Source organism: Phalacrocorax aristotelis, chromosome Z (assembly GCF_949628215.1).
Source record: "Phalacrocorax aristotelis chromosome Z, bGulAri2.1, whole genome shotgun sequence".
Taxonomy (NCBI): domain Eukaryota; kingdom Metazoa; phylum Chordata; class Aves; order Suliformes; family Phalacrocoracidae; genus Phalacrocorax; species Phalacrocorax aristotelis.
In genome coordinates, this window is record NC_134311.1 from 26,784,364 (window position 1) to 26,928,542 (window position 144,179).

General features: G+C 44.5%; 2 protein-coding genes across 5 annotated transcripts; both read left to right on the forward strand.

The window, feature by feature from the left end:
- The first annotated feature begins 4,192 nt into the window (after positions 1 to 4,192).
- On the forward strand, positions 4,193 to 26,897 carry SLC49A3 (solute carrier family 49 member 3). The gene is made up of 10 exons (XM_075078825.1): positions 4,193 to 4,353; positions 10,807 to 10,965; positions 11,873 to 12,092; positions 18,037 to 18,113; positions 18,231 to 18,368; positions 18,906 to 19,022; positions 20,635 to 20,787; positions 21,338 to 21,495; positions 22,517 to 22,629; positions 24,904 to 26,897. The coding sequence occupies exons 1-10, from the start codon at positions 4,225 to 4,227 to the stop codon at positions 25,056 to 25,058; spliced, it is 1,419 nt and encodes a 472-aa protein (XP_074934926.1). The 5' UTR covers positions 4,193 to 4,224; the 3' UTR covers positions 25,059 to 26,897.
- Positions 26,898 to 34,846: 7,949 nt separating this feature from the next.
- LOC142050201 (neuronal acetylcholine receptor subunit alpha-7-like) lies at positions 34,847 to 107,734 on the forward strand. Of its 4 annotated transcripts, XM_075078621.1 has the most exons (12): positions 38,440 to 40,320; positions 40,577 to 41,595; positions 41,718 to 44,378; positions 61,851 to 61,990; positions 75,409 to 75,453; positions 77,201 to 77,310; positions 79,696 to 79,775; positions 82,318 to 82,485; positions 84,543 to 84,737; positions 86,024 to 86,110; positions 101,184 to 101,293; positions 106,511 to 107,734. In XM_075078621.1, exons 3-12 carry the CDS (start codon positions 44,300 to 44,302, stop codon positions 107,030 to 107,032), a joined length of 1,536 nt encoding a protein of 511 aa, XP_074934722.1. In that variant the 5' UTR covers positions 38,440 to 40,320; positions 40,577 to 41,595; positions 41,718 to 44,299; the 3' UTR covers positions 107,033 to 107,734. The 4 variants fall into 4 exon arrangements, 1 of the variants encoding a protein (XP_074934722.1); XR_012657946.1 differs by lacking the exons at positions 38,440 to 40,320; positions 40,577 to 41,595; positions 61,851 to 61,990; ... (6 more) ...; positions 101,184 to 101,293; positions 106,511 to 107,734 and adding exons at positions 34,847 to 34,978; positions 38,057 to 38,167 and having other exon boundaries at positions 41,718 to 44,991; XR_012657947.1 differs by lacking the exons at positions 38,440 to 40,320; positions 61,851 to 61,990; positions 75,409 to 75,453; ... (5 more) ...; positions 101,184 to 101,293; positions 106,511 to 107,734 and adding an exon at positions 34,847 to 34,978 and having other exon boundaries at positions 41,316 to 41,595; positions 41,718 to 44,991.
- The last annotated feature ends 36,445 nt before the right edge of the window (positions 107,735 to 144,179 follow it).

Genomic DNA, 144,179 nt, shown 5'->3' on the forward strand with positions numbered 1-144,179 from the left:
TTTTTGATAAAACAATGGGATTTGTGGATGGGGGGAAGAGCAGTGGATGTCATGTACCATGAGTTTAGCAACCTTTTCATTATCTAGACAAATTGTAGAGCTGGGCAATCACCAACCATATGAAGTTTAACAAGGGCAGGTGCCAGATTTTACACCTGGGTCATGGCAACCCTGGATGTACATACAGACTAGGGAGAGAGAGGCTGGAGAGCAGCCCTGTAGAGAGGGACCTGGGGGTTCTGGTTGACGGCAAGTTGAACATGAGCCAACAGTGTGCCCTGGCAGCCAAGAGGGCCAACCGTGTCCTGGGGTGCATCAACACAGTATATTAAGGATATTGCAGCTGGTTGAGGGAGGTGATTGTCCTGCTTTACTCTGCACTGGTGTGACCTCACCTCAAGTACTGTGTGCAGGTTTGGGTGCCACAGTACATTAAGGATATAAGGCTACCAGAGAGTGTCCAGAGGAGGGCCAGGAAGTTAGTGAAGGGTTTAGAGGGGAAACCATATGAGAAGCAGCTAAAGTCACTTTCTTTGTTCAGCCTAGAGAAGAGGAGGCTGATGGGAGACCTCATTGCAGTCTACGGCTTCCTCCCAAGGGGAAGAGGCAGGGCAGACACTGATCTCTTCTCTCTAGCGACCAATGATAGGACCCGAGGGAATGGCAGGAAGATGTGCCAGGGGAGGTTTAGGTTGGATATTAGGAAAAGGTTCTTCACCCAGAGGGTGCTGGAGCACTGGAACAGGCTCCCCAGGGAGGCAGTCATGGTGCCAAGCCTGATGCTATTCAAGAAGCACTTGGACAATGCCCTCAGACACATAGTGTGAATTTTGGCGTTGTCCTGTGCAGGGACAGGAGTTGGACTGATGATCCTTGTGGGTCCCTTCCAACTCAGGACATTCTATGATCCTATGATTTTCAACACTGTTTGCCACAGTGGTCTTGTATCTAAGTTTGGACATTGTGGTCTAGAATGGTAGACAACTGGATGGGTAAAGTACTGGTTGGATTGGGTCAAAGGGTTGTAGTTAATGAGTTGTACTCTGTGTGAAGGCTGTACTGTGGCATCTATTCTAGGATCAGTCCAGAAGTAGAATGGGTTGCCCAGAGAGGTTGTTCAGGCTCCATTGTTGGAGGTTTTCAAGATCAGACTGAGCCCTAAGCAAACTGGTCTGACTTCATTGCTGAACCTGCTTGGAGCAGGAGGTTGGACTGGACACCTCCTGAGGACTCTTCCAACCTAAATGATCCTGTAATTCCTTCCATGAGTGCTTAGTACTGGAAAGCTGCTTTGGATGTAGAATCCTCTCCCAACACTAAGTTGTTCCACATGCATTTTACAACCAAGGTACAGAGACTTCAAATACCCCATTGCTGAAAACCTTCTTTCACATACCTACTGTCTCAGCATTTCCCTCCCTGACAGAATACAAACACGGGGGTGCAGGGTAGTGGTGTTGGTTTTTTAAATTTGTTTGTTTGTCTGCTTGTTTGGGGTTTTTTTTATGGCAGGGACTGTTCAGTATACAAGTTGTGTAGCTGGCATACATGGTCACACATGAAAGCCCACAGGTACCTCACTAGAAGTACCTTCAAAACAACCCAACTGCATAACTGAGAAGCACCTGTGTCACCTAGCTTAAGTTGCCAGTTCCTGAAAACAAAAGCCAAGATGAAAAGAGGGTATAGGATATGCTGGGATGTGGGGAAGAGAGGATGGCACTGGGGAGAAAGGGACTGGTGGAGATGTATCAGGCAGAAGCAGGGCACCAGAAAAGAATGAGGAGATGCAGGACAGATGGGGCTGTTCTTCAACAGTAATCCTACCGCTGTCCTTGGTGTGCTGCCAGTAACAAGTGGGGCCCCTTTTCATGGGTGATGTAGTTTAGAGTAGAGGAATGAAGTTGCACAGAGCTGCTCTGAGTGCTTTTTGCTCCCTGCAGCCCTGGACTAGTCCTCACAGGGTATGTACAGCAGGGCAATACACCTAGGAGAAGCATGAGAGGGAAAAAATTTAATTTCCTCCCAGATGTGACTTACACAGATTCCTCTGATTATTCTGGTCCAAACAGCAGAGCAGTTCTCTCCTGCTGCAGTTGTACTTCCCCCTTTCTGTGACCTTGCTGACACATACTTTATAATGTTTGCAGTCAAGGTGACAGAGGTCTCACAGACAGCATGCCCTTCACTGTCCAGCTACAACTCACTCCTGGGCCCTACTTCAAGTAGAAAACAGCACACTATGTTATCTTAACATAAAAAATAACGCAGAAAGAGGCTAAACAGGGCAGCCTTGATTCTGGCCTGTCCTACAGATATGTGCAAATTGAGATTTTAATGTATTTTATTAACAAAATGGACAGCAGAGAGCAGAAGCAGTAAAGGTATTTCACATGGGATCCTGGTTTCTGCCAGCATTATTCAGACTCCTTTGATGATAACACAGCTTTTTGAGCTGAAAAAGGAATGGACGCAGTGGACAGAGCCTCAGAAAAGTTCATTTTCATACAGGGCTTGCCTGCCAACAGGAGAGACCAGGGAGAGATGGGAATGATGGTTGTCCTGGTGAGCACCGTCTTCTGGGTCTTTCTGCTGTCCCAAACACCTGGGCCTCTTTCTAGTATGTTGATGTACAAGTTTCTCCCCATGTGCCAGCACTGATGGGTGAGGAGGGCAGTTAACTCGTGCACACAACCCAGGTTACAGCATGTCTCTTCAGAGCAGGACAGAAGTTGCTATGCATCAGCCTACAGCATATGGACAACAGTGCTGTTTTGTCAGCAGCTTACCAGCCAGGCAAACCTTATCAAGCACTTGTAGATATAGGAACAGGTCAATCATGAATATTGCCTTAATAGTGCCACTTGCTATTACTAAATGTCAACCCCTAATTCCAGCTGAGGGAGACTGGATGGCACAATCTATCAGTCAGTAAAGCTTGCTCACTAGCACAAACAACACATGCTTCTCTCTATCCTGCATCGACAAGCTCAACTTGGGGTTGAAAGGGTTTCTTCTACCTCCTCCCTCTCTCTCCCTCCCGCTCCCCACCCTGTCTGTGGCATGGAAAATATCAGCTAAAATTGTTCATGAGAGAATACTTGCATGCAGGATAACCCTCCCTATCCACTCTTCCAGATGTCCAAAGCATTTGAAATAAAGCCCTTCTCCTAGTAAGTGACCCCAGCCCCTGACTGAGAGGATGTTGTGCTCTTAGTAGGCTGTGGTGAGGACCGGCACAAAGGTTTCAAAGGGCTGAGCAAGACATGTCATGGTGGACGCCAGTGCCTTACAGCCATTTCAGGAATCCATTGGCCAGTCTGCTCGGCACTTCTGAGACTGAACTGTGAGGATGTGGGCTGTGTACGAGTGATCAAATCTCAGGGTTGGGAGAAAGACATCCAGGCGCTATTGATGTCCAGACAACCGGTAGGCACAGGTCTTGTTTAGGAGTGAAGGAGGCTTTTGCTTTGCACCCTTGGCTTTTTCCCTTGGTGGGTTTTTGAGAAAGAGGTAACAGCTAGTGTGGGTGTCTTACACCGGGGGAAGAAGATACTGCCACCTGCAGCAAAATCAGTCATATGAAGCCGTAACTGAACTCCCACATCCCACAGCTGATAGACCGCTGCGGGTCTTAACACCCTCCCTTTATTCTCCTCTAGTCTCTTTTCCACTCCAGTAAGCGGTCACCCTCAGACAGGGCTGCTCCCACAAAGCTTCTCCCTCCTAGTACCACCAGCACCCCCAACCATGAAGCTGCCGCTCTGGCGCTGCCTCGAGGAAAGGGTTAACGGTGACTTTTACAGTCCCGCGGAGCTCTCAGCAGGCATTAGCGATGTTGCTGCTGCTGCTGCTGTTTCAAAGACACACAGGGGAAGAGAGGAGTTTCCTCCCCCGAGCGCCTTAGCAGTCCCGTTTTGGACCACAGGACTTCTCCCCTCTGCCAAGCGCAACAGAGCAAGCCCAGCTCTGCGGGCACCGGCAGCCAGCTCCGGGCCGGGCCCAGCACCCGCGGGGAGCGCCTGCAGCTCAGCTTGGCGCGGCTCCGCTGGCCGCTCCCGCACCGCTGCCCCACGCTGCGGGCCGGGCCGTACCGAGCCGGGCCGTCGCGCGCCGGGCGGCAGGCGTTGGCCCGGCCGGGGCCGCCCCGGGGAGGCCGGCGAGCGCGGCGCGGCGGGGCGGGGCCGGGCGGGGCAGTGCCGTGCCGTGCCGTGCCGTGCCGTGATGGAGGGTGCCGAGGCGGCGAGCTTGCTGGGGGAGCATGGCGTGGGGCGGCCGGCCCAGTTCAAGACCTACCGGCGGCGGTGGTTCCTGCTGGCCGCTGTGTGCCTGCTGAACTGCTCCAACGCTATGGTGAGTGCGGCGCGGGGGCGGCACCGGCCCAGCCGAGACCCGCCGGCCGCCCGGCTTCCCCTGCCGCCCCCGCGCACCCCGCGCCCCGCCGCGGGGAGCCGCTCCCGCCCCGCGGCTGGCGGAGCCCCGCAGCCTGGGGGGACGTTGCGGGCCGCGCCGGGCAGCGGGGACGCTTCTCCGGAGGGGCGACGGCGGCCCCGCACGGGGGGTAGAAAGGGGCGGCTGCCGGCAGCCCCGGGGTGCCCGAGCAGTCGTGAGCGCATGGAGGAGGTGCAGAGCAGGCAGAGCGAACAGCCCTCTCTCCTGCCTCCTTGTGCCGAGCAGCTCTGGCTGCTGCTGCCGCCGAGGGAGCGTGGGGTCACAGGGCTCACCTGAGCCAAAACCATCTCCCATCTCTTCCTAGAAGCAGCCAGGCAATCTCCAGGTCTCTGCCCCAGTGCCCTCTCAGATCCACCCCCTCATCCTTGGAGCACCGGAACTCGGTTGTACTTGCAGAGAAGCCTCAGACTGGCCGTGCTGTAGGGACCGAAGAAGCGGCTTTTCCTTTTGAACTTTGTTTCTCTGGCTGCGGCTTCGGCCTACACACCTGCCTTTCTGACCGGTGGGAGCCGGGGCATGGAGGGGTGGTAATGGGGGAAAGGGTAAGATGGGGCAGGAGGGTGCGTGCAGTCCAGAAGGGCACCCCAGGAAGTGCTGCGGCGTCAAGCCGGACTGGGATGGAGCAGAATGTGTTCAGGAGCACAGCTGAAACTGCTGCCGAGTCCACTTCGTAGGCCATGGGAGGCATAGAAACTATTCAGCATCTGAGAGAGTCACATGTTTCAAGCCTAAGAAGAGTATTGAAACTCCTTGGATAGAGGAGCAGGAGTTAGCTCTGTCTTACTGCTGGATTGCAACAGCAGATTTGTCTAGTCAGAAAAAGGAGCAACTAGGTTTCCCTTTGGGATCTGTTGCACATACAGAACAGTATAGGAGTGATTCTGCACTAAATATACTGGAATGTGAACTTATTGCCTACAGGTACTTTATCCTGAAAGACCTAAAAAAAGGGATGCCAGATCATATCCCATCTGTTGAACAGATTAAAACTAAATTCAGTAATTATCAAGACAAACACATAAAGTTTCCCTTTAACGACTTTGTAGCATGCAAGCCCAAATCTTTGCTTACTAAGACATGGAGGATAAATGCATCCGCCATCCTGTCCCTCCATCCCTCCTGATGGGAAATGTCTGGCTGAGGCCATTTCACGCTGTCCTCCCATGGCCATCGGGGTGCAGCACTGAACAGATGTACTCCTGAATGTGCCCAGAACGGTAGAAGCCATTTACATCAGTGCTGGCCATAATACCAAACAGTTGCCTGTCATCCTTAGTACAGGGGAGACGTGGACCTGTTGGAGCAGATCCACAGGAGGGCCACAAAAATGATCAGAGGGATGGAAAACCTCTCCTATGAGGAAAGGCTGAGAGAGTTTGGGTTGTTCATCCTGGAGAAGACTCTGGGGAGACATTATTGCAGCCTTTCAGTACTTCAGGGGGGCTTTTAAGAAAGATGGGGCCAGATGCTTTAGTAAGGCCTGTTGTGACAGGACAAGGGATAATGGTTTTAGACTAAAAGAAAGTAGATTCAGACTACATATAAAGAAGAAATTTTTTACTATGAAGGTGGTAAAAACATTGGAATGCGTTGCCCAGAGAAGTGGTAGATTCCCCATCCCTAGAAACATTCAAGGTCAGGCTGGAGGGGCTCTGAGCAACCTCATCTGCTTGAAGATGCCCCTGCTCACTGCAGGGGGGTTGGACTAGATGGCCTCTAAAGGTCCCTTCCAACCTAAACTGTCCTATGATTCTATGATTACCACGCTGTGAATGCAGGCTGTCTGGCAGCCAAGATCAGGCACTGCAACCTGCAAACATTTAAATGCTGGGAAGGAACAGTAGGTATTCCATGACGCAAGAGTACTGGAGTAGAGAAATGGAAAAATATAGTGACAGTTTGGCTGTATATGAAAACCAAAAAAATAAATGTGCCTTCTCAAGAGAAAATCAGTGTATCCTTTAAGAATGTAAAAGTGTCCTGCAGAAAAGCAATGTGAAGTCCCACTGCTTGCTTGCAGTTAAATTGGCACAGCACAAGAACATTATGCAACAGGAAAAAAACCACTCTGCTAGAAGTGGATGGTGATGGCATGGGTGAAGGAAGCTGTACAAAAACCTTTCCAGGATGTCATGTCAGTCTTTGACTTTGCTGAAACCTTACCAGTTAAACTGAAGAGTTTAAAAAGGTCCTTCCTTTCAATGCATCTACAAGTATAACTGTGTCCTGAGTAATGTTGCTGAAAACTCTGTAACTCTAAAAGATGTCTGTCTGCCCAGTCTCTTCCCAACTTCCTGACCGTCTGCAGTATTATTCTCCCACAGTATTAACTTAAGCCAGACCTTCACTACTTCAAAACTGGGTGCTTAATCACAGAATCATAAAATGGTAGGGGTTGGAAGGGACTTCTGGAGATCATCTTGTCCAACCCCCCTGCTTGAGCAGCAACACCTAGAGCAGGGGGCACAGGATGGTGTCCAGGCTGGTTTTGAATATTTCCAGAGAAGGAGACCCCACAACCTCTCTGGGCAGCCTGTTCCAGTGCTCTGTCACCCTCAGAGTAAATTAAAAATATCCTAACTGGAAGTACTGTTTCTAAGCCACTGCAAAGGTCTGGAATGGCAAGTACACTGACATACAAAGTTGTAACCAAACAACTCCTGATACTGAAGTTTCTCCTAAATGTTCCTGATAAAAATCACATTAAAATGGAGGGAGTGGTTGAAAGGCCATGAAATTAAAGTGGTTGGTTGCTGTTTAAAAGTTCCAGATGGAAAGATTAACTTACCGGTTCTGTGGTGTAAAAATTGCCTTGCAAGTTAAGATGTGTCCTTAATTCCTGTGCAGATGTGGCATGCAGCACTGTGTTCTATGTATTCCTGTGTCAGGCTATCTGCAAAATGCATATGATGAGGACACATGACTTTTGGACTGTCTGACTTTGAAAGAACATATCACCTCATGTGCTGGACCAAGGTTCCAGGACAATGCCTTGTATTCCCCAGTCTTACCCATGCACACGAGCTGCTTTCTAACAGTGGCCTTCAATGACACTGACAGTGGCAGACAGGAGATGATTCTGAGAGGGGGAGACTGTTAATATCAGGAAGGCAAAGTAGGAGGAACTTAACTGCAGGAAAGCACACTCAGTAATGCAGCAAGGGCAGGCTGAGAAAGAAATATTCCTTAATTCAGTCTGGTTTAGGATTGTCATTGAGCAAAGCCAGGCCAGACCATGTGGTGATGAAAGGGGTGCTCTTCCCTACTTCCTCCTGCTCCATCATATGAAATCGCTTCTTTAACAAAAGCACAGTGGGATAAGTATAAGGGAGGCTTTTACACCAGTGATAAACAGCCCCTTACTTGAATCTATTAGAGTTCAAAAGCCCCTGCCTCTCCCTGCTGTACAAAGTGGGTACTATCTTACCAGGGATTGGTTCTCATTTCCTAAATACAGCTAGTCCGGAAATCTCTGGCTGACAATGTAGTGTAAGAAATCCTTGCATGATTTTAAGAGGCCAAAAGTAGGCACCAGTATGATTCACTTGCTGCTTGAAGTCCTGGACAGAGGGGCTCTTCTGACCACAGCTAAGCTTAGATGATTGCTCCCTAGCTGTCTCTTGCAACATTCCTGGTGAGGGGTGACGTAACTATGCCTGCGCTTGCTGCCCAGATTTGTTTTGTCAAACTGGTGCTGTGGTTTTGAGCGTGTGGGTTTTTTAATCTGAAGACTTGATGTTTAAGAGTATTCATGGTATGCTGACAGCTGCCGTATCAGTAAACTGCTGAGACAAATACCTCCTTCCAGTAAAGCTGAACAGGTGGGAACTTTGTGTTTCACAGGAGGAACTTTTCCTTGCCTTAGCACTGGGGACAGAGAAATGCACAAAATGAAACCAAGAGTGTTTCCTGCCCTGTTCTGTGCTTGTCAGCATGAGCAAGCTGGGGAGGAGGAGTGGAGCAGAGGGTTGGAGCTGGCTCATACTTGGCTGGGTAGTTCCTGACTCACCAGACTGGAGGACTTCCACCTCCACTTAGTGTACTTGGAAGAGGAAGGAGAGCTGCACAAGTGGAGACTGGCATGCTCCAGGGTAGGGTGTGCACGTTCCTCACCCACGCCTGTCTGCTCCAGCAGTGCCCCTGTAGGTACGCATGCACACATTGTTGCTGCTGCATCGCTGTTGTGTCCTGCTAGACCTCCTGAGAGCTATAGAGGCTAAAGGTGACATGTAGGCAGGGATCTGACCTTTCCAAAGATCATGCCTCTGTCCTTACTTCATAGGCTGCTGTGTCAGTGTGGGTGCCTTCAGTTGAGGACAGGGGCTGTTTGCTTCCAGACTGTGTGGCCCTTTTGACCCTGAAGATAAGGAATCAGGTGTAAGGCCCTGGTGCCAGGGGAGGAGGAGGCAGCCTGCGTGTCTCAGAAGGACATCCTACATCACCTTCAAAGCAGTGTCCGGGTGCATGGGAGAGAGCATGCTGGGGCTGGGAGGGCTGCTGCAGGCAATGCCTGACTGGGGGATTGGTGAGCTGTGCCTCTGCCTGTTATAAAGCAGAAGGTCCCATTTCATGCAAGTCATACCCCTTGGCTCCTCCTTTTTAAGCTGACAGAAAAGGTATCACAGGGGCATTGCGCACATCTATACAGTATGCCAGACAGTGAAGAGTGTTCCATATGGCAGCCTTTGCTAGATGATACCCCCATTGACATGGCAAAATTTCCACCCTGCCTGATCGTATTCACTTAGCATTTTGCAAATTATTTTGCTTTTCACTTTTAGAATCTTGATTTGTTGGTGAGGAGGGTAGATGCTGGTCAACAGCTTGCCTTTCATGGAAAACATTTTTGGTACTTCTTCTGGCAGGACTGCACCTGGGTATATGTGTGATGCATCAATATATCATTACTGCTTTTTGAGGTATGAAAATTCTGGGGCTGTGTTTATTTATGCTGTCTCCTGCAGCTCACACCTATGGCTTGCGAAAGTGTAGAGTCTGTATGGGGTTCTGCCTTCATCCACCACCTTGCTACCGTTGCAGACAGAGAATTGGTGGCTCACAGCCCACCTCCTGCAGAAGGGGGAGGGAGGATGAAGGTTGGGCTCCCTTGGAATGGGTGGAGGGAAACTGGGTCCTGCAGGTGAATTAGGTCCTGGAGAGTCTGTGTGGGAGTGAAAACAGTAAAGGCAATAGGGTAGAGGAACTGAACCTGGAGAAGATGGAGGTAGAAGGGAAATGAGAGCAGGAAGAAAACTAGAGGATTTGCGCTGATTCGGGGACAAAGAGGGCTGGATCCATGTCTGAGAATCCGTTAAGGGCTTACAAGGGTATCAGAAAGAACAACAAAGAAGCTTAGAAATGGGGGCTGGATGAGAACAGCTGTAATCTGTTCTAGGTTACAGGAGTGCCCAAGCAGGCTTGCAATTAATGGGGAAGGGCACAGGCAGTCTCTGGGAGGTGCAGGAGAAGAGAAAACAAAATCTCAGCCAGAAGAATGTTAAAGCAAAGGGAGGGAGAGCTGAAAGTGGAGCCAGTACCCCTCCAACATCAGTACCAGTCAGGTGGTTTGCATTTCAGTGCACTTGCTTTCCCTGGTGGTCCCACATGCTCCATTGTTAAAGGAGGTGTAAAGGGGGCTCTCCTGTAATTGAGGATATAAATAGGCTCTGGGTGGAAACATTTCTGTCCTTTTCATCTAGTGATGGGATATGGCTACCCAGTCAGCCAGCTGAATGCTGAAAGCAGTGGGAGCTGCAGCTGTACTCCACTGCAAGCGAGAACAGGCTCTTGGGTGTTCAGTGGACCTTCTGTCGCCTTCATCAGTTACTGTGCCCACTGTGTAGTGAAGAGTGTGTGCTGATGTATGACTTCCTGCCCGGATTAGCATGCACTGGAGCTTTTGCTGTCTCTAAACTCAGAAATCACAGCAAGATAAACACAATTCTAAGGCTTGAGCTCAGGAGAGAAGAGTGTGGGAACCACAGTTCCTGCATTTGGAGAAGAAGTGGTGTATGTTATTGCAGTGGCTATTTCAACCTGGGGATAGAAAAAGGTACTGACCTCTGCTTCTGCCAGCTCCCAGCAGAAGGACTAGGGGATTGGGCATGACGTAGTGAAATGGATGGGGTGCTCTTGGCCAAGATAATGGTGATATCAGTGGTAAAATAGGCCTAGAATGAGGAACTGCAGACACTGGGGGTTTGAATTTTTGTTACCAGCCTTAACATCCTAATTTCAAGGACAGACTAAGGTAGCGAGGCATTTCACAACTCAGTTAGACAGTGTGAGGAGATGCTGAATTTCTGTTCTGGTGGAGGTGTTCATGCTTACCCATCTTTGCTCTCTACTCTGCAGCTGTGGCTGACGTTTGCTCCTGTGGCTGATAAGACAGCTGCCTACTTCCACATTTCTCTGGAGATGGTCAACTGGCTCTCAACAGTGTACCTCCTCATCTCGATCCCATTTGGTCTGGTGGCAACATGGGTTCTCGACAGCATGGGGCTCAGATGTGCCGTGAGTTAAACTGTTTTGGTTTCCTTAGGGGGTGTTTCACCTAGACATAGCAGTAGCTGCACAAAGCACTATCATGCATACTGTGGATAGGAGTCTTGCCAAATGCTGCTGAGGATGAGGATGTTGAAAGCTCTGTCCTAGTTCAGTAAGAGCTGTCACATCATGCCTGAGCTGGGGAGCAGTGGGAAAAGTCAGAAAAATGTTGCATGCCTACTTGCCTTTTCCTGCTTCAGTTTTTACTGCCTTAGCCAACTGATGGGGACAGATGCTGTGGGCTGACTCTGTGAAGAGCTTGCTGTAATTGGGTAGGGTTTGCTATGGAAGAGTGTTAGCGCAGCTATTTTGTTTGCAGAGTGAGTTTAAGGAGTAGAAGGGCACGGTGCAAGCAAGAGACCCCTGACAGTTCAGAGCTTGGTCTATGCTAAGCTAGCTTGGGGTCTCTGCACAGTCTTCCCAGAAGCAAGAGTGTTGTGGAACGTGGCAATGAAACACTAGCATGCTAGTGGTATAGAAGAGCATTTGCAGGATCCATATGCTGGATGACTCATTGCCATGATCTTTAGATTGTGACAGCAAAGTGCAGGTGATGGTGCAAACTTGCAAACAGAGTGAACTTTTGATTTCTCACTAATACCATGACAGTGTCTGCTGTCTTGCATAAGCTGCATTGTGGTGTGGTTCTCATGTGGGGCCTGGACAGCCACCTTGCTCCCTAAGGAGACAGGTAACTCATCTTCCAGTGGCCCAAAAGGGTGGGGGTCATCTGCAGGCAAGTTTCCATGCTATGATTACTAACACCCAGCATCTCCTGTAGTACATCTGAGACCCTGCTCGTGCTACTCTGTTGCATTAAGTTCTGTTCTTCAGGCTTCAGGTCATAACTGCTGGCTGTTTCTGCTTGCTGCAGGTGATCCTGAGCGCGTGGCTGAACATGACAGGTAGCATCATCCGGGGGTTCAGCGTCCTGAAGTTCCTGAGCTTGGGTTCCCAGAGTTACTGGTACCTGTTTATTGGGCAATGCCTCTGTGCACTGGCACAGCCCCTTATCATCTTTTCACCGACTAAACTGGCAGCACTATGGTTCCCAGACCACCAGAGAGCAACAGCAAATATGATTGCATCAATGTGTAAGTGATAGCTGCCAAGTAATATTGCCGCCTCGCAGAACTTGCTAGCGTTTGTTTGCCTTTTACAAGCAGCAGCCAGAGGAAACCCTCTGTACTACAGCCATTTGGCCCTGCAAATACAGCTCCACCCAAGAGTTTCATAGCCATGTGCAATAAACCAGTGCCTTCAAGGCCCTGCAAGACAGGCAGGCATTTCCATGCTGTGGAGCAAGAAGCGTGCCTTAGCCACAGGCAGGTACAAAGTTCAAAGTAAGACATCCAGGCTCCCAACCTTCTTCCTCTCTGTTGTGACAAGGTGATCATCTTTGCCTAAACATCATAGAGGTTGGGGACAGCCCTAAGTGTTACTAAACATAAAGTCTGTAGTGGCCTTAATTCTGCAGTTTGTTGTAAAGGTGTCCAAAATACATGTGATGCCAGTGGTCACAGTTGCCGTATTCTGTAACTGGATAGAAGTGAGGCTGCTGCAGCAATTTTGTCCACCAGTTCATCCAGTAGCAAGGCTGAGTGTGTGTTCCCAATTGGTATGTATGCACACACAGATAAAATATACTCAGCTGGCCATGCAAACACGTTTGGGATCCTAAATGCAGCAGGACTACCCATGCAGAAACCACATCTGCCTTGCAAAGTGCCTGAAAGCTGGAAAACTGGAGGGGAGGCACCAGATACACTTGCTCTAATCTCATTCCTCTCTTGGCTCCTTTGGGACCTGCTAGAGACAGGATACTGCACTTGACAGACCTGTTTCCTCCCTCCATGTGACATCTTCCCAAGCAGTCAGAATAAATGTCCTCCTCCTTTCTCCAAGGACTTGAGAGGTGCCCCAGAAACTGGGCTGGCTCACTGGCTCCAGCTGGGAAATCTCACAGTACCTACATATGTGGGGGACCCCCATCTGCCAACAGCTGTCTTCTCTCCCCATTGCCTTGGAGTTGTGGGGAAGGGGAAGGCATGGGGAAAAGGGCAGTATAGGAGCACCCCTAAGCTGCTTTCCCAATGCTGCTGAAAATCCAGAAAACATGCGCTGTTGTTTAGCAAGAATGGATTTATGGTGTCAGAAAAATAAATTATTTTTGCACTGCCTTCGCTAGAATAGGGTAGACCTGATGGCTTACCTTTTTTCCCAGGGTTGAGATAGACCTTCACCTTCCCTGCTAGAGAAGGAGCTCCATTATCAGTGTGGTGGAATACAGTTACTAGCAGGGACCACTGGGCACTCAGTCCTTCACTGCCCTGAAGGACCCCAGCCTGTGGACAACTTGCTCTCTTTAAGTGAGAGAGCAACCAGAGCAGCCAAAGAGCATTTCTTTCATATAGCATTCTCAGTCCTTATAGGACCAAATGGATCTAACTATGGGAAGGAAGAAAACTGAATAGCAAGGAGCAGTGGAAACCCAAGATGGTGTTTAATCTGTAGCATGTTGAGATGTCGGTATGAGGACTGAATGGGCTGTTATTATCTGCTGCAACACCTGCTTATTGCTGTGTAGAGGGCTTCCATAAATTATATCTGGTTACACCCACTACTGTCTGCTGTACAAAATCAGGATTTCATTTTGAGAGAGTTTAAATATTGCCTAGAAGGAGTATCTGCCACAGCTGCTGTTGTTTACACCAGTGGCAAACTGGCAAATGCCTACATGTTACTTCTCATCTCTATGTTCCTTATCCTCCAGCTATTCAGTCTTGTTGCACCTGTTTGTCAGGTAGTCAGGACAGAGTCACCTCCTCTGTCCTTTGTCTAGAAAAACTGAATGGCCCCAACCCAGTCACTTTACAGGCACATTTCCCTTTGCCTATTCCCACATCTCCATGTCTGCCTGTTGATCACATGAGCTTTTTCTCTTAGCTTGCTCTGATTTATCAAAACCCATTTCATGTGTTAATGGCAGAGCAGCACGCAGCATTGCTGTACTGTCAGTATCAGTGCTGACACAGAAACTGGCCCTACAGCCTCCTGTCATTATCCGCACAGCTCCTGTTAGTGCCTCTGGGTAGGCTTCCCTGTGTTTGGTGTGCAGACAAAAAAAAATGGTGCATTCTGGATCCTGCTGAGCAGCTGAAATCACTGTGACTCAGCTGTGCTCTTCAGTATTTATCGTATCTTGGTCTTCCCTATCACTTGTAGAGACTTACAGAGAAGCAGTGCAGGGCCAAGAACTGGTCCCCTGTGAAGACCATGAGATTTTCTCCTGCATCAGGAGAAAAAAAGACTTGTCTGAATCCACTGAAGTGGCCTCTGCTTCACCCATGGGATTTTTCATTTACCCTGATCTGTCAGCATGTCATTTTCTGCACCCTGCAGAGTTTTAGTGCCTCAGCATTGCTGTCCACAAAACACATAGCCCCATTGCAGAGTACTGCAAGCTAATCCACCAGGGCCCCTGAACCATAATGTACAGTGATTAACTCCACGATCTCCTTTCTATTCTTAGTCTAGGTTCATATCATTTCTCTTCCCAGGAAAAGAAGATGGCTGAAACCCTGTAATTACTCAGATAGTCTCACTTAGTCTTTTCAAATTTAGCCCAGTGCTTACAGTTCCACCCCTCACCCATGCCACTGGAACAGCTTCAGCATGCTGATAGTTCATGGAAACACCTGACAGTAGTTTTCAGTCAGTCCCCTGCAACGCCTGGGTGCACGTTACCCGACAGAGAAGCTTTAATCAATCTCATTGGAAACTGTTTTAACTGTGTCCATGTACTTAGAACCAGGTAGCTTTTCACCAGGATTGTAAGCTAGTACTTTCCCAAGTACAGAGTAGAAATGCTACGGTTGTTGTGTGCTATAGCACTGTTAATGATGCCTCAGCATAATCACATAAAAGACAAAGTTGGAAGGCACTTCTTGGGGTCATCTCATCAAACCCCTTCCTCAAGCAGGGTTGGCTACAGCAGGTTGGCTAGGGCCATGTCTAGTCAGGTTTTGATGACAGGATGGAGATGTTGCAACTTATCTGAGTGACTTGTTTCAGTGTTCAACCACTGTCCCACTAAAAACGTTTATATTCAGACAGAGTTTCCTGTGTTACGGTTTGTGCCCATTGCCTCTTATCTTGCCACTGGGCACCACTGAGAAAAGTCTGGTTCCCTTATCTTTACAACTTCTGATCAAAGTTATTTTCTCCAGCCTGAGCAGTCCTAGCAAACCCAGCCTCTTAATGTATGAGAGATGCTCTGGTCCCTTAATCATGGGTCTTTGGCCCATGACTGGACTTGCTGCATTATACCCCTTATCTTTCTTGTATTGAGGAGCCCAGCACTGGACTCAGCACTCCAGGTGTTTCTCACCAGGGCTGAGTAGAGGGGTAGGACCACTGCCTTCCACCTGCTGGCAGCGCTCTTCCTAATGCAGCCCAGGATGCTGTTGGACACCTTTCTGCAAGGGTGCATTGCTGGCTTATGGCCAACTTGCAGTCTACCAGGACCCTATGTACTTCTCTGCAAACCTGATGTCCAGCAGCTTCTGCAGGCTGATCAGTCCCAGCTCTCTCAGTCCCTCCTCACATGACAGAAGCTCCAGTCCCTTAATAATCTTTTTGGTGTTTTGCTGGACCAGTAAGTCCATGCCTTCCTCACACTGGGGAGCCCAGAACTAGACACAATACTCTAGATGTGGCCTCACTAATGCCAAGTAGAGGGGAAGGATCACCTCCTGCTGACAACACTCTCTAATGCAGTCCAGGATGCTGGTGGCCTTCTTTATTATGAGTTTGTGTTGATGGCTAATGGTCAAGTTGATGTCCACCAGGACTTCTACCCCCCCACCCCAGTTCCGTCTTGAGCTGTTCAGCGCCTGTGTGCTGGTGGATGTGGTTGTTCCTTCCCAAGTGCAGGACTTTACATTTCCTCTTGTTAAACTTCACAAGGTTCCCCTCTGCCCATTTCTCCAGCCTGTTGAGGTTCCTCTGAATGGCAGTGTAGCCATCTCTTCTATCAGCCACTCCTTCTAGTGTCACATCATCTGCATACTGGCTGTGGGTGCACTGTGCTTTATCATCCAGGTCTTTCATTAAGGTTGAACTGTAGTGGCCCCGGTATCAACCCCTGGAGTGTACCACTAGTGGCCTGCAGCTGGACTTCATGCCAGTGATGATAATCCTCTGGGCCCAGCTCTTTGGTTGACTTTCAGCTCATCTCACTGTCCACTTATCTAGCCAGTTCTTTGTCAGCTTGTCTGTGAGGATGTTATGGGAGACAGTGTCAACAGCCTTAGTAAAGCTGAGATAAAAAAACCACTGCTCTCCCCTCATCCACCCAGCCAGTCACCTCACTGCCTATTAGGTTGGTTAAGCACTTCTCCTTTGCTGAGTGCTCCTGTTCACCTTGTTGTCCTTCATGTGCCTGGGAATGGTGTCCAGGATTAGTTGTTCCATGACCTTCTGAAGGATTGAAGTGAGACTGAAAGGCCTGGAGTTCCCTGGATTCTCCTTCTTGCCCTTCTTGAAGATGGGAGTGACATTCAATCTCTTCCAGTGCTCAGGAGCCTCTTGGAGTTGCCACAGCGTTTTAAACATAACCAAGAATTGCCTTGCGATGAAAACAGCCTGTTCCCTCAGCACTCATTGGTGCATCTCATCTGTCCCATGGACTTGTGTATATCTGGTCTACTTAACGTTCCCTAACCTAATCCTCCTCCACTAAGGGTAAATCTTCCTTGCTCCAGACTTTACCTCTGGTCTCAGGATGTAAGGCTAGTCTTACCAGTAAGACTGAGGTGAAGAAGGCATTGAATACCTTGGCCTTTCCCATGTCCTTTGTCACCAAGTTTCCTGCCCCATCCAGCAGCAGGGCCACATTTTTCCTGACCTTCCTTTTGCTACTAATGTACTTGTAGAAGCCATTTTTCTTGCCCTTCACATCTCTCACCAGACTCAATTCTAGGGTGGCTTTGGCTTTCCTAATCCCATCCCTGCACACTAGCAGAAAATCAGCTTTACTCATTTGACTGCAGAACATCGCCTTAACATTAAAAAATTGTCTCCTGCAATTTTGGACATTTCCAAGCTGAGTCACAGGAGTGCTGCTTTACATGCTGCTCAGCTCCAGCTCCATAACAATGCAACCCCCTCCTCCAGTACAGACAAGTGTTCTCTTCTGCCATGTGATTTTTGTAGTTGGTAGCAGACATCAACTTATGTGCCAGCCTGAGCTTTACTCAGGAAATGTATTGGCTTGAAAGGTGTCAGAAATGACCTAATGTGACTTTAGAGAGCTGTTATAGGGCTTTCCTGCTTCTCATGCCCTTTTGGCAAAGAAGAGCAATGGCATCTTGGTGACCATTTGCCAGCTGCTAGAGGGAGGTCTCCTGTCCACATCTGAAGAGCTGTGTCCAGTTCTAGGCTTCTCAGTACAAGAAAGACATGGACATATTAGTGTAAGTCCAGTTAAGAGCCACTAAAACAAGCAAGGGAATGGAGTGTCTGTCACACCAGCTGAGGCTGAGAGAGCTGGGACTCTTCACCCTCAAGAAGGGGACCTTATCCATATGTATACATGTCTAATGGCATAGGAGGAGAGAAGAAGGGAAAGGACCTCTATTTGTTACTGCTCCTATATAACATCAGGACAGATTACATGGATTTGTCCATCTTTGTTCTGTCCCTTCAGCTTCGCATTTACTTGGGCAGCCTTGTGAGGGTGCAGACACCGTAATTCGTAGAGGAAAACCAGTTTACACGAGTTAGCGGGTTGTAGGGAGGCAGGTTTATAGAATGGACTTCATAGGGTTGAGGGAACAGATGTGGCAACAGTAAGACCACACAGTCTTACACAGTCTCCAAATGTTCCTTTCCTGGTTTCTCCCTATATGTGCCTGTTCTGTCCTTACTCACTGCTTGCTGCACACTGCAGCTCTGGTGCTGACTGGCAGTAGGGGTGGACACATGGTTCTGACTGCTTGCATGAAAAAAGTGTCTCTCTGTTTTATTTCCTTTCAGCCAATCCCTTGGGTATTCTTATAGCAAATGTGCTGTCACCTGCACTAGTTCCTGAAGGAAAGCACATCCCATTGATGGTAAATGAAAACTGCTTTAATCAGCCACCTTGGCTGATTAGGGTCCAGCTGATTTATTTGTTTGGAGGCAGTGGTGCTGGAAAGACTGGTAACATGTCTTTTCTTTGTGTTGTGTAGCTGGGTGTTTATGCCATCCCAGCAGTAACAGCCTGTGCTCTAGCAACTGTGGGGATTCACGAGAAGGTTCCTCCAACACCTCCTTCAGCCAGTGCCACTAACTCCACCTCCCAGCCATTCCTCACGGGGCTCAAAATGGTAAGTGCTGTAGCACAGAGAGAAACCAGTGCTGGAGTGAGGGATGCAGCCCTGCCAGACAGGGATGTGCTGGGGAATCTACTGTCAAAGCAGTCTCTGAACTCCACTCCACCAAACCTGCCATGGAAAGTCCCCTGAAGGAGACCAGTCACAGCAAGCTGCAAGAGACACTATCTGACCATTCAGCTGAGGGCTGGCTGCCCTTTGTCTAGCTCAAACAGGCACACCTGGGCTCATTCAAGAGGACCACACAACCTGAGCCTTCTGAGCAGATGTGGTAACAGGTAGGACAGCACATGGCAAAGTGAAGGAAGAATTTGAGCACTGAAAAGATCCTTCCTCCATACATGGTACCCATTTTAACTTGTCCTCTGGCTGAACTGACAGCAGAGAGCCAAACTTCTGTAATGATCACAGGGTTGCCCTGTCAACATTTCCAACTGAGGGGTCAGAGCCACTGACTCTCAAGTCTGTTGTCACAGCCAGGCCTTTTTTGCCCTCCACTTGTTTAAATGATACATTAACTTCTTTCTCTAGCTCCTGAGGAACAAGCCATACATCATTCTGGCAGTGTGCTTTGGAGGAGGAATTGGGATGTTCACCTGTTTTTCAGCTCTGCTAGAACAGATTCTTTGTGAAAAGGGGTATTCAAATGTGAGTATTCTTCCTTCCCTTCCCATTGTCCACATCATTTCTATTCCATTCAAAAATTTTCCCTGAGAAGGGACTCGGAGCAAAATTAAGACAGTTGAATATGCTGCTCTGTCTCACATCTTATTTGCTCACATTGTCTAATATAGATTAAGCAGCACATTAATCCAGAGCACAGTCAATATCTCAGTCTAATGGATGATCTGCATTTTCATTACTGCCATGGCCAGGCTCCCATTTGCAAATAAAAAACTTTTATTCCTCAAACACTTTTTAGGGAAAAAGAGTAATGGGTTTTTTCTAAGCCTCTCCAGAGCACTGATGTCTGTGCAGGCTTCTGACACCTTCCCCAGAGTAGGATGGGGCCCAGGCAGGCCCTAGAGTGAAGGTGAATGCAGGCTGATGCAAGCACCTTTTCCTCTTTGCACAGTATTACATGAAGCCAGGCAGTAGAGAAAATAGCAGGTACTGAGGCAGCTGTTTCCCCATCCTTCCCATGACACCGAGCAGGTGCTGCTTTGCAGTTGAGTACAGTGTGCGCACAGCTGGTGCCTCCTGCTCTCTCCCTGCAATAGCAAGGGGTTGCCCCAGTTCCCATGTTTCTCCTCAGGCAGGCAGTACTTCAGTCCTGCTGCTTGTATCTCCATGGAGGTCCTCCTAAAACACCTCTCTATCTGTTCTGTCTGCACATTTACTGGTCTGGTCTCTGCCCATTCCCTCTCAATTCCCAGGTCTGATACCTGGATCAATGCTCAGGTCACATTTGCACACTCCATTGACTTTTAACTGGAAACCTTTTAGACTTTGCAGCCTTGCTTTCTGTCTTTCATGATGCTTTTGTCTGTGTGTGACTGTCTTGCCCTGGCCTTTTAGCCCCTAGAAACTATTCCAGATACCCTTTCCTTCCACTCTGCCCCTGAGGCTCCCAAAAATGTTTACCCAAATTTGTTAAAGCTTCCCTGCTTTCAGGATTGGTGTCTGCATTTGAATTCTTAAGGATCTGAAGGAGCAGAACAAGCAAAGATAGTCACTGCAGGCAACAGCGCACGTATCCTATCCTAACTACTGCTCACTGCCTCTCAGATGAGACCTTGCTCCAGCCAGGCAATGCTGTGCTCATCTAACATGCTTTGGGGCTGCCAGCCTTGCGGAAGGCATTCTGCCAGTGCAGGTCCCTGGTAAGAAAAGGGCCAGGAGCATGATTATATACTAGAGTAGATCCCAAGGCAGTTGGACCCATTACCACCAGTGTGGACAAGGCACCTGATTGCTCCTGGAGGAGCCAAGAACAGTCTCACTCCTGGGCTGGAGCATTTAATGGCAGGGAACTGCTGCTGCTCTGCACCCAGGTTCCCTTGCCAGGTGTGCAGAGACTTGTCATCCATTGAGACCTTGGAAGTGCTGTGACCCTGCTGTCTCCACACATTTGTAGCAGCACCTGTGCCCCATTATTTGCTACTTGGAGCCCTGCAGAGCCCTTAGATATTGCAGTGGGCAGGGAAGCTTTTTCTCCCTCAGTAAGTGACCCACTAGCAGCAGGCAGATGGATCAGTAACATTAAAAGCTCTTTCTTAACTGTTATAGTTGCTCAGTTACTTGTTCTTTTGACTTCCAGGAATTTGCTGGCCTGAATGGTGCACTGTTCACAGTGTGTGGTTTGTTGGGTGCTTTCCTGCTAGGGCTGTATGTCGACTGGACAAGGAAGTTCATAGAGTCCACCAAGATTTCTTTCTGTCTGAGTGCACTTGCCAGCATCGTCTTTGCAGTGGTGAGTTCTCCCTTGCATTGCACCATACCTGTGGGTTTAGTTCTGTTGCCATCCGATAAATCATCAACTCAAACCAAGGTCATTTGATGTCATAGTATTTATTAAGCTATGTGTTACGCTTTGGAATTATCTCTCTGTGCTAGGAATGTTTTAAAGAAAAACACTTCACTGAGGATTTCACAGTCACCTTGGAGCCTGAGACAGACTGCTTCAGGATATAAATTGGCATAATTTTAGTTCCTTATGTTGGATCACCATGTTTGTCTGCTTGCTGGCCCTGAGACCATTATTTCAAGAAGGAAATGGAATTGCTAAATATCCATCTTACAAAAATGAAAAAATTCAATGTTTTTAAAGTCAAGAGATAAATCTCCGTCATGTAGCCATTTGTTGATTCTAGAGGGTTGGAGGCAAAAGGGAAATTTCAGGAACTGTTAGGGAAGGTAGTGGTGAGAACAGTGAGCCCTTGGGACTTCCTGCAGGTTATGGGTTCAGAGACCTGTGCAGCAGTGATGACACTGAGACTTTGGTGTTGCTTTTCTGCCTGCAGACTTCTCGGTTCAGGCATCAGGCTGTCACGCTGGCAATCACCAGCGCACTCTTTGGTTTCTTTGGTTTTGCCATCTACCCCATTGCCATGGAGCTGGCTGTGGAGTGCTCCTACCCCGTGGGAGAAGGCACATCTACAGGCCTGATTTTTGTTGCAAGGTAAGCAGGCAGGTTAAATCCAGTTGTCAGCTGACCTTGGGTTCAAACACATACACAGACGTACACACAGAGGGGTGTGGACATCAGTACTAGCCATCCTGCCAAACTTCTCTCTGGTGTCCATGCATATGACCATGGCAAGCAGGGAGCTGGCTGGCTGAGCCACAGAGCTGAAAAGCTGAAGGTTTTAAAGCAAGGATGAGTATGTGGAATTGGGGCAAGAAAAGCAAGAAGCATGATGAAGGTCTCCCTTGCTTGGCACAAAGCGGGACTTAACCATGCCCAGCTTTTGAAGCAGATGCGGGTTGTAGGCCTGAGAGGGGTACCCATTCCCACAGCAGTACAGGGACTTTTCAGGTGTCAGTGTTCTGCTGAAGGAGATGGGGCTCATCACTCACAGGGCAGCTGGTCACAATAGATGGGGCAGTGGCAGATCTTCCCATGATCGATTTACATGCCTAACACTGGCACTGGACTGCAGCAGGAATTACTTGCTGGAGCCATAAGCTGTGATATACGTGGCCTGGTGCCATATGTGTGTGTTAGGTGGAGCTGCAGCAGCATGAAACATCAGTCAAAGGGGGGATTAGACACTGCCATTGAAGGCTGTTGTCTGCCACTGGTTGTGGACTTTGTTGCTCCTGCCAGCCAGCTATGAATGAGGAGGAGGCTGAAGTCATAGCATGACTTTTTCCCACGCTCAACTGTGCAGTGAGGTATTTCCAAGCCTCTGCCCAGTGACTAATCCTCAGTTCCTTGACAGCTGTAGTTCAACACCTGCCTGCCTCCAGAGTGAGTACATATTGGTCCTGCCACACTGGCCCCGTGTCTGGGGGTATGCTGAAAGGCTGACCTGAACACCCTGTGAACCACAGCCAGTTAAACAAATGCATTGGGCTAGAGGAAGCTGGCAGTAGCTTTCTCTGCTAGAAGAACCCTGCTTTATAAAAGGGCCTCACTTTCTCTGCAACACTGATGAATTGGGCAGGTGCCATGACTGTATGTTGGCTTCTCCCCACAGCCAGATTGAAGGTGTGATTTTAATGATTCTGCTACAAGCCCTCACCGTGCGTGTTTCTGAGGATCCATCCTCCACCTGCGCCCTTGACCAGGACGGAGCTCTGGACTGGACAAGTAAGTATGTCCTTGAGAAATTATGCTGGACCCTTGATTGCACCCCACATACCCCCGACTTTCCTCCAGGTCTCAATGTGAGTGAGCCTGCAAGACTGATTCCTGTTGTAGCATATCTCTTAGCCACCTTTCTGAACCTGATGGTGCACTCCTTGCTGCTCCTGCTAAACCAGGCCTGCAAGGTTGAAACGGGAAGACCTCTAAGGTGCCATGAATGCTGCTGCTGGCTCTGCATTAAAATATCTCCTAGAGCAACCCTGCAGAGACCTGAGCTTCACCCAGCTGGAAAGCAGCTGTTCTGGGGGAAAGACACTGTCCACATAGCACAGCCTGCACTGATTTGCAGTGTGGGAGGCCAAGACTACAAATGCATCGAGTGAAATCTACTTCCCTTGCTTCCATACACACAGCTGCCTGGGTTTGTAACATCCCGCTACAGCTTTGTTCTGACTTATTCCGCATTTCCCTTCCTCTCCTAGCAGGTCAGGAGAAGAGGCAGCAACTGAGATGAACAGGGGCACAAATGTGTTTTCACTGCAGGCTAAACACTGGTCTTGATCTCTCAGCTGGTTCATATTTATGTAGTACTGACACCAAGTCCCGGGGACACACTGTAACACAAAGGCTGGCAAACACCTTTTAAATATATCCTGCCTGACTGAGCAGAAACTCGCCAGAACAAGGTCCACCAGCTGGTAGGCAACAAGGCTTAAAATCACAGAATCACAAAATGGTAGGGGTTGGAAGTGACCTCTGGAGATCATCTTGTCCAACCCCCCTGCTTGAGCAGGCACACCTAGAGCAGGGGGCACAGGAATGCGCCCTTGAATGTCTCCAAGAAAGGAGACTCCACAACCTCCCTGGGCAGCCTGTTCCACTGCTCTGTCACCCTCACAGGAAAGTTTCTTCTCATGTTTAGGTGGCTCTTCCTGTGTTCCAGCTTGTGCCCATTGACCCTTGCCCTGTCACTGGGCACCACTGAAAAGAGTCTAGTCCCATTGTCCTGACACCCACCCTTTAGATATTTATAGGTATTGAGGAAATCCCAACTCAGTCTTCCCTTCTCCACGCAGAACAAACCCAAGTCTCTCAGCCTTTCCTCATAAGGGAGATGCTCCAGCCCCCTGATCATCTTGGTAGCTCTCTGCTGGACTTGCTCGAGCAGTTCCCTGTCCTTCTTAAACTGGGGGGCCCAAAACTGGGTACAGTACTCCAAATGCGGTCTCACTAGGGCAGAGTAGAGGGGGAGCATAACCTCTCTCCACCTGCTGGCCACACTCCTTTTTATGCAGCCCAAAATATTGTTGGCCTTCTTGGCCACAAGGGCACGTTGCTGGCTCATGGTCAACTTGTTGTCTACCAGCACTCCCCAGTCCTCCTCAACAGAGCCCCTTTCCAGTAGTTCAGCCCCCAGCCTGTACTGGTGCATGGGGTTATTCTTCCCCACATGCAGGACCTTGCACTTGCTTATGTTGAATTTTGTCAGGTTCTCCTCAGCCCAGCTCTCCAGCCTGTCCAGGTCACACTAGCATACCCCAAAAGGAATTTCACTGCTTCATGTCTGAAAACCTGCAACTCTCCATCTCATCAGATCAGAGTTGGATCTTGTGATTAGGTACCCATTCCTACTCATTTTGTGGTCTGATACATATACGGACATCCGTGGAGAAAGGCATGGCGGTGTTTATTTGAGACACTGCTGGAATGAGAATGCAACTACTTCCAGGCCTTGTTCCATAGCTTTTTAAATTTACTTTTTTTTTCCTTCAGAAAAGGTTCTTTCAATATAAATTTTTCTTTTATTAAAGTTTATTCTTATTGAACCTTTCCTACACTTTGCTCTTGGATAATATAACAAGAAGCACTACTTGTGTGGACGTGTTTTCTTATGAAGCTCAAGTGTTTTGACTCAGTCTTTCTTGTAACTTTCTTCACCACCCCACAACACACAAACATGTACACAGACACAGAAACACACACTCCCGCAAACACACTGTGCACCAGTGTCAGACCTCCAACCTGTGGAGCAGGACAAGAATCCTGGAAACCTTCCACATTTCACCCAAATCCTGTGCCAGTGTTACCTAAGACAAGGTTTGGCTGTTACCAAATTGGTATTGCCCCACTCTGAGCTGCACACTGTCCTCAGGAGTAGCCCTTGGGAGGAGATCACCCAGGCTGTGTAGTTGCTGGGGAGCTGACCTCTGGACTTCTGCACCTGTGGCCCTGTGGCAAGTTTTGAATTCACCATCTAAAAGTGTATCTTGATTGCAGCTCCAGTACTGGTGCTGGCTGGCCTCTGCAGTGCTATGGCTTGCTTCTACGTCATCTTCTTCCACACTGACTACAAGCGGCTCCATGCTGAGACAAGGAGTGGTGATTTGAACAAGGCAGAAGATACAGCAACACCAGATGTTCCTGAAGCCTAACCGGGACAAAAAGGGGATGCCAAGGGCCCAGTAAGGGAAGGACTCAGGCCTGTGGGCAGGGACCATGACTGCAAATGCTCAGCTGGCACACTGGGATATTTGGGTCCTGTTGCACAGCAAGGAAGAGCTAGAGCAGAGTCACTGGGGCACCTTTGCTGTGCCTCCCTCAATCTTGTATTTATTTGTGAGTCCAGGCTCTAAGAAAGGCTATGCTGCTAGAAAGGTCAAAGTGGGACTGGACAACTATGCAGGTAGCAGGGATTTTTAGCTGACTTAATTCATGGTAAATAAATGTTGCAGAGGAGAAGGGCATCATACTTCAGCCATTTTTTAATTTTTGTGTATTTGGATCAGGGTGAAGCTTTCAGAGGGGTGGAAGCCATGTCTATCACAAACCTAGTGGAAAACTTATGTTTAACAACTGTTGTTCTTGTACAGCATAACAACTCTTCCACTCTAAGGTTGGAGTACATCCTAGCTAAAGGGTGGTAGGAGCTTGGGCGTCCTTCCACTGCAGCAGGGAAGTGTAGGTTTGTGATCTGTTAACACAAGTCTGTTACAATGAACCCCTTTGATCTCTCCTACAAACAGGAAAAGAAAAGCCCTTCTTACAGTGCCACCTGTAAAAGAAAATAACAGAAAGCCACAGAATGTGGCAGTATTCCTTTGCTTTCTGGTCCCCTGCCAGATGCTGAGACATTAAGGATAAGCTTATTTTACTCAGGCTTCTGTTGTTTCTCTGCCTCTCCTGCAATTCCAGTGGTTCAAGTTTTCCACAAAACGACGAACCTGCTGGGGCAAGGTTAGGGTAGTGTACCGTCTGCAGGCCAAGTCATGCTCTCCTATAGGGGAACACTGAGAGGGCGGGTCTCTTTTTGGGGGATGACACGGCAGTGCCTGGGGTGGTGGAAGCTGGCAGGAGAACAGGCAAACGTGACCACTTAGAGAATGCAGGGATAAGTCATAAGTTAGCCCTGTCATAAGTTTCTGCAAAGGGTTTTTTTGGGGAAGACCAAGTAAGAAACAATATCAACAAACACCTGGTTCTCTCTGCAACTGACAGCTGTTCTTCAGTGTTAGAAGAGATGGGTAGTGACACAAAAGATCCCATTTGCAGTTCATTTACCCTAACAATTGCAATGGCTACAACTGGATTTTTCATTTTACAGTACTTCCACAGCAGTCCAGTGTCCTGCTTTGGTGTTCAGGTCTAGATGTACCACCTGAGAACTTTTACCCCGTAATATTTCAGCAGTAAAAGACAAGATAGATGGGACTTGGTGATGCTTCCTAACATGCATTTTGAAAGCGGGTCTGAGTACTTGATGATTAAGGGAACTTGATGCAAAGTGGACTTGTGACTGGCTTTGTCCAGTCCAGCTAAAGGATGGTCACAAAGCAAAGGATGGGTTTTCCCTGAGGAACACTGTACAGAGGAGCCCTCTCAGTGCCTGAATTCTCTTCCCCATTAGCAACTGGAAATCCGTCCCTTTGTAAAACACCTGGCTGCATCCTTTTAGAGAGCCTGCTAGTTCCTACAGCTCCCAGCCTTGATCTCACCAGTGAGCACTGATGTTTGTCGAAAGGAGCAGGAAGGAGGACTGAAACTGAGGTTAAACAAGACCAGTTTGGACCTGTCAGAGAATGAGATTAGCTGACTTCTGTAAAACTAGCTGGTCAGTTCTGCAGCCCTGGACCTAGTACACAAAGCAGATTAACATGAAATTTACCTGCCACTCCTGAGTCCTACTGTACTGGGAAGCAAGAAGCACTTGGTACTTTATAATTTTATATATTTACAAATGCTTATGTTTTTTAATAAAGGGTGCTTTAAGAAAAGATTAATCTTTTCTCACTATATTAAACTTAAGTACTTTATAGGTGCATCAGATCTGCTATGTAGCACAAACCAAAGGTCTCTGTATTTGCCAGATGTGCATTAAATTGTGCACAAAATGATGATGTGAAGTGGTATCTCAGATCCTTAAAATGACAGCATGAAATTAACTGTAGGTTAAACTACATTAGCTCTATTTTGAAGGATAGGTTAAAGGAGTGAGGAAATACTGCTAGCAAATGTCTCCAAAATCTGCCGTTGCCCTGGTCAGAGAGTCTGCCTTGCACCAGCTGAGACACTGTTATCTTTATCCAAGCATGTAAGAGATTTGAAAGGGGAGATTTTTCTCTCCACTAATGCAGGTTGCTCCTCCACTATATGGTTTGTCATACCACGGCAGCATGCCATAGAGGTGTTATGGGACTTCTAAGAGTGAGGCCAGGTAGCTTGCTCAAATACCTACCTTGCAGCATCAGCTGTTTCTGCTGGCTCAGCTAACTTCACATTTTGTCTTTAGAACACAAGAGGCTCAAATTTCTGTACTAGTCTGTAATTGCCACCATAACTGAAGTCAGCTTAGTGCTGTACACTTTTCTTCTCAAGGGTGCATAACTCATCTGTCTTTCACATTTAGATGTGCCTTTCCTTGGAAAGCCTGTGGAAAGTGTTAAGCTGAACGCAGGACAGAGGGATTTTCCTGTTAAGGCATTGGCCTAGTATGCTGGGGGGTGGACCCATGTCCTCTCCCTGCCAGAGGAGCAGTCTGGGTGCCTTAACAAACCTTCTGTGACCCCAGTAACCCTAGCAGAGACCTCTACAATAAGTCTATAGGGGTCACTAGGAAACCGGTACTGCAGAAAGCCTCCTGCAAAGGTGTATGGTGCTAGCTGTGGTCTGGTCTCACTAGAGGCCTTCTGCTTTTGTAAAGTCAAAAGAGAGGGACATAAAGGTCAATCAACTGCTACCATCACAGCTGTGGATCCTAGAGAAGCCCTCTGACACAGGCAGGGATATGGATTCTTGCCATCCTGTGCACAGCTGGGGCCAAGACAACATTTCTGTTGCAAGAAAGGTTGCTCCTCCTGCACAGCATCAAGTCTTGAGGACCTTGGAGCAGCTCAGTCAAAAGACTTTCTGCAGGACAGTATCACCACCTATCTCTAGAGCAACTCTGCTCAGTGAGATACCCCTACAGGTTTCCTGCATTCCCTCAGAGCAGCCAACTCTCTCTACCCTCTTTTTGCAGCCTCCCATGGGGACTGCATGGGGCTGGCAGAGGAAGGTCAAGCTCACGCTAGCCTGGGGGTGAGGTATGCTGCAGTCTGAAGACCAAACAGTCCCTGCCTGCCCTGTCCTGTACTGGTCAGACTTGGCTGTAAGCGCCAGGAAGGTGAAAAGGGCAGGGGCTGTACTGAAGAAAAGCAGCCCTAAGGATGCTCCTGTTAGTACAGCTGCCTCATTAGAGATCTGTAGAAAGGCTCAGGTGAGATCATTTGCATTGTCATGGAATGAGTTGTCAGTGTCCAGTATTCCCATGCTGCACCCTTCACAGGGGCCAGTGAACATACCAGCAAAGTCCACATTGCCTCTACAGGTACTTGCACACCAGCACAGGAAGGCCTGCCTCTACAGGATTGGGTCACCCTTGCTGGAGTTAGGGTGGAGGTTGTTTACATGCTAAACCACCCCCCCAACCAAACAAAACTAACATTGGTAACAAGACACTGACTGTCTTTTTAAGTAAGTAAAAACATACTTGTAATCAAAATGTTAAAAAAAAAAAACATCTAGGGAAACTTTAAGGCAGAAGATACCTTTTGTTTCTTCAAAAAAAAGAAAATCCTGTAACAAAAAAACCCAAACCTGTGTATAAACTGTATAGATACAAAAACATTGCAGTGATTGGAGCTGGAAGTAGAAGCAACACGTAATGAAAAAAATAAATTATGACAATGGCTGGAGTAGTCCTTCTGTGAGCTGTTATTGACCCTTTTTGGGACCACTGCGTTCAAACACCTTTAGCCATGAGCGAAGGACTCAGTAAACTGGACAGATACAAGTTGAAAGTTGAAAGCAATTATACTTTGGGGCTACACAAAACCTTCTTGTGCCTCATACATTTCTGAGATAAAGATTAATTTCCTTCCAACCCCCAGAGCCTCAAGACCTGTCGTGCAGGTGTCGGGGTGTTTGATTTCTCTTGGGAATGGTTTGCCAGTGTTTGGGCATCCTGGGGCAGGGTTTGGCAGTAGAGGCCACTTGGAGTAGATTAGGGGATGTTTGAGGAGTTCTGGAGCAGGGTTTGGAGCTCATTGGTGGCAGCTGGGCAGAGTCTAGAGACTGATGACTTTGAGGGTCCTGAAGCAAGTTATCAGGGTGTTTCAGGACCCTGATGCCAGACTGGGAGGAGTTGCATGTACTTGGGCAGGGCATGGAGGGGGTCATTGGGACCCCAGGGACAGGTTGTGGGTTGGGTTGCAGGAGGGCTTTCGGGGACCTTGAAGCAGAGTCTGGAGGTGTTTGGGGCACTCTGGCCAGTTTTGGGGGGGTTTCGTGGCTCTAGGAAAGAGTCTGGGAACCTTTGGGAAGCTTAGAAGCAGGACTTGTGCTGTGGCTGGGAGTAGGTTTGGGGGTTTGTGGGGGCACACAATCAGGGTTTGGGGGTGTCCATGTTCCTATGACAGCTCTGAGTTAGGGTTTTGGGTCTTTGAGGGTCCTGAAGCAGTTTTTGGTGGTAATTTGGAGCCCTTGGGCAGAACTGTGGGACACTGGGACTGTTTGGGTACTGTATGGAGCAAATCAGGTCATTGAAACACAGTTTGGCAGGATTTTCAGGGAAGTCTTACAGTGACCTGAAGCAAGGTGCAGGGGTCTTTGGGAGAACTTGCACAGAGTTTGGGGACGCTGGGAATGCTGGGACAGGGTTCAGGGGTGTTTGGGAGAGATCTTATGAGCCTGTGAAACTGCTGGAGGTTTTTCTTTTTTCTTTTTCTTTTTTTTTTCTTTCTCCTTTTCCTTTTCTCTTTTTTCCAGCACTAGGACATGTTTTAGGATCCTTGGGGGATTTTGGCAGGCTTTGGGGGAACCTGGAACACCTCAAGAGTTTGCATGGCTATAGTGGGTTCTTGTACACTCCTCTGGGGAAACCTGTGTGCTCAAGCACCTTTCTGAAATGCCTGCACACCAATGCACACAGCAAGGGGAATAAACAGGAGGAACTAGAGGTCTGTGTGCGGTCGCAGGGCCGTGATCTCATTGCAATCACAGAGACATGGTGGGATAGCTCACATGACTGGAATGTGGTCATGGATGGCTGCAGGCTTGTCAGGAAAGACAGGCCACCAAGGCGAGGTGGGGGAGTTGCTCTTTATGTGAGGGAGCAACTGGAATGTATTGAGCTCTGCCTTGGAGTGGAAGGAGAACAAGTTGAGAGCTTGTAGGTAAAAATTAAGGGACAGCCAAATATGGGCGACACTGTTGTGGGTGTTTGCTACAGGCCACCTGATCAAGAAGAGGAAGTTGACAAAGCCTTCTACAGACAGCTGGAAGTAGCCTCACAGTCATAGGCCCTGGCCCTCATGGGGGACTTCAACCAACCTGATATTTGCTGGAAAAGCAACACAGCGAGCCATGCACAGTCCAGAAGGTTCCTGCAGAGCATAGAAAACAACTTTTTGATGCAGGTGGTGAAGGAGCCAACAAGGCGAGATGTGCTGCTGGATCTTATCCTAACAAACAAGGAAGGGCTGGTTGAGGATGTGAGGGTCGAGGGTAGCCTTGGCTGCAGTGACCATGAGATGGTGGAGTTCAGGATATTGCAAGGTAGAAGCAGGGCAACAAGTAGGATTACAACCTTGGACTTCAAGAGGGCCAACTTTGGCCTCTTCAAAGACCTGCTAGGAGGAATCCCATGGGCTAGGGCTCTGGAAGGCAGGGGTGTCCAAGACAGCTGGTCAGTATTCAAGGACCACTTCCTCCAAGCTCAAGATCAGTGCATCCCCAGGAGGAAGAAGTCAAGCAAAGGAGCCAGGAGACCTGTATGGATGAGCAAAGAGCTTCTAGAGAACCTCAAATGGAAGAGGGAGGTTCACAGTACGTGGGAAAAGGGACTGGCCACTTGGGAGGAATATAGGAATGTTGTCAGGGTACGCAGAGATGCAATGAGGAAGGCCAAGGCCCACTGGGAATGAAATCTGGCAAGGCATGTCAAAGATAACAAGAAAGGCTTCTTTAAATAAATCAGCAGTAAAAGGAAGACTGGGGATACAGTGGGCCCACTGCTGAACAACAAAGGGGCCCTGGCAACGCAGGATGCAGAGAAGGCGGAGTTACTGGATGCCTTCTTTGCTTCAGTCTTTACTGCTCAGGCTGGCCCTCAGGCATCTCAGTCCCCAGAAGAGAGAGAAAAAGTCTGGAGAAAGGAAGGCTTAAGATCGGTTGAGAAGGATTGGGTCAGAGATCACCTAGGCAAACTGGATCCATGCAAATCCATGGGCCGCGATGGGATGCATCCATGAGTGCTGAGGAAGCTGGCAGATGTTCTTGCTGAACCACTCTCCATGATCTTTGAAAGGTTGTGGAGGACAGGAGAGGTGCCCAAGGACTGGAGGAAAGGAAATGTCCCTCCAATCTTCAAAACGGGCATGAAGGAGGACCTGGGAAACTCTAGGGCAGTCAGCCTCACCCCCATGCCTGGAAAGGTGATGGAGCAGTTCATCCTGGAGGTCATCTCCAGGCATGTAGAGGACAAGAAGGTTATCCGAAACAGTCAACATGGATTCACAAAGGGGAGATCGTGATTGACCAATCTGATAGCCTTGTATGATGGCGTGACTGGCTGGGTCAATGAAGGGAGAGCAGTGGGTGTTGTCTATCTTGAATTCAGTAAGGCATTTGACACTGTCGCCCATAGCATCCTCACAGGCAAGCTAAGGAAGTGTGGATTGGGTGAGTGGACAGTGAGGTGGACAGTGAGGTGGACTGAGAACTGGCTCAACAGGAGAACTCAGAGGGTTGTGATCAACGTGGCAGAGTCTGGATGGAGGCCTGTCACTAGTGGTGTTCCCCAGGGGTCTGTGCTGGGTCCAGTCCTGTTCAACATATTTGTCAGTGATCTGGATGATGGGATAGAGTGTAACCTCAGCAAGTTTGCTGACGATACCAAGCTGGGAGGAGTGGCTGGTACACCAGAAGGCTCTGCTGCCGTCCAACGAGATATGGGACAGGCTGGAGAGCTGGGCTGAGGAGAACCTGACAAAATTCAACGTAAGCAAGTGCAAGGTCCTGCATGTGGGGAAGAATAACCCCATGCACCAGTACAGGCTGGGGGCTGAACTACTGGAAAGGGGCTCTGTTGAGGAGGACCGGGGAGTGCTGGTAGACAACAAGTTGACCATGAGCCAGCAACGTGCCCTTGTGGCCAAGAAGGCCAACAATATTTTGGGCTGCATAAAAAGGAGTGTGGCCAGCAGGTGGAGAGAGGTTATGCTCCCCCTCTACTCTGCCCTAGTGAGACCGCATTTGGAGTACTGTACCCAGTTTTGGGCCCCCCAGTTTAAGAAGGACAGGGAACTGCTCGAGCAAGTCCAGCAGAGAGCTACCAAGATGATCAGGGGGCTGGAGCATCTCCCTTATGAGGAAAGGCTGAGAGACTTGGGTTTGTTCTGCGTGGAGAAGGGAAGACTGAGTTGGGATTTCCTCAATACCTATAAATATCTAAAGGGTGGGTGTCAGGACAATGGGACTAGACTCTTTTCAGTGGTGCCCAGTGACAGGGCAAGGGTCAATGGGCACAAGCTGAAACACAGGAAGAGCCACCTAAACATGAGAAGAAACTTTCCTGTGAGGGTGACAGAGCAAGCTTTAGGGTGTTTTAGGGCCCTAGTGCAGGTTCAGAGATCTTTGGGGACTATTGGTCATGGTTTGAGATTCTTCAGTAGCCCTGGTCATTGGTTTGGGGTCCGACTGAGGGTATTTCTGGATTCCTGGGGCACACTTTGAGGACTTTGGAGCATAAGGCAAGTTTGGAGTCTTTAGGGTCACTGGGGAAGGTATAGGGCTTTCAGCAGTGCTAGGAGATTTTGAGGCATTATTTGGGGTCCTGTGGTAGGGTTTTGGGGAAGTTTCTGAGTGTCTTGAAGTAGGGCAAGGTTTTCTTGGGGGCCTGACGCAACTTTTGGGTTCTTTGAGGAAAACTGGACGGGGTACAGGGTCTGATGGAGCCAGCAAGAACTATGACACATTTGGGGGTATTTGGGGTTTCATGGGAGCTTTGGGACAGTGTTTGTGGGGGCTTTGTGGGAAATTAGGGTCTGTGGCTTTGGAGGAGGACTTTCAGGGGCTCAGAAACAGGGCTTGGGATTTTGGTGGGCTGAGGGGCAGATTTGGGGGACTTTGGAGGGACTTGGATAGAGTTTGCAGGTATTCATGACACCTGCAAGACATTCTTTGTGGAGTGTTTGGAGGTATTTGTAAGCATTCAAACAGGGAGTATACAGTGACAAGATTGGAGAACACTGGGGATACTCAGGGAGGATGTGGGGGTAAATGGGGATACCCTGGAGTAGGGTTTAGCAAGCTCTGGGCTGCTAGCATAGGGATGGGGTGCTGGGGGCATTTAGACAGCAGGTGAGGCAGTGGGAGGGGGGCCAAGAGCTGCTAAGGAAGGTTGGGGTGGGGGGGGCTGAAGCAGGGTTGGGTGTGTTTTGGGGCCCTGGGGCAACGTTGGGATCTTTGGGGTTAGTAAGGCAGGTGTTCAGGACCGTGAAGCTGAGTCTTTGGGGGTCTGAAGCAGAGTTTTGGATGTTTGGGGCCCTGGTACTGCTTTGGGTTTTTCTTGGGGCAATTGCGCCTGTTTGGGTGCACTCAGGAACCACTGAGTAGCCTGAGGCAAGCGTGGGAACCTTTTTAAATTGAGAGTACGTGTAGTGAAGGGCTGGCTCAGTACCGCTGGGACATGTTCTGCGGGTGGCTTTGCCGCATTCCTCGGCTCCGGGTGGCGACGGTCCCTGCATGCAGAAGACACGCCGGCGCCCGCGGCCACCCAAAGGGCGCGCCCGCCTCAGCAGCGCCCCGGCAGCCCGTCGCCCTCCGCGCACAGCCACCCCGCCCCAGCCCACTCTCGCCCGCGGGCCCCGCGGCCCCGCCGCTGCCCTCACTGCGCCTGCGCCCGCTGTGGGGGCGGGCGGGAGCGGCAGGTCTCGGCTCCCGAGGCTGCGCAGGCACCGCCTTCACGCATGTGCACTTCCTCCGGCGGCGAGGGCGTTTGCGCCGCGCAGCTTATGCGGCGGGGCTGTGGTCCGCGGTTGCCCCGTTCGTTCCTGGAAGGCTGTGGCCGCAGAGGGGCAGTCGTGGTGCGCGGCCACCGCGGAGCAGCTCAGCGCTGCACGCACTCCCCGGTGACACCGATGCTCAGAAATGCTGCGTTGCCTGCCGGTGGGCGGCGGCAGCAGCAGCAGCGGCGAGGACGGCGTCTGGTCGCTTTTTTACTGCTTCGCGGGGAAGCAGTAAACACGGCCAGTCGGAGCGGGCCCGCGTGACGGGATGGGGGCTGTGCTGCGGGATAGCCCCGGGGGAGGGCGGCGAGTGGCCGGGACGCAGGCGCAGGGATAACGCTGGGGCGGCAAGAGTCGTTGCAGACCGCCCAGCGCCGCGCCGCGGCAGCCGTCCCGCGGGCTGAGAGCAGGCGGCGACGTGCCCTTGCGCTCTCCGGGCGGTGACTCCAGTGCTGCGGGCAAGGGAGGGCAGCGCGCATGCGTTGGCTGTGCCCGCAGTTTACCTGAGGACCGCAAGGGGGACTTCGTGCATGCGCGTGGATGTGTCCGCGGCGCTGCAGGCAAGGCGTGGGCATTGCGCGTGGACTGGGCATGCGGACTGAGTGCAAGAGGGGTGGTGCACATGCGCCTAACGGCACGCGCATGCAGCGGGGGCTGTGGCTGTGCGCATGCGCTGGGCGGCAGCGGCACACCCCGCATAAACATGAGGGGAAGCTGCCGGTCCAGCTGCCGTTGGCAAGTGACGCTGGGAGGGAGGGCTGGAGCTTGGAGCCAGTACAGCTGCAGCAGAAAGTGGCGCTGCATCTCACGTAGTGTGTCCGTCTCCTGCAGGTCAGCGGAGAGCAGAGATGCTTTTGGCCCCTGCCACGTGGCCAGGACAGCCAGAGCTGACTCCAGGGCAGGGCCCCTGCCTCTGCACTGCATAGCATAGCAGCACAGCCCGCATCTTGGCCTGGCACTGTCCTGGGACACTCCTGGGAGGGGCCCCTGTCCCCATTGAGCCCCTGTCAGCTGGGCCATGGGCTGGCAGTGCCTGCTGCAGTCCACAGGGCTTGGTTGGTGTCCTGGTTTTGGCTGGGGTAGAGTTAATTTTCTTCACTGTAGCTGGTATGGTGTGTTTTGGATTTGGTAGGAGGATAGTGTTGATGGCATACCAATGTTTTAGTTGTTGATAAGTAGGTGCTAAGTGTTGCTAAGTAGTGCTGTTCTAGTCAAGGACTTTTCCAGCTTCCCATGCTCTGCCAGGGGCAGGAAGCAAGGAGGGGAGGGAGCACAGCCAAGGCAGCTGATCCAAGCTGACCAATGGGACATCCCATATCATATGACCTCATGCTCAGTATATAAAGCTGGGGTAAGAAGGAGGAAGGGGGCGACATTGGGAGTGATGGCGTTTGTCTTTCCAAGTAACTATTCAGACCATTGCCCACAACAACAGGAGGAACACCTTACAACAGTAGAGTGCAGGGGGTAGGAAGGATGGTTGCTGCATAACCACAGTGTAGCAAATACCAGTTTCAGCGTGGGGGGTGGCAAACAGGAGGGGAAGGTAATTTAATTTCAAATAAAAACCCCTCATGCTTGCAAACACCAAATGCCTCATGATGGTACACAGAAAGTCTGTCCTGCTGCCAGGCATGCATCTGGGCTCTGGCTTCAGCTACAAAATGCCCCCTGTGCCCCAGCCTGGGCTTGGCAGCAGGGTCCCAGGCCCAAGGCTGGCCAGCGCTCTCAGAGCTGCTGCGGGGATTGCTTCCTCCTGGTAAGGCCTCAGGTCTGAAATGAAATCTCCTGCTGAGTCCCAGGCTCTCAGGGGCCAGGAGGCCTCTGTGTGTCTCACCAAAGCCAGAGGAGCCCTGGCCTTCCAAAACCAAAGGCAAGGCATGGTGCTGTTGGGGTTGTGCCAAACTGTCTCCCCCGTTGGCTGAGGGAGCACCTGCAGCTCAGCATCCCGGTGCTGGGGATTTGGTCCAGGGCCACCACGCAGCTCCCAGCCTGCCTACTTCCAGAGACCACACCAGGACTCTGCGGCACCCACGTGCCCCAGCCCTGCTGGCAGAGAAAAGCCCAATTGCTGTGGGGCAGGGGATGGGAAGGAATGCCCCCTACATGGGCAGAGGCTCAGGGCTTGACTCTGTCCCCAGCAGCCCTTTGCACCCTCCCTGCCCTCGCCGAGCTGCCTGTCTCTGCCGCTCACCTCTCCCAGCAGACCCCAAGGCTCATCACCTGCATGCCTGGCGTGAGCCCAGGAGCCTGTATTTGCAGCTCCTCTTAACACGTGGAAGACCTTTGCCATCCCCCATGAGTAGGCAATATCTCAAGACTCTCGTCTTCAGGAGCAGAGGCAGACGTGCCTGGAGCACAGAGTGAAGTTGTGGCCCTAAACCTGGAAGGGGAATAATACTCCAGGGCTGTGTTTTTCTCTCTCACTGTGGCTTGGGGGTACCTAATGCTGGGTCAGGATGGTGACAAGGCTGTTCTTTTCCTGCTGCACGGAGCAATTGCAGCTGCGTTTTCCTTTTCTGCTCTGTCTTGAGCACTGTTCCCCTCTGGGACAGCTCTGGGACCCAAATTAAGGTAGGACCTGCCCAACTGTCCTCCCTGGTTGCAGCCCAAGACCTCTTAGGAGACTAGAAGTACAAGCTGAGTGACAGCTAATTGCATGTGATTGAGAAACCAGTAAACAGCTTTGGTTCTGGCTGGTTTTAAGGCGTGTGATTTGAGCACTGTTCTCCTGCAACAGTGCAGGAATCAGAATTGGCAGGCAGCTCAGGGGTGGGGGGGGACGACAGCAGTTCAGGTAGCGTCATTTGATGGTGCAGTGTTAGAGGCTGTGGTTATCCCAGGAGAACATGTGCCCTGGCCTGTAACCACGTTTGTGCTCACTTTGGCTTGTCTTAGGGGACACTTACCCTGTCACTACATAGTTCTACTCTTGGTAAAGGAAGGCCTTGAAGATTTGGGTTTGTGGCCAGGTATGGGCCTGTTTCTAACATCCCCAAGCTGTAAATACTCAAGGACCAGGCCTGCCATCTTCATGCACAAGTAAGCCTTCACATTTCACAGTGGTTGTCCCTAAAATGTGCGTCACCCTAGGCTGCTGGTTAAACACTTGGCCTTCTGTCCGGGGATGTGGAATGACAGGAAAAGGAACAGGTGAGGAAGCCCAGATCAAAAAGGGTGAAATCAGTTGTCTGGGAGTAGCTGAAAGCATAGCTTTTTGACAACTCCGTGTTCTGGCAGAATAATTTAAGTGTTCAAATAAGCCATGGATGCATGCCACCAAGAGGAAACATCCCCCAGCCTCCGTGGGAGGGTAGGTGCTGCAGATTTACACCATGGACAGCATTCAGCAACTTAAAAGTCTATGATGATGTTGGGAGGAAAGAGATTTAGCCTCTTCCAAAGCTGTAGTAGAAGTCAAGCACGCTTTGGGAGTCTTGGCTGGAGAAATGGAGCAGGGTGTCTCTCTTGGAGTAGGAAAAATCCTTTTTCTTCCACCTCATTAGCAGTGTTGGGATTGCTCAGCATGTCCCATTGCAAAGGAATTCCTTCCCTTGAGATACTGATGTGGGTACAAATGCACTGTGATCCATTTGGACATTGGTCTGAATATGTAATTTGGGGGTTGTTGCTTTTTGCATCTAAAGGTTCAAACAACCGTCTTGCTAGTCTGCAGTCCTATGGTAATGAATTTGGTGTTTCTCTTGCTCTGGATCTGACCCCCCAGACCTGGCATTTTCTTCCCATTCTGAGGCGTTGCTGCAAGTAGCAGCATAAGGGCTTTGTCCAGAGTGCATAGTTACTCTTGCTGTGGTACTACTGCGTAACAGCCAACATGGCTTCACCATGGGCGAATTGTTCCTGACTAATCTAGTGGCCTTCTACAGTGGACTGACTGCATCAGTGGACAAGGGAGGAGCTACAGATGTCATCTACCTGGACTTCTGAAAGACCTTTGGTAGTGTCCCCCACAACACTCTTGCCTCTAAATTGGAGAGGTATGGGTTTGATGGACAGATTAGCATATGCATAAGGAATTGGCTGGGTGACCACATCCAGAGAGTTGCAGTCAGCAGCTCAATGTCCAAATGATGATCAGTAACAAGTGGGGTCCCTCCTCGGGTCTGCCCTGTTCAATATATTTATTAACATCATAGGCAGAGAGTAGGCTGAAGTGCACTCTTAGCGATTTTGTGGATGACACCAAGCTGAGTGGTGCAGTTGAGAGGCTTGAGGGAAGGGATGCCATCAAGAGGGACCATGACAGGCTTGAGAATTGGGCCCACAGAACCTCGTGAAGTTCAACAAGTCCAAGCGCAAGGTCCTGCACGTGGGGGCAATCCCCACTGTCAATACAGGCTGGGGGATGAACGGATTGAGAGCAGCCCTGTGGGGAGAGACTTGGGGATTTTGGTAGATGAGAAATTAGATATGAGCCAGCAATGTGTGCTTGCAGCCCAGAAAGCCAATTGTAACCTGGGCTGCATGAAAAGAAGCATGGCCAGCAGATCAAGGGAGGTGATTCTCCCCCTCTGCTCTGCTCTTGTAAGACCCCACCTGGAGTTCTGTGTCCATCTCTGTGTCCCCCAGTACAAGAAAGACATGGGCCTTTTCGAGCCGATCCAGAGGAGGGCCCTAAAACCGATTAGAGGGATGGACTACCTCTCCCATGAAGAAGGGCTGAGAGAGTTGGGTTTGCTCAGCCTGGAGAAGAAAAGGCTCAGGGGAGACCTTATTGTGGCCTTTCAATGTATAAAAGCGAGCTTATAAGAAAGAGGGAGAGAGACATTACTAGGACCTGTAGTGACAGGACAAGGAGCAATGGTTCTAAACTCTAAACCTTGTCGAGTCACGCAAATGAAGTTTCCGCATGTGGTATTGTCAGTTGGGGAAAACGAAATGGAAAGTTTACTTTCAGGTCACCATTTATCCCTACTGAGCTGAACTTCACAGCTTTAGGAAGTGCAATCTGTGTGCCCCAGTTTTAGGAAAGCATCTCAGGGTCTCCTCTGAGCACAGAAGCAAGTCAGACACACGTATGGTCAGAGCAAAACAGACCTATTTTCCTGTTTTGCTGTGCCCAACTGGCTCAGGACTGCTCAGCCGCTTCCATGATTAGCCTCCCCTACATGATTTGCTCCTCCTCATTTCCCCTTTTCCCTCTCCTTGCTGTATTCTTCTTTTTAACATCTTCATCCCATTCCAAATAAGCAGTCTCCCATGCTGACTCATTCCACAGTGGTCCTGGGCTTGCTGACTTCATACCTTTACTTGATGCTTGTGGTGTGGTTGTCTTCATAACCCTCATCACTGTTCAGCAGCTTCTTTAAACTAGCACTCTCCTTTTTGGTGTTTCTCGTTTCTACCATTTTTCGTGTTTCTGTTTTGTTGGTGTAGGTCAGGGCTGTCTGTCTGCATGCACACATTCATTGGTGTGTCACAGACACAGACATTCCAGCACCTTCCACTCTTCTCCCCAACCCTTGCTCTTCAGCAGAACAAGGTACCTCATGTTGCACTACGGCTGGGTCATTCTGCACAGAGGTCCCTGGATGCAGCTCTGCCTTCTGCAGGCGGTACAGAGCCTATTCACAGGGTGTTACACTGGGGGAAGGAGAAGAAGGAGCAGTTAAAGCACACAAAACTCTGTAGTGTTCAGGCTATAGCAGTTCAGTGCCAAACCCACCTAAGAAGAAAGGTGGAAATATTTGAGAGAACTGTTGGTCCAGACATGTAAGGGGCAATGGTTTTAAACCGAAACAGGTTTAGATTAGGCAAAAGGAAGAAATGTTTTACCATGAGGGTGGAGAGGCACTGGTTGCCCAGAGACGTTGTGAATGCGCCAGCCCTGGCAGTGTTCAAGGCCAGGTTGGATGGAGCTTTGAGCAGCCTGCTCTAGTGAAAGGTGCCTCTGCCCATGGCAGAAGGGTTGGAGTTAGGTGATCTTTAAAGGTCTCTGCCAACCCAAACTGTTCTATGATTCTGTGATTCTGTGAACTGGAGAGCCTGCTACGTGTTGTAACTTGGTTTTAAATAATCTTATGAAGAAGCAAGACTGCCCATCTGGTGCACCGCAGGCAAGTGGATGTCCTCCTTTGTCCTGACTTTTGTACTTCATCAGCATTGTGAGTTTGGCTGGCTGTACGCAGAAGTAGCGACTAAAACTAAACGGGCTGTCAAAGCAAGCGACTCAGCTTCAAAGGAGGCAATTAAATTGTAGGAATCAGTCAAGGTAAAATTTCCTCGTTACGACTTTTGGAAATGTTTGTATGGAGAAGCAACAGCCTTTCAGCTGCTCCATCAGCCCTTCGTTTGGGCTATTTATTTGTCTTTCACCTTGCAACTTACAGATTATGCAGGCTGTGCTTAGAACTGAGAAGTGGGCCGCATTACGGTGTCTTGCAGAGTGAAATCCCAAATGCAAGGGAAATGACAGGATGTCTCTGAGCTAGACTCAGTGGAGAAAGGGAAGCAAGTTTCTGATCATAAGGTTGTTCACAACTGACAATAATCCTCACCATGTTTACATCAAAAATATGCAAAGAAGTAGAACACAAACCTACAGTGGGTAAAAAACCTGGAGCTGAGCCAGCAGGAGGCGATTAATGCCTTCTGGTTTTACTGATGTGACTTTTTGGATTTGCTTTACAATGGCACTTGAGAGGATCTACAGTGATCTTAAGGTCAATGGGTATTGCCTTCACCCTTTTGTTTGTGTCTTTATGGCAGCTTTCCACACGGCTTACCAAACCGGTGATATTGTAATTGACCTACTGGACAAAACTAGATAAAGCTGTGGATTAATACATTGCTTTTATTTTTAGAAATACACATTACTGATGTCCTTGTGCCAGCGTCTTCCTTTTCTAGGGAATTTTAGTAGTAAAGAAGCATGTGGTTCCCTGGAAACACATCTTTCTTGTCACTCCTTTACCAAGAATTGGGAAGGCTCTGCACTGGGTTGGCACCAACAGCTTCTCCTAAGGCGTAGCTGTGGAGGTCCTCAACACAGTCAGGTTCTAAGCTTGTGCCCATGCCACTGAGTGTTTATTGCTGTACAAAGCTGTGCCCAGAGCAAACACAACCTAAAGAACGCCAGTATGTACAGTTCTTCAGTGCCAAATACCAAGGGTAATCCCTTTACAGAACTGGTCCTAAATCACTATCCCTGAACCCTGCTCAGCATTGAATGGCAAGCGAGTGTTGGAGAGCACAGCCCTGGACAGCAGAGAGCTCTGCCTGCCAGAAGAGACTACTTTTACTGTCTCCTTGCTTCTGGTTCAGCCTGCTGTAGAGCGAGTATGTGAGGTTTGGAGTGTCATGCAGGGAATTGTTGAGTGCAGCTCTTGGTGCCTGACCCCAGAGCCACTGGAGGATTTTCCTCGGCCCTGACAGCTTCCAGGAGGCGTGCTTACACCAGCAGAGGGTGAGCGGTGCAGGGAAACCTCACCCTGGGGATCTGGGAGGGTTTCCTTCTTGAGGGTCATGGGCATTTCTTCCATCTCTTGTTGGGCCAGCTAACAATTGCATCCTCTCTTCCTTTTCTAGTATGATGCCTGCTGCTGCAGCAGCAGTGAGAGGGAGCAGCTTGTCATCCCCAGCTCTCTGCAGCTCATGGAGAGCATGGCCACGGAGCTGGAGAACCGCTGTCCAATCTGCCTAGACAGCTGGGAGGAGGCCAGCTACGTGGTGCCATGCCTCCACCAATTCTGTTACACCTGTATATTGTGGTGGGCTGAGAGCAAGCCTAAGTGCCCCCTCTGCAAGAGGAGGGTCAGCTCCATCGTGCATTTGGTGCGGGCAGACAGCGACTTTGAGGAGCATGTCATCCCACTGCCAGCGGCACCAACAGTCATTGTCCACCTGACAGCAGAAGCTCCTGGACAGCCAGCTGCCCACAGCCTCCGTCACCTTACAGCACCCCAGGCCATGGGCCGCTGCCCTGGGCTCCAGTGGGCAGCTTCCATGCCTATGTCTGGGCATCCGTCTCCCGCATCTATCCTGCTGTTTTCCATCCTCTGCTGCCCTGGCTGCATTAGGAGCTGGGGCAGCTCTTTGAGGATGCCCAGGAAGCAGCAGCAGCGCAGAGCATCATCAAATCCAGCCTGCAATACTTTGGCCTGGATGAGGAGGCTGTGGTACAGCTGCTGCGGGCCTCCCTGGGCAGGCGCACAAGGAGCTTTGTCCACTATCTGATTGACACCATTGTGCGCTGCTGCAGCTGGGAGGCCCAGCATCGGATGGACCTGGGGGAGGCCTGTGCTGCTGAGGAGCGGAGGGGGACAGTCCTGTGGCTGTCCCTGGCCCTACTGCTTCCTAAGGGGGTCTCCTGCCCCCAGCCCAGCCTTTCATGCAGTCCAAGCAGTGACCCCTCCATCTCCATTCCCACCCATGGGGAGCAAGATGCTGTGCCTGGGCCCTCCACACGTAGCTGAGGCAGCAAACGTTCACACTGGGGGCCTGGCAAGCCCTGAAGAGGAGGGCTGGCAGGTCCAAGGGCCCCTCCCAGCTCCCCAGGAAGCCACCCTGTCATTGGTGACACTGGGAGGGTGCCTCAGAGGCCAGTTAGACCAGGGCCAAGCCACAGCTGGGGCACACACCAGCCCCTTGTGGTCCTGGCTTCTTTGATCTAATTACCGTATAAAAGGAAATGAAGCATGAAAAGGGCAGAAGAAGCCTCAGTAGTGCTATCAATCCTGTTGGCCCTGCTGTCCCCACCTGTGCTGCTCACTACTGCTTCTCCTGGTGCTATGGCCACTGTTTCCTTATGTGTCTGCTGGGCCCTATGGCCGCTGGGGTCAGCCTGGTGAGAGAGCGGGCATGGTGATGCAGCCTCTGGCCAGGAAGGGTGGCATGTTGATGCTGACCGGTCCTTCTATACAAGCCAGGTACTATATTGTTGTTCCTCTGAAAAGCGAGTGCTGCCCAGCTTCCGGCCCGGATATCTGCAGCTGGTCCCAGGGCAGATGCTTCTAGCCCGCGGTCTCCAGGGCCAGCCCATGCCCCATCATTCATCGTCCCAGGCATGGCCGCCTCCTCACCGCACCCTCTGCCCCCATGTCCTGGGGCTCTGCTCTCCTACCAGTCTGTACTGCCCAGTGCAGACTTGCTGCGGTGGCAAATCCCTTCTACACAGAGTCACAACTTGGTGCTGCTCTCTGTGTCAGCCTAGGGTTGTACCCTGCCAAAGCAGGAGCCCCTAGAAATTCAGCAAGGGGAAGTGCAAAGTCCTGCACCTGTTTTCAGTGAAAGAGAAGTGAGTGAGAGTGCAGAACAGGCAAAAGAATTAAAAAAAGGCCCAAATGATGAATATCACGAAATATATTCAAGCCTTTGCCTTGCCTTGCCTTTGCCTGGCTGGTGAATAAATGGAGTGGGGAGGTAGAGAAGCTGTCCCAGGAGAGCCAGGGTGTGTGCAAAATTCCACAGTTGTGACCCAGCAGCAGTGGGCAGCTGGGGAAGAGGATGCTCAGGGCTGTTCTCTGCCTCTGGTGGAAGTGATCACAGGAATATGTACATTAAAAAGGGCAGGAAACTGGCTAATTTCACCTTCCCCGACTTCTGCACTACTGAATCTCTCCCCAGCCACCTCTGCTGGGAGAAAGGGCAGGTGTATGGTAGGGGGACCATGCCACAGGTGCTTGCTGCAAGTTGCACTCGCAGCTGAGAGAAAGCATAGAGGGACGCAAACTCATTTTGCTGGGAAACAGCTCTAGAGGCACTCGAGTGCAAGCACTGGAAGCACTGCAGATGTGCTGTTCTTGAGTTAGGAACAATCTGTGGGGATGTGGAAAGCATCTCCCAGGCAGCACGCTCCCCCTCCTTGTTGTACACAGCTGTGTGCAGGGATTGCTAGCATTTGCTTCTGACCAAGAAAAGGCTCAGAGTGCCCGGGAATGTAAGTCCCAAGAAAAGTAACCAACCCCCTTGTGTTTGGATTTACTGACCCAGCAGTTAGGTGATTTGGGACTGGAGAAGCACACGAGCAAATGCATGTCTGTCTCCTGGTAGGAAGCTGGTTTGATGTCTTATTACTGTAATTACCAAATCCGTCAGTCATTGTGGGCTGTCCTCAAGACCTCATCCTTTTTCACCCTCTGCTCAGGAAGGATAGCCAGCCTATTTTGACAATGCTCACGAAAAAGTGCTTGGGATTTGTTTATTCTGGACTATGTCTCTGGGCATCCTTGTTCCTGTCTTTCTTTAAAGGTAAGCTCATCTGTGGTTGTCCATTTCTTTGTTTTTATTTTTTCTAAGCACTAGTCATATTTTACCCCAACTCTATTTTCAGAAGGACTTGCATCTGCTTGTAGCTTGAACTTTGTTAGAGTCCAGTGAGTTTTGTAATCAGTTTGAATAAGTTTGTGGATCTTACAGTGCTGGGCACCTACTTTTAAGAAAGGAAAAGGTTTGGATTTGTTGTGTTTTTTGATGAAAAGAGGCATTTTTACTTTCAGAAGTGAATTGGAATGATTGTGTTTCAAAAGCAATATGTTTTTGCTCTCCTTTAAAAAATTAACATGTCTGTGTTCTTTGGGGATGAGAAATTATAACTCCATGCTGGACAGGATGGCTGTGAGAACCTTGTAGGTGTGAGAGTGAAATGGTGGTGTTCTACAAAGGAAAATGACCATACAAAAACTCGTAACAGTTTACTTTCTATGCATCATTTGGGAAGATTTATAGCTGCATAAATACATAGATTTACTATTTCTGGTTTGTTTTTTCTCTTCTAACTTTTACTATGTTTAATAAGAGTTCTTCCAGGCAGTGATGGGTATAAGTTGGAAACATCTAATAAAAATAATAATGTGCTTCTGTAGTCTATGGTGTCACCCATGACCAAGCTATTTTCTGAAGTTTCAGCATGATACAAACAAAAGTAGGAACTGTGTGATTCTTCCAAAACATGGAGGATTGCAAGGCTAACAATAAAGAATTTTTAAGTGAGAAGTGAGGCTGAAATAGCCACAGTCCTGAAAGATGTTCAGGATTGTACACAAAATGTGCTTTTATTACTCCCTCCAGCTTGTTACATGAAACATGAATGCCTGCAGCAACTATAAATTCTAAAACTGAGTATTCCAGGAGTGACAGACCATGTCATGTTACCCATGATGTATGCATGGAGAAAGGACTGTCTTTTTAAAGCAGAGAAAGTGATCTGCATATTTCAGAATTGCAGGGGCATGGGGAACTTACATACATGTGGTGTTGCACTAGACTATTCATGCCATGCAGATAATTCCTCATGAGTTTAGCTGAATCTCAAAACATCCATGCATTTCATTACAGCTCCACATTTCAGCTGCCTAATGAACCAATGGTATTGCAGAAAAATATTTCCCCACCTTGCTAAATTAAGAACTTTGCTGTCTTTGTTTCTAAGACATTTCTGTGCTACTCCAGGAGCTGAACTAACAAGCAGGTGATAGCAGCTAGTTATGACGTGACTCACTTTGTGTGCAGTCCCATTTTGAGCAGTTGTGTATCATGTAAATACTGTCTTTTACGTTCTGAGTAATCACTAATTCACTGGGGGGATGCTTCATTTCTCTGAGAAGCACATGAAGACACAACCTGCTTTTATAAATAAATCAGAGGATTTTTGTGAGATGCTTTTACCAAAAATTTACAAGTATGCACCTTTACAGACAACTGCTAAAGCAGAGTGAAATGAGCCTCTGATAAAGATGCTCTGTATTTGACTTCTGGTTTGTGGACAGTCTTAAAGAAAAAAAAAATAAAAGTAGTTGGGGCAGAAGAGAAAAAAGTCAAGATGATTTTAGCATGTCATCTGTAGCAGAATCTTTTAACAACAGGTTCCAAATGAAGTCCAAATGGATTCCTCAGTGCACCCACATGGAAGTCACAGCAAGTCCATCATAACTAACATCACTCTTATATAGTGCTGAGTTGTTTCAACAGAATTCATAACAATTTCTCACTACTGAAAACTTCTGCAGGGCTGTTTGGCAGGAAAATTGTGAAAAGGACTAGGTAAAAAACAAAACAAAATAAAACGTGAAGAACTCCATCATTTTTTCCAGTCCTTTCTACTACTTTTTGCTTCAACTTGACTCTGCTTCCACTACTGCTAGGAGCCCTCATAGCCATGTCATTCATTTTTGCTCAGTGCAGCCCTCCTTCCTGAAGAATTTGGAGCTAGTGATGCTTTCTTGGGACATGGGCCCTACGGAAAATCAGGAAACTTGTTCTCAGCCTCCCTGAATCCCAGATGACATATCTCAGAGCCAGACATCCCTTCCAGGCCAGGCGCAATCCTTGAAGGAGCACCCAGGAGATGGAAGGATCCTGTGAGTCCCAGCAGCTACATACCACCCTCAGGTGCAGGGACTTGAAAACCCTGCTCCAGGGAGAGGTTGGAAGGGAGGGATCAGACCTGGTCCTGCTCCTTTCTTTGAGCATCATGCAGTCTGGGAGCTATGATGCAGATGACCCTGCAAGGGAGCTGTCCTTCTGAAAAACATGTCCCAGTGACCACATGGGCACCTAGCCTCTCCAAGATGCATTACCTTCAGCTCAGAGCACAGGCACCTGCTGGGTTTGAACACCAGGGAAGTTCAGCATGCACTTTGCTAGTCTACCGTAAACCCATGTGTTCTAATTATTGTGCTTTTATGTCTTTTCTTTTAAGTGAGGCCACTAGAGTGCAACACATGCCACACAGAGCAGAGTCAGACCTCTTATTTTCTTTGCTCTGTGCAGCCTGACATCAGGGTCACACTCTGGCCATGTGGCTTTGACAAGCCCAGCAAAGGCAAAGGCAAGCAGAGGACAGAGACCTTCCTCTGCAGTCCACTGGGAATGTAAGTGCTCAGCAGTATGGGACAAATCCTATGGCAGCGATGCTGCAAGCGAACTAACCAGCTAATAGATGTAAATTTTGAAGTAAGTCAACCTGACTTGGTGTACCCTGCTGGTGCAAAACAGCTTTTCTTTGTCTCACTCATATATGAGGTTGAATTCCTGCGCCACACTCATTTCGTGCTTTCTTACAGCTTTGCTGATTCAAATGAGCTCTAGTGAACTAGTGATCACATCAGAACACAACTGATAATCTCTAGGAGCAAATCCTCACAGGGATACTTTTCTTGGTTCACTTCCATACAAGCAAGTGCTATTTCTCCAGCAGCAGTAACATTGGCAAGACAGTCTCAAAAGGCTAGATTCTGCTGCCAAGCTACAATTGCTCTAATGTGAGCTAGTTAGACTGAGGTCGCATGAGTTTAGAGATCTGTGTAGCAGGAAGAACCAAGGCTGGTACTTAAGCACCTATATATGGAGTCTAAACTTTGGGCCTCAGCTGGGTAGGACTGATGGAACTGCAGTGAGGTGTGTTAATTGAACTGGTTTACGCCAAAGAGACACTGTTGATTAGATGTGAGAAGTCCTGTGCCTTAATAGAGTACAATGTAATGTCTTCAGTAATTTAGGTGGTTGGTGAAGGAGTTCCACCTTCAGATCTCATAAATATTACCAGGCTAGAACCAGGTGTTAAAGTCAGATAATTTAGAATCTTTCATACTCTTAATTTGAGGTCTGAAGGTTTCATTCACCTCAGTTCCCCACATTGTCTGTGTGATGCTCTGAGTTGTATCATCCCGCTGAATGATATACAGTTTCAAAGATAACAATGCAGCTGATGCAAGTTTAAAATAAAAAAGATATGCAGAAGACCTTTGGTTGTACGAGCCGGTCTTTTCTTCCATATTGACTAAAAAGATGCCACACATGCACCTTGCAGAAACAGATTCCTGCCAGATTCCTTGACATAACTATAATATCTGGGAGCACAGACACCAGACTCTGGTCACTCTGGATTCTGAAAGCATGCTAAGGCATCACATATCTTGGAGACAGGTGAGACTGAATGTGCTTGTTACAGCACATGTCTCTTCATAGGTGTCACGCTGCTCTATGATCAAGAACATTAATGCAGAAACATGTCAACACATTTAAGACAGGCAGGCAGAGTCCTAGGCAAATCTCTGAGACAATTTCCTATGAGTTGCTCTCTGCTACAGTAACTTGCTGTACCTGCTTTTCTCCTGAGATTGACTTTTCAGTTCAATGAACCAGACTTCATGTTCAGTCACCAATCTTCTGTGTGCATTCACTGGCAGAGCTCTAAGGCTGTCCTGTATTATCGCAGGCACAGCTGCAACTGTAGAGCTGGCCCAAGCTTGTGAGAAGTTGCCAAACTCCAGGAAAGTTGGAGGTATTTCCATGCACATTTGCCGATAGCCATCTGGGCTAAATCTTCTTATGTTAACTCCACAAATCTCGCTGGAAAAAGCAGGAAGGTACAGAAAAAGCACTTGGACCCTGGCATCACCAGCACCTATTGTTATGCGCACCTGTTGGTATAGCACTCTGCATGTAGGAGGGTGTCCAGAAGCAGATACAGTGCATGAGAAAGTGGCATCTATCTGGTCTTTGGGATGATGCCAGATGGTGCCTTGGGAGCCTTCAGCCTTGCTCCCATGCAGGGGACCTTATGATGGGGTCAGAGCAGAAGTTCCCATTCCAGGCACAGGATTCATGTCCTCAGGACAGCTCCAGACCTTTTTTCTCCCTCTGTTTTTTTTTTTGTCCTAAGACATGTGGAGGAGAACATGTGTTAGTGATGGTGGTAACATATTGGATGATCTTGTCAGCAACTGTAAACTTGTCCAAGCAAAGAAAGAGGTATCTTATGTCTCTGTGATGCAGTGAGAACAGTGAAGAGCAGCAATCCTTCTCACACCTGCATGATGAAATAACTCTTTCCAGAGTATAAGAATGGGTTACATCAGTCACAAAACAGGTAATATTTCCAACTGAACATGATGGCTGTGATTTTCAAGGAAACGCATGTACCCAAATGCCATTCAATTCAACTGTACATCCTGAACAAACAGTAGTGCAAAATTTTGGTTGTATGTTACAAGCTAGAAGGGAAATATGAAGTCTCTCCAGCTCTAGGGTGTGATTAAAGTAGATCAAAACCCTATGCATCACTCCTGACATAGTTGTTCAAGGATGCCTACTGCTGAGAGATCTTGCGTAATCTAATTAAGGAAGAGAGCAAATCTGCCTGAGACGGGTAGGGCTAGCACTGGCAATCAGTAGCAACCATGGCAATGAAAAAGGTAGACAGGAGTTTGTTGCTGTTTTGGGACACACTTCTGAGCAAATATGGCTTGGAGAAAGTTTTGCATATCAAGCGCTTTCTGAATTGAGCAAAGCAGCTGATAACAAGGCTGAGGCCAGAACCAGGTGATGTGTTTGGAAATAACAGTCTTCCCACCTGGGGCTTGCAACCAAGTCAGTAAATTGCAATGGAACAAGAACTTGTAGTCAACCTGAGTACTTATGCATGTCAACAGTAAAGTGCAGGTGACTTGGTCTTGCCTTGCTATCGGTTGGTTGGCTTTGTGCAGAGAAGCTGTGGTTACCAGAGCACTGAAATGGGTGTCTGCAATCTGTACCACCTTCCAGAAATTGATGTCTTCAGTACTTCTGGCATTCCAGAATGTTGCAGAGAAAGCCACAGTCCTCATTTCTGTCCTTAATGCAACATAGATTTGCCAGAAAAAGGTCTTAGAGGGAAGGGGCAGGCTTGAGGAGATCTCATTTCACATTGAGGACTCAGCCTAAAGTCAGTTTGCAGATTGGGCTGACAAGACTGCACACTATGTTCCCTGAAGCTCAGCTGTGGCTATGTGAAAAGAATATCTGATCACTGAGATCTCCACCATGGCAAGAGGGAAAATGGAAAGTTGTAAATTGGAAAAGATACGTTTGTGGCAGCTGAGGTGAGAGAGTATCTGATCTGTACAGATTCATAGACCGGTAGAATAATTTGGCTGGAAGGGACTTCCAGAGGTTGCCTAGTCCAACCTGTCTTCTCTGAGCAGGGACAGCTCTATTTGGTTGATTCCTGGGCAGTCAGGCTGGGAAGATCTCCAAGGATGGTGGCATCTGCTATGGTGACTACCCTCCACATAAAAAAAGGCTCCCCTGATACCCTGGCAATGCCCCATGATGCAATGTGTATCTGATAAATGCTGTCCCTCTGCACCTCCCAGAACAGTCTGGCTGCTTCATCATAGAGCCCTTCCTCACGGCAGCTGAAGGCAGCCAAAAGAGGTCTCCCTTGTTTTCTTATCCCCAAACTGATCAAAGGAATGTCTCTCCACCTCTCATTGGACATGCTGTGCTCCAGCAGCCTGTTGTCTCAGTGAACGCCACTTGACCCACTCCACAGGGTCAATGTATGTCATGTGTTGCCCTGGGGAGGTTTTATTAGGCCCAGAGCTAACTTTGTGTTATGCAGTGGGTCTCACTGATGTTGAATATAGGCTGGCTGTAGAGGAGGCTGTTGCTTAGTGTTCTCATCACCTCTGAGTAAGTAGGTTTGGAAAAAAACCAAAAGTAGTAGGTCATAGAATGATGCAGGAAATACATTCCATAATTCTTATCCGTCATGTGCTCTTTTTGAAGAGCTGCCTTCTCTTGAGTCTGCAAAGTGGCAAAGCAGGTCATGACAGACGATGGAGTACATTCCCATGAATATTGTGTCATTTTAGAAAAGTCATTAGCAAACTGAAATCTACCTTGAGCAGCTGTAACAATAGGAAGAGGAGATAAAAAAACGAAATAAATAGTTGTTAGATGGTTTGCAATTGTCAGTGTTTCAAGTGGCAAATGGGCAGCAACTTTGAATTGCACCCATTCTTGTTCAGGCTTCACACACAATTCATAAAGGGCAACTAGACAGCTTCAAGAGCTCTAAGCAGAAACTTGACTTTCTAATATAGCCAAACAGCTACCCTGCAGCATACTGTCTTCAACAGTGTTTCATTCAAGGTCTAAGCCTTCTAATGTAGTCTCCAAAGATATTAGAATCTCCAGTTTCCATTTACTTTATAATTCAAATTTGCTGGACTAGTATCTCAGCCCAGGCACTTCTGTACTCCTGTCATCGCCAGATCTACTTACGTGTTTTCTGACAATGACAATGAGAGGGCAGGATGAAAGGAAAGATAGATCGAATGGGAGCAGGTCTGTGGGTAAGGAGAGGAGACATCCTTCTCCACTGGGCAAGTAATTTCCCCTTTGGGTCAAAATGTTCTAGCACACCCAGGAGGTCTGTATGCTGGGGAATACAAGAGGGCAAGCCAGACAACACAGGGTCACTTTCTGGTTTTCAGGCTATTTTTGATCTCTCTCAGAGACTAAGCATCCAGCATCTGCAGGCATTGCTACTGTATCGCAAGATGACAGTCATACTCCACTTGGACACATGGGGCAACCATTTTGTTTTAATTTTGTTTTGTTTGCACTGATGTAATTCAGGAGCATTAGACTGAAGTTACCAAAGCTTTAAATCAACAGAGTAAAGTTAAGACAAAATCAGGCTCCCCAGATCATCATTGTCTTGAAGTACCTCATTTTCACTGTAGCTCATTTCTGCTCTTAGTCAGGATCAGTGACTCAGCCAGATTTGGCTGGCAGGGTGCATCAAGGAGAGCTACATATTTCATATCCCCACTGATCCCAACAAAACCAGGTGTCATGGCCTCTACCTGAGGAAAAGACAATATCATCTAGCATTCTGAAAACAGACAGATCAAGGCTAGCTAATGCTTAGCTGTCACTGAGATGTTGTGACATTCAGCGTTGGGGGAAAAAACAGCTGTAAACTTCATGATACAGACCATGCTTAGCCACTTTTTATGCATATAACTAAATCTGGGCTGAATCAGCCAAAACAAAACACTTCTTACAATTTCAAGTGTCCTAGGTCAGACCTCCACAGATTGGTCAGAAGTTTAATTTGCTCAGAGCCACTTACCTCATCCAGGCAGTCTTAGAAGCAGCTTTTGTCTTCAGTGGGAAATAAATTCAGATGCCCTAATAAGAATTTTCATGCCTCTATTTACAGGTCCCTTTGTCTTTGAAGACCTGCACCACCAAAGCCTCAGACTTCTTTCCCTTGGAAAAATACCTTGATAGCAGCCACTTCTGCTGCCAAAACCTCTAAACTATCACCAGCCAGCAGAGCATCTTTCACACAGACAAGCACCAAGTTTAGCCTGGCCTAGTGAAAGCTCAGCAGTGCTGCTTAAAACAGGGCTGAGCTGTTGACGTTTTATGTAAGTTTTGCCTCCCAAGTGGGAAACTATTTCATATTTGGGAAAATGTATCTCCATATTTCCCAGTTCAGGTACTTAGCACTGAAAAGCAGGACAAATAAGCAGCCATTCAAGGTGCAGTCAAAATTTCCAACAGGTTAGCCCACATGCCTTTCACAGGGTTCTAACACCATGTTTCATGTCATCCAGCATTTGAGTTTCTGATGTTGGAACAACAAGCTTGCAACTTTCTCTATGTTCCCAGATCCATGCTCCCTTTGGACATTTGTGCCTTCGCTGTGCCTTGCAGCCAGTGCAGCTCTCACTTTGCTCACAGGCAACAAGTGAGGCTTGAGCGATGCGGGAAGAGGGCAGGGGGAGCCATCACTAACCTTGCCTATTGCATCCTTGGTACCTTTGCTGCTTTGCATTGCTATGCAAGTACAGCTGGCAGGCTGGCGAGGCAAAAGTTCATTGTTCCAGAAACTAGCCATCTCTGGGGTTGTAACCATTGTTGCTGACCAGCGCTGCAGAAGGAGAAGGGAAAAGCATCACTGCAACGTCTTTGGGCACACTGGGTGGTTCGTTTCCACAATATTACTGTCTGAAACATTTTCCACTCCAAACTGCCCTCTGCATTGCCCAGAGAAGTTAAACAATATCATCGCTGCTGTGGTGACAACACACTGAGGCAATGGTTTTAAGGCAAGATCTCGCCTTCATCTCTGAATTATGAAAAAAGGAACAAGCTTTCTCTGCCTAGTAAAGGCATGTCTGTGACTAAGGAATAACACCTGGGGAACTAAGTTTAGTTTTTTATCTTTGCTCTCTTCATGTCTTGAGGACAAAAGGACTTATCTTTCTCTTCCTGGGAAGTTAAATTATCTTCCTCCTCTTTCAGGGTCCTGCTGACCCTGGTGTGGGCTTCTTTCTAATTATATTGTGACATTTTCAGGGTGAGAAGTAGAGCCTGAAGAACTGTGTTGCACAGTAAACTGAAGATTTCATTGCAGCCTCTCTCACTGTTTTTATCTGCACTGGGTTTAAGAAAAAAACCCCCCTTCCTACTTACTGTCTTCTCAGCCCTAACCAGACTTGCATATCTGTTTCCACTTAAATCATTACACCTGTCTGTTCACATATTGTTTTCCCAGATCTGAGCTCTCCACGTGGCTGGCATGGCATTGAGTGGGCTTTTGATGGAGAGGTGCAGATTCCCTGTGACCCTTTTCAGAGCCATCTGTGAATGCTGTGCCGATTCCCATGGCTACCTAATTGAGAGCATTGGCTGGTGAAGTTCATAGAGCTTTCCCAAGAAGGGCTTTCCCTTGGTTTACTGATTTGGGTGCTGAAACATGTAGAGGTGAAGGGATGTGACAAGCTGCGCTGCAAGCCAGTGAGGCTGGGGAGTCTAGAAGCCCACTCCAGTATACTGTTGACCATACCACTGGTATCTCACTTTTGTCATATGATTTTGTTTCTTTCCATTGGCTTCCATTCTGCTCCTCCCCACAAATCCCGGGATGGCTGGCCAAAGCCACCTTCAGACAGCCACAGCTCTCTGTATCATCTATCAAAGGGAGTCCACCTCGTCATCACTGCTCCAGCTCACTCCTCCTGTGCTCCCTCCACATCTAGTATTGTAGTAATTACAGTTATACTGCATGGAGCTAATGTAAACTAGCCTTACACTAAAACTACAGTTTTTCCCCTTTCTGCCTATAGGCAGTTATGTTTCTGACCTGGATCAATGAGGCAGTTTAGATAACTATCATACATTTGAGAGGTATCCCACTGTTAATATCTTAATGTGTGTCTCTTCACCTTACACATGTATCTCAGCCTTTAAAAGATCTGCACCAAGCCAGCAGGACCAAAAATATAATCCCATCCTTTCGTTATGTAATGGCCTATATTCTCTTTTTAGCATGTTGTCATGTGCCTAAAGTCTTTGAGATGAAACCTTTCCTGGCTTACCCTTTAATACCCATCTCTGCTGGGAGCTTTTTATCTGCTGTGAAAGAACAGAAATTACCAATATCAGGAAGATTAGGTCCTTTTTGCCTAGGAAAACATGGCATTTCTCTCATTCCTCTGCGTATCTAATGAGTTTTGTGTGTAAGATGCAGAAACCATAGCGAGAGCCGAAGATTAGAGTCAAAGATTACCCAGAAGGGAAGTAGATTAAAAAGAGGTTTTAAATGAGAGGTATTCAAATACACAGCACGCAAACACACAGTCACAGGCACAGACACACGCACAGGGTTGAAGCCACTGATGTCATTCCATTGTTTCTTATGTGAGTGGTCTTCCCTGAAGGTGTGATGGCATGCATTTTAATCAAAGGACGCTGAAAGAAATAATGCATTTGCAGCTACAGATAAAAACAACAATGCTGTGCATAAGAAAAAAAGCAGATGGGACACATCTGTGTCTCTGGGGATTAAGTAACATGTTTTACATTCTCAGAAATCTGCAAATTGTACAAAATTAGGTGGATTTTTAAAATACCTACCAAAGCATTAGAACATACCACATTTTTGTGAGTGCTCTTACCATTCCAGTTCTTCATGCCAATGAAGTTGCCTGTGACACAACCTGCTTTTTCTCTTATGCTACTCCTGTTACTTCCCTCATAATTTATAACTGCATATAGTGTGTGTGTGATCATTCTATTTGCATTCCCAAAGAAATAGCTAAAAAGCCCTGTAAGAGTACAGTGATAAACTGAAAAGAAAATAATAGAAGAGGAGCTATGGCAGGAGAGTCAGCATGTTGTTAGGAAAATACTTGGTAGTTCTAGGATTTGGCTCCAATACCCATAGGTTTTCCTAACGGCTTTTTGCTTTGTAGATGTTTCAGTTGTAACGAGGTCATATACAATCATTACACAAAAAAATATCACAATACCGTTCAGTTTAATGACACTGTTTATCAAAGGAGGCCAGAATTCCACTCAATTTCTTTTAGGAAACAGTAAAACAACAAACAAACCAAATCAGAGGGAACGTGGCAAAGTAACAACACAGAGAGAAAAGAAGTGGCATAGATGTGCTGAAATACTGGCAGAAGGTACAAGGGGAGTGAATAATTACCACAATCACAATATTACTGCAGTTTAGGATCTTTTATGGAGTACCAGGTGACAAAATATTTAAAAGCAACAATGTGATGGACCAGGAATATGCTGTTGATTTTAACTTACTGTGCTCTGCAAAGAAGTTGTATATGCAAACAATTCTAGGAACTGTTTTTGAGAAGGGAATTAAAAAAGGACATGTTTTGTAATTCAGAGACATGTTAGCATGCAAATGTATAAATATGAAGTTATATGGGAAGAATATATTTGGTCTGAAAACCATTGGTCTTTTAGGTACCAATAACTCCCATAGTCGTGTATGAATAAAGCAATAACTTGTATGTAAGGCTCAGACTTCTCCCAAAAGAAATGACGAACAGCTAGAAAACATTTAGCTTGCAGTTGGCCCAATAAAAAGTTCAAAGATCATGAAAATAAAACCAGGGAACACTATGAACCGGAGGTGGAATGGTCAATAAATACAGGTACTGTGGCTGAACCCCTGTTGGAAATCCATGGCATCTGCCTACCCTCTTGTTAATATTTTGTTATTTATTCTTTACTGTACACAGCAAGTAATTATGTGGCCCATACCATGGATGCTCAGTCAAGGAGCTGACCTGTTTTGGAGCAAACCTGGGGAACTGGCAAGGGCTGGACTCTTGCCTTGTAGCTCGGGAGCTCTGCATGCAAAGCGGAGCAGGAGGATTGACCAGCCAAAATGAGACACGACAGCCCAGCTTCTAAGAAAGGAGGAAGCATCTGCCTTCCTGGAGATGGCATATGGATAGTCTGGCCACAGCTAGCTGCAATTTTGACAGCCAATCCTGCCAGACAATGCTGAATCAGCCTCCAGCCCCAGCAAACATTTCTGCAGATCTGAACATAAACCCACACAAGTAGCAAGGAGGATTATGGTGGCACAGTGGGGAGGACAGGATGACAGTCAAGCATGGCAGGGGCAATCCATGCCCAGAGGATCCCATACAGGCAGCGAAGGTGGAAGAGGTTTGTTGTTAGCCCACAGCCATATGCCTAGAACCCTGTGTCTCATCAAGAGGCCAAGAAAATTGTGAAGGAACAAACCAGTACAGCAGGTGAAACCATCCTCAGCACACAAGGAAGAAGGGCTTTGTTGGTTTTAGTCAGGTTTCTTCTCTTCTTTTTCTTTATTTTTCTTTCTCTTTTTTCTTTTTCCTTTCATTTGTCTTTTTATTTTCATTTTTCTTTTTCTTTTTTTATTTTTATTTTTATTGTTTTGTTTCTTATTGTCTTTTTCTTCTCCTTTTTCTCTTTTCTCCTTTCTTTTTTCTTTTTCTTTATTTTTTTAAATTATTTTTTCTTCTCTTTTTCTGTTACCTTCTGTTTTTCTTTTTCCTTTTCTTTTTCTTTTTTTATGTTTTATGTTATTTGTATATATTTTTTATTTATTTTTCTCTTTCCTTTTTTTTTCCTACCGAGAGGTTTGTGTTATTTATTTTATTTTTACCTTTGCAGCCAGAGCAGATATCTGAGTTACACCAAGGTCAGCATGTCTTAGATCACCATAGAACATGCAGGCCAGTTGAGGCAGCTCTCCTTGCCATCACTAGCAATAGGACATGAGGAGTTGAGCCTAAGCTTGAGCTTGGGCATGCACAGCTGCTGACTTGGAGCTGACATTAGCTTGATCTAATTTAATTGTAGTGTCTCAGAGAATTCAAACCCTTTTATAGATACCATGAACGCTCACAGTCAGTATGAGACACCATCTGTGCAAGCCTCATCAGAGGTGCCTCTTTCCCTCTAGCTATGAATCCACACTTTGTCAAAATACATGGATGCATTTATTAACTTGCTGCTAGACTTGTTCTGAGGTGGTCTCTGCTATTCTTTTATTTTTAATATGCAATTATCCCATGTTTCAGTCCTTGTCTCTTGGCCTAACCTGTCTGGAAAATTGCAACATTTAATAAAGGGAGTGAAATCTTACATGCAGCCCATGAGTGTTGAAGGAAAGACAGAGCTCAGACTGTAAGCTAACTTACTTTATTCCCTGCTGAAATAATTCAAGACAAGCATGTTGGAGGGGTGAAAAGGAGGCAAAAGACAGCTTTTCAGATACATTTCAGAAATAAGCCCAAAGGGAACCTGCCATCTTCTGTTTTCTTACTACAGGTTCTTCCTTCACATCATAGGACTCCCTAATACAGCACAAAGGATATCAACTAAAACCACCCTACCTGGGGTTTTCCCTGGTCTCACAGTAATGCGTTTGGGGGGGCGCAGATTTTCTTGTACCTCCTGTTAGAGGAGGTGGTGGCATTCTGCAATAGAGGAATAGCTCCTACGCAGATTACCTTGCTATGCATTTCTCAGCAATTCCATCCTAGAAAGGAAGATGTAATTCAACTAGAGAGTGTATTTGCAAGAGATTACTGTTCGTAAGAGATTACTATAGGTCATGTTGATCAATCAGTGGGCTTCTTGCAGACTTCTTTGCACATGCAGAAGCATGGGAGGAAATTCAGAGAGGTATTTAGGAGTTGAATATAGTCCATTAATACCTCTGTTGTCCATAGAGTTCTTCACAAAACCGTCAGGGGACTGGTTGCCTTGTGCCTCCCAATTGCCTGTAAACTCCAGGAGCAGTTTAGTGAACCATTTCAGATTATTCAGAGAGTAAACCTTGAGGGACAACCTAGTCCTTGGTCTAGTCTCCTTTGACCTGAGGAGTCCAGAACTGCAGCCAGCACTCCAGGTGTGTCTTACCAGTGCTGAGTAGAGAGGATGGATCACCTCTCTTGACCTACTGATGAGACTCTGCCTGATGCTGGTGGCCGTTGCTGCAAAGGTGCATTGCAGATTTATGGTCAGCTTGGTATCTATAAGGACCCCCAGGGCTTTACTGCCAACCTGCTCTCCAGCCAGTTTCCCCCCAGCCTATCCTGGTGCCTGGCGTTATTTCTCAGGTGCAGGACTTTGCACTTCATGTCATTGAACATCATGAGGTTCCTGTCAGCAATTTCCCTAGTTTTCCAAGGCTCCTCTGAATGGCAGCAAAACTGTGTGCTGTATCAGGCACTCCTCCCAGTTTTGTAGCATCTGAAAACTTGCTGAGGGTGCACTCTGTCTCATCATTCGTCATGATGTTAAACAGAATTGGCCCCAGTATCCACCCCTGGAGTACTCTACCACTGTCTGGCCTTCAGCCAAACTTTGTGCTGCTGACTACCACCCTCTGAGCCTGACAGTTCAGCCACTTTTCAATCCATCTCACTATTCACTAATCTAGCCTGTAAGGCATAGACAAATGTCTATGAGGATGTTCTTGGAAAGGTGTCAAAAGTCTTGTTAAACTTGAGATAAACATAATACACTGCTCTTCCCTCAGTTTTCCTACTGTTTCAAAGATAATTCAGAAAAGAAGGGGACGCTGTCTGAGGCAGTGGGACATAAGAGGCTCTCTGTCGCTCAGAGATCCTTTATCTAGAAGGCATTGTGCCTTTTGCCAGTTACTTGTACTTTCTGTAACTTACACAGCAAGTAAGTCTGGCATTGCTACTGGGAGACTGTCCTGGCAACCTCAAATATTGATGTCCAGCTTCCAGCCCAGTTGAAAAGATGGAACAGTGCCACTGCTTTTGGTTAGATTTCTGCGACTGGGGGGTAGGCAGTGGTAAAGCTTATTCCATCTCTACTCCTGAGACATCCAGACTTGCCCATCACCAGCAAACACTCCATTTAGCACAAAGAGATGTATGGTCACAATGCATTAGCACAAGCATTAGAGGTAAAAATAGTGGAAATCTCTCTGGAGTATGAAACATGAAGTGTTTGAAGATTACAATTTAAAGGAAAAGTCTATGAAAATACAAGTCTGACTTGTCACCCACCTCCGTTTCTTCTCTAAAGCAGCTATAGCAGAGGGATGGCAGTGTGATTAGACTAGCCAGGTCTTTGTGGTACCAACAGGTGCCATGGCTATTTGCCAGGACACCCCAAAAGCTCCTCTGTTTCTGAATCTGCATAATTTTGTAAGTAAAACCATGCAGCACACAAACATATCGCCAACACCAACTCGGCAGGCTAAGAATAGATCAGCTAAGGCTATGTTAATGATGTCAGATACAAGAGGTTGCAAGGTAATAGGATCCCGTTACAGGGGAAGCATGGAAAGCCAGGTGCAAAATTACAGTAGTGGGCTCCTTCAGCTCATGGAGTTTAACAGGGAAAGGGACCTGGCTTCAGCATGGTTGGAGCACACAGTATGAAGACAGCTTCCCAAAGCACACAGCAAAAGGTTGTGCTCATATCTCTCCACATCAGACCTTCCTTGGTGGGGGCTGTTTTAATGCATCATGACAGCAATGGTACCAGGGCACTCTAGCAGCCCAGCTGACTTCCAGAGATTCATGAAGGGCACTTTTTGCTTGTAATAGCTGAGGCAGCCAGTTTAAAGGGAAGGTTAAAGGCAAATATTACATAAGTACTCAAGATGAGAGCAATAGTGAAGGCAGTCATTTCGTCCCTAAAGCATAGGAAGACGGCAGGGTGGTGGTGGGGTGGGCAGGTGAGTGAAAAGACAGCAAATTTGCTCAAAGTGCAGAGCTTCTTTCTGTAGGACAACGGGTAGAGATTTTCACTGGTTTCCTTTCTATGGAAGGATCTCACAAGGGAGTCGGGGTCTGCTGAGGCATTGGAAAGCAAGTATTAAGGCCCTAAAAGAGGACCTAAATCACTGTCTTGCAGGGAAGCTTACTTAAGATGCTGAAGCACAGATGCTGTGGCCAGAGCTTGTCTTTGCTGATGGTGAATACATAGCATCCAATACTGACATGTCAGCAAGGGCTATTGGAGTAGTACTTACAGCATCTGCTCCTCTGCATCCCCATGATCATGTAATGTATAACTCAGAGTGGAGAGGGCTCATGAACAGGATGTAACTTACCAAAATAATCAAAAATTCTCTTCCTCCTTGTTAACCAGGCTCTGCCATAATGGAAAGCCACAAAGCTCCCCTTAGCGTCAGGAAAACTGAAGAGAACACAATTAGACAGACTTACAAACTCTTTATAAACTTCATTTATTATTAGCTTTAAAATGCATGGCTGCTGTGCTGGAGAGCAGCTTGTTCCAGGCTTGCAAGGTTTGCTGAGTGCAGTAGGAGTCTGGGAAAGACAGAACTGGTTGTTACGGCTTGTTTGCATTGTCAAAAAGATATTAATCATAACCACTGTGAGAGTAGTCCTGGTCTCAACATGGAGAGCTCTGCTCAAGAGTTAAAAGAAGTCACACAGAGGCTGGGAGCTGCAGTGTATAAAAAAATGCTTCAGTCCAAAGTAATAATAATTTAAAGTGCAGATACCCTGCCAGGGATTAGATTTCTACAGTTCAGGGAATATGCACTCATTCTGTCATGACTGGTTTGGCCTCAGGGAACCTGCAGGCCATGACCCTGTGTAAAGCTCAGGCTGGCACCAGCCAAAGCCCCAAGACCTACACTGTTTTGGGGGACCCAAGCTCCTGGGCAGTGCGTCCTGGCAGTGTGTTCTGGCAAAGTGCTCAACTTGCCGTGGGAAGAGATCCAAGCCACCACTGCTACTCTGCCCCATCCATGGTTGTTGTGACCAAGCAAACATGGTCATGCAGGTTAGATGGATGCTCTCCATACCCACCTGAAAGCTGAGGAACGGGCATCTTGCAATTTAAGCATAGACTGAAAGTCTCCTAGTCTTTAACATGCTCATGTGTTTGCATGACAGCTTCTGCATTGAGGCTGTTCCCAGTTGAAGCTGAGTTAGGCATATAACACCAGAGATTCAATATCATTATCTGTACCTGTCAAATACTCTAGCCTTCATACCACCACATCATTAGATGTTAACAAAGTGTGCTGCCCTCAGAAGGAAAATGGCAAGGCATGTAAACCAAAGGTTGGAAAGATTGCCACACAAAACTGAAGAGGGTATGAAAAAGTCTTGTTACTGTTTCCTGAGCACAGAAAAGGGCCCGATACATCAGCTCCAAGAAATAAGAATACATATTGTTCATGCTGGCTAAACACACGGTATGTCCAAGCAATACCAGATCTGGCTTACAGCAGCCAGTCTCCAGGAAATAAGAAAAAGCAAATAAAAGTGCTCTGACTGCCTTCCAGGAAGCTGCCTTGTGGTTTTGGAGCCACATCTCCACTGATCATCAGCAGGAGGGGCACCAACAAAGCCCCAAAGGCTGTTCAGTGTTTCCGAAGTGGTAGTAATAAGTTAGAGTGTTAGTAGCTTATTTTTTTTGAGAACCCATCAGTCATGTATGCAGAAAAGATGTGTCTGTCACACCCATGTGCAGAATTTTGGGGATTATTTTGGGAATGGCTTTCAAATTACAAACCTATTAAGAGGTGGTTTTCAACGAAACAGAGAAAAAATGGGGACAGTGTGACCAGCCTAAATGACAGATGCCTTCTTTCTTGTCCCTTAGGCTCTCAGCAGGGCGAAAGCCAGAGACGCTTGTATAGAGAACTGCTGAGAAACTACAATCGTCTTGAACGACCAGTAGTGAATGACTCCCAGCCCCTTGTGGTTGAGCTCCAGCTTTCTTTGCTGCAGATAATTGATGTGGTAAGTTACTTGCTGTTCTGTTCTCTATGGCACCCATGTAGCATAACAAATCTGATCTCTCATGTAGGGACCATACTCTTCCTCTTAATCAGGCTATCAGAGGTAAAGGCAGACTGTCTTTGGCTAAATGCTGGAGTACATGCTTTGACACTTTGGAGGAGTGAATACCCTCCCAAAAGCACAGCCATCTCTGATGGCTCACAACATAAGCTGCAAGGAAATGAATTATGAAGATTTTTCAGTTTGTTTTAAAGAGAAGAAAGAATTCAATAAATTAGAAGCCATGTGTTACTACAGATTTTTAATGATATGTTCTTCTCAGAGCCATGAGCGATGCAATTACTGAAGACCATATGCAGCATTCAAAGCTAGCATCACTGCACTTATACTTTTTCATTAGACATTATAATGGCATTGGCTTCTCCCATCTTGTCTTTACTATGCAATGCAGTTGGAGGAGCCTGCCCTGAGATGAGGCTAGAAATATATGAAAGCAAAACCTGGAGGCACAGCCCTCTAATTGCCTTGACTGCAAGATGCTTTTTTCAGAATTGGAGTTTTAACCCATGGAAAATTTTAACATAATAATCCAAATCCTTTTTTTCATAATGAAGATGATTCTGTATGACAAACCATGATATATAGAGATAATTTCTATCATCTACATGGAAAAAACAAGCCAGGAGAACAATTTTCTCCATCTTCACCTGGTCAGTACAGCAAACAGCTGGACACGCTAGTGCTCCTTTCCATATACTACCCTGTCCATAGTCAGTATTATGGGCTGGTTTCCAATACACTGTCAATGTCATGGAAGGAGTAAGGAATAAAGAGAGATGTGCAAACCTTTGTGCAGTTGCAAACCAATTTGACAGAGGCCTCAAATATTTAAACTTTTTAAAGCTCTCATAATCTTTCTGAAAATGCATAGTGCATCAGGTGCTCTCCCTGGAGAGGTAAGCAGGACTCCAAAAGACTCGCCCTCCAGCATCGTGCTGTACAAGTGGCAGATCCAGCCAGTTGTGGTGTTCCTGGAGGCAGGCAGCAGCCACTCAGGCAGGGTAAGCAGCTTTCTGTTTTGAAATGTTAGCAACTGCATTGAGCTGGAAGAGAAAGAAAATCAGTACTCTCAATTAAAGTCACTCATTCATGGCAGGACCTCACAGTCGTCATCATGAATGAAAAAACAGAGAAATCCTCCAGCTAATTTCAAGTAAATTTCAGCAAGCAATTCCAGGTTTAGCAGAGGCTAAATATCTTGCTCCAGCCCTTCTTCTTCTACTGGTATTTTCTTGCAGTAATTTGAAGGTTGGGGTGGTGAAGGGAACTTTTTAGCCTTAGGGCTGTGACTGTACATTTTCAAAGTCAGTCAGGAGGAGTTACATAAAACCTTTTTTCAGCTGGGTTTCACATTCATGTATGAAACCCATCTTTCAGGAAATCAGCATTTCTTTAAGCACTTTATGTCAATGTCTATTACAACAAATTTAATTCCAGTCTTCCCCTTTGATTGTCCATAACAGCAAAGTGGTAATCTAAAAGGTCATATACACCAGAAACAAAGCTTTGCTTCCTTCCATCTCTGCATACACACAGATGCTAGAAGTTAATCAGCTCAGAGCATTAATGACTTGTCCCAGGCTCATGGTCTTGCAAACTGCACTTCAAGGTGTTTTTAAAAAACATCTGGAGTCACCTGAAATATTTATCTTGCGTGATATAAAAAGATGCCTGTCTCCTGTCTCTTGGGGAGGGGGTAGACAGGAAATCCTTTGGCAGTTAAGTCCCTGTGGTAAGAAGGGTCACCGTGGCATCAACAAGTGGCTAAACCAAACCGCCTGAAAAATCTACAAAACACTGCTCCCATGGATCTCTAAACCAGGAAGCAGGTTGTGAGCATGGACACAGCTCCTCAGCCTCCATGGCAAGCTGGACAGACTGCAGCATCTGCATGCTCCAGCTGTTGAAGAAAATGTTTGTTTAAAAGGAGAGTCATGGTAGCCACAGTGATGTAAAGAGTAGCAGGCAAGGCACAAAGAAGAGGTAACCTCTATTAGCTGACAGGCCATGGGGCAAACCACGTCCTCTGTTTACTCAGGTGGGAGGCCAGGGGTGAGTAGGCTCTGCCTCCTCAGCTGCCCTGCATGGTGCAAGACAAAGGAACTGGTGCACAGTTGTTTCTTGCTCAGGGGAGGGGATAGACAGCATCACAGTCTTGACAATGGTATATGAACTAACAAAGCACAAAGTGGCTCTTTCTTGACTGCTCCATTACCGTAACAGACCAGGGTGCTAGGCAAGGTCCCAGCCTGAGGGAACTTCATGCACCATTCTCCCTGGGGAGGAAACAAAAACTCTGTGCTCAGAGGAGCGTGGTGTGCCAATGCATACAACAGTACTGCTGGACTCACTGGGATGCTTTGCAAGTAGTCACTGCAACAGATGTGAGACAGTGGACCCTGGACTGGTTTCCCTGTGGGACAAAACAATATAAAGAACAGAAAACAAGTCTACTGTTTTATTGTTGCATACAAGGAAGAAGGGCTCTGCCACTGATATTCACAGAAACTCACTCTTTACCCTTGCCAAGACCTGATATCACATCTAATGCACTTCTACCTGGGACAGGTTCCATGGCATGCCTCCATAAGTCTGTTTCCTACAAATACTGTATTATAATGTAATTAAATCTAAATTAATCTTCTGCAGCCAGCCTGCTGAGAACAGCATTGATGACAATCCAGATTCACTCTGCTATTTAGAGGGGAATGACAGCTCTGAGGTCCCTGTGGTTTGCCAAATAGTAGTGACAAGTGACTTTACTTAGAATCTTACCTCCTCTTCTCACATCCATTGGAGAAAATTTCACAGTGTGACTACCTTGGATTAGGTTTTCTGCTCCTACCAGCATGCATTTATCTGGACAGGATCTGTGCCACCATACTCAAAGCCATGAAGAACATGTTCTCTGCTTGTCACAGTTGTGGTAGACAAATGCAAGTGAAGGACTTCTTGTCATTAGGGTTAGGACTTTTTCAAAAATTATATTAATTCACAACTACAGCCAAGACAGGCCTCTTACATCCATGAAAGAATGAGCAGAAAGAGGGACAGTTACACCCCCAGTTTAGCAGCAGGGCTCAGTTCAGTTTGCCTTGCCCTATAAGCGTAAGGACAACTTCATACTGAGCCATCTCATGTGTATGCAGTTTCTGAGGGTCACTTTTGCTTGGAGCCTGCCCTCCACCATTCCCTGGCAGAAGCCAGACATTCACCTTGTATCAGCAAGACGTTTGGCTGGTGGTCTCTCCTACAGAGCACTTTCAGGCCCTGCCAAGCTCTGCCAACCCAAGCAAGTGTAGACCACATCCAAGAGTACCTGGAAAAAAGGTCTCTTCTTATTTTGTCTAAGAGCTGAAACAGTTGGTCAGACTAGAGCAATTAAGAAATGAGGCATGATATTTTTCACAGCAGAGGAAATACAAGCATTTTTCCCTTGGCTTGTTGTGATAGGAGCCCCCTAGGTAGAAACCATTTGTCATCATGAATGACATTTTTCATTGCTTCCGTTAGCATTTACAGGGGAGTTTATCTGAAGGAGTCTACATCCTTTATGTGGAAGCACTAGAGAGGTATTTTTAAAAAATACAGTCTTTATCTTCCAGCTTTCTTTCTGCTAGTGATACTATTTACTATTATCTTTGGGTCAGTGCATCAGTACCACTGCAACGATAGTCTCGCTGCACTTGGTGGTCCACAGGAAACCCTTGTTTTATTAGCTTTCTAGGCCGCATGTTTCCTCAAACTGCAAATTTAAATGTACAAAGACAAAAAGAAACAAAACAGTCAATCAGCAGAAGAGTATGAAGAAGAAAACCATGCCAGACCAGAAATATATCACACATTTAAAATAAAAATCTAAATGAAGAGTCTAATTTTAAGAAGAGTGCTACCAGGTGCCTACATGATGCTGCAGAGATAATAAATGCCTCAAAATTCTCTTCCAAAAGCAAACACACCTCTGAGGTTTCTAGTAACTACTGTGTTGTTGCCTTTCAGAGGCTGTGCACTGCTAAGTACACTCATTAGACTTGTGCAAGAAAGAGGGCCTAGCTGCCACACTGTCCCTGACAATGTTGCCTCCTGCGGAGCCTGCAGGGTCTGGCTGTTCAGCTCCCTGCATATGGTGAAGTCCTGTGGTACTTTTCTCCTCCATGTTGACCCTTAGAGCTGCCACTGACCCAGAAACCCCCCAGCAGCTAACAGGTTGCCTGAGTATGTAATCCTACATGGTTATTAAGATGTTCTTGTGGAAATTTCCTCTTGTTTCAGAGGGCATAACAACTAGAAAAAGAGACTGCCCAGGGAGAAGCAACAGAAATACTGAAAAAACCCCAACTACCCACAAGCCATTTTTCACTTGCAGAAGCCAAAAAATACATAATTTTACTGTATTTTGGACTGCAAAATCAAAACAAATGCTATATCTGGAATATTTACTAGGTACTAAATAGTATTAGTACTAATACTAGATACTAATACTATTACTAACTATTACTAACTATTACTATTACTAACTACTAGTACTACTAGTAATAGTACTAGTTCTGAATAGTGTATAAAATGATTGTACATCCTAGGGACTGCAGGATTATCCCAAGCCTGATCACATGCTTGCAAACAATCCCACTTAAAATGCAGTTTTTTGTTGCTGCAGTGTGTCAAAGTTCTTGACAGGTTTGGAAAGCAGCAAGACAAGGTAACAGAAGAGCTTAGTGGTGCAACATAGAACAAAGGTTCAGTTTTTCTACTGAAAACTGGGTCCATGCCTTGCTGTGCAGAGAAACAAAGGGGAAGGGTCTGCATGTGCTTCCCCTGAGTGCTCAGATGCAGTCACTACCACTGTAAGAAGCATACTAGCTTAGCAGCACAGCAGTTTTTTTCTCCAGGACCGAGTCAAACTACTGGGGTCAAGCTTTAGCTTGCACTGGTTTTCCCCTAAATCAGAGACTGCAGACATGATGGGCTTGGAGATTTTTGATTTTGGGTTGGTTTGGGTTTTTTCTGAGGAAACGTTTGGTAAGAGAACAACTTTCAAATACATGCATCTTTTCACATCAGGCTTGCCTTCATCAGCCTGCTTGGTTCCCGGGTGATCTGCTCCTCAGTTGACAGGACGTTTGAACTCAGTCCCCAAGAGCTGGTGTGCAATGAGCTCTTTGCTGGAGCGTTCTCCAATTGAGTGAGAATTGCTAAAGCTAGAGGCTGCCTGAAAGTAGATTCTATGCCATAAGGTGAAGGTGAGAAGGCTGGAGGAAGGCAATGCCCAGCCCTGTGATATCTTCTGTCTGATACAGCCCTCGTAGTCTGATTTTTTTCACATAATCTCTATCAAACCTGAGTGCCTTTAGCAGATATGTCCTTGCTTTTAAGTACTTTTGTTTCATAAGTTGCAAGACAGAGAAGGGTCTTGTTATACTCAACCAACTTGTGAAAGCAGCTCTGCTTTCTTATCTGAAAATGTGCTTATTCATTCCGGCAAGCATTAATGTAACATAGGCACTGTTTCCCCCTTTGCAAGGTGTGGCTGGATGCAAGAGGTGCCACAGGGCTGCCAGGCAGCCAGTGCTGGCAGTGGTCCTGCCAGTGGAGCAGAGGAGGGTGGCAGCCAGAGGTGCTGACCCTGGGGCAAGCCAAGCCATCATCCTCCTAACCATCCCATCCTTTAGGGCAGTCTTTCTACGGCTGGTTCTGCAGGTGAATTAAAAAGCCAGAAAGTTCAAGGGTTAAATTTCTAGGTCTCTCTTCCTAAACTGACTTTACAGCAGCTAGATCATCCCCTCCCAGAACCATCACATGTCCAAATCTCTGCATTGGGTGTTACGTAGCAAACCCAGATCAAGAGAAAAGTGATTCAAGGAAACAAATATAAATATGCCAGTAAACAGAAGCACCTGTTCACATAGTATTTGCAATATAGTATCAGTACTCACTAGATTAAACCACGATAGTGATAGAATATCCTGTACCAATCTTTTATGGATAGATAACATCAACAACATAAGCTTGACCACTCAAGACTGAAACACAGAGTATGTGAAAAAGAGAAGTAATAAGGAAAGGGTTATGAAGCCAGTATTCTGAATTTTATTTAATTACAAAGCATTGATAAGTGCTAGAGACATAAACTGACTCCTTTGACCTTCTGAAGTATCCTTTTTTTTCCCTCTCCTTTGTGAGCTATGTTTACTCTATTTCTCCTTGTATAGACCTACTGTACCAAACCACGTAATTCCAGGAAGTTTTTTCTTCAGCAGAAATTTCAGGCTTGAGAACAAATTCAGATAGACTGATGCAAAATGGTGTAAATGAGAAGGAAAACGGAGTGGACATCATTATAAAAGCTGAAAATCAGTAATTAGTGATCATAAATAGTAGTAATTAAAACTGCAGGCAGAAAAATTACAGATAGGTAGCTAGACCAACAGATTCATTAAAATTAAATACCAAACTCTCTCTCCTGGTCATACAGCTCACTTACTTTGACCAGTTTTGAACTCTGGAATAAATGACCTCTTCATTACCATGGAACGAGCTTGAAAAGTGGGAAAGCCAGGGCTAACTGAGCCATGATTTAGTATTTTGGCTCCCTTATAAATGTCAGGCATTATCAAATGTCACTACACCAATTAAACATGCGACACATGAGTTTGCTAGCATAATGAAGTTCGGCACCATGGGTATTATGGCTTCCCATCTAATACTACTTAGTGCACACACTTGCATGACGTATTATGATGAAGCCTTGATTACCTGAATTTTACCTGCAGCTTTTTGTCATTGGCTTCTGACTGGCTCAGGGCAAAGAGTGTGTGTGGGGCTCACTTGGTGAGCAGCAATTCAACAGTTTGTTTTCTTTTGGCATGGTTCCACAAGCTGTACTTGGGGACCATGGCTCTAACAAAAGAATGGCCGATTTCCTTCTGGGGTTTTCAGTGGTGGTCATCCAGTGTGGGCATTTCACAATTAACTAACCAATTTGCTGCCTGTGTGCTGAAAGGCAAGCTGTTTGAAGCTGTGAGAATTTAGATCTTGAGCCTATGGATATTCCTTAATCTTGGGTAACTAATCTGAGCCATCAAGGATTTTTAAAGAGACTTTAGTACTTTTACATCAGCTCCCCAAAGTGCACAGGAGCAAAATTTATTTGAAGTGAGGTTTTCTTTAATATTCCTCAGGAACTTAGCAGCAGTAGCAGACAAATGAATTCATCCTTTCAGGAAGCACTCAGCTGCTTGAAATGGAAAACATTTTCCACATCTTCTTCCAGGAAAGGCAGCAGGGTCCCCAGAAATCAGAGACAACTTCTGGCCATGCCTTGCTGTTGCCAGGGTATTGTGGAAACTTGCATGGGGCAGGGGCACTGCAAATGGTCACAAATTTAAAGCCACTAGGTGCAATAAAGCAGTTAAATAAAAGCTGTTGGGGTGGTCTTGAACCTAGTATTTCTTAGTCTCGGTGTTTGGAAGGTTAGTATTTTAACACTGTGTTCTCTGAGTGTAACTCCTGAGAGACAGTGACTTCAGCTCCTCAGTGAAAACCTTCTCCCCATTTTTCATCCCTGATCACAGGCTTTAAGAGCTCACTTGAGTTTTGGAACAGGCCTATGTCCCCTTACTTCACTGTGCTGTCACAGCAGCGTGCAAATACAGGAAGAAAAAACGAAGGCAGCCTTGTAGATAGCTTGAGTGTGTCTCTGATAAGTACTCAGGGTTGGCCTATTTGGGACCTTTCTCAACCCTCCTCCCACTGCTGTCCCTGTTATTTCAAATACTGAAAAAGACAATGAATAATGAATAGCTTGGAATAACGGTTTGTATCTAGTCCTGTTTATTGAAACACCTGCCAAATGTGCACAAAACACATGGAGGGCTATTTCAGGATGAGGTATGCACCCTGGAGAATACAAAAACCACTATACAAACACACCTACATGCTATGTGTGGATGACTTGGAATTTTAATGGAGGACTGGCTGCTTTTGGCTGGTCCTTTCCCCCAGGAACCAAGCATGTGACGCACTCTGACCCAGCTCTTGGTGTTTCCATGAGAAGCATCTGTGAAACAGTGGGACAAAGCTGGTGGCTTCAGTTTCCCCAGGACCCTGTGTCAGTGTGGGGACAGAGAGTCCCTAGGATGTGCAGGTGTTTGTTGAAGTGCTTGAGGTCAAACAGTCTCAAACGTAGTGATGGAGTCTATAACATGACACATTTCACAGCAGTCCTGATCTTCAGGCACTGCTGAGAAGCTGCATCTTTGAAAAATAAAATTAGTTTCCTAAGACAGGTACCCACAGCCCTGGGCTGTAGTTGAAGATCATGTGACATGTCAGGGCAAGAACAATTCTGCCTTTTTTCACCACAGTGGCAGAGTAAATTGGAAAACGTGGGCAAAAAGGCAGGTGAGGCACAAATCTGTAGTGTTGGAAGACCCTCAGTCACCAGTTGTGTGAGTGAGAAGTACCTAGGCATCAGGTATCTCTTGATCAGCTGATGTTACCATAGCAACATTTATTAAAACTTTTTAATGAGACCCCTGAAATATAAAGGCTGTCCAGCGATACTTACTGAATGTTGCCAAGGCAACCTATGTTTTCCTCAAACTGTCTGGTTTTGTGAAACTTCAACCATACAATGCATTTAAGCTGAGTTTCGGTTAATCAACCGAAGATTGTGGGCAGATGGGTATTTCAGCAATGGAAAGGACTGCCTGTTGCAGCCATAGATGGAGTATACAGGCATTTGAAAGCCTCATCAATTCCTTTTGATACTCATGATCAAAATATTGTGCAGAGACCAATGCCTCTGTAAACAAAACTTTCCAAGCCTCCATGTCAATGTCTCCATGTCTCTTCACCATATTCCTCCTCATATTCAGGCACAAAAACAGTGTTTAAAAAAAAAAAAAGAAAGAAAGAAAGAAATTAACTAATGTAGCCACGTATGGCCTTCGGTGACCTCTGAGAATCATCTGTTCAGTTTGGGTCTTTTCTGAGCCGTGTCTTGCAATAAATCAATGGCTGCTTCAACTCCCAGTTCTGTGGCTCTGTAAGAGGGCAAGGATTAACGATACCTGTCAGTCACCTGTTAGCAAGCACCTTGCTACAGAGATGACACATTACCATATGATGTGACTAGTGAACCAGGAAGGGCTTTGGGTTTTTTGTCCATGTGCTGTGAACCAGATAATTACATGGCTGAGGGCTGTTATATTTATCTAGATGTTGGCGGAGCAAGGGAGAATCTACTGATAGGCAGCCGTGCAGGAGGCAGGCAGACCTACATACATTGTAAGCTTTGGATTGAGAGCAGGGAAAACAAAACCAAACTAAAACACTCACATGTCACAGCATGTGCACAAGAATAAACCAAACTAACCCTGACACTCTCCACGGGTCAAATGTGGCTGTAGGAATAAGCAGATATCCAGGGCAGCGGATTAATTTGGCTCAGGCCAGAGATAGAAAGGGGAGAAAGTGACCCAGATAAAGACAGGAAGGATTTAGAGGACAACTTTTGCCCTAGCTAGTGACCACAGCATTAGCTTTTCCAGCATTTTTGAATACCAGAAGGAAACTGGTTTGTCTGAGCTGAACATTTGCAATGCAGGCAAACTGTCAGGGGAGTGCTGGAAAAGCATCTCTGGGGACTAGTTATCTCCAGCCTCACCTGGGATTTTAGCAGGGCTGCTTTGGTTTGCTGCAGGGAAAGCCAGAGGCTGAGAGACTGCTAAACATGGAGGGAAGGTCATCGCCGAGGCTGACAGTGCCAAGTCAGACAGAAACCTTGCACAGGAAAAGCAGTATGATGGATTATTCAAGTTTTCTCCTGGAAGGAAAGGCAGCCTCAAAACTAACCTTAAATCCCTCTGCACAAACCAATGACACACAGTAAGAGAAGCTCCTCCAGCACTTCCCAAGCTCAACAATTAGCTTTTACTTAGGCAAAGCAGTGCTGGCCAGTGACCTTTTGCGACAGAGTATGGGACACACTCTCATGGTTATCTGTAAGTGTCTTTGTAACTGACAAAAGTGGTCCCTCCTGTGCCAGGGTATCTCAGCAATGCACGCAGTCCACAGGTCATGATGAAGTCAGCAGGACCTGTGGTTCCTCTGCAGCTCTGGAAAGGCAAGGCCATCAGCCTACTCCGAAGGCCAAACTATCTCCTTACAGGATGCAAAGCTACTTGGCTCAGTAAACCACCATACCTGCAGAAACTGAAAGCTCCATAAACACTTCTGCCCTTGAAATCCTCTTTCTCTAACAGGGGATGGATTCAGACTGTGGACACTCCCACAGTCCTCCCCTCCTGGGAAGCCCCAGCATGCACTCTTTTCCTGGCCAGGATCCTTGGAGTCTTTCTTTAGAAGGGGCTTAGCAAGAGAGCTACACCTGGACAAATGCCTGCCCAGTGTAAAGTGTGTTTTGCTGCTTCTGCAAACGAGGCACTTCTGCCAAACTCATATTCTTGTTTGGAAAATTTGCTGTTCCATCCTGCAATAACGTTGATTGGTGCTGAATATGGAAGTAATATTTTCTATATTTTGCTGTCCATAAAGACAAACGCCCTTTGAAAGCTCAGCAACCTGAGGGCAAGGACAAGAATAGACTTTGAATGGCCATGAAAACATCCTGAAGTGACATTTTTTTCCCCCGAGGCTGAGAGACCTAAAGCCCTGGTGAGACTTTGTGCTTTTGCTGACTGCTATTATCAAAAGGCAAGACAAGGAAGACCATGGAGGGCATGGTTACACTGTAGATAAACCCTTGAGAAGTGAAATAGATAAGCTTTCCTTTGACTGCAAAACAAATCTGAGAAGCAGGACAAACATGATGAGCACAGTAGCCCTGTGAAAAGGAGGCAAAGCATATCCAAGATAGGTAATAAATTTAATGCTACCTGAAATACATGGCTGATGAGTTGTTTGGAGTCAAAGCTGATTACTAAGGTCATTAGCATCTGACCTGGAACAAGGAGCTCGCAGAGATGTGACAGGGGAGCAAGTAAGGGCAGCAGACTGTTTTGTGAAATACAGAAGTCAGCCCTAGATGTTCTCTTTTTTAGACATGGATTCTGTCAAGCACAAACTTTCTATGTCAGGTAAAAGGGAATTTGCTTGTAAATCCAGAGCCATGCATAAAAGGCTCCTGACAGGATGCATCTCCACATGCCGGAAACCCACAGGCCCACCAGATCTACATTGCACTTTAACGCATCCCCCTGTGGCTCTCAAGTAGCTAACGAACAGAGGAAGATTCCCTCCTCCCCTTCCCTATAGCATGCAATGTATAGGGGAAAATCCTTCCTTTTACACAGTAAAGGAATTGCCTAACTGTTGCTGCCCATCTTTTCGGTCATGGTGTTCAGGCTTCTTTAGCAGTACACAGAAAGACTTTGCAAGGAGGACACATGCAGCTTACAATCATCAAGTAGATATTTATTGGCTAGCAACACAAAGTATTGCTAGGATTTAATGAGCAGCTCAGACAAGCATCATGCTCACCATCCCTAGAAGACACCTGAGGAATCACTGGTGGCCAGGAAGGCATCAGCCAGATGGGGAAGGGCTAGCCTCTGGGTATCCCCAGGATACGGCCTCTGTATTGATGAGTTGCTTTCATTTCCCAGGTCATTTGACACAGATAGCCCTGATAACCCCATCAATTACCAGCTCTGTTTTTTTTCACTTTAGGATATTATACCTTTCCAAGGTGGTGTTTATCCTTTTGAATCCTGTAGCATCTAAAAACCACGTCTCAACAAGCTTAACCCTGTGTGTGATTTTTCTTCTCTTATTGTGGACTTTCTTACAATTGTTTCAGCAACTGCAACTAAGGGGACAAACGGAGTATCAGATGGACAGGGCCTCTGGAGGTGGATTGTGGTTTGCACAGAGAGGCACATATTTTCTGCCACAATTTGGGGAGCGGTAGAGAGGTGAAAATGAAATGTATGAACAGTGTAACATGATATAAAATACCAGCTGATTTTTGTGTGGCATCTCCCAGCAGCAGAAGCAGTTTAGGCCTGTCTCAAGGGTAGTCAAGAGGAGCAGAAGAGGAAGTAGTGTGATAGATAGTTTTGCGTGGAGGACTATGGCAAAGGCCCGTTTCATACCTGAAGTTTGCTTTCCCTGGGGACAGGAGCCTGGCTGCAGAGGATAACTCTGCCCACAGTGCCAAACAATCAGGAATCCTCCAGATCAATGATGTCTCCCTTTTTAGGTTGGGGTGTTTCTGCAGGTCCAACAACCCAAGTGAGAGAAGAAAAGAGATCATGACACAGACAGGGTTCGTGCTAAGTGATTAGCAGTACCAGTATCATGTGTGCTGGGAAATCAGTAATTAGAAGGCTTCTCCAGGCAGTTCTGCTTCATGCATTAGCCTGGGAGTCTGCAGTCATGCAGTGGTTCCTGCATGGAACACTCAATAAGTAAACCAAAGGTCTCGCAGAAGAAAGCACACACCTCATGATGCAGCTCAAAGTGAGATGAGGCAGCCTGCTTTTGAATAACTCACATCTTTCCTGGTGCTTCTGGGTCAGTTTCTTTGCATATGTACTTTGAGGGTAACTCTAAGGGGAGGAGGGCTGTGGCAGTAGCACCACAGGGTCATGCACCTGCAGGCTAACTGCAGCAAGCTGGGCACCCTGCTGCTCCCCACAGCACTTGGAGACAAGCTTGGTGAGAGCTTCTTTGTTTCTGTTGTGAGTCAGAGCTACTTCCCTGTGGCCTCCGCATGCAGGTGTCTGAACGCACAGACTCCTGCTCTGTGCAGGTGCCATGTTAGCTCCCTCTCAGGCAGCATTTGTGTCCTTTTGCCATGTGCTAGATTTTGCCCAAGGTCAGCCCTTCCTTCCCTTTCAGCCTGAACTAAGCTACATAACACACACTCCAAAGGAAGAGCACTACCAGCACTGTTTCAACAGTGTTTTGCAGTGGCAGCAAATATAACGTAAAATCTCTCCAACTACTGCATGCTGCATGGTACTGGAAATTGTCTTGTTTTGACCAACTAGCTAGAAGGAAAAACTTGTGCTTTTGGTAAGCAGTCCTACTGTCCCCAGCAAATTAAGAGTGATTACCTATTATTTTCACTTCTGTTGTTCATTGGTTACGATAAATGCAGGAGGTCTGTAGGTTTAAAAGATAGAAAAGAGCCGTTATTGTCTGGGCCATATAATGCAGTTGAGTAATTTTGCACTGAGCTCACAATCTACTCTATAAAGTTTGTGTTTATTCACCCCAAGAGTCTGAGTTTTCTAAAGGAAACCAAAACTCTTCCATTTGTAATCAAACTGTACTCTGAGTCTCATCCCTTTTTCTCTTCTCTTCCATTTCCTTCCCCCATTTGTTCAAAGGATGAGAAGAATCAGGTATTGATCACAAATGCTTGGCTGCAGATGGTGAGTAACCTGTGTCAATAAAGCAAAAAAACCCTTTCTAATAGCAAACCACTGAATGTGATTTCTTAGCTGAAAAGCAAGACTGCTGTCTTTTATCTTGTCTATAATGTGAAACAAGCAGGCATTCTGAGTCCTCTGAAATTTCTTTTGTGCTCCTTTTAGAGCTGAAAATTAAATGCAGGAGACTACTTTAATCCTTTTGGCAGACCTGTTGGCCTTTGGAGTGTGAAATCAACTGTGTTGTTAGGCCAGTGGATGTAGGGATCTAGTAGCGAAGAGACCAAGGTTATGGTGACACCATAGCAGAAGGAGACACTCTTCAAGGGCCTCAAGGCCCTCTCCAAGGCCAGTGACAGAGACTTGTTGTGAAGGAGCCAGACAGCCAGTAAGACTCAGGCACCCTGCACTCAGTTTCTTCTGGGCAAATCCCCACTTCCCTCTGAAATGTGGAGCCAGGGGTGCCTCTGTGGAGGGCAGGGCACAAAGATCCCCAGCACTTGCCCCTGAACACAGAAGCAATGCAGCCATGCTGGACTATGTGGAGACTGCTTGGACTGGGTGGTGGGGTGGCCAGGGACCACAAGGATCCCCATGCTGCATTGCTACTGGCAGTGCCCATGCACGTCAGTGGAAGCATTGCCTTCCCTTGCACTTTACAAACCTCATCCATAAATGTTCCTCCTCCCTCTTCTGCAACCTGCTTCAGCTGAAGAGTGACCTGCACTGGCCATGCAGGATAAACAAAACTGATCTTCACTTAGGGCTTTGGGGGAGGGAGTTTCCCATCAGGTCTGCTGCTGGCTGCATACGGGGAGAGGTATAGTCTTTTCTTATCACTTATAAACTGATGTCCGTAATGGTTTGTGCTCAGTAAAGATGCAGCTCTGGAGGGAAAAGCCTGTGAGAGACCTGAATGATTGAATTTATTCTGCTTTGACTTGAGCAGCCAAATACTATCTCATGTTAATGGGTGCAGATGAAAGACTTTCTTCCTCGGCTAGCTGCTGGGATTTACAGCAGAAATGAGTTGTTTTCTATTGCAAAACCTAACCCAGACTAACCTATAGAACTACAGGATTGTTAGGATGGGGCCTGTGGGACCCCTGCAAAGATGTTCCACAGTTATAGCACTGGTAACTGTTTCCCTTGCAGCCCTTTGATACAGTTCTGCTGTAGGTCACAAGGTTTGGTGCAAAAGCTGTGCCTGCACCTTTCTTGAATTACTGTTTGTGCTGGGGTGGAGGAGGGGGGATCGGAAACAATCCCTTGGGATATACCATTCACTTGCCCACCTCTCATAGCAAGGTGGTTATTAAAAGAATCACCCAACCTTTGTAACAGATTAAATTATTTCCACCAAAGAGGGACTGTCAGACCATGGTCCATGTACCACTGATGACACCCAAGACATTCAAGCCACCTCAGCTCAGAAACTGTGTGCCTCATGGAGGTGCCTACTGCCAGTGTTTCTGCCAGCCCACCAGAAAAGGTTTGGGATGCCTGGCTTCATGCCACAAGGTGGAGGAGTTAGACCCTAAATTAAATTACAGCTCACAGCATTCAGTCACCACACTGTGGATTCCACAGTATGCATGCCAACCTTTTTTAATAATTAAAGCCAAGAATTAAACTATTGTCATACTACTGCTATTGCTACTGGCAAAATCCATTCTGTTCCCATAATATTCCAGAAAACTTAAAAGACATTTACCAGCTCATATAATCTCATGTATGTATTTGCCAACAGTACTGGGTTGATGTTTACTTGTCTTGGGATCAGTATGAATACCCAGGTGTGCAGAACTTGCGATTTCCAGCTGACCAGATTTGGGTACCAGACATTCTTCTGTATAACAGGTAAGCAAGACGTGTAATGGCCAGTGGGAGCCTAGAACTAGAGCATTAGATACTGAAAATCAACCATGTTTCACTAATATTCTGGGGATTTTTCCAACTGGGAATTTTGCTCTTACTTTTGAAACAGTAACAATAAAAGCAAACAAATGCCAGCTAATAGATATTTCTAAGAGTCTGTCTGTGTCTTCCCTGCTGTAGTTCTGCAGATATCTTCTTTACCTTTTCCCAGTGAATGCAGAGAGAAAACAATCCTTATAATTACCATGGCTGTCCTGGAAAATTATTATCATATCTCTGCCATAGTGTTCCTGCCTGAACTAAACAAACAAATTTTCCTGTCACTTTCCTCATCACTCATATTTTATAAATCTCTCCATCATTCCTGTTCCCCTCTGAACACTCTCTAATCTGTTTTTCTTCCTCCAGAGCGGTAATTCAGTTCTCTAGCCAGCATTTCTGTAGTGTTGAATGGAGTGGAAAGTCTCTAGACAGATGTTTTCGTAAGGCTTTCTAGGAGGAGGGGATTTTGGTTTTGCTCTGATTAACATCTTAGTTTTGGACTTGTTTTTTGATCTGTCACAAACCCCAGATGTTGTACTTCAGCCTTGCCGTCTTACTAGATTTTTTTTTCTGACAGTTTTAAGGGTAATGCTTTCTAAACATCAAAACTGAATTTCATTCTGTTTGTGTCCAGTTCACCAAGATCTGTTCCCATTCCAAGCCCTCACTACAAGATATCCGAAGGAGGCTTGCAGTATCCTCAATTGTTTAAATGTTCTTCTACATTTTACTCCTCAGTCTTTTTATTCATTTTCAGCCTTTGAAAAGGAGGCATATAGCTTGGTCCTGGTATTACTGCAGTTTGTTTATAAGAACAGCAGGTGGCAAAGGCTTTCTGAAGTTCAGATATATCACCTGCCTCCTCTGAGTTAGTAAGAAAATTAGATTGATTTGATGCAGTTGGCCCTTGTGCCAACATCTGTGCCAGCTGTTTTCATCTTATTATCTTTGAAGTTAGTCTGATGTGTCTATAATTTGACCTTTTTTAAAACAAAAAAAAATCAGGGTTCTCTTTGATCTTCCCTAATTCACTGAGCCATTCCTTGTTCTCCACAAGCTCTCACAGATAATTGTTACTGCTTCAGAGAGTATTTCGGCAAGTCCCTTCAGTTCTCAAGAGTAAACGTCATCAGCCCTGCCAACCGGAATCTGTCTTATCTACGTCTTTAACCTGTTCCTCCCCTATTCTGCCCTGGACTCCTGCCACTGTGCGAGAATTAATTGTGGTGAGCCACAGACTGTGAAGAGTGAAGCACAGAGGATGCAGGATACTGCAGCTCTCTGCACCCTGTTGTTTCCTTTCCTTCAACAGCAAGTAATGGATCTATTTGGTCCTTTGTCTTTTCCTTGTTTCCTTGCATTTATAAAAACCTTTCTTGCTGCCTTTTATGTGTTTTGATAGCTGTCATTCATTCTGCACTTAACCTTTTCAATTTGATACCCTTTTTTCCTGCTGGGGAGTGATGACTTGTATGTGAATAAAGAATAGGTCACAGGAGGGATGGAGAATCTGAATTTCCATGTCTGGTTGTCAGACAGGGTGTGTAAGATGGTGTAGTCATGCAACGTAGACCTGCACATAGCCATTACAGGCAAGGTTCTACAGCATCAGCCAGGGTAACCCTCTGTAGTTAATTTCTTCCAAAGAGACCCTCTGGAGCAAGACCCCACACCTTCTCCCTTGAAGAATTCTTGTCTTTGTCCAGCTCATTACTCCCTTAATTTTCTCAGAATTGCTGGAATACTAAAGAAATTATCTTTTCTTGGTCCCTTTCACCTGGTTTTTGCTCTTAGAGTCTCAGTTAATCTCCTCCTCCAAGCCACAAATCTAAAACAACTTCTCCTCAGTTATTTCCTCCATTGCTTGAAGAAAACCCTTGGCCCCTCTGCATCCTAAAAGACTGCAGAATTGTTGCCTCAGGCCACCATTACTCTTATAGCAGACATCTGGGTACAAATACCTTGATTTTTCTTGTGAGCTGCCTGATTCTGACAGCATCCCCAGAAAAGCCAGACTGTCCAGTCTTTGTGTACAGCTACTCCTTTCAGTTCTGCCTTTGCTGTGAAACATCTAGCAGCTCTGCCTCTCACTTCTTTGAGGACATTACAGCATACAAGCAGCATGCCTGGGTGTACACCAAGAGTGTTTATGAGAAGCCAAAACAGTGATTGAGGGTGGACTCTTCCCCCAGGCATAGAACCTTAATTCAGACTCTGTGCATTAAATTCAGCCAGAAGATTATTTTTATGTTGACAGTTACTACATCTTAACTCAAACATCATCTTGCTTGTTCTTTGTTTTGTTTCGTTCATACTGTGTTATAGTGCGGATGAAAGATTTGATGCAACATATCACACAAATGTGCTGGTGAATTACTCTGGATCCTGCCAATATATTCCTCCAGGTAGGGCACAGAGAGCATTTGTTTGCTTTAAGTGAATGTGTAGCTTTGAATAACTACAAGCAGTTTTCCTTCATGAATGAAACCAAGGTGTTTAGAAGCAGTCTGTGGAAATTTTGTAATTATGGGACAAACCTACTGAAATAATTTTGGTCCATTATCAGTGGTGTATTTCCACTTCACAAATCAATAAATCAATAAATCACTCTCCTGAGCAGGTTTGCTTAGAACAATCAGAGGCCCAGCTGAGGTGTTGACTAAGGCAGGGTGGTGTGCACCCTCCCATCATGTTTCATGTGCAATCCAATTAGCTTTTGCTTGAGAGTGGAGAGTCATGTTACCACAGGACACCCCAAGAGCAGCAATTCCTCTGCAGTGAAGTCCTCCATGCCAGGTTGAGGCTACAACTCTGGGTGCAAAGACAAACTGAGACTGGTCTCAGCCAGCCAGACCTGAGCCTCAGCCTGTTTTCCATCTGTATTGCTGATTCAGTGTCTGTAGGGCCTAGCAGCCAGGACCTACCAGCAAATACATAAGCTATCCCTGCAGTCACTCACTGTGGTTGACAAGAAACACCGCAGCTTTGTGTCATAGCTGCTGGTGGACTGAATCCAAGTATGTGCACAGGGCCCACCAGGGAGAAAGTGGGTCTTTCCTGATGGCTGGTCCACTGTTGATCCCTACCCCTGAGACCTCTTATATCACCCCTGTGGTTTCACTGGGACAGACCCATGGGTAGGGTTGCTCTCCAGAGAGCCACGTGAGACAGGAATAAAATTGGAATGTACCAGACAGAGCCTTCTCCATGCTCCAGGCAGGGAGGTGATGCAGAGGATGCCTATATGGGCAGATCTGGTGTCCTGCTCATCTCTTGGTGAGCTACAAACTCCATGGTGAAGAACTGGTTCCTTAAGAACGAAAGGAAAAAAATAAAGACAGAAAAAGTAATGACAGAACTCTGGTGTATAAAGCACAGGAAATCCTTTGGTACAGGGCTTTAACTGCTGCCAAACTACTTTGCAAAATTTTAGAAGAAAAACTTGGTAATCAGACCACTGACTGGCAACAAGGGCTTACAGAAGCAACTAGATTAATCATGACACTGAAAAACATGGAAGAGAGAAGATGGTGCTTCCAAAGCTTCATGAAAGTTTTATTTCCCGTGACTCTGAGAGCAGGCTGTACTCACTGCTGCTCTCCATTAGACAAACAATATCAGTGGAGGAGTACAGAGAAAGAACAAGAAGGGGGTAGCTGTCTGCTGTTAAGGAAAGGAGCAGAGGCAAGATTCAGGAGAAATTGAGAGAAAAGCCTCCGTGTAGCCCATTCAAAAATAGCCATGATGGTGAGAGTCATACCTCCCAGAACATAAAGGGACAACTGAAGGGAACCCAGTCACCCCAGAGCACCAGTGTTTGTGCAGGGACATGGTCTTACACGCATTGCTACGCCACAATGCCCTCAGCCTTTGCAGCAGCAGGCAGAGATAATAATCAAGGATCTCTGTTTTGGGGATTACTGCAAAACTGCAAAACATCAAACTCTGCTCAGTTAGGTGACTTAGACCTGGGATTCACATTAGCCTGTGTTCTAAAGCACGCAGGCAGACTAAGTGCAGTGTTGGAGATAATTTTGCAATGAAGCAGAAGCTGCCTCTCTTTCACACAGTGCCTCTGAGCTGGCCAGAACATGGTGAACTGGTGAGGTAACATGAAGGCTGCAAAGATGCAGGCCCACAGGGAGGAGAATGTGCAGGGATGACCTCTGTGCTTTGCCGCCAGCTACCAGTGAGGAAGGCTGTGCAGATCATCTTCCCTACCCTCCAAGCCTTCCATGCTGCTGGACAGCTGGGGGAGTCCCACAGCCATACCTGTGGCCCCAAGAAGAAAGTTTGGAGCGTCTATTCAGTTGTTTTTTTTCTTCTCTCAGATAATAACGAAAAAAAAAAAAGAGAGGGAATAATTAGATTGCAACACTATACAAGTATTCATCTCCTAAAATGCTTAAAATGTCACATGAAATAATGATAGCAGACTAGACACATCCAGAGTGTCTAGACTCAGGTATACAGAAGAAAAAGGTGAGTATCAAGCAAGGTTTAGCATAACAATCTATTTTCAAGGGGCATGGGTGTAGTGCAGGGCCTGACAAGGAACTCTCTTCAAAGAGTTTGTCACAGTACTTCAAGCTACAGTACCTGGACATCTATCTAGTCTACACTCCTGTCAGGCCCTGCAGCACTGCTTGTGATCCTTGGGGCCAGCCAACACTAGGAGACAGGCTGGGCTGCTCCTGCATGGCCAGAATATTCTGGGCAACCTAACTGAAGGATGCAGTGAAAGAGAGAGGGGTCTTCATGGGCCCCCAGGAAGGGAGGTTATTCCACTCATGGTAGCATCTTTCACCTGTCCTACTCGTTTGGTTATGCTGTGAATACATCACGCATGCTTTTGGAGCAGAAACTTACTCAAAATTGTTTGGACAAATAGGGTAGAAATGAACCGTGCCCTGTATGTGCTTCATTCTGACTGATTTCTATCCACAGGCATTTTGAAGAGCACATGTTACATTGATGTCCGCTGGTTCCCCTTTGATGTGCAGAAGTGTGATTTGAAGTTTGGCTCCTGGACTCACAGTGGCTGGTTGATTGACCTGCAGATGCTCGAGGCTGATATTTCCAACTACATCTCAAATGGAGAATGGGATTTAGTGGGTAAATCAGCTGGCCTAAAAATTTTCAGTAGTCTAATTTTCAAAGGCAAACCCCAAATATATAGAAATTATCAATCCCACTGGGACATGAAATACAGATATTAGAAGTTTATATGCAGAGATAGGAAAAAAAAACCCAAAAAAAGAAAAAAATCACAGATCATAGACAACCTTTCAGCCACATTCATTGAGCTGTGTCTGAAAACACGGTGTTCTGAAGCAATTGCCTGCAACTGAGTTTGTGAAAGAAATCTACTGGTCCCGAGGCATCTGAGCAGCTTGTCAGTACTAAACTTGGATTTGTCTTATGCAGGTCCATGGAACACTACTGTCACACCTACTCTGACAAGTCAATCAAAAACGGATTGGAGTGAAAAATACTGTTTCAGCAAAATTGGAATGAGCTTTTACAGCTCATTTCTCTCACCCAGAAAACGATCAAAATGTCTACCAGTTCATAATAACTACAGTTCAGCATGTCTCTCTCCCCTTCTGTGCTTTGGAAGACACCTGCATTTTTAAAAGGGGAATCTGTGCTCAGATCTACCTATTCAGAGTGAGCTCCTAGTGAGTTATTTTGAACCCATCTATGCAGGTGTAAATCAGAAGCAATGCTATGGAAATTTATAGACCCTAGACCACCCTCAGGAGAGCTTGCAGGAGGGACATTTCATCTTCCATTCTGGATATACAGACAAGGAAATAACTGTCACTGACCAACTGTGTGCAGTTGTTTTACCATTCAGGGCATCTGAGAAATAATACAATAAGAAACCTAATCGGTGTTCAGTTCCGTGAGAAGCTAAAGGACTCTGTAGGGAAGTCCTCCGTAAGGAAGTCCTCCTAAAGTCCATCCATTTCAGAGCATTCCTGACTTTCCAGTTCTCCTTTATACTGCTTATTTCTGTCCAATAACTTTGCATATCTGATTAAGAGCCTGGCCTGTGGTTTAATTGCCTTCAACCCTGACCAGGATTGGACAAAACAGGCCCTTATCTAGCTCATACAGCAAAACTATTAACACCCCAGGCAAGCCATGGGCATATCCTTTATGGAGACTTTGCCATGATCCTGCCAAAATGTACCCATTGTCACATCTTTTGTCATATGCACAGAAACAAAAAAGAGGTGAGCTATGGTGGCCTGAAAGGTAAAAGGTGCTGAGTTCTTCCAGCTCCCTTGACATTTCCTCGGCTGCTGCAGTCCCTGCCATGCAGCATCTCAGATAGTCTACTGCAGCTGGGTCACCACGGCCAACCCTGCAATACAACTATATTGGACAACTATGTCTCTTAACCTTCAGATATGACAGATTTTAAGCTTTTTTGAAAATTAAGCCACATCCTGTTTTTCCTGACAAAACAAAGCAAATATGTATAAGAGAATGACAGGAAAATAAGAACCTGTGGCACCTGTCACATAGAAAATCCACAGCATGGTCTAGTGAACATGATGTCAGGTGTTTGTCACCATTCCCTGGATGCAGGAAGGTAAAATGCATGTTTTACTGAGTTATCTTTGGCCACCGCTCGCAAATCTTTCCTTGTTGAGGTTGGGATGCTCAGAACTGTTTTGATCTGGCCCAGATGACCTTTCTTGGCTAAGCCAGGTTCTAATGATTCAGAAGGCATTAAAATAAACCCTAGAAAACACAGAAGGTGGACTAAGAACAGCAGACGTCTTGCACTGTTGCCTCAGACGTTGCTAAAGACATTGATGCACTAAGAGTTACCTTGACTCATTTAACCCTGTAGTCATGTATTTCAGCTTTCAAACAACATTGAACAGAGGCATGTTGTCCTGTGTCCCCTTTAATCTATTCATCCATATGTGCATCATTGGCCACAAGTGCTTTGAAATGTCTTTTGCCTGGTAACTGATTTGGGGGTGTCTTTTCTCCCTTACCAACTGCTAAAGGACACTTTGAAGCACTCTTCAACACACAATGTGTGGTGGAGGTGCCGCATATTGGCTCAACAACCATTAGTTCTTGGGCCTCCAAAGGGTTACCCAGGAGTCCTGCATCTCTCCCCACTACTCTGATCTCCCTCTCTGTAGGTGTTCCAGGAAAGAGGAATGAGATGTACTATGAATGCTGTAAAGAACCATACCCAGATGTGACGTACACCATCACCATGCGTCGACGTACCCTCTACTACGGCTTAAACCTACTCATTCCCTGTGTTCTGATATCGGGCTTGGCACTGCTTGTTTTCCTTTTGCCAGCTGATTCAGGGGAGAAGATTTCTTTAGGTATGTGATAAAGAATTCGTTTGTTTCATAAGCATTTCCTATAAAATGGAAAATAAATAACTTGTGGTGCTTGATGCATAAAGATTTTCCTGAAGGAGCAATACAAGTACTTGTTTGGTTGCAGAAACCAGGGTAACAGCTTTCTGTATGGCATTCACACATCCTGTGCTAAACACTTCTAAAATCTTTTAGATTTTACCCTGGATAAGGCAGAAGTTGTTGCTGGTACAGGCAGCAGTGATAGTACTCTGTCATCTCTGTTGTTCTGTTCTTAAGTACGTCTAAACGCATTTCACAGCTGATTAACTGTTTTTCAAATAGAGCATACTAACACAGAGAGAGTGAAGGGCTGTGAGCAGCAGTAGCTGGGCACTGGATTTTCACCTTCCACGTTCAGCTCTCAAAACACCAAGCCGTGAGTCCCCCACGAACACAAAGCAGTGACAGCCAATGAAGGGCTATATCAGACTTACTGTTGTGTGTGTCAATAAAGGCAGGAGGGGTGCTTCCAAGAGAAGACAGGGAGAGCTGGAAATACACAAGACTGGTCCGGGCAAGACCTTATGAGTTAGTAGTGCACAATTCCAATCAGGACAAAGACCTTTAAATGGTATGAAGTACCCTCGCTGTTAGTAGAACAATTAGGGGTCTGAGCAGCCTGTCTTGGAAGCAGTAAAACACAGGACATGGGGCATACAATTGCTGTCTATCAAAGAGAGGATGGGTGCAAGGAAAAGACCTATTTGAGCTGAAGTACAATGTTGACACAAAAATAGGAGATAATGTTCATGCATTGACCTTGTGATTTCTCAGCACCAGGGCAGTTAGGTTTAGCAACAGTCTTTCCAGGTAGAACAAAAAACTACTTTTAAAACAGGCTGCAGCTCTTTGGAGGGTGTTATATAATACATAATAGCCAAAAACTAGACATGTCTGTGCAAGTATCTCCTATACCTTAATAACCATCTGGGCATTATTTACACTATATTTTGGAAAAGCAGTGTATTTTACCAGTTCTGCAAGCTTAATTTCACTCTGCAGGAAAGATTACTTCAAGAGGAGCAAGGGTTTGGGTATAATTGAGAGAAGTGAAAGGGCAGCAGATGAAGTTGCATCCAAAAATGCTCTCACTTTGTGAAAGTTGTCATCTGCACTGACAGACATGAAGTCATAGGTTTGGCTTAGCCTTAGATCATGACATGGTTATAATTAACAGCAAAGACACCAGAGGAGCAGCTGCAGAGTTCAAGTTCCTCATTTTTCCCCTCCACGTTCTCTCCCTGCAGGTATCACTGTCCTGCTTTCCCTGACTGTATTCATGCTGCTTGTGGCTGAGATCATGCCTGCAACTTCTGACTCAGTCCCACTAATAGGTAAGTTGATTTTCTCTGCTCTGTGAACAATGTGTGGTGCTTCTCAAGAGTTGTTCAAAGCCTATTTGGCTCTTTTTGTAACTACAGTTTTGCCTTTCAGCAATGTCAGGAGTAGATCTCTGTCCAGGCTTTACTTTTTGCATGTATGAAAAGACCCTACATGAGGGCTCAGGAAATATCAGATAAGGTGGTAACTGCAAGGATTGAGGGAACAAAGAATCAACACGCAACATGGAGATTTGTGTAGGCAAAGCACAAAGTCAACACCACCAGTGCAAGGCATGAGTGGGATACTGGAATAGTGCTCAGCCCTAGCTCTGGAGTCATTGAGTCTCCCCATAAGGTCCCTTCAACAGCTCTTTGGATGAAGTTGCTTGCACAGACAGCTTTTGAAGGTCTCAGTGCTGCTGGCTGGAGAAAACCAATCTTTCTTCTTCCACATCACCCACCCTCCCTGCTGTTATGCATCTCTTCCCTGCCTGCACCCTTCTCCTCCTCTTCTCTCTACCCCAAGAGCAACTCCAGATACTACAGTCAAAATCCAAATATATTGCTGGAACATTTTTTATATGTGCTGAAATGCTGGGACAGGTTATCATCTTGGGAACATGAGCTAGACAGACATTGTTACATCCTCTGTTTTTGCAGGACCATCCCTTTACCTTGATCTCATGGAGCCTCAGTTTCTCAACTGTGAACTGGAGAAAGTGTTATTCACCGACACCATAGCACAGTAGAGAAAAATAAACCTGTCTGGTTCACAAAATAAAGTATGCACACCACAGGAAAACTCAGAACCTGTTTAATTATGATGTCCTGAGCTAAGGTCTATTTTTGCATACAGATAGTGACTGAAGTGCACATTCCAGATAGTAGAAATTAAAAAAATATTAAACAATATATCTATGAGCTGATGGAAGGTGCACCTCACCATTGTATAATTAAAGCCTCGTACAAGTTATATGAATAGGACAAGAGCATTTACTCAGACAACCTCATTATCTCGATTCAAGGATTAAAACCTCAGACGTAACTGTGGGGAAGGAGAGTGACTATGCAACAGTGAGGGCAACAACGCCCATAGGCAAAACTTTCTGAAAGCCTCCAAATATCTTGGACATCTTATTGAAAGTCAGCAGGAACTCTTGCCTCTAAGTCACACAGGAGCTTCCAAAAAACTAACAAAATCTTTCTCTGAACATACACCTGGGACTCCACAGAGGCAGATATAATTTTAAGAGAAACTTTGTGAGTAGTGGGGAGACACAAGGTATCTTGGACCAGTGTTGATGTAATTTTGCTTGTGTAATGCATAACAAAAGCCATTTGGAATTAGTAAAGGGATGCACTTGCCTATGCCCAGTCTACTAGCTTTAACCAGACCAGTTTCTACTGATACAGTCCCCTATTATAGAAGGTAAGATTTGTACCAAGAAAAGCTGTGAGTAATTATGTGTTATTAAAGATTTTGATGCTGTAATAACAGATTAATTTCCACTTATTACAGCATAGATATGTGAACATCACATATCAGGAGAGGGTGAGGGGCAGCAGTGTTGGGGAACCCTGTTGCATCAAGTTCCTTTTCTCCAGGTGTATATTAGCTCAACTATTAGGACCTCTCACATCTTTTTTACCCTATTTGGACCACAAAGTCAAGGAGATGATAAGGGAGTCTTCTCATGAATATGCCTTGTTGACAACATGTATTGTTGCAAGTTTTTTCCTAATGCCCAAACAATTAGAGCGTATCAAATGTATTAGAAACACACCTCTCAAAGTTGTCATGTAGGTCAAACACAGTCTGTTTCTTTCATCTGTTCATTAGCTAGATTTTATATTGTGAAACGCTGTAAAAAATACTCCTTGCACATGGATGCATTTTAACACCCTGGAGACTAACTTCAGGTATCCAGATGAGGGATGTCTAAAACAATCCTGTGGCTACTGTCATCTGATGCTTCCCTGTTACAGCCCAAAAACAATCTGAATCTTGACACACTGGGGCGGAGTCACGCTACATGCTCTGAAACTCGACCATCCTTGTGCAATGGAAGCTCTTGTTTCATAGGATCATAAGACAATTCAGGTTGGAAAATACCTCAGGAAGTGGAAAACTGTGTCAAAAGTGTTGCTAAAGTTGATGTAAATTATATCTACCATTCTCCCCTTTTCTGCAAATGTTGTTTTATTACACAAGGCAATCATGCTGGTCAGACATGATTTACCCATCATAAATGCAGGCTGGCTCTTCCCTGTCCCCACCTTCACCCTCAAGTGTCCAGCAATGTTCCCCAAGAACTTGATCTCCAATTTACCCAGGCACCAAAGTCAGAGCGACAGGGCTGTAGTTCTCTGGATTGTTCTTTTGGCCTTGGAATGATACCCTTAGGAACTCTTGGTGACATCTATCTGGTCCCGTGGACTTGGGCAGGTTCAGATCAACCCCTGACTCCATCCTTGTCTGCTGCTGGTTGTTTTCCTCATCCTTGAATCACGTCTGTAAGCACAGAGACATAGGAGACCTTGATGGTGAAAACTGAGGCAAAGTATGCACTGTCTTGGCCTTATCTCTGTCCACTGTCACTGAATTGTCCTCTCCATTCAGCACCAAGTCCATGCTTTCCTTGTTCATCTTTTTACTGCCTGTGTAGTAATAGAAACCCTTCCTGTTGTCTTTGACCCCCTTGTCAGTCTCAACTCCTGCACTTTAACATTCCTTACACCAACCCTAATGCCCAGGCGATGCTTCTGCGTTTTCCTTTTACAGCCTGCCCCTGCTTCCCGTATCCACCCTTCTTCTGCTCCATGAGTTCCCAGCTTAGCCCTGCTTCATTCCTGATGTGTTTGCTTATTTCTCTGAGTAGTAGAAGGGACTTTTCTTGCAGTTGAAGGCTGCTGTACTTCAAGCCCCTGCAGTTTTCTTGTGCTGCTTTATCTTTCAGAGCCTCTTCCAGTGGGGTACCAGCTACTACTTCCCTCCAAAATGAGAATTCTGCTTACCTGAAGACCAATGTTTATACTCCGCTTTTCTCATTCCTCACTCCCTTCATGGTCTTGAACTCCACTATTTCATAACAACTACAGCCTAGGCTGCCATTGATTACTATCTTCCCAACCATTTCTTCCTTGCAAATGAAGAGCAGAGCCAGGAGTGCACCACCTCTGGTTGGTCTGTCCTGTGCTTGTATCAAGAAGTTGTCACTGACATCCTTCAGAAATCCTCTTGACTGCTTGCATTACACTGTGTTGCCTTTTCAGCAGACATCAGGGAGGTCCAAGTCCCTGTGACAACAAAGATCTGTGATACAGAGGCTTCCCTGATTTGCTTTCAGAAGGCCCCATGCCCATATCTACTGTGTTTGAGTGGCCTGTAATGCACTCCCACCACAGCACCACTCTTGTTGGCCTCTAGTGAATCTGACCCACAAGCTCTCCAGCAGCTCTCATCCATCCCATAAAGTCTCTCACATCCTAGTGGCTCCTTTCCATAGAGGGCAACCCATGTTGTTTTCACTGTCTGTTCCCCTGAAGAGCTTGTACCTATGCATCAAAGCATTCCAGCAGTGAGAGATATCCCTCCTCATATCAGTTATCCCAGCAACATTATTGTTTCATGACCACACACAGAGTTCCAATTGCTCCTGCATATTTCCCAGGCTTCATGCATTTGCTCACTCTGCAGGTGAGCACTTCCACCTTGTTTCACCATTCCTTTCTTGCTCTGGCCACCTAGCACTATTTTCTTTTCACCCTTGTCCACTGTCTTTCTGTTTAAAGTTGGGTTGTAATCGTCCTTCCATAGTATTCCTAGTTTAAAAGCCCAGCTCCTAACTCCTTGCTCTACTCAGAATAGGCAAGGAAAGACTGCTCACCCATTTGGCTTCAGCAGCCAAACAGACCTTGTTCAGCAAGTGCTCAAAGCTGGGCTGTGTGCTCTTGAGCTCTGAAAAACTTATCTGTACTCTAATGGGGTAACAAAGATTACTTTTTCAACAGTGATCCTACAGGTGATCCCAGATGGGGTATTTTAGCTGCTGAACTGGATATACCAGGTCATGATCACAGTTCTTCAGTGTGATCTCTGGCCAGCTGAAAATCCTTAGGAATCACTGTGAGGAAAGGAGGGTGCTTGGACAGCTTGTTCAATTTTTGGAGAATCTGCATGGTTAGTGCCAGGTTACAGGAATAAACAAATCTTCTAAAGCATGTGGTTTGAGAAGGCTGCAAGCAATTTGATCTTGCAGTATAAAGAACCATTGGCGGTCTGCAGAAAAGCCACTGTCACTGGTCTCCACGCATGTGGGAGAAGAGATGCTCCAAAAAAAATTACCCCCCACACTTTAAAGATCTGCATTATATTCTTACAATCTGGGGTTTTAAAAGCAAACATGCATGCACACCTACCTCAACCTGGATGAACACTCCCAGCCTTTACTAGTACAAAACCACTAGTGCCTAGCATGCTGTGCCTCTTACTTTTCTCCACCTTCTGATCTCAGCTTTAGCTACCTAACTGTAATAACATGGGAAATTCTCACAGCTGCTGTTTGGATTGTCTTTCTTTATGGAGCAAAGGAAAGTTGGCCTACTATGACACCAAGAGAAAAACTAGCTTCGGAGGTCTGGTATATTTGCAAAGAGATGTGGAAATCATATCTCTGTTCTTCTTAGTTGAGGCCACTTTCCCTTGACCTCAACTTAATTTACAATAAATGAAGCAACTCTCAGCCTAAATAATCACAAGGAAGTAGGTGGGGCAAGACATTTGGGGTTTTTTTACCTCTCTGCAAAGTGGCTCCCCACTTTCCTTGGTGTGTCCTCTGCATTCTGTCTGTAAAGCTGCCCAGAGCAGTCTCCACATGTGCAATTTCCCCACATGATGGACTCCCATTTCTGTGTAGCCTTCTGACTGCTGTGCTCATAGACATTAAAAACAAACCAAGTTCTTTTCTGTAAAGAGCAAGAGACAAAGTTTGGCCTAGAAATCAACACCAGTCTGCTCAATGTCCTTAAACACCAGGACCCTGCTGCTCCTCTACACTACAGGGTGATGGGTAAAGCTCTCCTTTCCACAGTGAGAAAGCCCCTTTCCATGCCAAGAAATGTTCTAGTCAGACAGGCTGTGTCACTACATTTGCCCCTGGCTCTCATTCAGCTTTCTTGAGGGCTTGCATTCATATCAGTAACTAGCTACCCCTCGCCCAGCAGCATGTTTGGTCCTGTCTTTCTGCAGAAGAGCCTCCATTTTTGGGAAAACAAGATATTTCCAAAAACCAGTTTTCAGCAGCATGCATACAGGTGAAGCAAGGCACAGCAATCTTTCAAAAGTTGAATCCTGCCCTTCTGCAAACCCATCTGTGATGCCAAAGAAAGGAGAAGTCTGGGAACCAGAGCAAAGATGCCTCTGTTTCTGTTTAAAAAATTAACCACCCATAGCAACAGAAATCAGCTCAGCCATTTGGATCAAAAGCATTAAAGTCCCATGACATCTACAAACACAACAGCTTGGCCAGAATCCAACACAAGTTGACTGCATGAAGAAGGCTTGTTTCACTACAGGGTCCTGGAGGTCCCTCCTGTCACTTAAAATCTCTAGAGTGTAGCTCCTAAAAGACTTTCAGACCAGGACTATACAGTAGCAGCTGTGTCCTAAACTTACCCTTCCTAGTATAGCTTAATAATGCCTCATGGGAAGTGTGTCTGGCTGCACTCATTATTTGACTTACCTTTAATTTCTCTCTTTAATAATTCTTTTATCAAGCGTCTGTTTAAGTAGACAGCTGGGGTTCATTACTAGAGGAAAGGACATACAGGAACGCAGAGAACTCCAGATGTGTTAAATGCTTGAAATTACTGGTCTGAGTGCACCAATCACTGGGTAAAATCATACAGCCTGTGTGACACAGCTCATGTATATGACAACAATTTTTCTTTCTGCTTCTAAAAACCTGTGCAATTATGCACAGTATTGTCTCGCACTATAAATGCCAGTGACTTCATGAGGATTTCCTGGACTTTCCTGCATCTACCACATAACACCATTGCACCCAGTCTAGTGCATTATGTAAGAAGGGATATTCATGACCCACCGTGTTGATTTCCTGGTTCAGTCACCAAAATGAAATTTAAAAAATGCTGTTATTTCAATTTGAGCTCTTGTACAAGCTCAGGTCCTGCCCATTGAAACAAAAGGCTTAGGTAATTCACCTGAGAACTACACTTGAGGCATTTAGATCTAAACTGAAAGGGCATTTTATTTCTGTAAATACAATGTGATCCATGTAAATAGCACTGGGTTATCAGATCCAGTTTTGGTAATGGTTTTATGACCATCTCTGAAGAAAGGATGAGTTCCTTCCTTAGGCAATAGACATATGCCTGAATTCCTTTTTTTAATGAGCACTGTTCCTCCCTGTTTAAAGTCTCCATATCCCTGACCTGTTTCATTAAACCATGTCTTCCATTTGAAAGCAACCTTGTAGTTAAGGCTACCAAACCATGCATTAAGAAGTCACTAAGGAGGAAGTTCCCCTAAGTGAAGACAGATTCCTAACTGTAACGCTGCCCCTTCTTGACTACCTTTTGACTAGCACCTCCTTAAGATTACACAGTTAGTGGTCATGCTTACCAACATGCAGCAGTACCTGATAAAGCAGTGACCAGAATCTCATTCATATTGCACTGCTGTAGGAATGCCTTAAAAAAATCAATGTCTCAGCTGCTAGTTTGGACTCACAGACTTAAAATAAAAATTCAGGTCCTAATTACAACCAAAACCAAACAGAAAGACAGATTAAGCCACAGCCCATGTTGAAGTCAGGCATGGCCAAATGACATTGCTGGGAAAAACTGAGAGCAACACAGTTATAAGCATAATCAGCACAGCTTCCTAACCCTTCTTTCTCCCCACCTGCAATATCACTTCCAGAAAGGAAACATTCAGGGCAGATGGCACTGAAAACTTTGTAGCTGTCCCCACTTTTCCCTCTCCCTCCATGATCCTGGCTTCTGCCAGCACCAGATGGGGTTTTTTTAAGAAAAGACCATTAAGCCCCCAGTGCTAGTAAGCAGCAGGTTCACCTCTTGTTCCACTCTGCAGTGAGACACAGTCTGTGGGGTCCCTCCTCCACCCACCCACATCCACCTTGCACTCACCTCTGGTTTACTGTGCTGCAGTCCCAATGCTGTGAGAACAGGGTGACGTTGTACAGAGACAGAGCCTAAAATGCTTTCTTTGAAAATCCCACCCAGCTGTTTACTCTCATATTGGTCCAAAGCTACTGCAGTCTTTGGGTTTAGGCCCCAGATGGCACAGAAAGTAGTCACACAGAGAAACAGCTAGGAGCACCAACAGCAGGACACTTTCAGCTTGAGATCAAAGCTGCAATAAGCTCTGAGTTGGTTGCTCTTCCTCCAGCCTAGCCAGTGCTCTGAGGAAGTATCACTTTTGAAGTACTTTGTCAAAGCAGGTAAGGCATGCTTCTTCCAAAAAGACAAATCTTGAAATGAAATGTTCAGAAGTCTCAAGCCAGTCAGATGGCTTTTTTTCTCCCATAAACACTTTTTACACCTGGAAATCCAAGGCACCCCCTTGCACAGGTGAAGTGCTTAATAATTTATGATTTTTTTCCATGCCCAAATAACTCCAAAGTGCTGCAGATCATTATTTCCTTTCAGCTCTCTTCAAAATAACACCATTGGTTTTAGATCAAGAATCTGTATTTTGCTTTAGAAGAAGTTTTATAGGAGAAAGCAAGGAACACCTGAAAGCTGGTGTGTGCAGAGGGTGCCTGAAAGAGGAACAGAGGGCTCATGAATATGAGGAACCATCACTTCCTATGATTGAAATTCATGTGGGGCTTCATACTTTGGCTGGACGTATCAAATAGTGCAAAATAAAAATTACCTTCACCTCCAGAGAACAAAACTGCATTTCTCTCTTTCTTCTTTTGCTGAGTTCCTCTACTTGATTCTTTAAAAACCACAACACTTTCTTGCTGCTTAGAGCTCTACTATCATGACATATTTTCAGCCATGTCCCCTCCTTGCCATTCTTTATCATGCCTACATTATTTCAGTAAGAATGAAGGTTTTACACTGCAAATATATTTGCAGCAGATGCTTGGGATGATTTCTTGCAGTTAGTCGTACAGCAAATGAGGCTGCAAATTATTAAGACAAGGAAGCAATGTGGTGCTTTGCCACCTCCAGGAGATACAGATTGGTTTAAGTTGTGAGCATAAAGTGTTAGTGGTTCTGACTAGAGAGAGAAAATGAGATTAATCTCCTGTTACATTTTCTGTCATCTGCCTGTATGTCCTCAGCTGCTGCCACTTCACTTTATTCTGTCTCTTTTTTATTTTGTGGACTGCTTTTCCCCCCTCCCTTTCATGGTCCTGCAGGGTGCCTTTCTGATGCCAGGACCCTGTTCAGCCTTTTCCACGAAACGTTCACAGCAGCTCTTATGGTTTCATGCCTCATGACCAATGGTGCTTTTCCCAAAGCCACAGGTCTTGGACACTTTTTCTTTATTAAAGAAAAACCCACAAACAAACAAAAAACCAAACCACACTTTTCCTTTTCAAACACCAAGTTCTATTCTTCAAAAGCCTGTGGAAGGAGAAAGAATTTGAAAACACTGTGAAAATACTGCCCCTGTGCCCTCTACAAGTATCATAACCAAAAGGTAGACACAGGGTCCAATCTTGAATTTTCTCACTCTTTTAAGACATTTCATGGTTATGAGGGACCTGCTGGACTGAGATGATGCTCTTAGCTTTCCATTGTCAGTGAGAGCTAATGGATGACACAAGGTGTCCCAGCTACAGAAAATCTTGACAATGGTGGAAATTGTTTTCCTGCCTATGTCCTCTTCTGTGTACAATAGTAAATCAGCCAGCAAGGGAATCTCTTCCTTACCTTTTGGTTTCCCTGATCTATGAGAAACTGCCATCGCCCATTGTAGACTGCCACAGCATCTGTCCAGCACCAGCCCTGTTCCCTGCCATAGGAGAAAAGCAGAAGGATGGTTGGAATCACCTCTGCTGGTGTTTGAGGTTTTCTGCATCCTCCACAAGGTACAGTTCATTAACCTGGACCATTTCCAGAAGAGGAAGCAGTGAATATCTCATGCTGTGCATGCTCTGGGACATTTCTCCCATTTTCTGAGAGTTCACCAGAAGCACTCAGCACTGAATGATTGAAATGACCTGACAGAGCAGCTCTAAACCAGTCCATCATTTTGTATGCAAAACCTGAAGTTTCCTGCAAAGAAGAAACACAGAGGAACACCAGTGTATCCAACTTGATCACTGGGAATACTGAGCATGACACTCCTCCCTCCCCCACTATTTCATAGGAAGAGAAGACTGTAATTGGTCACAGTGGAGAAGCTCTGCCTACCCTGTGATTAACTATGTTAACAAATCTGGATAATATACTGCTTTCTGTCAGTGTTCAGTGATAAAGTCAACAAGGCAAAGCACCCATCTAGAATCCATCTTGCTCTTCTGCTGCTTTATTTATACTACTCCTAATCTGTCCTTAAAGATAATCCAGTTCCACTCAAGCAGCAGATCTTCCAAAACATCTCTAAAATAATCCTGAGATGCTTCTCTAACATCAGATAATGGCACAGAAGGTCCAAAAACAGTACTGGAAGCTCCTCAAGTTATGAATTATGAGTCATTGCCATCCTTTTGATATAGGTGATGTCAGAGGATGTCTGCAAGAAAAAACATTTGTTGTCACTAATTTTTTAAAAAGACTATCTGGCTATCTGTAGTTGTATTGGATCTGTACTTGTTATGACAACAGCACTTGATCATTTTCTGACAGTGCTGGGACTGAGGCTGACAACTCCCAGATGTTAAAACAGCTCTCCCAGTAGCGTGTTACATCATGCCTCCTTTGGCAAAGAAAGGGAAGAAAATAAATTGTAGAAGTGCAAATACTTCATACTACTTGAAAGAGATCAACTGAGCATCCAAAACAGCTTTTCTGTTCACACACAACTGCTGAAGAAAGCAGCTTGCAGGATTGAAAACACATGAAGAACATCTAGTTCAGCACATAACAGTGCAGAATTTGGTATCCAAGGGAGATGTCGCTGTGTAAGTCAGGGATATTGAGGGTCTCCAAACACAGGTCTTCTGGTCCCTTTTCCTGGCCCATGTCAGCTGTCCAGGGCAGAAAGCACAAATGAGCCAGTTCCCCTCTGGAAGGTGTCCGTTGCCCTCAGCGCCTCAGCACAGCTGACATACAGCAACAAGGTCCCTGCTCTTTCAAATACACTCTGGGTTGGGGTTGCTGTTCCTGATACTGCCTACGGTGAAGTAATTTGTTAAAGTCTCCAAGATGACCCATCCATACCAGTGACGTTCTAGTAACCAGGAGTTCTTAAGTAGGATATGGAGAGACGCTTTGTGAGAGTTGCTGAGCATTTCCCTTCTGCAATTTAAATTAAAGGGGCTGAGTTTCTTTGTAAAATCAGATTTGCACTTAGCACTGCCAAGAGACACACGTAAGGGTAAGACCCTGAAGGAGCAGCAGCTTCAAAGCCCTATCTACATAAGTGCTGTAGGCTTTAGGATGGACCCTAAATTACTGGTGAAAAAAGGTCTGATGTCTGGACTGTGGCTGCTTCTGGGGAGACCAAAGCTCACTGCTTGTCTCCTGTACTACATCTCACAAAAGAGCATCCTATTTCTGTGCTCTGCAACATCAGTGGAGGCCTAGAAATACACTTAACTAATTCAGGGCTGTGTGGGTCTAGGGTAGGTTGAATGAAGACTGTAGTGCTGTGGCTCCAAGGAAAGTGTTGTCTATACACATTTTAGCTTGATTCTTTCAGCAGCTAGTTACCTCTGCTCATCAGGTTGCTGGGAAAGTCGAGTCATGGTCAGATCGGAAGGGGTGCTAGAGGTGAAAAGGGACAGCAGCCCTTGTAGCAGTCACCATGTGAAGGGTTTGATCTGGCTGGTGCGAGCAATAAAGACAGCCAAGAACAGAGATGCCAAGCCAGCAGACTGGAGGAGGATTAAGGCATGCTTTTACGGAGGTGCATGGGAGACAGCACAGAATTCTTCCCTACCAGCTCCCCTGAGTGCTGCAGATGGATCATGTTTTTCTGCTGCTGAGAAAGAGAGAATATAGGATTATAGGATTAAACCCGAAAGTGAAGATCAGGAAGTGCTGAGTGGGTATGGATACCGTTTCAGACCCAGCACCATCTTGCTTCATGGACATACCCATTCAGTTCTAGGTCCTTTCCTTCCCTTACAGGTGAACTGTCACTGAACCGAGGCCCAGCTAGGTCTTGGCCATCTGTACCTGTGGCTGTGCCTCAATGCAGGGTCTGGATTGTAAGCACAGAGTCATGTTTTCAGTCAGAGCCCCATGGGCAGAAGATCTAGCAATTCCTTTGTCAACAATAGCTATTTGGTCTACCTTGTCTTGCCACAGGAAAGGAGGCAACAGCCTTCATCATATCTCCAACTAGAGACGTGAAAGGCTAATGTGACAAGTGTGCCAGCCATTGCTACTTCCTTCCTCCCCTTCGTCGCAGAGGTTTATCAATATGAACTAATATGAACCAATCAGATATATATATGCACTTCAATTAAATGTATTTCAAGTAAGGTCAATTCGATGCTCCAATGAACATTAGCTAACCCCAGGTTACGGGTGTCAGGTGGGAACTATCACTGCACAGCCAACTTAAGAATCCTTAAGGTTTAGAATGAGGATCCAAAATGTGCAATCACTCACCTAAGAAGATGAGGGATCTCAACCTTGAGGAGTTACCTTAGGCGGCGTCCTGACCTAAGGGGAGAGTCCCTGACTGCAGACCTGATGCTCTGAGAAGGACCAATTCAATAGGCCATCCGTCAGGGCTCCGATTATACCCTTGTCAAATCTGATCTGAGATTGTATTTGCCCATTTCCTTTGGGCCGAGGGCTTTGTCTGTTGGCAGCTGTGTGCATGACAGCAGTCACAGCGGAAAATGAGGACAGGAAAGTAAGGGTGGGAAAAGCAGCAGCAGTGGCTGCTCTGCTTCAACAGTCAAAAGCCCCGGTCTCTATAAGGGTGGGTGCACCTGCCACACCCTTTCACTGCTGATTCTGCAGGGCTGGCAAAATCCAGCCCTAGAGGAGGCTGGGCTACTCCAGGGCTTTGGAGCTTTCTCCCCCTGAAATGAATACAGCACCTGCACCTACCTGGGCTGCCTAACTCTACCTGCCAGTTCTCATTTCACAGATACCTTGTGACGTTTGATTGCCTGACACTGATAATAGGGCTGAAGTACCATGCCCTATTGTCAGTCTTGTGGCTGAGGGAATTGGGGTTGTTTAATCTGGAGAAGAGGAGGCTGAGGGGAGACCTTATCGCTCTCTACAACTACCTGAAAGAGGTTGTAGTGAGGCAGGGGTCAGTCTCTTCTCCCTAGTAACAAGCTATAGGTCGAGAGGAAATGGCCTCAAGCTGCGCCAGGGTAAGTTTAGGTTGGATATTAGGAAAAACTTCTTCACCGAAAGGGTTGTCAGGCATTGGAACAGGCTGCCCAGGGAGGTGGTGGAGTCTCCATCCCTGGAGGTATTCAAAAGAAAGGTAGATGTGGTGCTTGAGGATATGGTTTATTGGTGGACTTGGCAGTGATAGGTTAGTGGTTGGACTCAATAATCTTAAGGGTCTTTTCCAACCTTAATGATTCTATGATTCAGTCCATCCTTACTTGCCAACTGAAAACTTCGCTGTAACTTAAGGGCCCCCTACTCCTGCAAAAAGCAGGTATCCTGGTTTTGTCTGGGATAGAGTTAATTCTCTTCACCGTAGCTGGTATAGTGCTGCTCTGGGTTTAGTAAGAAAATAATGTTGATAACACACTGATGTTTTAGTTGTTGCTAAGTAGTGCTTACACTAGTCAAGCACTTTTCCAGCTTCCCGTGCTCTGCCAGGCACACAAGAAGCCAGGAGGGGAGGGGGCACAGCCAAGGCTTATGATCCAAACTGGCCAAAGGGATATTCCATATCATATGACATCATGCCCAGTATATTAACTGGGGGGAGTTGGCTGGGGGAATCAGTGATGGCAGCTGGGGACTGGCAGTGTCAGTCGGCAGGTGGTGAGCGGTTGCATCGCTTGTTGTTTGGTTGGTTTTTTCCCCCTCCCCAGGCATCATGTGTCATGTGTCTGTCCATCCCCCCACCCATTTTCCTTTTCATTATATCATTAATGTTATTATTGTTACTGTTTCTGTTTTATTTTAATTATTAATCTGTTCTTATCTGAATCCATGACATTTCTTCCTTTTGCTCTTCTGATTCTCTCCCCAGTCCCACTGGGGTGGGGGGAGTGTGTGAGTGGTTGTGTGGTGCTTAGTTGCTAACTGGGGCTAAACCATGACAGCAGGTGATGCACACCTAGCCATCTTCCTTGTTTATATCCAGGCAAAAACATAAAACATCTTTCTTTAAGGGTCCACAGGCCCCCTACAGTTCCCAGTCTGTTCTTGAGAGAACTGTTTTCCCTGTTTACTACCAGGTGTCCATAGTAGTTTCCTGACCTCTGTTCCTGGGTTTACAGCACAAAGAACTGAGAGTGTCAATTCCTCTGCTAATCATTGGCTGGGATCTTGAGTAAGATAATACCAAGGTGTTTCCAAGTTCAACTAGGTGACTAATTTTCTAAGGATCTGTGAAAAATATTAGCCAATGCCATTTTAAATGGGCCGCTTCAGGCCTTTGAAGTCTCGTGGCATCAAAATGCATAGAATTTATGGAATTTATTTAGTGACCTATGGAAGTAATTAAACCAGCAACATCAACACTGCTGTGTTTGTGCGACATGGGGCATACTAGAATCTGATCAGCCAGTTTCCCTGAAACCTGAGTTCCTGGTTTGCTCTGCTTCTGCCTGGCTGTTGGCTCTGTTGCACCTACTCATGAGAGAACAGAGACCTTTCAATTCACCTCATGCTCAGGACTATTCTTCTAATCCAGCTGCAAGCTGCATAGTTCATTTTGCTATGGAAAGCCATGCCCACCTCTTGAAGCAATTGCAGCACTGGTTTCAGCAAGCCCTGAGAACCTCATTATTATGAGCAAGCTTTTTGCTGCTGAGGCAGTGGGAAGTGTTATTAAGACACAGAGCTGGAATAAAACTTGCCTTGGAGCCTGTATTGAACCTCTGACGTTTCCTGCAAGCGGCAGGAGGTAGGACCAGAGGTGGAAAGAGGCTGTAGTCTGGGGCACTGTCATGTGCTCTCCCACATTGCCCCATCCTATCAGCCAACAGTAATGCACCCTGGTTTTTTGCCACAGCAGCCTTCAAATGTCATTAGCCCTGTGGGTAACTTCTCTTAACACTCCAGTGCATCAGCCTCACTCCTGGCATGAGGAAGTTGTGCTGCCACTTAGGAGATACAGTTTCATATCTCAGTTCAGGCACTCAGGAACTTGATTTCTCTCCTGTGTAGCAGGCTTAAATGTAGCACTCAGCAAGGGTGTAGCATGCTTTCATAGGAACCAAAACAAGTGGTCTTGAGGGCTGAGGACAGTGCTGACAAATATGCCTGTCCTCTTGTGAGCAGTGGTGAGGTGAGGGAGAAGGTCTGGTAACGCTTCTGAGGGGGTCCAGTGTCACCAGGAGAACAGCATTTCTCTCCAGCAGCTCTGCTGATACTGTGGGGTGGCCCTGGGCTGGGGATGCTGGTGTTCAGTTGGTCTGGTTAGCTCAGCTCCTCACTGCCCTGGCAGCAGATAGGGAGCAGGTCTTTAGCAGGGGGTCCTGCACTCCTTTCTGGGAAAAAACCCCAAGTAGTTTATGCCTTTCACTGGTTATAGCCCTTCCCTCGTTGGCAAGGAGTGAGCTGAGCAGATACACTGAAAACCAGAAAAGGTCTCAAATGCTCCCATACGGAAGACCAGAGAAGAGGATGTTTGGATGTGATGCGGTGCTCCTCAAATGTAGATCTCAGGGCATGGCCAAGGAATATTATTTGCCTTTTGTTTGTTGTTTTTTTTTTTTTTTTTTTGCCTTTCCTAACCAAGTCCTCCTTTCACTTGCAGCTCAGTATTTCGCTAGCATCATGGTCATTGTTGGTCTGTCTGTGGTGGTAACAGTGCTGGTTCTGCAGTTTCACCATCATGACCCTCAAGCAGGAAAGATGCCCAAATGGGTAAGCAGCTTTGGTGGTAAATATTCAACAGCCTACTGAAGGAAAAAAAAACTAATCTAAAAGCTATAGTAAACTAGTTATAGATGAGAGGCAGAAGTCCTTCTCCATTAATCTGAAGAGTCAGCTACAGACAATGTGTGTGACACATTTGCTATTGGAAGGAAAGAACAAAAATACTAAATTTGGTTTTCATTAAAATGGTATCTGTTATTTGGGTTTTCTATTTAAATTTACAATGGGATGGTTGAGTCATGGCAGAGTAATCTTGCTCAGCACGTACTTTGCAAGTGCTAACCCCGTGGCAAACACCTTTGATTTCTTACCCAGCAGACACCAGTACTGATAAAATGTGGTGGACATTTCCCAGCACTAAACAAGCACTTACTTGTCTCTGCTGGGCAGTTTGTCTAGTTTGTTCCCTTACAAAGATTCTCACTGCTGTTTGTGCAGAGCTGTAATCTCCCAAAACAAAGACAGGAGGTGAAGCCAATTTACTCCATCTTACAGCTATTCCAGTTGTGAGCTGGGTCCCTGAGGTGCTGGTAGATCAGGAATCCAAATACCTCAGTGTAATGAGGGTGTTAAACAGTGAACCCAGCTATGCTTCTCACAGCTCGGAGCTCACTGCTACTGTACCACCAGCAGAAACAGAAAGGCAATGCTGTTGGCCTCAGTCCGACTGTATTGAGGAGACCCCTGGGCTTCCCTGGCTTGGTAATCTGACTTCTGCTGAAGCCACAGCCACTTCTCTGTGTGAAAAAACAATTTTGTCTGCTGTCATCTGATCAATTCTCAGTGCATTACCACGTGGACCCTCTTTTCTCTACAGCAAACTCTGTTAGCCCAGCGAGGCCTGGCACCAAAGCCAGCTGGCTTTCAGGAGGAATGTGTTTCCTTTAGATTTTCAGGTTAAAAGAAAATTATGCTTTTTTCTCTCTCCTTTTCCTAAGAATAGATTTTTGAATAGCAAGGTATGCTTTGTATTTACAAAACAAAAAGGAACGAAAGCAGGAGCAGATACTAATAGTCACAGTGAGCTACCTACCCACCCTGGTTTCACAGAAATCTGGTTGTACAGCATCCCTGGTATCTCACTCACCACATTTGTCATGCTAGACAATTATCCTGACATGATGTTAAATGTTACATCATTACCAATGTAAGCACGAGTACAGAGCAGCTTTCTAATTTAGCCTCTCTAAAAATAAACAGTAACATCAATGCAAATTAAAAAAAAAGAGCCCAGTAGCAATTAGTCATACTAACGATTATTTTTTCAAGTGCTGTATCATTTAAAATCATCATACTTTCAAGACAGCAGAGCATGTGAATTCTGGATGACCCTGCATGTAAGCAACACCTGAGGGCACAAGTCTGGGTAAATGTGCTTCAGATGTCTACATGGACAGGGTATGCAGCAGCGTAACAGCCCCAGTGAACAATTTTTTGGTTTGTCTGCTTTTCAAGGAGCCTAGAGACAATGGCTCATGTGAAATCTGCTCACAGGCCTTGCAAGTCAGCTGTTGTTCTCCACCAGTCTCTTGCTTTCTTGGCTGGAAACACAGTTTGCAAATAATTCTCACTGTTGAGGAACCTTTCTCAATGGCCTGACAGCTGAACTAGCAAACATTAAAAATACAGTTAGGAAGCAAAGACTGTGGAAAGCACTACTGGAAAGCACAGATGGTAGACTGTGAAAACTGTAGACCAGGTAAGCTGACAGGGCTGAGAGATCTCCAGAAAAAGAGTAAATGCCAAGTGTGTATGGAAGAGGCTGACCCCACAAAAGTGGGCATTAGTCCTCTGCAAGGCTCAGACATTAGGATTCATGGCAAATTCTGATTATTCTCTTTTTTTCTGTCCACCTATGTCAGATATTTCTAACAGATAACACCCTGAAATATTTTTCTCAGTAAAATCCAGGAATCTGAGATAGCCATCTGCAGAAAGAAGGAAATTAGTTACCTGAAATTTGTTCTCTGCAATTCCAGTCCCAACAGACAGCCCCACCATTTACTTACTCCCTGCACCCTCCTCATCCTGGCAGAGCCAGGTGTCAGTTTATTGCAAAGCTCTAACCCTGATTAATAGTTACAGGGTTGTTCTCACTTCCTGCTTAAATGGAATTAGCTGCTGGAGTAAGTTGCATTGGGCTTGTGTGGGAGCAGTTCCAGACCTAGAGGATTTAACTGACCACATTGGCTTAACACCTGCTTTCTAAACTATTTACAGTTAAGCAGCTTCTTTCCCCTGCCTATCTCTCAAGGGGTCTGTGCTTGGCCTTTGAACCAGAAGAGGGAGGGGATGTGTGTGTTAACGTTTAGCCTCTCTGTAGGTGCTTGCTTCTTCCCTTCCTCCATTGCTGAGAATTGTGCCTCCATTTTCCAAGAAAGGAGTTTAAATCTGAGGTGTTCAGTCAGGGCATTTGTTGGCTACTCAGTTGAGAAGTGAGAGCTGCTGGCTGCTTAACACTTTTGATAATGTCTGCTGAGCTAGCATAGAGAAGATCACTAAAGAAGGTTCAGCTAAGGAGCAGTTTGGGAGTGGGTAGTATTGGACATGGGTTACAGCTCCATTGACCTACTTCTGCTGACAGCCAAAACTGTTGCATAGGTGAGAGATATGGAGAGACCAAGCACAGAGATAAGAAAGGGTTTTGTGGGAAAAGGTAAGAGCACTCTGGCTCTTTGCTGTAGCTAAATATGGTTTGTCAGGTTTCAGGCTTGTCTTTTGATATGTTTTGAATGGGGACATGCACAGATTTGCTCAGGTGCTGAAGCCCTTCATTGGGAGAGCTTTAACTGGAGACTCTCCCTTCTGGATTAGGCCAGGCAGGTGGCTGTGATAGGAGCTAGCAGTACAGCTGCATTATGTTTAGGGGAGGACCTTGGTGGAGAGGGTCACAGCAGGGTTAGGCTGTTGACTTCTGAGGGCAGGTGTATCTGTGTCCTTCCTTTACAGAAACCCAAATTTAATAACGCAGGTAAGAACATAGATTCATAGTATCATGCCTGTGCTGTTTTCCAAAAATCCCTGTACTGCAGCTGCCTCCTGAATTAATTAGTATGACAGATAGATGCCTGAGTGTCTATGTTTTTAAGGAAATAGGGCATTTGGAAGCTCAAGCAAATTAAGAGCTGTGTTGCTGTCCTCTCTGCACATATTTTTCTATGGGAAATGGGTTTGCTTGTATTTATAAATGTAATTTCCCTAAGGAGTAAACATGTTGTCTTGAAAGAAACAGTAGCATTCCTGTGGAATAGAGCTTTTTCACCTCATGTCTCCTTCCAGAGCTAAGGCAGACATATTAACATTTTCTAATAAGAAAGTTTCTCTGGTTTAGTATTTTGGAATTTCACAGTACTGGAGAACTAATTTATCTGTCTCCTTTGCCACTGACACTGTGGAAATATTGCTACAAATTAAAGACCTTTATTTTGTTCCATGATGTTCCATTTTGTGTCCATAAGCACTCAGAGGACATTATAATTAAGTAAGTTCAATTAAATCCAGCATTGTTTTTTTAGGCTGCTGTATTATAGTTTTCCATTTGCCTGTGGTGACCATGGAGAAAATAATAAAATATTTAAAGACCCCAATGAAAGCAGAATAATATGAAACACAGGAAAACAGCCTTTCAGCATGAAGAATAAAAGATTCATTAGTGGGAGAGAAGCAGAAATGCTCACAGGAAATGGCATGGGGCTGTGACCCAAAAAAGCTCTCACTGCACATTTTAAAAATTGTATAACCATCTTCCACAGGTCATTGTTTTTGGCTTTTACTATTATTATTCCCACCTGTGGTAATTAATGTCTCCTCCTTTCTGAAATTATGCTTGTCACTACAGCAGCAACTCAAATGCTAGCTGTTATTTCCCCATCCCTGCATCTGTACTGTGCCAACACAGGAGACATCACAGCATCTGAAACAACCCTGGAGGCAAACTGTGGTCCTGAGTCAAACATGGCTAAAGTGACTGGAGCAGGATCACACAGGGAGTCGTGGGCCAATGCTCAGAAGTGAAGCAGATGTCAAGTTTGTTCTCTCCTGGACATCAGATTATTTGACTTGCAATCAGAAAAATGAAGTAGTGAAAGAGGCTACCTATCTTCCCAGAGGGACTCTCACAAGCACATTGCAAATGCCCATTTTGTATACATAATACTGAAGGACTTTATCATTACAAGATTTTACTAATTTAGTTTGCTGCTTTTCACACACTATGTTACTGATTTCACAGCCTTTTTACTGCCTTTCACAGCAAACGATGTTAACAATAGGAATCATAGCAGGCTCAGATTTCAGCCAACACATCTGAAGGTTGATTCACTGGGGAAAAATGCTGGATGCACTCTCTGGAATTAGCTTATTTGATGACCTTGACAAGAAACATATGGGGAACAATCTGCCACGTGCAGGTTAGAGCGCTCTTGAGATGTGCCAGAGCAGTTGTACACCAGAGCACAGGGAAATGACAGCAGTTAATAGTAGCACTCAATTTAATTGATTTACTATTATTCTTTTGAAAAAAGGCCTGCTGTATTATGTGGCTGAACTCTTCAAAGGAGTATTAAAATAGCTTTCAAATAAAAAACCCAAACCAACAACCAAGGCTGTTTATTTAGAATTAAACAATAGAGATGGAGGTGGGGAATGTGCTAAAACCAGCTGTTAGTCTGTGGTGTAGGTTCTTTTTCAGCAGAATCTAAATTGATTTTACATTTATATGTAAATTGTGCAATATTACGTATACATATGTATAATAATCACATACATATAAAACACATACGTGCATACAAAAACATTGTTCCCCTCAAATATTTGAATATCTCTTTCCATACTATCTGAGAAATGGTTGAAAATGATGCAGCCAATTCTGTACCCTCTGCTCAGTTAGAGAGATTGTGGATGGTTTGCTAAAGATAGGACTTCAACAATCATTGTGTAAAGTAAGATTTTGTATCTTTTTTTGATTTATAACCTAAGTGTGCATTGAACACCTCTATGTCCAAGACATACCCAAAAAAAAGTCATTCTTGGGAAGAAGCCAGACCCTAAAAAACCGCATTTGAAAGCAGATAACTGGAGAACACAGAAAGCAGTCAGTCTTTCTGAAGTACCATACAGACTAACTATTATAGTAATGAAATATTTCAAAAATGTTTAAAATACACAAAAGTCCCCTTTATTTCTATGATGATCACTCTATTTCAGGTCCGTGTCATGCTGCTGAATTGGTGTGCTTGGTTTTTACGAATGAAAAAGCCCGGGGAAAATATAAAACCGCTGTCTTGCAAATATAGCTATCCCAAGCACCACCTGAGTGTAAACAGCATGGAGATGAATGTCCTACCCGGGCACCAGTCCAGCAATGGCAACACAATCTATAGCTACCATGTGATGGAAAATACTTGCTGCCCCCAGAAGAATGATTTGGGTAACAAGAGCGGAAAGATTACTTGTCCCTTACCGGAAGATATTGAGCTTGTTCAAAAGAAGGCTTTAATGGATACCATTCCAGTGATTGTGAAGATCCTAGAGGAAGTTCAGTTCATAGCAATGCGGTTCAGGAAACAAGATGAGGGTGAAGAGATCTGCAGTGAGTGGAAGTTTGCAGCTGCTGTCATAGACAGGTTATGCTTGGTTGCATTTACTGTTTTTGCCATCATTTGCACATTTACAATACTCATGTCTGCTCCAAATTTTATAGAAGCTGTCTCAAAGGATTTTGCATAAGGATTTCAGAGATGAGCACAATATGATGATTGCCAGTAATTTTGCTAGATAATTTAACTCAAATAGAGAAGTGTACTTATATGTGCTTATATGTACTTACATACACAGAAGGGGATGAAAATAACTTCAGGAGGTAATTGTTCCTGATGTTAGTGATCGTATAGTAAACGTATTGATCTCTCCTGCTTACTTCATAGACTAGTTCCACGTGTAATTATGTCATGGTCTGTGACGAATGATAGACAATAATTCAAATCTACAATATATTTATTACAAGTTAACACTAGTATCAGTGTGTTACTATGAATTTGTGAACTTTCAGCTATTGTTAATAATTTAAATTATGATTGATGACCCTAAGCTTTACGGCATTTTGTTGTTTCAGTATATTTGTGTTTTATCATTTTTCTTTAGTGTGGCTGTGACATTCACTTCTCAAATATGACAGATGTATCTCCACAGTCTTATATTTATTATATTGTATTTACGAAAATAAACTATCATCATGTTAGCTCTTACTACTGCAGTGACTGGAATGTTTTCTTAGTAAATATGTTAACAGAATGTACTTTTCCCAGAATAATGCTTCTTTTTTTTCTTTTTTTTTTAATTAGGAAATGCTGGTTTTGAGGTTGGGAAAAAAATTCATTCTCCGTGCTGACAATCATAGATATTAATGGTGCCTTCTTTTAGGCTTGATGGCTCTTAGTTAAGCTCTACTGTTGCTTAACTGTTGCTGTCATCTTGACAGTCTACTTAATTTGAAATCTCTCTGACACTTGGCCAACCTAATGCCTAATACTGACTAACTCTGTGTAATCAGGGCAAGAATCTTGTCTCTGCAGTATCTGTAGGAAATTTGCCACTGATTTCTTTAGGATCAGATTTCATATTTAGTCTAGACCACTGAAGTAGTACTTTTTGAAAATGCTATTAGTACAGTCTCCTTTACAACTTGCTCTGTCTGGCTTTGTTAAAAGGGGTGTGTAAAAGACTAATTTTATTTGGTAAATTTTAAAGTAGCAATGCTTATTATCAATTTTTGGTCCGTAAGTACTCTAATATAATGTCTCTATATTAATTAAAAATAATCCAGTTATGCCACTTTCCTGGAAGAGAAGGACAAAAAACCATATTCTCAACCATACTCTCATATTCTTCTTTCCACTCACTACTGTGGATGGGAATGATACCTCTATCTTTGTGATTTTATTTTGGCCGCTGATCACAGCAGAGCTAAAAAAAGGATCTGGTCTCATGTAGACACTTTTTCTCTTTGTGCTAACACAGCACTTTTCTGAATGTTCACTAAAAGAAAACAACTACCTAATACCTTCTCTGACTGACTTTCAACTTCCTGTTCTTCCTCTGTTAGTGTACCAAAATTAACATTTCCCATATCTTCATGATGGGATCCTTCCCACCATCACTGTTGGAGAGAAACAAACAGATCATGGGGCTACTACTCAATGGCAAGTATTTCCATCTAAGTGATGGTGAAGCTGGTAGCTCTACAGACTGAAGGAATACGCAATTATTTATTTTAGGATTAGGTGCTTGAGCTTTTCTGCTGTTACTCTTCATTAGGTGGTGATGACTCCCTTTAAGTAAAGACCTCACTGTAATGTTACCTCTGTAGCTGTAAGATTAGATCATCACACAAGTAGATTTATCACATTGCTTGGAGTTACGTTCAAAAAAGCACCTAAAGGCTATCGGAGGTCCTGACTACAGTGACCTGTTTTGAATAATACTTAGCTTTTGTGCTTCTTGAAGTTACTTCAGTTCTGGGTGCAGCTTAAAGGCTTATAATGGCTTATAATAAGAGCCTCTACTGAAAATTCAACCCATATTTCAGAGAGATCTTGTTTTCCTTCATGGGAGCACTAGTGCTCTAAGTAGCTCTTTCTGACCCTGCAGGAGAAAACTCTCATGACCTCTGTTTCTTTCTCCTGCCCATTTTGCTACTTCTACTTACAAAATTGGCCTTGCTGAGGTACAGAATCCAAGAGGGGTTTGCCTAATAGAAACATCTACCAAACAGCAGAACTGGTCTGGGGGAGGTTTGGGTTAGTTATATCAGGCTCTGCTCTTGGACAGTGGCTGAAAGGCTCATTGTAATTTATTGCTTTAGTTATGGGGACAACCAATAAACAAAAAACCTAAACATCCAAATACTTCTGCAGATTGGGATGCAGGATGCTGAATGACCTTTAGCACACTTGATCAAGGACCACTAATATTTTTTCTTGAAAATCTCCATTTTTGCAAGTAATCTCCAGTGACAGGATAAAAAAATAAAAGCTAATGTTAAATCACACCGTCACAATAACTTAGCATCCTAATGCAAAGCATCTTTCCTCACATGAAATACGGAGTTGTTGTATAAGAGTATTTTTAACTGGATGCATGTATCTTAGGATCAGGAGGAGGACAGAAACTATCTGAAAACAACATCTCAAAATTAATTTCAACAATTTTTTTATTTTATAAAATTCAGTGCAAACAAAAAAACTCCATTTATAGATTACTAACTTATACTGTTAGCTTTCCAGGGCTGGGTTGTCTCTTATAGAACTGTCCTAAACCTCAAATTTTGTTAATGGTATGCAGTTTACAAATCGTTACACTGGACTGAAATTACTGGCTGCTTACTTTTTCAGATGACAGAGTAAGGCAGATCCTTTTGATATCCAGTTGCCGCTTGGCCTTTTGGAAGGTAGTAACACTATTACCACAAAATTTGTAGAATGACCTAGTGTAACATGGCACAGAAAAATTATTATTGTGCATACAAAGCATTGCAGAATAAACTGCAAATGCACTTAAGACTTTCCTGAGAATTACAGTACACTTGGAAAGATTGATGCATCATCTGTATATACCGATTCACAGCTGTTCATGGCATCACTAGTTAGTCACAGAGTTAGCCATCAAGGTAATAATTATAAAAGAAGGAAAAATTCCCAGATTGATTGCAAAGGGTGAATCACAACAAGAAACTAACCCAGAAATCCTCTACAAAATCCAGGCACTTAAACAAACATTGCATAAAGAGTGTTGGCCTTACCCTCCCCTGGTGACATGGGAACATGATAGTAAAAGCCCTTGTGCACTTTCTCTTGCTGAGGAGTACCTTATTTTCCAGAAGGCATGGTAGATTACGAGTATGGAGGTATTCAGCATCAGAAGGTGAGAACCTGCTATCATCAAACATAATTTCAACTTTTACTCATGGGTTACCAGTTTTTTTGAAACACCTTAACTATCTTGATCAAATACCTACATATACCTGAAACAATGTGTTTTCCATTCTTGTTGGAACACTTTAGTCACCCTTCAAAGTTTGTTATTTTATCTACCACCGAGAGAAGTATGGCTGTATAACTACCAACAGTGAATATCAAGTATTTATTTACTATATAGTTCTTTCAATCAACATTAACTTTTTAGTAGTGACTATAATAAAGAAGTAGAAGATCAAGAGCTAAAACAATTTTCATAGTCTAAATTACCATATGCCGAGGATAAGAGGATGATATAAATCTGAAGAATGTTAATGAAGAACTGGACTAATCTGAGATTATAGACAAGAGTGTCAAACACTGTGAACGCCCCATAGAAATAAACAGAAGTGAAGACAGCTGAAGTTCCTTTATTTTTGTGAGGCTCCTCTCGGCAGAATTTCGAAGACAAAATTGAAACTAATAAACACTGTGAAAGAGTGTGTCTGCGTTAAGAAGTTCTGCTGAACAGAGATTGATTGGCTAGAAGACCTCCTCTTCCCAAAATTATATCCAGTTTGGAATTATAAGCAAAACAATTGTTTCTTAGTCTTTTTTTTTCTCTTGATGACATACAGACTAAAGGAGAAAGGACACAAAACATATAAAACTCCAAATTTCAATTTAGTAAGAAAGCATGTGCTCAGAAAGCTGCTTCCCTTTCTTGTTAGATGAACTGGAGGCTACTAAGGTTCTACCTATACAGGCTTGCACAGACAAGAGTAGAAGTATCTCTTGGGTTTAATTTGATACAACACCTGTTAAACCTAGACTCCATCACAACTGCTTTCCACTACCATTTAAGATGGTCTTCTTCCTCTAACTCCAACCCCTTATTAAGTCTGTTGAATCAGAGAAATCATCCACACAATCTTTCTCCTGTCCCAGTATGGGACTAAGGGCAGCTGTGTCTCAAGTGCTTTCAACACACATTTGAACTTAAACCTCCATAACAGAATTCGATTTCCCTAATGTATAATTGACATATTTTATCACTGCTTGTTAATCTCGAGCATATAAATGAATTTGCTAGGCTGAATAATTTAAAAAACACCTTTCCTATGAGAAGGCAAAATTTCAGGATCATAAGCTGACTCAGTATCAGTAAAAATTAATAATGATTATTAGTAGTAACCAAAGCCCTAATGATCATCCATCATGAGACATCTATTTTAATATTTGCAAGAACTTGATCATGTCACAGTTATGATTTTGGGAGAAAAACTTTCCTAGTGCTACAACACATAGCCAATTGCTTTTGTGAACAGAAACGTCTGAGTTGTTACGCAGGCTATCAGCACCTTCTGCCTTTGGATTTTCATTTAATGTAAGAAACTGGTGAAGGTCTCCCCAAGTAAAGCACAGTTTTTACACAGTCTGGATGGACTTGTCTGACTAATGGAAAAAAAATTGGCAAGACAAATGTTTGAACAAAAATAAATTCAAATACAATTAGAATGTAGAAAAAGGACAGCATACTAGGAAAAAACATGCAGTCTTTCTGATGGTAAACTCTAAAAAAAGCTATTATTGCAGGAAAGAGAACTCTAAAAGATGAGCATTTTCAGGGTGCATGCTGTTGTGGTTTAGCCCCAGTCAGCAACTAAGCCCCACACAGCTGCTCACTTACTACCCCCACTTCCCCTTGGGACTGGGGAGAGAATTGGAAGAATAAAAGTGAGAAAACTTGTGCGTTGAGATAAAGACAGTTTAACAGGTAAAGCAAAAGCCACACACGCAAGCAAAGGAAAACAAGGAATTCATTATCTCCTTCCCATGGGCAGGCAGGTGTTCAGCCATCTCCAGGACAGCAGGGCTCCATCATGCGTAATGGTTACTTGGGAAGACAAACGCCATCACTCCGAACGTCCTCCACTTCCTTCTTCTTCCCCCAGGTTATACAGTGGGCATGATGTCATGTGGTATGGAATATCCCTTTGGTCAGCTGGGGTCAGCTGCAGTGAAGAAAATGAACTCTATCCCAGCTAAAACCATGACACATGCTTATCTCATACCAGCATTATATCTTCTCAGGTTTTTAAATCTGTTTATCAGAGAAAGTGGTCTAAATTTCAGACCAAGGAAAGGAATACAAGACTGTGGGTTTAGGAGTATCTATTTCCTTACATAGAAAATTATTTTTTGTTGAAATAATTTACATGGTTATACAACATCCAAAAAGTGAATGTACACACAACACAGCACAATGAGATATCCACTGAGTTCTAATTAAAATAAAATTTAAGGTCATATTTGTGACATTCTTGGCATTTAGACACATGACATTGCATTCCAAAATTTTCAATGCATAACCATTATTTACATTCAATGGTAGAACATATGTTCTATCATATGTTAATAAGGGGAAGGTATACTTAGGAATCCCGATATCCTTTAACTGTTTGCATCCCTCAAGGTTACAACTGTAGATTCAGGTATTTTTACAAGAATTTTATATTTTTAAAAGTGAACAAATAAATTCTTTTTCCTCAGAAATTTCATCTCAATAGAAGTTTGAAAAGACCTTTTTAACTAAAAAAGCATGAAAAGCAAAAAGAAAAAAAAAAGTCCCAAAAAGGTTATCTTGTAAAGGTTTGTGAAAATACTGAAAAAAAAATAGGGTTGAGGGTATTTCAGGTACAGATTTCTGAAATCTATGAAGTACAGAGTTACAGCACACACTGATGCCACCGTAACTCTGCCCCCATGCAGCAAGTCCTGAAAACAATTTCAACACCACTCCCATCCTTTTGAGTTCTACCAGTCCTAATGTCCAAAACTGAATACTGTACTAAAAGTATACCATATTTCTACACGTTCATACATACAAATGCACTTCAGTCTACCATAATGCAGTAAATTCTGAATTTCACTTATGTCTCACCTTGTCACTGCAAGACCTACGTGCAGCTCCCAGTATAGCTCATGCAGGAGACGTCCGAGTGGAGAGGAGGGACATCTCACATATACTTTTGCCTTTTATCACGTTCTTGAAAATATTCATGCCCTCACAGATCACTTCATATCCCATTAGTTCTGTTAAGCTATTGGGATTAATTTCTTCACTATTTAATGTAGCTATACTGCCAGTGAATGCAGTTACTATACGTACAAATAATTCTTGTTAACTACGACCAACTCTAAAGCAGCACTGATGAGGTTTAATATATCTTAATCGTGCTTTTCCTTGATTTTACACATTTGAGTTTCATTAAACCCTCTATTACAGGAAAAGCATGTAGCCCCAGTCCATTCACCAAATTTTATTCCTGGATTATTTGCTTAGAATAAATAATTGCAGATCTTGAAAGAAACCTGTCTGCATCCTTCCCTGTGGAAGTGGTTTTCATTCAACATCCTAGCAAAGGTTTAGATTTGGTCTTTTGTGCATTCAAGATCTTCATTTAACAGCTCGAACGAGTGAAGTTTTTGAACAGAAAAACAGGATTTCAAAGAGAAGTTTACCTGTCATTGACAGTGTACCTGCCCTGGCCCCAGTTATGGAGTGCTGAATGGTACAACTGTGGACCAGCTTCCTGGTTCATCTGCAGTTCAGAACAGATCACTGGCAACAGTGAATTCATTTGCCTGGGCAAGGCATCTCCTGTAACCTTTTCTTCATCATCGTTTTAGAATCAATAGAAGAGTGGTGCAGAACGGCTGTTACATCTCCGGAGAGTTTGTCAGGCCATGAGGACTATCCAAAATGGCAGCTGCTGGCTCCCTTTTCCCTCTTAGTTAGGGGCAATTAAAAGGAGGCATCCTGTCAGGAGAATAATACAGACAACTAGCACCTATCGCCTAGAACTCTGTGGCAAACAAATGTATTTCTATATAGGGTGTGGGTTTTTTTTATTTTTTCTTCTTTATTTTTTTTTCTTTTTATCTGTCAAAAATCCTTGTAGAAAAGAAAAACCAGAGAACCAGAAAGATCTTGGGTGAACTTTTTTTGATCCAAGGTTATAAAACCTGAGTATTTTAGTTAATGTTTGTTGTGAAGTTTGACACTCTGTACTTAAATTGTACTTGTTAAACTTAGAAGTTTGTGGCTAAGTTCAGCCCATATAAAGCACTTTTAAAACATCCATAGTGGGGTGGATGACTGACCCTTGTAGGCCAGTGCCCAACTTCTAAGAGGACCAATAATGTCTATGATCTGACCATGCCTTCCTAAATTGAAATTTGTTTCTATAGCTTTGCAACTAGTGGTCTTTAATGAATTAGCACGCTACATGGTATGTGTTGAGAAGTATTGAGAATATAAAAAATGTTTGTTCTGAAAGCTTCCAATTTTATAATTACATGCAATTAAATGCTGAACTCTCATTGCAAAAGTGCACCTGAAACACAGACACACATAAGCAAAAGAAAGTGGAAGTGACAAAAGGAAAGTTTCTACATTAGTGGTAGGGTGGATAAGACCCAGAACAGGAGAAGTTGAGGTTTTAGGACTGTGTAACATACATCTCAAGCACTTGCCCAGCTCCAAACCCAATGTTTGAAATGCCTTGTTTGTCAAAGTCCCTTGGGTATTCTTTGAAGATATGTCCAGTGCATACTACCAGTTTAGCAAATCTTTATGCTAAACTCCTGCTGCTCTTGAATTTAAAATGAATTTTCTCTGGGATTAAGTGACCCAGCATATTCTAGCACAAACAGATGTAGCATCAGCGGAAAAGACTGCCACAGTTTCAGGTTCTCAGCAGGGGATGTTCGAATGGCAAGTAGTGTTTGTGGTAATGAGGAGGACAGCTAGAGACTTAGGTCTCTCTAATTATTAAGTGACATCAGTGTAAAGTGGGATGCTGCCACAAACCTAGACCACAAGCCTGGGAAAGTGCCGTTAAGCACATGCTGTTCAAAGAGGAAGAGGAAACAGTAGCCCCAGACAGATCAGACAGATGAAGGGAATGACCTGATCTCAGAGACTGGTGTAGTGCAATGACCTGGAAGGCTCAAGCTGTGAAGATACTGACCACCACGTGTGCCACCAGGGCTGTGCCTCAGTACACTCTTTCCACTGTCCAGAAGTCTTTGCCTTAAAGAATAGCAGCAGATTGAAACCAAGGGTCCAGAAACAGACTCAACTGATGTAATGGTAATAACAAATAGCAGACTTCTCAGTGGGTGTGCTATGTGCTATGCAAATTTGGGCCAGCCTCTTCCTTCATATATATGAGCAGCTCACATAGTTAAAGCTGAGAGAAATCAAGGTCAGCATGAAATTCCTGTACCATCTAGAAGGGCTGTCCTGAGGACAAGATCTTGTACCCAGCTTCCTAAGGGCTTCAGAGGATATGCTGCACTGGCACACAGGGCAGGAACCTGACTTTTTAGAAAACTACTGTAGATATACTCCATCTCTTCTGACATAACCACAAAACCAGCAATGGCTTTTTTGAGAGTTTCCAAAGAGCTCTAAAAATAAAATTTAAAGTGTTGTCACAGAATCAGAAGTGGACCACTTACCACTTTTTCATAGCTATATTTTCATTAGTTGCCTCTACAGGTTAAGAATAATATGCTTTTTATACAAAAAGCAGTCTCAACTTTTGGTATTTGGGTATTTCTGGGAAGATGTCAATAGCAAGAAGCAGCCAGATTTACACCACAGACAACTAAGATTGCCAAGTGAAAATCTGGGCTTTTGGAAATCTAAGGGTTGATGACAAGCACCTGCAAAACACTGAAGATTCCTGTGAACTTGGCAGAATTCAGTAGTGAGAGTAAGACATATTTGTAAAGAGAAATGTCTTTTGCACAGTTCCTGGAGATGCATGTCAGGGCCTGTAGCTCATCTACAAATAAAGAAAGACTACTGATCTTCCAAAACTGGATGAGATAAAAAATCAACTGTACATCTGCCCACGCTTTTCTTCCATGGCTGTTAGAAGACGGAAGTGGTAGGCACTGTGGATGATTGGACAGCAACAACCTTGTCATTTTAGATAGGTTTTGGTGTAAAAATACTGTATAGTGGTTTTTGTCATTATTTTGGACATAAGCTTCCTTTCCACAGACATACCAAAAGAGCCTGGCTTTTATCTCATTGAACAACCATCACAAAATAGTTCTAGCTTTTTGTAGCTCAGTGGCCATATGTTTTCTACCACATATTAGTAGAGCCTTGGCAAGATAACAGACTACGCAGACAGACTGTGTAGTTCCTCTCAGTTGAGATATGTTTTTCCAGATGGCACAACTGAAGTCTGTCTGACAGAATTCCCAAACAGACAAATGTGACAAGTGAAATGGGGATTTGGCCAGTGGCAGAACCAGCTGTTCAAGGTTCAGTGTTCATCATGGGCAGCATCTTGCCATACTATTCACCACTTTTAAAGGGCAGAGGGCAAAGAAGTTATGGCATCTTCCCAGAAGTGCAACATATTAACTACCTTACAGTAACAACTCCCTGGTGTGTCCTAATGTTCTCCTCTGCACCAGGAGGAAATCTCACTCAAAGCTCTGTATTATCCTGAGCTCAGAGCTAAGATTATGGCAGGTGCCTGACATGGGAGTACTAATCTGTTGTACAGTGAACAACATGTGAACAGTGCACATCTACTGAGTATTTAGCAGTGGTTCACTGTACTCGCAAAACACTGCACCCATCAGGGCAGTGGCAACGTCCCTTGGCTGACATATCAGCCTATTCATAACTAAGGCCAAGACCGGTATCACTGAGTACCTGTAAACTTTCTAAGGAGTAAAGGTGAAAGTTTCCTGACAGCAAAATCCATTAAGAAATTACACATCTCTAAAAATGATGAGCTGTGGTGAAATCTGTTTTCCCATTCAGCTATCCTTCCTAGGCCTTCTCCGATTTTATGAAACAGTCTCAGGAGTAAGGCTAATGAATACTAGTGGTGGCTGTAATTTCTTTCTTTTTTCTTTTTATCTGGGCAGGGAATTATTCTCCCCACAACATGCACAGAAGTAGACATCTGTTCTCTGACTGCAGTGTAGGATTTGTTGCTGGATTGGGCACTGCTCCGTTTGTACTTAGCATGGAGAAAGCAACTGAGAAAGGCTCTACCATGGTGACCTGTGGTGAAGTTCTAATGGGGATGGACCCGTCCTGATGGATGGATCCAGCACTGCCTGTTGCAGACTGACTGACAAAACAAATAAACAAACAAAAAAATGCAACAAAAAAAAAGCTTTATATACTGTGATAGACATTACTGGAGTACTGCAGCTGAGAAGCATGTACCGGTGTCACAGAAGGTTATCAACATAAACAAATCAGATATTATACTTCAATGAAATTTATTTCAAGTAAGGTCAATTCAACGCTCCAACGAACATTAACTAATCACAGGTTCAGGATGCTAGGTGGGAACTATCGCTGCACAGCCAACTTAAGGATCCTTAAGATTTTTAGAATGAGGATCCAAAATGTGCAATCATTCACGTAAGAGGATGAGGGATTTCAACCTCGAGCAGTTACCGTAGGCGGCGTCCTGACCTAAAGGGAGAGTCCCTGACTGCATTCGGCAGGACTCTGATTATACCCTTGTCAAATCTGACCTAAGGTTATATATGGTCAAGCCCATTTCCTACTGGCCAAGGGCTTTGTCTGTGACAGCAGTCAGGGCAAGGCAGCCAGGGTGTGAAAGTAAGGTGGGAAAAGCAGCGGCTGCTCTGCTCCAACAGTTGAAGGCCCCAGTCTCTATAAGGGTGGGTGCACCTGCAACAACAGGTGCTGTGGTTTTGGCTGATCCTGTACTTCTGGTGAAGACAGACAGACATGGGAGACTATGCTGTCTATACTCAGGCAGAATTAGACCTTATTTCAGTAAAAACAGTACAAGTGGCTAGTTACTTTTTTTTTACTGACTGAAGGAACAAAAAAAGGAGTGAGTGATCTGCACACTGAGGAACACTTAAGCTCACAAAACAGGCCAGTTTATTCTTGTGCTTTTCTATTCTAAGAAACATTAATGGCACCTCTTCTTTTTGATTGTTACCAACAGCATGGATGTAAAGAATTTCTGCTGGTTTTGTTGCTTACAAACAGCATTGCTATAATAGCTTTGAGATCAAGGAGGACTAACTACCAAAGTACAAAGGTACCTTGATTGAAAAGTAGGTCCTTGTTTTACCTTCTCAAGGGCATCAGAAGGGTGATTTCAAACAGGGAATTTCCAGTCCGGTGTCTACATTCACACCTCAGCATACAAACACAGATTTTCTTTGTTTTGAATCATCTTCAGAACCTTTGCTTTCCACAGACCTAAACTAATGGTTCAAGTACTTGAGCCTCCAGAAAATGTGCTAGATCTAATTTACAGTTTTGTACAGAAACACTTATCTTGCATTCCCAACAACAACTTATGGATCCCATGTAAGGTCACATTAGTAAAATTAACTTGGAACATTCAATGAGCTCTTGCAGAGCACAGGTGTAATGTGTGTCACAATCCACTGTTGGGTTGAACAGTTTGGCAGAGGTTAAACCCCCTTGCTTTCCAACTGACCTCAGATAATTCTGGGAGGTTGGGGGCAGCTGGGCTTAACTTCCAATTAGCTCCAATGTGTTGTCGTGACTAGGTTCCTTTTACATTCTCAGAAACAGAACTAAGACTCAAAACAGAATCAAGTGCCAAGTCACTTTATTTGGCCAGAAATAGATACGTGAAAGAAAAGCAAAGAAAGAGAGAAAAAAAAAGTGAAAAAGGGAACGAGAGGGAGAGAGGGAGGGAGAGAGTGGGACTGTTGCGATAGCTATCACCACAGACCTGCGGCAGTCCGTCCAGTCCAGGCAGTGGGAGTCCGGGCATCTAATGTATCTTTGAAGCCAGTGGAGGTGGGGCATGTTCCAGATCACTCCTCCATCATCTTCACTGGTTTCCCCTTTTATAAGGTTGCTCTCTTGCATAGTCAGTAACTGTTCTGCATGCCCCTGCCTCCCCCTCGGCAGTGGGGTGAATGCCCAGTATCGTAGCTAGAAGGTGCCTGAAAGTTCTAGAGGGTCCGAGCCCCCCCCCATATGTTACCAGTCAACCCTGGGCCCGTGTGTATGCATGGAGGATGAGTACTCCGAGATAACAGGGCGTACATTCCTGCTGGGTCGGCCTTGGTGATTAAACTGTTCTGCTCAGCTGCCGTAGAGATCAGGCTTTAGTAGTGAAACTTGCCTGCCAACAATTTTGAGACAAGTTTCTAGTCCCTGACAATATGTAAGCAGTAGATTGAAATCTTGCTCTACTTGCTTATGGCGACTGGATGAAAGAACTATTGGTGTCTGTTAGATATTGAAGTTGCTAAGACAATGACCTCAAATAACTACAAGCAGCAGAAAGCTGTATAATAGCAGAGTAATACAAAAGTATCTTCCACTTCCCATTTTTCTTTTCTTATATTTCAGAGCCATAGTAAAAATAAGAGATATTCTAAGTATTTAGAGTCCACAAACTTGAGCACAATTCAGATTTTCACCAGCGTAGTAAAAATTTCTAAAATAAGGATTTAATGAAAATTACTAACTCTGTGATAGACATGACTAACTCTGGCAGCTGGGAATAATCAAATCTAACAATCATTATTTGCAGTTCAAAACCAGAATTTACAGACTTATTTCCAGAGTATGACACCTACACCAGCTGCCACCCAGTGCAAAATGAGCTACTTTAGTGCCGTACTTTTAACAGTTCATGCAGATTGTTGAATCTACCCACCTCCTGCCCAAGCACAGTGGCTAGTACCTCACAGGAACCTTCTTTCCATCACACAAGGAGATCAGCTGATGGAATAAAAAGCTATCTACCTCATCTTCACTCTGCCTCTGAATGTGTGCCCAGTATCTGTGCACTGAATCCCTGCATGCAGCACAGACTTGTTTCTGATGTGCTTGTCAAAAGCTGTGTTGCTGTAGGGAGGAACTATATCTGCTGAAGGTTATCGATCACTAGCCTTATCATGTACAATAAGACAAAACCCAGATGTCTCATGCTGTGTCAGCCAACTAAACAGCAGGTCATAAAATCATACGAATTTATTTCCACAGTGGATCAAAAGTGGCCACACTTTTGAATTGCATTTAACACTTTACATGTTAGACAGTGACCAGAGAACTGGCTTTAAAAAAATTCTTCCCAAAATAGAAGATAAACCTGGAGGTTTCCTAAAAGTATTCTAAAATCAATGCTTTTCATCATCTTGTAATCAGAAAACACTGAACTGTTAAGACTACGCTCTTTCAAATGTATTACAAACCAGAAAAATACCTTTACAATTATAGTGAAGTCAGTAATATTCCTATAGGCAACCAGGGGCAGGTGTTCATGAGAAAAACATGGCATGAGAGTGGCTATATCCGACTTGCTTGTGTATTGGCTGTGCAATATTGACTGCAGTGTCTCCCTGGGAAAAGAAGGCAGTATTTCTAAATGGATTTAGAAGTCTTAGGTGGTTAGAAAATATCATCTCTATTGCTCAAATAAATTTTCATGATGAGGTATCATAGCAACAGTATACATCTTTTGTTCCACTACAGAAAATATGATCTTCTGTATATTATGCAAATAGCATAATATATAAACAGCAAAACAGCTTCTATTAGACATTCCCATAGCTCTTATTTTAATTTGTTTTCTAAAATAAAATTTTAACACTCATATCACCTAAAATGCAGAAATCTCACAGCTGTTATATGCTCGCCCGGCAGCCAGAACTACACTAGTAAAATTTTTTTCCTGCTTCAATTTACACAGATGTATTGAAAAGGCTGAGCATTTGCCAGCATCCAGTCTCACTGAATTCAGTGGGAATTGTTCCTGAATCCAGCACCGAGACTTTTACTATCATACCATAAAATGTCCAGTGCTTACTCTGGCTCCAGGAGTCTCTTCCCATACAATTGGTGGGCCCATCAAAGGTTAGCTTCTGAAAAAGAGATGAGATGGGAAGACCTCAGCTAGGACAGGGGTTGAACCTAAATTTATCACATTTTTCATGCCCTTCCCTTTTCTAAGAATCATTTTCTCAAATGCAACGAGACTCTTCTGATTCAGGAAACTGAGGAAATCCCAAAAGTAGGTGCTTAACAAACTGAATTCACCATGCATTGAAATTGGCTCCTGATGCTTTTCTAAGTTGTGATCTGTTGCTGATTACTTATTCCTGACTGTGCTTGCAAGAGCAGCAGGTCAGCAGGAACCAATGCACTGGTTTATATTACCCACTTATTTTGATGGTTCCGTCTAGCCAGGTATGCTGTTTACAGCACTGGCCAGCATGAGGCACTTTGAAAGAGACGGTCAACACTATAATTATCCCAGTAGTACACTTTTAATCATCATTCTTAAAACTGATTACTTAGAGGTCTCTCTTCTTGAAGCATTCGAATTGCTACACCCAAATGTTTATGCTGTGTAGCAGTTTCTTATACTTAGCAAAAGAACATTTTTCTTCAAAAAAAAAAAAATTCTGTTTGATTAATCCTACATGTTTTATACTTACTAGTCAAAACACCTTTGTGAAGATGTTGAAAAAAAAAAATGAGAATTTGTTGCTCAATAATGCTTTATGTGAGAACTTCCATGGGTTAACCATGAATTATGATCAGGTTTTTTTTCCCTTTTTAGCATTCAAAGTACAGGAAATTTTCATGAGTATTAGAAGCTTGGGCTTTTTATATGTTATATTTAGCATTTCATCAGGCAAGACTGGCATCACCACAAATCACAGAATCACAAGTACACCAATTTTCACTCTTTAACCAACAACATTTACAATATAGAACAGCAGCACTAAGAAGGATGGAAGTGACACTGTCATACCAGGAAGTTCAGACAAGATGGTGTTAATAAGTGATGAAAACGATTTTGTCACAGCTTTTCCCTGATCCTTGTGCTGTTGTTCATGGCTGCAACTCAAGGACTACTATAATTACAGTCTTTATCTCCTTACACTGCATAGAGGGGGAGAAATAGAAAATAGGAATCCTTCAGAGCACTTCCCACCAGAAGATTCATCTTGTCTTTCCTTCTTTTTCCTTTGTTCATAGGAAATCCTCCACAGAATATTTAGGATTATGATTTTATTTACAAAATATAGTTCTGCTATTCTACACCAATTTTCTACTTGCTCTCAGCTATTTAGTAAAAGAATAACTTAACAGGAAAAATATATTTCCTAAATTTGCTTCACAGGAATTAATACACAATATATTTTTTAATTCTGCACAGCATCCATTCAATTGAATTATAGACTATGAATACTATTTAAATTCAAGATAGGTGCTTAAAATTAGATTAAGGTATTTATTAATACTTTATACTGATCATTCTAAAGACAATTTTTCTTCAGAGACTGTTTCCTGCATAAAGAGGCTTATTCCTCTCAGTATGTTTCCAATTTTGCCATTAAACTCCTTATGTATATTCCTGACTGAGACTTTAAACATGAGGATATGAGTTAAATTTTAATGCTTTTACTTAATTATCTTAGTACTAGATGTTATTAAATCCTTGTTTCATGCCCAGAGGAACAAGGTTTATTAAAAATTGTGTTCTTTATCTTCCCTATTTTCTAGCAGTAGGCATCTCCTTTATTTTCCCAGTACTTCAGTTTATTGCTATAGAAGTCTAGTTTTTATAATTAATATTATACTATAATATATACAAATGGGAGCTTTTTTCCCCCCGAATAGAGAGCTATGACGCAAGTAAATTAATTCGGTTCGAAAACTGCTTCTAAAAGTTGAAGTTGATGCCATCTTCACAAAGGGACTGACATATATTGTCACCTGACAGATTTAGAATGGAAATTAAAAGAATTAGAAGTTTTGTAGAAACTGGCAGATGAATGGAGAAATTATGATTTACGGAACAGGTTATTCAGAATGATATAGGGAGAATTACCATACATGTATTCCTAAACTTGTTGGTTGTCATTATTAAAGATAAAGAAGAACTCGGATAGAACAATCAAAATTAGTTTCTTATGCGCTTGGCTGTCTACAATCTGAAGAGCTTTTAAATTAAGTAGAACAGGGGGAGGAAGCAGGTATATCTCATCATCTATTCTGATGACTGAAAGCAAAGATAAAAAGAGATCAAATTACTTACCTAGTGATTTGGGGCACAATCAAGAATTGTACAAAATCACTGCAATTTTACCCAAAAGCCCTATGCATAAACTAACATTTTTTTCCTTCTTGTTTATGCGCCCATTAGTTTGTAATAAAAGTCTCAAACTTCCTTACCCTGAGTGTTTTAAGCATATAATATTATTTTGGTTCAGCTGCTATAAATGTCCTGCTTAAGCAGATTTTAGAGAATTACTGGGATCCCCCTAGGAAAAAAGAATAAGATTTAACAAATATAATACTAAGAACTTGGATCTGAACAGCTTCTTAGTATTCCTTTAAAGTATTTGCTTGTGAAATCAGAAAGTATAAACCCACTAGCCCATGAAATGTGATTGATTTGTTCAAAACTATGAATAACGTGTGTTAGTATGTAACATACAGTGCATAAATAATAAGCAATTAATTAAAACATGAGTTGGAAATAGATTGAAGACAACATCCAAGAATCCTCTTGTACATCCCTATGTGAAAGAAAACAGATCTAATGAGTAATACGGACATTCCTCCTTATTATTTCTGCTTAGCAAACGGATTGTTAAATTAAATTTGCCCTTTGAACTATGAAGTATAATTAATTTAGAGATATATTTATGAAAACATACAAATCTGAAACACTAAATTGGTATTCCCATGCAATTTGAAGGTTTCTGGATCAACAGTCAGAGGAAGGTTTCAATGTATTCTTCAGTCTTGGAAAGTGCCATCCACATGAGCAAAATACACACCTGACGCAGAAAAACATATATATGTATGACATACACTTTAAAATATTTTCTTGTTTCATGGTTTAACCCCAGGCAGCAACTAAGCACCGCACAGCCCCTCGCTCACTCCCCCCCGGGGTGGGATGGGGAGAGAATCAGAGGGGTAAAGGTGAGAAAACTCAAGGGTTGAGATAAGGACAGTTGAACAGGTAAAGCAAAACAGTAACAACAATAATAATATAATGAAAAGGAAAAGCAGAAGCCACATGCACAAGAAAAGCAAAACAAGGAATTCATTCACTGCTTCCCATGGGCAGGCATGTGTTCAGCCATCTCCAGGAAAGCAGGGCTCCATCATGCATAAAGGTTACTTAGGAAGATAAACACCATCACTCAGAACAGGCCACCCCTTTCCTTCTTCTTCCCCCAGCTTTATATACTAAGCATGACATTGTATGTTATGGAATATCCTGTTGGTCAGTTTGGATCAGCTGCCCCAGCTGTGCCTCCTGCCCTCCCAGCTACTTGTGCCCCTAGCAGCCATTGGAAGCCGGAAAAGTCCTTGACTAGTACAGGCACTACCTAGAGACACTTAGCACCTACTTAACAACAACTGAAACATCAACGTGCCATCAGCACTATTCACATACCAAATCCAAAACACACTATGCCAGCTACAGTGAAGAAAAGTAACCCTATCCCAGCCAAAACCAGGACATCTTCTGACTTAAATAGGTAAAAATGAAGTATCAGGCTATACATATAACATATTATCAATATAAACCAAGGATTATCTCTTAAGTATCTGAAGATATATATAAGTCACCATAAGAAAACATCTGTAGGAAGACATTTCCAACTCTACATGGATGGCAACTTTTTCATAGGTTGTGACAGATCCATATCAACTTTTGACATCCTCAGATTAACAGAAACAGTATTTTTAAAAAATTTTTTTAAAGTTTCACATTCAGGTGTAATATATTAACATGCATTAGCATTTCAGGAAAAAGATTTTGAGGCAGAGTATTTACTCCACCTTTTTACACTTTGGAACAGAAAACCAAATTGTTGCTTGAGGAAACAATGTAAAAATAATAGCTCGATGCAAAATGTGGCTTGTGATACCATTTACACACAAAAAAAACCATATAGAAAATAAAAAGAACAATACACATTTCCAAATCCTGACTGCTGAGCCTGACAAGAATCAACTTATATATATTGACCATTTGTCTGCCTTGCCTTCCAGACCAGCTGAATTATTCTTAAGCATGGGTAGGGAAGTACAGAGCACCTGTCCAAGTACTGGGAGATGTAGATCTGAATCTGCTCCACCCCAGATGTCCTGGATAACTTCATCAGCGCAGAAGATGCGATTTTCAGCAGCCACTCCAGATAATGCAGTTCCCTCCTCAGCCATCTCTCATTGCTCATTTTCCCCCTTTTGCTCTACCATCTAACACAGCCTGATGCCCTATCTGTTGTGCTGGAACAACTGGAGGTGTTATAATCACAGCCTGTCATATCAAAGAACAAAACAACCCATACTAGCTCATCAGACAGCAACCTGCAGTGGATCAGCAACAGCCACATAAGTACCTGGGCCACCCCTGTAGCAGGCCTTCCTTTTACCAGGCATTGTAATGGGATGGGCAGATAGCTGCTAGCAGGAAGCAGTACAGCTGCTCCAAAATAAGCCATTGCCTTCATGACCCACAAGCCCCACTCTTATGTTCTAGGCATGTGTTTCACGTACAGAAAATCAACAATGTGCAGTGACTCCAGGTGGTGTAGTCTACCTCAGTCACCTACTGCGTGTGGTTTTATACACGAAATCAGTGTTTTGTGGGGCTCTGGTGCTCTAGACGTATCATCTCCCTCTGAAGGTGACAAAGTCGAAGAATGGAGGCATTGAATGAATGTTTGATGCACTTGTCACAGGATCCAGGGAATTCTGGAACCTTGTAAGAATATGTAATCTTTACAGTTGTGCTAAATCCAACAGGATCTCTATGGATTGGAAAGGATGTGTAATATACAATAATCTCTGTAGTATCCATACAGCTGGAAGATCTGTTTTATTTTTTCCTGATTTTCCTATCAGGTTCACTCTGATCTGGAATGTTGCTCTGTTAAACCATCAGTGAAGTATCATACCTGCTTCATACCCTTTTGAGTTTTCTAGAACAGGTAGCCTCATAATGCAGCCTTGAATGGAGGGGTTTGTCCCATTTCCCACCCCAGCTGTCAGTCTGGAATACTCTGCCTTGACTAAGGAGGACAATATGAAGTTTTCCTGTCTGACACGTACCAACCATTCTACACACAGTATACAGGTACCATAAAAGAATTAGAAATCCCAGGATCTGTTTCAAGTTTTAACACTAAAAATTAAATCCTACAGTGCAACTGAGCCAAATTAAGCACCTGCTGTCACTGAAATGGAGGGGGCTTATTTACTCCTTTTTAGCCCCTGACATGAAGAAAGAATTAAGTAAAACAGTTAGGTCAGTTTAGCTATATGGAGATAATACTTTATAAAGTAATGCTCAAAGAATCTACAAGCAAGAGTCGTGACAGAAGATTACTAAATAACACCAAGATTGAGTCAAGAGTGCCTGATTGCAACTCTGCCTACTGATCAGAAAGTTTTGCCTGTGGGAATGAAGGGACACCACCAATATAATTCACCATAGAAAATAAGTTTTCTCCATAAATATCTATAAAGGCTTGAACTGAATTTTAGAATATTGTATAGATGCATGGAGTGAGCTTGATCCGAGTTGAAAACAATCGTTTCTGTATATCACATAAAAAAGACATGAACATACATGACCATACACAATCATTCACAGTCACGGAGCACAAATATAATGCCCAAGACTGAATTAATTATTCTACTCAGATTTTCAGTCACCTGAAGAATTTTCATCCTTTCTTTGAAATATATTTATCTGATTCTGTATATTTGTAGTCATCTTTCAATGTGTCAGCAAAAAAATCTCTTCAAGACTGTATGAAGACATCTCTGATCCTAGCTATCAGTACCCTTCCCTCCAGAGGTAATTTCAGCTACAGTATTGACAGATTTCTACTGACCATTAAAATACACAAAGAAATAATATTTTATATTTCCTAATCTCCAGGTTTTAGAATCTAGGAGAGATTGATTTTTTTGTCATGTACGTAGAAGTGGAAGTGCTTTCATATCATAAACAGTTCCTTTCAGTTGTTAAAGTATAAACCAGTACTAAAAAATATCTATGTCAAGCAATAAAAATAATGTAAATATTGAATTTTCAACATGATACATAAGAAATTCCATACCTGATTTGACTATGGTCTTTGCTGCAGCTGCATATGTGTACTGTATATCCTTTCTTTGCCTCATGCCACCCATGTGGATGAACAACTGATTTTGACCATCTACTTGCCCAAGTGTCCAATTTCCTGTGTAAACAAACCCATGCACATGCAAAAAAAATCACTTGTTCTCACTTTTTTCACTTGCAACCTCAAACTCTGGTCCTTAGTGTGATCATCAACATTCTTGAACTATTTCTGTCTTAATATCAGATAATGACCATATAAAAAAAGGTTTCAAATTCTATGCCAAAATACTAGTTTCCTAGTAAGAGATAAATAAAACTTAGTAGACATAAAAACCTTCTAAAATCAATGTTACATCATCACTGTTTAATTACATATGTGTATGCAAACAGACTCCATCAAAGACATCAAAAACATTTTCAATTAGCTTGCCAAATTTAAAGCAGAAACTTTTTCGAGGCAATGAGAAAAATGAAGAAAGGTATTATTACGTACTCTGACTCCAAGGGCAAATATCTCTGACATGGTAAAGAGATAACAGTTAATAAAGAAGGTTCAAAAAATGTTATAGGTCCTAAATTTGATAGAAATTATCTGTTTTCAAGAGCAGTACTAGAAGCAGAATGAAAACCAAGCCAAGAAATCTTTATAGGTTTATAGTGAATGAATAAGCACATGCTTTTCTGAGTTTGTCTTCAAAGGCTGACACATCCGGTTCTTAGAAATTAATTCTGTGTTACCTTGTGGTTTTGCTTTTCCACACAATTTTTTCTGGCTCTAGTATCTTTTTAATTTTTCAGGGTCTGGCAATTAACAAAAACCCCCAGATTAATGGAGCTGATATTCTCATGGATGTAACATTTCTTTGAAATCCTTGGGTAATGCCTAGGAACAAAAGCTATCCTTTTTCTCCAGACTAGTTTAGGAATCAGGAATACCCCGAAGTAATACGGTTGGCTAGTCATATTTCAAAAGGGAAAGGGACAGAATAAAAGGAAACAAAGAAACAAAAAAGCTAAATTTTAATATTTGAACTGAGGAGACAATTCATTCTGCACAAAAGTTATTGGAAGAATCAAATATTCATGCATGTACCCTCTCTAATATAGAAAAAGATTGTCAAGGGCGTTGTAATGTTGATGTCAAAATAAAATCAGTCATTTGTAAACAAGCATTTAGTGTCTGATGGTGAATGAACAAACCTTTTGCAACTCATATTGGTCTACAGTTTGCAAATGAAAAAGGATTTTGCTTATAGGGGTGTTTGAAAACACTTGTTTTCAATTCGGAAAACATATATCTTCAGCTTTGCAAGAAAGTTCAGAACAATATGCCCATTTTTGGTTTGTATTTCTTAGTGTACAGGGAAGGTTATTATATTAATTATAATTATTATATATATAATATATATAATTAATATAAACTACGTAAGACTGGACAGAAATAGAACTTTGAGTGTCATGATGGGGTATCTATCCTTTAAAGTATTTGCTTTATGAAAAGAAATCATTTTAGTGTAATGGAAACAGATAAATCACAGGGCTTTTGATAAAAAGGTATAAAACAGAACAAAGTAGATTTGGAGACAGCACTTTCATATTTCAACAGAAATCCAGGAGACATATTTGAATAGAAGAGCTGTCTCATCATAGGCATTGCCCTAAATGCCTTATGCATTGCTCTAAACCTTTGCAGTTATTTTTGTCTGTTATAGTAAATTCCTTTACATCACATCTTCCTCTTATCACCAGTGTCTAAATTTGTTTCCTGTGTTTGATACAATGCAAAGTAAAATCTATTAATCACAACTAGTCAGATTGTTAAAAGATCTTTTCACAACTAGAAATGAATTAATTAAAACTATATTTAATTAAAAATATACTTAATCTAGTATCTGCAAAAATTGAGGGAAGTACAATGATACTTCACTTTTGTGCCATCATGACTAGGAGATTGACATAGTGATTCATGGGAGATCCAGGACTCTATGAATTACAGAAAACTTTTCATAACTAGAAAGAATGCCACTGCAGAGAGGATTTAGTAGTATATTTGGTATTTTATAAGTTAATAAATGCTTGTCACTTGTCAGTTTGAAAGGACTATTTCCTTCACTGTTAAGGAAGAGATTGAAAACCTTTATTTCAAAATACAATCCTGTATCTTAGTATGAAAGAATGTATAAAATTATGTCAGAGGAAATACTGCAGTAGCTAAAAATGTAGTCTGCAGTGGATTTTATACCTGACAAAGAAGAAGTCCTTTTACACACTCATCAAGGTGACATAGTGAATGAAAAAGGAAGCACAAAACATTATTTGTACTAGGAAAAAACGGCACATTCAGTAAACTAATGATGAATTGGTTAATAACATCTGGAGGGATAATTTTGAAAGTATGTTAAATAATGAGAGGTGATAGAGAAATCAGGAACAAGAATATACTGGAAAGACGTATGCAGAAAGAACAGTCTGCAGGAGCACTTATGAACATAAAAAGGCAGAACAGTCTTTGGGCATGCAAGGTATTAGGAGATTAGGAAAAGAAAGGTTGTCAGTTATATTATGATTTCAACAACATTTTTAGGTGCGAAAAATGAGGAATGAATGGGGTGAAGGCTTTGCAATTTCTGTTTTTAAACATATAGCAAATATCACTCAGGGAAGGAACCACCTCAGACTCTCCAGAAATTATTTAAAATGTCCTAAGTGGAATTGCTGAAATCTTAAATGGATAAAGAATTTCATCATGGAAAATCAGCACCCTATATATATTATGTGCTCCTGTTGACAAAACTCACAGACAGGCTGTGGTTGGTTAATGCTTTGAAAGAATCTGCTAAAGGCATACAAGTATGAACTTGGAAAGCTAGAGAAATTTAATGGAAGAATAAGTCCACCTTAGCCAGCTATATGTAAGAAAAAAAAGCGATGTTCCTATCAAAAGGAATGGGGATAGAGTAGAAAATATAGAGTAAAGGATGATATATATTTGAAGTCAACACTGAGTCCTTCTAGTGTTTTCATGATGGTAGTAAGAGAGAAAGCATGGTTACCTTGGACTAGGAGGACAATAGGAAGAATATCCAAACCACATGGAATACATACATAAAACAGGTGGACTAAACATGTAAAACAGATAAACATGTGAAACAGACGGGCTAATGTTGTGCCTACAGAGTACCTGTCTTTACCCCTTCCCCTCTGTGCTGGTTTTGGCTGAGAAGGGGTTAATTCTCCTCACTGTGGGGGTCAGCTACCTTTCCAGCTTCCCGCGCTCTGCCGCGTGGCGTGGCAGGGGGGGCTGGGAGGGGCAGGGCCATGGTGGGGGCGGCTGATCCCGACTGGCCAATGGCAGGTTCATTCCATACCATGTGACACCATGACCAGTATATTGAGGGCGGGCAGTGGCAGCGCGGGGGCGGCGCGGCGTCGGGTCGGCGGGCGGCGAGCGGCTGCGGCGCGTGCGGTTTGTTCCGGCGGTTCGTTCCCCCTCTCCCCTCCCTTCCCCCCTCCCCCGGGGCTTTGCGCCTCTCGTTGTTCTCCTTTACATTGCATTTCTACTGTTGTTTCTTTTAATTTTCATTATTAAACTGTTCTTATCCCAACCCACGAGCGTTACCCTTCTGATTCTCTCCCCCATCTACCGGTGGGGGAGTGAGCGAGCGGCTGTGTGGGGCTGAGCTGCTGCTAAACCACGACAGTCTTTTTGGCGCCCAACGTGGGGCCCGAGGGTTGGAGATAACAACAGCTGCTGGTCCCAGCACCATGTTGTCCTTTTTGCAGTTGGTGTTAAAAATCGGTGTTGGTTGTTTGAGTCTGCTGTGTTCTGCTGTGATTAGTAATGTTTTGCCTACGAGATTTGTTATACAAACACTCGTTTTCAGCTTTATCTGGTATTTGGGGTTTTTGCTGAAACCGTTACTGTACTTCGGATACCACCTTGTTGAGGCAATTAGCAATTATACCTCCTCCTCTGAGAGATTTTACATGGAGGAAATACAGAATAATACCTTTGCAACTTTGTTCTATGATGTCTGTGCCTTTGTTACAACAACGTTTTTGTATCTTGAACATCCTTGGGTGGTTAAGGTGCAGTCATTGTTAGTTTTTGGGCATGTTGTTTTGGTTTTGACTAAGCAACTTAAGAATATCACCCAGAAATCTGCCCCGAGGCTTGATAGTTACGAGTGGCAGGGCATGTGGGATAGCATGGGCAAATACCTAGGGCAGTGGGCACCCCCAGTGTTTTGGAGTTTCACCCCCGAGCAAGTGCAGAATCCTAAAAAACTAGTAGAATATTTGGAGAAAGTATGTTGTTACGCTGGGAACTCCAGAGAGACACAGATAACTGCAACGTGCTGGGGTCTGGCCCATGCATACCGAGCCCTGCTCAACAGTATTCAGTGCCCCCAGGGGGAAGAGAATGTCTCTGGATTGAAATGCAAAGTGACTGGCACTGTAGACAATCCAGCCCTGACAACAGGCACTGCAGCCACTCAAACCCCCACAACAAGTACCGGAGCTAGCTCAGAAAATAAACCCGTACCAGTATCAGTTGCCCCCATACATAAGACGAAATATTGGAAGCGGACATCAACCCGTTTAGAACGGGATGATGAAGAACCAGGGCCATCGCGGGGAGAGGAGGGAGAAGTAATAAATGAAATAGAGACCACCCGATCCCTGTCCTTAAGCGAGTTGCGAGATATGCGAAAAGATTATAGCCGTCGTTCAGGTGAGCACATTGTCACCTGGCTGCTCCGATGCTGGGATAATGGGGCCAGTAGCCTGGAACTAGAGGGAAAAGAAGCCAAACAATTGGGATCCCTTTCTGGGGAAGGGGGCGTTGACAAAGCAATTGGAAAAAAACCACAAGCCCTCAGCCTCTGGAGGCGACTCCTGTCTGGAGTGAAGGAAAGGTATCCCTTTAAAGAAGATGTTACATATCGCCCAGGAAAATGGACAACTATGGAGAAAGGCATCCAGTATCTCAGGGAATTAGCTGTGTTTGAGGTGATTTATGGTGACCTGGATGATCAACGGTCATCCAAAGATCCAGATGAAGCCGAGTGCACACGACCCATGTGGCGGAAGTTTGTACGGAGCGCACCATCTTCGCATGCAAACTCATTGGCAGTGATGTCCTGGAAAGATGACGAGACACCAACGGTGGCAGAGGTGATAGATAGACTCCGGGATTATGACACAAATATCTCTTCCTCGCTTGTCTCTGCTGTGGAGAAACTATCCCAAGAGGTCCAGCAACTCAAAGAAGATCTGTCCTACTCCCCACCTCGACAGAGCAGTGTCTCAGCTGTTAGGAATAAGCGTCCTTTGGCTCAAAGAAGGGGATACACACCACGGGCCACCCTATGGTTCTACCTGCGTGACCACGGAGAGGACATGATGAGGTGGGATGGCAAGCCTACTTCGACCCTACAGGCACGAGTACATGAACTGCAAGGAAGAACAGTCACTGAGGGAGGCTCTTCCAGGAAAGCTGCTGCTCCAGTTTCCAGCGAGCAAGTCCCCAGACAGAGGAGTAGAAGCGCAGATTTTATTTCTAAGTGTAATAGAGGGACTCCTGATTCACATTTACAGGAAGTGAGTTGTGACTGCCATGATCAGGACTAGAGGGGCCCTGCCTCCAGCCGGGTGGAGGAAAGGGATAACCGGGCTTACTGGACTGTGTGGATCCGATGGCCTGGCACGTCCGACCCACAGGAGTATAAAGCTTTAGTGGACACCGGCGCACAGTGCACCTTAATGCCATCAAACTATATAGGGGCAGAACCCATCAGCATTGCTGGAGTGACAGGGGGATCTCAAGAGCTAACTGTAGTGGAGGCCGAAGTGAGCCTAACTGGCAATGAGTGGCAGAAGCACCCCATTGTGACTGGCCCAGAGGCTCCGTGCATCCTTGGTATAGACTACCTCAGGAGAGGGTATTTCAAGGACCCAAAAGGTTACAAGTGGGCTTTTGGTGTAGCTGCCTTGGAGACGGAGGAAACTGAACAGCTGTCTACCTTGCCCGGTCTCTCAAAGGACCCTTCTGTGGTGGGGTTGCTGAAGGTCAAAGAACAACAGGTGCCAATCGCCACCACAACAGTGCACCGGCGGCAATATCGCACCAACAGAGACTCTCTGATCCCCATCCATAAACTCATTCACCAACTGAGGAGCCAAGGAGTCATCAGTAAGACCCACTCACCCTTTAACAGTCCCATATGGCCAGTCCGGAAGTCTAATGGAGAGTGGAGACTAACAGTAGACTATCGTGGCCTGAATGAAGTCACTCCACCGTTGAGTGCTGCTGTGCCAGACATGCTAGAACTTCAATACGAACTGGAGTCAAAGGCGGCCAAGTGGTATGCCACAATTGATATTGCTAATGCATTCTTCTCAATCCCTCTGGCAGCAGAGTGCAGGCCACAGTTTGCTTTCACATGGAGGGGCGTCCAGTACACCTGGAATCGACTGCCCCAGGGGTGGAAACACAGTCCTACCATTTGCCATGGACTGATTCAGACTGTACTGGAACAGGGAGAAGCTCCAGAACACCTTCAATACATTGATGACATCATTGTGTGGGGCAGCACAGCAGAAGAAGTTTTTGAGAAAGGTGAGAAAATAGTCCAAATCCTTCTGAAAGCTGGTTTTGCCATAAAACAAAGTAAGGTGAAGGGACCTGCACGAGAAATCCAGTTCTTAGGAATTAAATGGCAAGACGGTCGTCGTCAGATTCCAATGGATGTGATCAACAAAATAGCAGCCATGTCTCCACCAACTAGCAAAAAGGAAACACAAGCTTTCTTGGGCGTTGTGGGTTTTTGGAGAATGCATATTCCAAATTACAGTCTGATCGTGAGCCCTCTCTATCAAGTGACCCGGAAAAAGAATGATTTCAAATGGGGCCCTGAGCAACGACAAGCCTTTGAACAGATTAAACGAGAAATAGTCCATGCAGTAGCTCTTGGGCCAGTCCGGGCAGGACAAGATGTAAAAAATGTGCTCTACACTGCAGCCGGGGAGAATGGCCCTACCTGGAGTCTCTGGCAGAAAGCACCTGGGGAGACCCGGGGTCGACCCCTAGGGTTTTGGAGTCGGGGATACAGAGGGTCTGAAGCCCGCTATACTCCAACTGAAAAAGAGATATTGGCAGCATATGAAGGGGTTCGAGCTGCTTCAGAAGTGGTTGGTACCGAAGCACAGTTGCTCCTGGCACCCCGACTGCCAGTGCTGGGCTGGATGTTCAAAGGAAACATCCCCTCTACACACCATGCAACTGATGCTACGTGGAGTAAATGGGTTGCACTGATCACCCAGCGGGCTCGAGTAGGAAACCCCAGTCGCCCAGGAATCTTGGAAGTGATTATGGACTGGCCAGAAGGCAAAGATTTTGGATTATCACCAGAGGAGGAGGTGACACGTGCTGAAGAAGCCCCACTGTATAACAAACTGCCAGAAGATGAGAAGCAATATGCCCTGTTCACTGATGGGTCCTGTCGCCTTGTGGGAAAGCACCGGAGATGGAAGGCTGCTGTATGGAGTCCTACACGACAAGTAGCAGAAACTGCTGAAGGAGAAGGTGAATCGAGCCAGTTTGCAGAGGTAAAGGCCATCCAGCTGGCCTTAGACATCGCTGAACGGGAAAAGTGGCCAGTGCTCTATCTCTATACTGACTCCTGGATGGTGGCAAATGCCTTGTGGGGCTGGCTGCAGCAATGGAAGCAAAGCAACTGGCAGCGCAGAGGCAAACCCATCTGGGCTGCCACATTGTGGCAAGATATTGCTGCCCGGGTAGAGAAACTGGTTGTAAAGGTACGGCATGTGGATGCTCACGTCCCCAAGAGTCGGGCCACTGAAGAACATCGAAACAACCAGCAGGTAGATCGGGCTGCCAAGATTGAAGTGGCTGAGGTGGATCTGGACTGGCAGCATAAGGGTGAACTATTTCTAGCTCGGTGGGCCCATGACACCTCAGGCCATCAAGGGAGAGATGCAACATACAGGTGGGCTCGTGACAGAGGGGTGGACTTGACCATGGATATTATTGCACAGGTTATCCACGAATGTGACACATGCGCTGCAATCAAGCAAGCGAAGCGGGTAAAGCCTCTGTGGTACGGGGGACGATGGCTGAAATATAAATATGGGGAGGCCTGGCAAATTGACTATATCACACTCCCACAGACCCGCCAAGGCAAGCGCCATGTGCTTACAATGGTAGAAACAACGACTGGCTGGCTGGAAACATATCCTGTCCCCCACGCCACTGCCCGGAACACTATCCTGGGTCTTGAGAAACAAGTCCTGTGGCGACATGGCACCCCAGAGAGGATTGAGTCAGACAATGGGACTCATTTCCGAAATAGCCTCATAGACACCTGGGCCAAAGAGCACGGCATTGAGTGGGTGTATCACATCCCCTATCACGCACCAGCCTCTGGGAAAATTGAAAGGTACAATGGACTGTTAAAAACCACACTGAGAGCAATGGGGGGTGGGACATTCAAGCACTGGGATACACATTTAGCAAAAGCCACGTGGTTAGTCAACACGAGGGGATCTGCCAACCGAGCTGGCCCTGCCCAGTCAGAAATCCTACATACTGTGGAAGGGGATAGAGTCCCTGTAGTGCACACAAAAAGTATGCTGGGCAAAACAGTCTGGGTTCTTCCTGCCTCTGGCAAAGGCAAACCCATTCGTGGGATTGTTTTTGCTCGAGGACCTGGGTGCACTTGGTGGGTGATGCGGGAGGATGGAGAAATCCGATGTGTGCCTCAAGGGGATTTGATTTTGGGTGAAAACAGTCAATGAACTGAATGGCACAATGTGAACTGCTATATAATATTGTGTGTCACCTCTGTGTTGTATCAATGATATCAGAGTACGAGCCTCCCAACCCATGGAAGATCAACTATGAAACAAGCCGTGCAGCAGTGATGGAACGATGACTGACTCGGTATGCAGCAACCCAACGCCACACACCATCTCTCCCACCCGGAAAGACTGATACAACAGATGGAGCCCAGAGTCATGGACTGCGCGAACTCAATGGACATTTTAATGGACATTTTACAGGGAAGATCCATGAACTAAGGGAATGATGTCTGTGTATTATGTTAAAGGATGGGAAGGGGAGGGGTGGTGGTTGGTACGGTTGTATTGCATCATATGGGACCTGGGCATGGTGTAAGTGGTATGGAATAAGGGGTGGAGAATGTGCTGGTTTTGGCTGAGAAGGGGTTAATTCTCCTCACTGTGGGGGTCAGCTACCTTTCCAGCTTCCCGCGCTCTGCCGCGTGGCGTGGCAGGGGGGGCTGGGAGGGGCAGGGCCATGGTGGGGGCGGCTGATCCCGACTGGCCAATGGCAGGTTCATTCCATACCATGTGACACCATGACCAGTATATTGAGGGGGGGCAGTGGCAGCGCGCAGGCGGCGCGGCGTCGGGTCGGCGGGCGGCGAGCGGCTGCGGCGCGTGCGGTTTGTTCCGGCGGTTCGTTCCCCCTCTCCCCTCCCTTCCCCCCTCCCCCGGGGCTTTGCGCCTCTCGTTGTTCTCCTTTACATTGCATTTCTACTGTTGTTTCTTTTAATTTTCATTATTAAACTGTTCTTATCCCAACCCACGAGCGTTACCCTTCTGATTCTCTCCCCCATCTACCGGTGGGGGAGTGAGCGAGCGGCTGTGTGGGGCTGAGCTGCTGCTAAACCACGACACCCTCCCTCTCCCTCCTCTTACAATGGATCCTAGAGGCACAGTTCGGAGACTAGACCTCTAACTTTATGCCACAGTTAAGAGGAATAATCCTGCCTACCAGTAACTAATACTCACACTATCCTTAGTTTGCCATGACAAGCCACATTTGGAAGACAAAAAAGTCTTTGGGGGTAAAGCAAGTGTTTTACAGCTTCAGCAAGCACTTTACAGCTTCAGCTAGCAGCCAGCTGGCCATGTAGATTCTGGGTCACGTTGTGTAACACGTAGCCTGCAGAGCCCTTCATTTTTTCAAGAAATGCCAGAAGTAGACACACATGGGCACCACAGTGCACGTGCTGTACCTGTTACCTAAGGTGAGGGCATCCCGTGGCATCTCCCCACCTTGACAATAAAGGTCTCAGTTAAGTATCATGGTCATTAAACTCACACCAGATGCTCCAAACAAGAGATGCAAGCTTATTCCTCTCCTTCTACACTTCATGTAAGATGCAGTAAGTTGTTCCATGGATTTGTTTCCATGCAAGTCTAAAAACATATAATGACCAAAGCATAGATCATACCTTGTCCCATAAGGCAGAAAGAGGTATATCTGATTAACTGTTTATGTGCTTTGGCTGAAAACACTAATCCGCAGAAAAATTCCTCTGAATTGCAACTACATTTAGTCTTGAAAGAGCTGAAGCTAACAGTTCAGCACTAGCAGAATTGCTTAAATGGGCCATTGAACTCTGGAACACCCCAATCCCTACCTGATTGCTGATTGCTTGGATTGGATTCCAAGATAATTATTCATGAGTCTTAATAATGTATTTTTTCCTCACATATTTCTAATAATTCTTGTTGGAAATTTTCTGTATATCTATATAATTCTTTTTTTCACAACAGTCGTGAAGAATTTTTTTGCTCGTTGAAGCAAAGGCAAATGATCATACCAGCATTTATTGAATCTGACAGCAGCAACTTTCTCAAGAAAACACTAAAAAAGATTTAGAAAGAAAACAGATTTTTGCTTCCGGCTTCAAAAGCCTTCAGTGCGCAGTGAGATAAGCAATGGGAAATGTTTTGAAAAAAAGATTTAAGCTGAAACCAAGGGCTTTTTAGTATCTGTTTTCTGTCTTAAAACACATATTTTAGTTTGACAAGCTTTCACTGCGTCACTGAAGAAATACGATTTTGTAATTTTAAGAATTAATAAGACAGAAATTCCTGCCAGATTAGAAGCCTAGTAGAATTACATTGGTATTTTTACAAGTAAAATCCTGCTGGCTGTAGTGGAAATTGGTATAAATAGTGACTTACTGCAAAATCAGTAAAGGAACATTAATGGTATTCTTATTTAAACATGCTTTCAACAATCAGGATGAAAATAGACCGATTATGGAAACATATATGTCCATGTGTCCACCCACAACCTGTGAGCTTAAACATCAAATATGTAGTTATTTATTGAACTGCTTGGAAACTCAGAGATTACATTTTTCCTTATGTGTTTCCTTCCTCTGTACGGTATATCTAAAAGTTAGCTTTAAGTTGCAATAACTTCTGCATGGACCTTGCTGCTGAATCATAATTAATCCAACTGATGACAGATTTTGCAGTAACAAGATAAATACATTACTGATTCCTTTAAATAGTGACTACATAAACTTTGCAGAAAACACTATTATGACTGTGAAACACTCCTTAAAGAAATATCCTAAATATGTTAGACAGGCAGAACAACTGTTTTTTATAACTGCCTCTTCCTATGTGTTCCAGTACCATCAGACATACTTGGATAGCAGCATGAAAAAAAAACACAAATGCCAAAAATTATCTACTTTTTGCCAAGGATATTTTCTTCAAAAAATGTAGCTGTCATTTCTGTGAATGGTCATCTGATGTAGACATGAAGTCCTTTTGTGGGTCCATTGGTTACTTGAATTAAAAGAAAAAACACTGAATATATATTTAAATTTGCTTTCTCTTTTTTAGTGTAGTGCTGTGAAATTAACAGATGGGCTCTAACAACATTTAGACTATATTTTCTGTATGAAGTAAATTAATCTACAACAGGTTTTAGTGTTTAGCCAGGTGAACATGAAGATTATATAACAAGCAAAATAAAAAAAAATTGTGAAATTTGATTACGAAGAAGAGGTTTGGAGCCAGAAGAAAATGTAAAAGAAATGGTCTTGCAGAAATGCAACAAATTAGCTGAAAGTTGACTGCGTATATCCTATTGTAATTTAACTGTTTTGTTAGCTATTATAATATTCCATTTTTGGGTGCTGGTCCAGCAGATGTCTCTGCTACCTGGCAGAAAGAATGGCCAGCCAGGAGAAGCCAGCATCTGATTAAAAAGATAAAGGTTACAAAGGTAAGCATGTGTACTAAGTATGCATAAAACCAGAAAGATCATACAGTATTTGTTACTCATAATATTTTTCCAGGCATCCGTGATTTGTGGGTTGTTTTTCTAAGCAAGAGGTGGTTTCTTTGATTTTAGATTTCATATAGTAATTGTAAATGGGCATTCTTCCCTAGAAATACACCCAATTGCTTTTTGAAACCATGTAAACTTTCAGCCTTCACGTTTTCAGCTAAAGCACCAATGAACATATTACTTTGGCAGGGTTTGGCAGCACAGACAGTAAAGTTTTCACAGAGCATAGAGATTAAATGGAACTGCAAGATGTCATAGGCTAAAATATCTGAAAAACAAATAATGAGCATAGGTTGCTCTCTTGATAACTTCGGTTTAGTGTATTCACCAAATTTTAAACAACGTGGTATTACAAAATTAATTAAATTATTAAAGTACTTTAGTGATATATGGTAATTTCTCCACCTGTGATCTGGGAGACAGAATAAGTAATATTGTAATTACACTTTGGAAGCCCAATTGGAATTGGGCAGTTTTGAATGGGTTGAAGGTCCAGGAGAAATAACAAAGAATACAAAAACCACAGAAAACATTTGGGAGACAACAGTTAAGAATTAAACTTCCGATCATAGAATCATAGAATTGTTAAGGTTGGAAAAGACCCTTAAGATCATTGAGTCCAACCGCTAACCTATCACTGCCAAAATCAGAAGATTATTATTGAGAACTGCAAAGACAGTAATTATAGGTTGTTTGTGCAATTGTATCATGGCATAAGCAATCTTTCTTTTGTATATAACTATATCACCACAGCTTGAATACCAATGTGTGTTTCAGATATCACTGATACGTATTTTCAAAAAAGTACAAAAATAGAAAATTAATAACAAAAGAATCTAAGACTATGGATATGTAAGCAATGTGAGGTGGTGAGAGTAGGCCTAATTAGTACCTGCTACATTAGTGAAAGTGAATATACACAGAAAAGTGGGTTTTGTAAAAATGAAAATTTGCTGTATGTCATGTAGGCCTTCCTGTATTTCAGTTCCCAGTTTTCTACCAGATTCTTTGATAAAAGAACTACAGGTAGGTAGCATGGTATACATTTAATAACTGTAAAAATGGCAATGACCTGATTACCACTAGAGTGTAGGTTACATTTTGCATAACAAATAGCAAGCAGCAACTTTTAAATCCTAAATCATCTTTCTATTTACCCCATAAATAGGTGAGATCTACAAAAGCACAATTCTGATTTGGCACCAATTTTGTGGAAACATCTTGCAATGCAGCATGAAAATTATATACTTGGTTCTGTTAATCTTTTTACAAGCTCTTATCAAGCTAACATCCATGAAAGAGTGAGTTGGCAGCTTTGCAGAAGTACTCAGTTTCCCAGTTTTATTGCACCCTTAATCATCTATTCTGCAATACATCCCTGGCCTTGCCCCAGTGAAATTGACCCAGTCTGAAATACAGAGTAAATTTTATGAGTGTTAAGTACAATTTCATATTTAGTCACTTTCAAAATAGAAGATGCTTTGGGATTTGCCCTTTTGAAAAATACAGACCACATTTTTGGGCTTGAGTGTTGAAATCAGGTTTCTCAGCCTCATATTTAGGCCTAAAACGAAAGTGACTCAATTTTCTGAAGAGCTAAGCACCACCAAATCTGTAAGCCCATCATTTTAGCTGTAGTGGCTTAACAACCAAGGCATCATTGGGCATAAAGGAGTACACAGCGTAAATTAACTGGGATAGAAGTATATGGCTACGCTTACACTGTGCATATGAAATCTTAGCTGCTTCTAAGTCAACAGTAAAATCTCAGCAATTGTTATACAACTAAGATTTGTGCACAAGCAATGTAGAATTAAGTATTTTAACAAAATAAAGATATGTTTAGAAGAGACTGGTATTTCAAAGGGGCCTATAGGAATTCTTTTTAAAATAAGCCAAAGGAATTAATTTCCTAAATATCACCTAAATATTTAGATATTTGATATTGATATCTGAAAATACCTCCTTGACAGCATGAGCAGTGAAAAAGCTTAACTGATACCATTCTGAATAACCTTGCCCTTCCTCAACTTGCTGAAAAGCTCCTATTGGGTCAGAGCCTGTGCTCAAGAAAAGCACCAGTGCAGGCGAGGCAGACATGTCTTGAGGTGTATAGGTGTATAGAGGTCCAAGTCCAGGCTGGGGATTCTCTATGAATTGTTCTCCAAGATTCTCTATTACAAACTCAGAAACTGCAGAGGCCACCAGAGGAAATAATGATGCAGCTGTATATAAATGTAGAAAGCTGAGAGAAAAGAACTGTACCTTAGTAGCAAATCCACTGCTTCTTGTACAAAACTTGACAAAATCAGACGCGTCCTATTCTTCATCTTGATATAAATAATAAAAATACAATAATGAAAAGAAAAATGAGTTATCTATGGTACTAATCTGAAAATTTATGAAATCTAGAAGCAACTGCATCAGTGTTTCCACAAGGAGAAGACAGAGCTCTCTGCAAGCTATTAATTCTAATAATTTTGTCTTTACACTATAGATACTCCAAAAAATTGAGGTCAGCCTTTAGAAGCTGGAGCTGTTCCTTAACACAGGATTGAACTACAAAAAAGCAGTCTTTCCAAGTAGTTTCACTGAAGCCACAATTCCCACTGCATTCACTAGACTGTAAATGGCACTGGTGGTACTTCAATCTGCAAAAAGCCCAATTATTCCTCTGTGCAGGAAGTACAGGCAGGAACCATCCTGCAGATCCATGTTCCTCCTTAACAGCTGTGAAGCTACAAGCTAGTCTGGCTCTACCTTACCCCCAGCTTGAGCTGGCTTGTAAAGAGCCCATGTCCTCACTGTTTCAGAACTCCTATTCATGATTCCTCTCACAGACAATTACTGGAGTTTTGGAGCAGGTAAAATTCAAGAGGAACCACACCTTTTCTGCAATAAAGAACTTCACCACAATTAATTTCTGAACCATGGTCAGTCTGAAGTCTCAGGAAGCTTTTGTTACATTTTCAGTTTTTTCTTTCTCATGTTACTTCATATGAAATGGTTCCTAACCATAGTGTCCCCAAGTTTCTGGATGAACTTGAGCTTCAGGGTAGACTACATATGAAGCTACCGTTATCTGTGCCATGAATTTGGAATCCATGCCATATCAATAATCCAGCACATCTAGGTTATATTTATGACACAGGTACAAGAAACAATTTTTTTGTACTTATAAGCTAAAATCCCTTTGAACTTTCTCAAAGTGAAGACATACACTTGGGAACATGCTAAGGTAGATTAAGGGATAAAACAATAATCAGAAGCCACTTATTGCATTAAAATCAGTATATAAATGTTTGACCCTGCTCTGAGCAGGGGGGTTGGACCCATTGAAAGTAATCTCTTCCAACCTCAGAGAATTTGTGATGACAAAGATCCTTCTCCCTGGAATTTTGAAGGAGTGCTTGAAAGAGTCAGCTGAGTATAAATGCTTCAGATAATATTACTGGAAGGAATAACCTGCCCCACTGATTCAAGGAAGTTATGAATTATACTGTCATCTGATTGACAGCCCTAGCCAGCTTACTGCTGGAGAATATTTTGTGTGTGTGGAGAGAATATTACAGCATGCCTTATCAAACCAGGGCACAAACACTGACACAGACTGTGTTTGGGAAAAGGAACAGGAAAGTGTTGGAAGAAAGGAAGAAGGGAAGAAGAGAGAAATGCTCCCTATACTCTTCAATTTTGCTTCTGTGGAGGCAGAAGAGGAGTCTCAGACTATCCTATCAATAACAAGAACCTTTCACCCAGGCAGAGGAAACACAGAGAAATGGCCTTTAGGAAACGACCTACAGACAGAGCTGACCATTGGCTTTGGAACTGTTCAAAGATAGATTCAATGAAATGAGGCACTGTAAATATATTAAAAAATCTACTTTAAAGCAATGGGTTGGCAATCACAAACGGATCTTTCCAATCTAACATCTAGTTTCTTTTGTTACCTTATTTAATGAAGATAGGTCTACAAATCCCGTCCTTTTGAATTCCATTGAGAGTGCATTGTCTCAGTCATAGCACATAAATTACATGGTGTCTTCAAGCCATGGCATATCCAGTTCAACAAGGTGTTGCTCACGAGTAGAAAGAAAAATCAGTAAATATAAAATTAAGAGAAGACAAAGAAAAATTTAGGAAGTATATGGTTCAATAGACAAAATACAAGTGCTATAAAACAAACAGCATTATAAAAAACATCCTATTACAAAAAGGTATTTAAATATATTCTTAAATTAGTTTCTTAACTGAAGATACCATTTAAGCACATCTATAAACACATTCTTAAGTTCCACTCACACGTTGAAGTGCTAATCTATGTATACTTCCCTGGACTCAGGCTAGCAAATGGCAAATAGCTTTAAATCACGCATGCCTTAGAGGATACCATATCCTGGAAAATATTAACTGTGGTCCTACATATCAATATTTTTAAGCCCAAACTCTAGAAAACTCTCTTTCTCCCCTACCTACAAATACCACTGTGAACCTCGAATATGCAATTGCTAATGATTGTCTTTGATACAAGCCTGTTCCACGATACCTTACCCAAGCCAGCAGGCTTCTGCAGGCAGAAC

What these genes read in the sequence shown, in the direction of transcription:
- SLC49A3 (XM_075078825.1), top strand. Translation starts at nt 4,225, where the DNA reads ATGGAGGGTGCCGAGGCGGCGAGCTTGCTGGGGGAGCATGGCGTGGGG. An exon ending in AAATATGATTGCATCAATGT is followed by an intron (nt 12,093 to 18,036) that starts GTAAGTGATAGC and finishes ATTTCCTTTCAG; the next exon opens with CCAATCCCTTGGGTATTCTT. An exon ending in GGCCTGATTTTTGTTGCAAG is followed by an intron (nt 21,496 to 22,516) that starts GTAAGCAGGCAG and finishes TTCTCCCCACAG; the next exon opens with CCAGATTGAAGGTGTGATTT.
- LOC142050201 (XM_075078621.1), top strand. Translation starts at nt 44,300, where the DNA reads ATGCTCACGAAAAAGTGCTTGGGATTTGTTTATTCTGGACTATGTCTC. An exon ending in GTTCCTGTCTTTCTTTAAAG is followed by an intron (nt 44,379 to 61,850) that starts GTAAGCTCATCT and finishes CTTGTCCCTTAG; the next exon opens with GCTCTCAGCAGGGCGAAAGC. An exon ending in AGGGGAGAAGATTTCTTTAG is followed by an intron (nt 84,738 to 86,023) that starts GTATGTGATAAA and finishes CTCTCCCTGCAG; the next exon opens with GTATCACTGTCCTGCTTTCC.